Below are 144,179 nucleotides of genomic sequence, written 5' to 3'. Positions count from 1 at the left end.
AAACAAGTAGAGCATAGGAAAAATCATCAAAGAGGCTAATCTCAGTGGTTTTACTGCAAAAGCTGGTGAATTACTGATAATATTTCACATCATGTTCTAAGTACTTGATTACTTCTGCATGGTTTAAAAACGTGCTTGTATAATGTAGTCTGAATATAATCCTGGAGGGTAGAGAATGATATTGCACAGTACCAATATCCTAGAGACAGACATCTCAGGTGAACAAAACCCACATGGTGTGCTGCTAATTAACTGGGGCTTGGCAATAACCCTTTTTTTCTCCAGACCCAGAGCTGGTAATCTTCTTCCCTGGCATTCAGGGTTGTTCTCCTAAGGTTCTGGATGGATGTTTTACGTCTCAGCTTGTCCGAGATGTAATAAGGGAAGTCTGCTCGCATAGTTGCCAGTTGGGATGTGCCTCTTGGTCTTTTCCTGTACTGAACCCTAATGCTGGTTAGGAAGTCCATTTTGGAAGCCCACGGGACTCTCTCACATAGGTGCTTTTTGCTGCCTGCTGAGTTCTTCCTCAGCTGTCACAGGCTGCTTTTTCCATGCTGTACCAGCAAGCTGTCTGGTCTCCCAATGACCTTCTCTCAAAATCCACTTGCCTGATCATTTTTTCTCCCTCCTTTCACTCCTAGTGGCCATCTTCCATCATAGTAGTCATTGCCTTAAACCTGACTCCCTATTTTCAGCATTCAGTTTTAATGTATTTGTAAATAATGCACATGCTGCCATTGATTAGGACTGTATTCCTCCTTAACCTATATGGTGGTTAAGTGCAATACAGCCTCCTGTCACTGCACTGTTACAGCTGATCCTGGTGGCAGGTAACCTGCTGACAGCATCTCCCACTTGTGTGCTGTCTTGGCTGAGTCAGGAGTGGATGTTGGGCCCAAGTGCTGCTGTTCATCATGGCTGGTCTAGGCAGTAAGTGAATCTTTTGGAAAAGAGCACCAGGTGATCTTTATTCCCACTCATATTATAATTGGTTCCAGTGACCAAGGCTTCAGGAGGTCAGTATAGGAAGCTGCATTTATTGGTGAGTCACTGTTGTAACAGATCATTCTGTGCCTTGTGCTGTGATAAAACCTGCATATGAAAGGTGCTAAAAAAATCATGTGCCATCCTTTCCAGCTGTTCTCAAGCTGATTGTAGAGCAGCTCACACTGTCATCCAAGTTTCTGCTAAAATTTAGTTCCTTTGACATCTGCACAGGATGGTTTGTTCCTTGGTTCCTTTTGAGCCTCTATGTTCCTGTAGACTCAATGTGATGAGATGGAAATTCTCCCACCTCAGCTCTGATTGTTCTTTGTCTTGGAATGGAGGGCTGGGTAAAGGTGGAAGCTGATGTTGTACATGGACTTCAGCAGCAAAGAGGGCTTAAGAAATGCTGCTCTTGGCCACATGTTCTAGGCCCCATTGTCCCACAAATGAACTCTCTGTGGGACAATAGATTTTTTTATCCCTCTCCATAATTTTGCTGCTTTCCCATGTGGCCCAATAGCAGCTTCTTGACATAATGAAAGGGACAGCGAGGCACAGCCCGAGAGTGAGAGAAAGGCACAAGTCAGACTCCTGGCTGCTGAAGCCACTGCAGCTCCCAGTTAACCTCAGTACTGGTTTGTTTCCCCTGTGAGGAGGGACTGACACTTCCTCAAAAGCCAAATTTCTCACTTGTAAAGCTTGGACATCCATGGCCATGTATTTAGAGGCACCGACCGAATGGAGCATCCTACTGTTCAAGGCACTGGTTCAGAGTGTAATGACACATAACTCCTGCCCAGGGAGGTTCTGATGTGAACATGTGGGGGTGGAAGAAGGTGTTATCACTGATGAGGAACTGAAATGCAGAAAAACAATTCTACCTGTTTGTCCAAAGCCCATCAATGACACCAAGATGGAAGTCAGAGCTCTAAGCTTCCTTGTTCAAGTGCTTTCATTCCCCTCCTGAGCCTTTTCCAGGGTTTGGTCAGTGGTTTGCAAGTACTTACATCTTATAGGTTTTTTGTTGTAAGTGGAATTGTGACCTGCTTTTAGTCAGTGGCTCATTTCCTGTGAATTAAGTGCCCTTTGCTGTGCATGGCCAGGGTCAGAAACACATGTGCAAATAAGCCCATTAAATACAAATATAGCATGTATTAGACATGGCCAACAAAGGCAGAAATGCAGACTTAGATTAAAACTAAAATTTGAGACTCAGCATTTAGTTCAAGCTGCAGCACTTTTCCCTCCTGAGCTCCTGGGATGCTCAGGCTGGGAAGGGCACAGCCCCCCTTGCATTGTGATCAGAGGGCCCATCCAAAGGTGGATTTATGCCCTGTCCTGCGCTACATGGTTGAAATTTGCTCTTGCTTCAGATAAAGCACTAAAAAAAGCTGAATAGGGTTTTGTTTTGCTCAGTGTGCAAATATTCTTGGGCTGCGTGAGATATTCCAGAAAGTGTTTCCAAGCTTTTTGTATCCTGTCATGCCCTTGGGAATATTTTCCAAAATCTTGTCCAGGAGTGTTTAAAGTAATCACAGGAGGGGCTCCACCCTGGAGCTGTACAGAGTCTGCTGTGTGCTGGGACTGAGGGATTTATAGGAAGTATACTGGAATCTCCACCCAGTGTGTGTATGTGTGTTCCAGTTTGCCTGGAAAAGTGAAATTCATGTAGTCCAATACTGAAACCTTGGTAACCTGTGGAATTGTTTTCTGTGGCTGTTGTCCTAATAGCTCAGCTAGTAGCATCCTACACAACAAAAATTATCCTTGAAGTTCTGTTTTATTTGCTTGCTCATCCTGTCTGTCACATTAGGACCAGCGTGGCCCCAAAATTCTTTACAGGCTTTTGAAGGTAATTTCCAATCACACATTTCTTTCAGCTCTTCAACAGAACAAGAGGTGCTTCTCTTCATGGGAGAGATCCCATGGGAAGAGCCAAAGGAAGGAAGCTCTTCCAGAGTTCATTTTGCCATGGTGGAGCAGGTCTTTTTAATGCATAAAGCAACAGAAAGTTCACGCATTTGAAACCAAAGGTCTACTTCAACACCATGTGGAATGAACTCTGCAAGGTGTTAAGTCCACTTAATTCCTATTGCAGTGGTAGTAAATTCCATGAAACATTAAAGCTGAGCACAGTAGCAGAATCTCAACTTTGCAACAGCAGAGCTAACAGCCAAAATAATTGACTGCAGCCCAGAGGGACTGGTTTTGGAATAAGTGTTAACAGTTACACTTTCAAAATGGCCTCACTTCAGCTTTCCTGGTTTTTCTCATAAGACTTCTGACTGCATTTCATTATCCTTGGAAACTTGATGGTGTGTGCTGAGGAAGGATAACTTTTTCTGAAAGCACAGCCTGTCATTTCTGGTATTGTCACAAGGAGCTGCTTGTAAGAGGGTTGAAGGATTAGCACTACTCTGGAGCTTAGGGTTTTTCTGAGGAACCTTCTCTAAGGCAAACCTTATCTTTGCTGAGATCATCCCTTCTTTAGGAGCCGAATAATCGCCTTGTGCTTCTGTCAAATTGGTAGCACAGGAATGTGTCATGCACTTGTAGCCAGAGTAATTTGGTGTGAGACAAGCCGTGGCTTCAAATGGCAAATATGATGATAATGACTTAAGGTCAAAGGGCTGCAGTCAGTCCATCTATTGCTCAAGGCAGGACAGGAGTAAATAAATGCCTTGGCTGGTTTGGTGGCATGATAGGAATTGTGACACCTCGGGAACACACTGGCATGATGACAAGTGTGTCATCCTGCAGCATCATCCTGCAGAGCTTTGACTCCCCAGTGCAGAAGGGGCATCGTGCACTGACTTGGCCCTGCACTAAACAGATGCTGTCCTTGGTACCATAGCTGGTGTTCAGCAGCAGATTGGATCTTGTCAGGATGATGTTTCCCACCCTTCACTGCATGAGTGTGTCTCTTTGGGGCTCCCATTTGGGGTTTTGTTTGGAAGTATTGACGTGGCTGTTCATCACACCTTCTCATGGTTTACAGCTGGATTGCTGCACGTGTGCACAGCTGCTTGCTGGCTCGAGACGTGTTCCTTCAAATATTTGTACACAGATTTTTGTGCTTATATATTCTTCTCGGAGTTGTTTCTTTTGCATTTCACAAAATCTCGTGTTCACTTCCCGTCCTGCTGTTATGCTGTGCACGTCTCCTGCAACCACACTGTGTCAATCACTTACAAACTCTGACTGGCACAGTGGCACACCTTGACTTCTCATTATAGGCTTAGCACAGACAGATGTAACAGAGAAACCAGGAAACCACTCCTTCCTCTAAGGGAGCAGTATTCCCCATAGGATATCTCTTTTTTTTTATGAATGCTTGTTCAAAGCTGGAAAGTTCACAGCTCACACTTGCTCAATCCTGCTACCACCATGGTAAGGTTTGGGTAAAACTCTACTGTGGGAAGTGGGATAGCACGTGTTCCTGGCTGGCAAATGGATGTGCCTCACTGAGGAACCTGAATGATAGTTTTGCTACTATTTGAGGGTCATAAACTGAGTTTGGGAAGACATCAGTTGAAGTAATTTCTAAATTAAGTTAAAGCTTCAGGTTACATCTTTGGGTCAGGGAAGAAGGAAACAAAAACTGCTTTTCCCTGGAGCTATACAGCCATAACTGCAAAAATGACACTGAGAAGAGCTGCTACTCTGAACTGCTATCCTGAATTATCACTCCAAACAAATTCCTTTCCAGTTTTAGAACCCAATAAAATATTTGCTGGGGTTTGGGCTAAATGAAACAAAGTGAGAAAGGGCAGATTCTATTTTCTGCTTGTGACTGTGAGTACAACTTGAAAGGCCAGCGTGTAGATCTGTACAACCACCTAAAAGAGCACATTTGAGGGAGAAAAGCCTACAAGAGTATTGCCTTCATGCCACTATTGCCTTTGGTGTGCACTGGTGTAAATACACAGCTGTGGTGTGCAGTAAGGAATTTAAAAGGATTCAGCTGGAAATAAGAGTAATACTACTGTACTAAACAGACCAAGAATCTCTTCCACTTGCTTTAAAACATGGAACTTATTCATGGAAAATACGCTGCACCACCTCATGTGTTTGTAGAACACAGTGCAAATATACACTTTCTTTTGTTTTGGCGTCTTCTATCCAAAAGTATTAGACAAATATGGGTGAAAGTCAAGCCTTGCCACACTTCAGTGGCTGGTATTGCTACTTCTGTTCTTCAGGTAGGGAAGCAGAGGTGCAGGTGAGGTCAGGAGCTCCCACAGGGAAGCCTGGGGCAGGGGTGACAGCAGCGTTCAAATCACTTACTCTTGGTGTTGCATTCAAAGAGAGAAATCCATTTTCTCAAAGGATAATGCACAGTTCTGTTCTGAACACACTTATAAAGGCTCTGCCACCCAGGGATTATGAGCTTGGGAGGGCTCAGGCTCTTAGGACAGGGATAATTCCCTGTGAGCATTCCAAACTCCCCCCTCTGCCCTTTACACTCCGCTGTGAAACTGGAGAGAAGCCTTGGCCTGCTCCACACCAGGTGTTACTTGGCTGAAGCAGATGAATAAACCACAGCTTATCACTTATTAATCAGGAATATCTGAAGTACTCAGTGCTTCTGGAAAATGATATGTCCAGTGGGAATTCTTTATAATGTGTGGTACTCTGTGGAGTATATTTAAGTTTCTATTGAGTCGGATTCACAAAATATGAGGAATTAAGGAGCTTCAGCTATGGGTGCTACTACATGGTCAGTTTAATGAGGGTTTTTTCTGACAGCAAATACAAATTTTTACTGTTTGGTCAAGCCAACAGAACCTCCAGGTGGGATTATTGCATTAGTTTGGGTAAACTAGTTGACAAAGTGCCCAACTGACAGTGTTCATCATGAACCTTGTCAGCTCTCTTCTCCCTTCTCTATTTTTATTCCATCTTTAGAAGGGAAAACAGAATATCTGCTTCCTGTTGATAAACGATTTTGGTCATTTTTATGCAACTGATGGAGAAGAGCTGCAGTTAGAGATGTAAGCACCACAAGTGTGCATTATTTTGTGGCAAACTGGGTACAAAGGGTTAAAATAAGTGAGCATCCTGCATCTTTTCTGTGGCTGCTTGTGACATCAAACCCTTAGCAGTAATAGGGGCATAAATACTACACAGACCATTGTTATAAGCCTGTAAAGTCTTCTGTTTATTGTTTATTGCCTGTTAGTGGTCTCACCATGTGTTCTAGGGAGGGGCCCTCTAGGTTCCTGCACCAAAAATGCAGTTTAGGCAGCAGAAGAACGACTGTATGAACATTATTCCGGGTATGTTACGTGCCTGGGCTGTGCAGAAACCAATGGACTCTTTGGAAATCCATATTTATACTTCTGCCAATTGGATGTCAAATCCTGCCCTAGAGGTCCTGGAATGGAAAGCCAGACTCGGCTATCAGGTAGGCTTTTCAAAGATATCCAGGTCCTGGATTTTGCATGGACAGATAAGGAAATGCAGCCAGTCTGACTGTGCAAAGAAGGAATTCTTTTTTTTTTTTTCTTGTTTAGTATAGTTAAATTTGTATTTTGATTTCAAATCTGTTGTAATACGTGAAGAACTTAATTCTATCAGATCAGCCCAAGAAAACACCAGAAGAAACTCTAAAATCCTACAGGTTATGCCCTCAGTTCCCATTAAAATTTTATCTAATGGCGAGACAGAAGCTTTTTCCTCTAGCATTGACTGACTTTTTTTCAGTGTGTCTTCAAGTGCTCAGCAGCCTGAGTCATTTCAGACTAGACAGTCACATTCCCTTAGGGATACTGGTTTACAGTCTCATTCTAGTAATAACTCTTCTAGCATCCATCAGATTTGCAGGCCCAAAAGAAGATCCTACAAATCCTTTAAGGTGCTTTTAAAACCTTAGATAGATAGGATCCTGTAAATTACAGACAAAGCTTGAAACTAATTTTGGGTGGGATAGGGAAGGGCTTTTTGTGAATTACTAACAAGACCATGTAACCCTTCTCTACCATGTCTAAATTTGGATTTAATATATTTTTGGTTGGTACCAGCCATATAAAAGCAAGCAGTGGCATTTGGTGTAGTGCTTAATCTCAGCTGCCATTAGGTCTGTTCTCTAATAAACCACTGGTGATTTAAAAAAGCATATTTGTTATGCCTGCTAGATTTATCAATGCTACTTTTAGTAGAGACAATTCAGTACAAGATTTCTGTTATTTTTCAAGCATGATGCAAAGGTACTTTGGGGATGAATGTTGATGTCCTTCTGGCACTGAAGTAGTAGCTAGGTCTGTAAAGATGGAGAGGAAGCTGGCAAAGTTACAGTTTAATGAAGGTGGTCAAATGAATTTGGCATTTTGGAGCTCTTAGGCAGCTTAGTTGCATCTTCCAGTACCTAACTACCTTTGTAATTCAACCTTTTTTAACCCCTGGTTCATGTGACTGAGTGCTTGTATATATTTGTTCATGCGAGCTAAGGCTGACTAGCCTAGTTTGTGGAAATACTAGTCATATTTTAAATAATCATAAATATAAAATTAAAATAAGGCAAAATGTTTTAATAACAAACTGTCATGGAAGTGCTGATGAAAACAATTATCAATGGTTTGCATGATTAATCGGGGAAAGTATATAGTCTGTTTTCCAGCAGCCTTTTTGTAGTAACCGCAGAATTTCATTTCTTTCAAAAGGGGAGAGTTACGTCTGCTCATCTGACAACTTCTTCAAGAAGGTGGAGTACACCAAGAATGTCAACCCCAACTGGTCTGTCAACGTGAAGACATCTGCCAACCAGAAAGCACCTCAGTCTCTGGCCAGCAGCAACAGTGCCCAGGCGAAGGAGAACAAAGATTTCGTGCGCCCCAAGCTGGTGACCATCATCCGCAGCGGGGTGAAGCCCAGGAAGGCAGTGCGTGTGCTCTTGAACAAGAAGACTGCCCATTCATTTGAGCAAGTTCTCACTGACATCACTGAAGCTATAAAACTGGAGACAGGAGTGGTCAAAAAGCTGTATACCTTGGATGGGAAACAGGTAAGAGGTTTTACAGATGTTGCGCCTTTTCCTTTCTCTTCCCTTGAGGCTTTGCTGACTCAGAACAATTTTTGAAGCCTAAAATTAGGCCAAGATGATCGCTGCCATCTGTTCTCTTAGAAGTATGACTTCTCATGCCAGTGGTTAAGTTACTAAATTTTCCCTGGTATTAATATCAAGCAAAGAATGTAGCCAAAGGTCTGAGTGGAACAGATGCTCGTCCTGCACACCGGCGTGTGGTGCGTGTCTTCTGGACCAGCTAAATAAATAACGTGGCTCACAGCCACCAGCTCATTTGGCTCTGGAGTAACTGCAGGAACTCTCAAGCTTTGGCTTCACTCAGTGAAAATGTGTTGCTTGACTTTCCTTGCCCTCTGATGAAGGCTTGCTAAGATCAAGCAGTTGCTCCAAGCATGCTCTTCTGGTCAGCTCTGTAGTTGGCAGGAAAAGCACAGAATTGTGCTGCATTTTCTTGACTAAATGCATGAAGAGGTAACATGCAGAAAGAGTCAGAAGTATTTAGTGGGTCATCATAATGCGCTTCATGTCTACATGTTCCTGGAACTGAAGGAAACATCTGTCTCTTGTTAGCAGCTACACAGCAATGAGCGATTTCATATTGCTGTATCCATGAAAACCCTCAAAGGAATGTGGGGTTGATTTTAGAACTGGGGAGAGCTAGATTCTTCAAGGACAATTCTGAGCTTGATTTAACAGTTCTGTCTTCTGTAATTGAGGAATGATCTTATTTTTGTCACTGTTTTCCTTGCTCCAGATTCTGGAGTGAGGCAGCACAGCTCTTGTGTGGGTTTAGACTCTGGCTATTCTAGGGATTGATGCTATTACTTTAAATTAACTCTTTGCTGTCTCTGGAAAAATTATTCAAGTACTAGCTCTGTCCAATGAACATTCAGACTTTACATATGAAAATGTTCATCCTTCCAACCCCAAATACAGGTTCATAAACTGTCCTGCACAGTCCAGGTGTAGTGCCTGGGAGCTGACAGTAGCATGTCCCTCTACTCTGTCTGATGTTTTGGTGTCCCTGCCCATGACAGTGAGGTTGGAACTAGATGGTCTTTAGGATCCCTTCCAATCCAATCCAATCCATTTTGTGATTCTATGATCCTTGCTTTATCCCAGCCTCTGTATCCTGCATATTAGTTTGTGGCTGGTTCTAGCTTCAGATATACAAAAAAACCTTGGAAGAGACTGGGGAGTGAGGAAGGAGAGAATCAAGTGACCTGTCCCCACTGCAGAAATAATATATGGGCACAGGATCATGCCTGTTGGATAACAGCAGATTTACAAAGGGTTTAATAAACAGATCTGATCTGAGAGCAGCTGCCTGCTCATGCTGACACAGCAAGTACCTTTGCTGTCATAGTTGTGAATGAGGATCTTCATCTGAACCTGTGAATGGCCTCAGTTCTTTGAGAACAACTGGCATTTGGGAGGTGAGATGTTACTTTGGATGGTGTGCAGAAATAGGGATGCCCCATAAGCTTCCATCAAACTGTTCTCTTCCCCCCCTTTCAGTTACAGGAGTAAGTGGTGATTCCCCCTCACCTCTGGCTGGAGAGCCAGACAAGATCAGCCCATAGCCTGACCTGAGCCTGTGGGCTGGTGACCAGCCTGTGTGATGGTGTTAACTCCCAAGTGGGGATTTGGGAGATGCTGCTTGCTCTCAAGTTACAGATTGCCTGGAGTAGTGCTGCTGTGGGTTAGCAGGGGGTTAGTGCTGCAATCTCTTTTGGGAGATACTGCTTTGGACAGGGCTACAGCTGAGCAAGGGACACAAAGATCTCTGTAACCTGGCAATTCTTACTGCCAACTGCTCTCCATAGCAGGCACCACACCACACGACTCTTCTTGAATCAAATACTAAAAGGCAACCTGGTTTTCCTCCTGTCACACTCTGACAGCTGTACAGTGAATGGGACCTTAATTCAGCACTGGTCTGACTGGGGCAACCGGACAACTTCACCAGTTTTTGTTGCAGAAATGTAATTTCAGTAAAGTCTTCATCACAGATATCACATTTAACTTGTTTTATTGGCTTTATAATTCACCATTTTATGAAATGTGATATTTCATTGCGTGTTGGAGGCACTACTGGGAGTTTCACTATATGTAAATGTGCACCCAGTATTGCAGTTATTGAAAAGAGAGAGATTTTGTGATTTGACAATAAGGGGATGTGTGATATTTGTTTGTGGCAGCAATTAGTGTCGAAGCTTCTTGAAGGGCAAACCTGTTTCACCAAGGCTTTTTTTTTTATTGGAAAGTTTCCTTCAGTGTTTCTTTTTTATTATATCTAAGCTTATTTGAAATTTTCTACCTATGTGTGTTCTCAGTGTTGAAGTTAGAACCAGAGACTTCTGCTGTGGGTGCAGTGCTTGCTGTTGGGGTTTCCATGACATACTGCTCCATAAAATCTGACCTCCTGACATGACATTAGGGGTTTTTGCATGTCTGATTCTGACATTAGAAAGGGATTACTGAATGCATAATTCTGACAAACAGCATTTTATTTTCAGGAGAAAATATTCATGCAAAACCGCAAACTGCTCAAAACTGAAATACTGACAAGAATCCTGACAGTCTGTCTCTTTGAGTGTCATCAGAGGCACGTTGCTCCCTCTGTTGTGAAATGATAGAATTTACAAAAGGAATGTACAAAGGAAAATCATCCTTCCTCAGTCCATGAGCTGGAACTTAATGAGGGGAGATGATTATTTTATTTATAGGCATTTCCATGGTGCTCATCAGCAGAGTAATCAAGACGCTTTACAAGTACAGGCAGTGGTGGCAACGACAGAGTGGTGTGTGAATAATTACATTTCTATGCACTGCAGATCTGCTGCAGTTGGAGTGAGAAAGCAGATAATTGAGGGCTGGATGGGCTGTATTTGAATAAATGCAACACTCAAAGCAGCAGTGAGGTTACGTTATTCCAATGAAATTTTGTTTCTTTTTATGTCTCGGGTTGGCTGTAAAAATACGGCTCTTGAAACTGCTAAATTAGCATCTTGTGTTTAAGTAGTTTATTTAAGTTGGTCTTGCACATATTTCTACTGCATTGAACCTGTCTGTACTCAAGATCCTTCCCTTCTTGGAGCATATCATCACCTCTTGATGGACACCCCTGAGCTCAAAAGGAGTTTCAAATATTTGACTAAAAATGAGAGGGAATCACAATAGGGATTTATCTTTGGAACTTCCATGGACATACAGGAAATAGTATAAGTCAAAGAATTCAGTGCTTTAAACAAATGCTATAATGGACCAAATTCAGTGGTTGGTTCCATAACTACAACTGCTGTTGTGCTGAGAGGGGTGATATATATAATTAAGACACACATATGCAGGATTTAATTTGGTCAGGTCTATGGATCATGCTGGAAAATAGTTGTTTTGGTACATTCTGTCTCCTTTTTTAAACTCTTAGTTATATCCAGTGTCCCAAATGAGTCTGGATTCCTGGGAGCACTGGGTACTTTATAAACACATGGTGACAGTTTCTGCCTGGTGTCGTTAATATTAGAACAACATTTCTAATAAATTAGAAAACAGAATTTGAGACTGTGGATGAAGTTGCATTTGGATATTTTGAATGCATTAGTTTGAAGTAGACTTTGCAAACATCGTATAGATTTACTGTCCTGCTTGTGCTTGAGCTTCTTTCTCACCATGGTGTACAATAAGTTGGTGTTTCCTGGAAAAGAGGAGGCTGTTTCATCACTGACAGCCCAGTGCCCATCTGCTTTCTGCACCTTACTTTGCAAGTGGAGTCTGTCTGCATTCATTCCTGCTTTTAAGAAGTGACCTGTAAAAGCTGATGTCTTCTGTACACACTGAACTTCTCTTTTTCTGCACTGTATTTTATTCCAAGATCTGTGAGTTGTTCAGCAAGTGTGTGAAGAGATGCAGGGACAAAAATCCCTTTTTTTGGCCATTGGCTGAGTCAGTGATAGTCTGGAGTGATAGAAATTCATCAGGTGTGCTCAGTTGTACTTTAGTATTAGAATTTTTTTTTTGTGGTATGGAATTCCAGCTTTTTCTCCATCTGATGTATTTCCATGTCTTAATTAACTAAATACCCCATCCTGTGACCTATCAATTAGCATCACCAAATAAGCAGAATAAGGAGTTGTTCAGAGCGGGGAGAGCTTGTATGGTTCAGTTCCACTTGAATATAGATATTCTGGTCAACAAGCAGGGAACAGACTGTGTTTTTAGCCATAATAGCATGCAATGATCTCTTCTGGCCTTTGAAATCATCAAGCACAGGGAGAAGTCACACATGCACTATTCATTGGGTGTTACCTTTTCCAGACAGAGTGCTGCTGTTCCATCTGAGTGTTAGCTGTCTCATCAGATGAAATTACATACATTTCCATATGTCAGGGCACGTGTGACTGTTCTCCCCAAAGAATTTCTAGCCTTAATAAAATGGTCCCCTCTAGCAGCCTTTGCTTTGATAAGGATATCAAATGGCAGGTGATGAGTGAAGTTCATTCTCTGTTTGCAAAGCTGATGCCAGTGCCTCGGGGGCCAGCCCACCCCTCCTGGCCAGGGAAGAAGTTGCCATTTCATTTTAGATTTTTTTGCACCTTCTGCTTTCTTGAGGAAGGGCAGCAGCCGCAGAGGGAGAAGTAGGATGACTAAGCTCACAACAAGTTTAAGGTTGGGACTTTTTTTGATAAAACATCTCCTAAGTACTGTGCTACTAGTAAAAATATTCCTTAGAGGCACCCGTACAAGTTACAGTGAAGAAACCAACCAAACTTTGGAACTTCTGCACTGGATTTAAGCTGGTATTTTGAAACAAATGATTAAAAAATTCAAGTCTAGATACCAGCAGTGAACCAAACTCCGTCGAGACAGTGTAGCTGTACTGATTGTATTAATGAAATTGTGTCAATGAGTCATAGAACAAGCATAATATAAAAAATACCTCTAACATCTGTAATCTGTAATTGGTGTTCGAGAAGGTGAATACCTCCGTGATGTACCTAAATATCATTTGCATTGCTGAAAGATCAGAGGGAAACTATTCCTGCTAGAACTCTGGGGATAGTTAACTTACACCCTGAGGCATGAGGTTCAAGGTTACAAAGCAAGCAAATTGGTTTGTGTTATTACACATGTTGAGGGAAAGGGTGTCAGAACTCCTCATCCTTTTAAGACTGGATAGTTGACCTTTGGGATATTGAAAATCTGCATTGGAATAACTTCAGGACAAAGCAGTTTCATGCATGTGTGGAAAGCTGGGATCTAGCCCCAGAGCAAACAGTAGGGAAGAGCAGGAGATGGGTGCAAGTGTGTTTGGTGTCCCACCTTCTGCAAAAGGTTCTGTAGCAGCCAGTGCTAACAGGGGAGCAGCGAGTCCCACCTTCCCTCCCTGCTGCACAAAGCTGTAACAACAAAATGTTATCTGGTTTGCATCTCCTTCTCAGTCTTTTCCTCTCCTGTTAACTGCTGAGATTTGCCAGGCCTCGCATAAATCTCCCCTTTGGATACCAAGAGGACAGATCTGGATCTCAGGCTCTGGCAGGGGAACGGTGCAGGCAGGATCTTTGCCCACAGCTGCCTCCCCCCCGCCCGGCAGATCACTCAGAATGGGGATTAACTCCCAGCTTCACTCCTGCTCAGTGCTGCTTCAGACTGCTCTGACTTGGAGTGTTTGCGTGAGATTACTCCTCTTTAGCAGCCATGTGTCATGCAAGGAGGATTAGTAATAATGTATGGACTGAAGAACTCCTGAACCCAAGTCACTTACAGCGCCAGACAACACAGCCTAGTTCTCTATCTTTAGGGAGCTCTTAGTCTAAGCTGGAAGTTCAGCACTGATTCATGCAGTGACTAGACACTAACACAGACAAAACCAATTAGTCCGCAGGTATCCCTCAAGGATTTTAGCATTCGCTAGAATGAATAAGCCGAGCTTCCATGAATGTGTGCCGAAGTACTTATGATAAAATATTCAGAAGACTTTCAGAGATGTTATTCAGAAACCTTATGCTTATTAATTTCTGTTTCCTTAGGTCTGTGGGCCACAGAATCTGGGTGAAAAGGGGCCTATCTGGAACACTGTGAATCTTAATCCCCGCACTTCTTAAAGCAGAAGCAGGCTGATCTCAGCAGCTAAAGTCTTGATCAAACCTGTTCTCCTGTGAGCATTGAGACTGACTTGGTTGACATCAGTGTGGTCTCCAACCAGCTCCCCAAGGCATGGAGTGACAGGACAAGGGCCAATGGCTTTAAACTATTAGAGGGAGGGTTTCAATTAGATATTGGGAAGAAATTCTTTACCATGAGACACTGGCACAAGTTGCCCAAAAAAGCTGTGGCTGCCCTATCCCTGGAAGTGTTCAAGGCCAGGTTGGATGGGGCTTGGAGAAACCTTGTCTAGTGAGATGTGTTCCTGACCATGGGAGGGGGGTGGAACTAGATATCTCTAAGATCCCTGTCAACACAAACCATTCCATAATTCTATGTGTGGAGCAAGAGGGACAGCAGAGGAGACCATGATCTTGCAGACTTTGCTGGCTGTTTTGCTTGCTTTGCCTCAGCCTCAGGTTCTGGATGAGGTATCGTGCTCCTGCCTGTCACCCACAGGGCTTTGATGCTGTGCATTCATTGGCATTTCTCTGTTATGCAAATGCTGGATGTGGTGAATCTGTTGTCCTCTGAAGGCAACAGGGCTCCCAGTCCACAGGCAGGCTCCAGAGTTGTGCTGCTGCTCGCTGGCAATGGTTGATTTTCTGGTAACTTGAGTGTTGCTAGCAGCCACGTACTGACCAAGCCCCACACAAACACCTGCTACTTGTGTCACAGATGGCAGGCTGTCAAAATTATTGAAAGATGCAGTCAGATCCGACCTGGTGACCTATAAGTATGTGGCCCTTATTACTGCATCCTGGTGCTATTCACACCCCGAAAGAGACGTATGCTAAAAATTCAGTCCTCACTGGCATCTTTATTTTAGCAGCTCTTTCTGTCATACAGAGTGACATGTTCCCTTTTCACCCTGAATCCCAAGAGAGAAGAGGATTATTCACTGCAGTGCCAGAAGGTTTATCTAGGAATAAATGGGCTGAAAATGAGCAAGGGAAATAAGACTGAATATCTGGAGCTGAGGACAGGCCCAAAAGCCCTGTAGTTTGGGTTTTTTTCATTGCTAGTTTGTATCATCTTGAGAACCTAAGCTTCTGTTCCTTTTTTGATGCTCCAGTGGTAATCCCACCAGTGTGAATGGGAGTCCCTCCTGCTCTGAGAGAGAACCAGGTTACACTGAAAGGATTGTGAGCAAGTGTCTTCCTCAAGGTGTGGGCTCTAGTAAATGTCTTATTTCTTTTGATCACCTAAAATAACCGAATATTTGTATTTTCCCTGTTTGTAATGGGGGAATGTCTTTCTTATTCTGGTGTGTCTGTAACTCTCAGTCTTAGGCTGTGAGTGGCATCACATATAGTATGTTTGCTCACCTCTCCCTCCCTGCAGTAGCTCACAGAGTGAGTGAATTCACCTTGTGTGAGACACCTCGAGATTCTCATGGTGGTTGGTGCCATGTTCCACATCTTGTTGCAAGTTCTGCCTGTTCTTCTCATCTGCCTGAAACCACTTCTTTTTCCTTCTCAGCTCTTACTGGCCTTCAACCCAAAGGCTGTTTCCACTCAGTAGCGGGTAAGTTATGACACAGCTCACACTTTTCTCTAGGAAGAGCCTGCACTAAGTGTAGGTAAAGGCAAACAGCCAGGTAACAGAGTCTGGCAAGAAATGGTGTGAAGAGCTGTCATCCAGCACAACAGTATTTCCTTCTTTCTTGTCCCCGAAACTGCCCGTGGAACTGAACCAGTGATTACTCATTTTTGTATGTGGTATCTGTGTCTTGATGGAGCTTAAATATCAAGGAAAGGAATCCATGTTGCAAAGGGCCCAGACTGAGTGTGAGAGGTTGTCAAAAGCCTTCTCATTTTGTCTTTTAAATGTGATGCTAATGTCAGTCAAAGGTCTCTGTATGGGACAGCAAGGGAAGGAGTGATAGCTTTGCTCACGTGCAGAGGAGAACAGCCTCCATCCACCCTCAGCTCTGCTGAGGATGACAAAATATCCTGGCACAGAATTGTGTGTCTGAAGGAGTTGAGGAGAAAAAAATCTGGATCCAGTCCACCCAGATTTTCAGAGCTGGCTAAGGTAGGCCTGCATATGTGGGGAGGTGCAGAGAGAAGTCACAAAAGCTGAGGGCTATTCCAGTGTTCAGGGCTCCTCAGGCTGTGCCAAATCAATTATCATACAGAGCTGGAATTGCAGGCCCGCTCCTGGAGATTTGTTCAGGCTGAATATGGAAAAATTAGCAGGGCTAATAACCAGAGCATTCCCTGCTCCAAGCCATCAGACAACACCCTCTCCACTGTGAACATGCAGCCAGGACTTGCTGGATGTTGGTAGATGTATAGTAGATATATATTAATAGTCTGTACTAACAGACATAGTTCTGGTTCCCTGGTCAAAAGCAAGCAGTGTGTGTATGAGTACACACATGTATTTCTATCTGTATAGATACATTTAACTAGGTGCTGTAGAACACAGCTCTGCATCTCAACTTGCTGTCTAAGCAATCTAAACTCTCCCTTTAGTTAAAGGATCCCAGGGACTATATTGATCTGACAGAGATATCCTTGAGTCATGTTATTGTTTTTTCTTCCCTCATCCTAATAAACCAGAACAAAAGGCAGTCCTTACTGCTTTTGCTACTGCAGTTTTTAACTGCACTTTGAAAATGTTTGCTTACTTTTAAATTATTCTTTGAGATAAAGGCAAACCTCATTGTTATTAGCAGTTTAAATGTTATCCACGTAATCTAAAATAAATAGGAAATCAGTATATATTAGATCATGGTGCTTTTTTTCTCATTTTGTATGTTGAAAAGTACTCCAGATATAGGATTTTTCAGCTAGAGCAGGTGTAAGATATACCCTGCCTTTACTAATTCTTTTTTTTTTTTCCCCAAATAGGGGACTTAGTTATGAACAAAATGGACAAAAACCAGACATGGGGAAGATGAGATAATATGCACCATTCATTAGGAGGATTTTTCCAGGGTATTTTGCTTCAGTCAGAACTGGCGTGAGAGGTCAGTCCTGCCAGTCCTCCAGGTCTGAGCTCTCTTATCTGGAGGACAATGAGAACAACGAGCTTTATTGGCTCCACAGGAATAATTATGCAGCCAGTGAGCCTGCGGGGCAGCAGGGGAGAGCAGGACTCCAGCTCCTTCCTCCTGCTCCCCTGCCCTCACCATCTGCTCCGTGCTGCTGATCTGGTGCTCGGTCCCCTGCGGTTGCAGGACCCACAGTTCTGGTTCTGCCACTGCCTGGCTGCAGACATCAATCCCTGGCTGTGGCAGAGCAGTTCAAGCCACCACCTGAAACTCCTGGCCATGCTCACTGTGCTACTGGGAGAACAGCTTATGGCCACGGGTGTTTTATTCAGGTTCTTCAAACAGGAGAGAATAACTGGTTTAGGAAAGCACCTTGTGGTGTGTGCCTGATTCTGTGAAAGAAGTATTTCCTCAACTCACTGCTGTGCCTCTGCGCTCTTGACATAATCTCTTGTGCCCTTCCTCACTCCCTCATGCCCATAATAGTGCTGAAAGGGGAACAGAGAGGCTGGGAATGGTGACTGATGGAACTGTTCTCCTCTGTATGTCTAGTGGTGAAAATACACCAGGAAACTCGGCCTCTGTACTAGATAAATCAGCTGAGAGATAAATTTGTGAAAAAACAACGTGGCATAACAGGGTTAGACCATGAAAAAAAACCCTTTCACCTTGTTAATCTATTAGTATAGAGTAATAGAAGAAATAAGATCATGTATGGGAGAGAGATAGTGGACTTCATTTGGACTCCAAAAAGTCATAAGGAAAGAAAGACTCCTTCAAGAGCCTGTGAACGGACCTGTGGTAGTGATAAGAAGAGTAAATGTTGCCACAGGTGAGGAACAGGCTTAGAAGAAGAAACCAGGGTAGAAATAACTTTTTATCAGAGTAAAAATTAAGTATCAAGATACTCAATCAAAAATTAAGTATCAAACGAGGTTTATTATCTTCTTCGGTGATCTGGAGGTAGAAGCACTTGGTGAAGACAATGAAAGAATTATGGTAATAAAGAAAGTTGGGAGACAAGTGAGAGACTTGCTGAGATGAACAGGCAGTGTAATGGATGATCGTAAATGCAGAGCAGCACACACTGGAAGAAATTATTCTTATACTTATCTTTTAAATTAAAAATAACTATTCTGCAAAGAAAATTAGTCTTGCTGAGGCAGGCTAGTAAATAATAGCTTAGCACAGAATCAAAACAGCATGCTAAAGCATATGGTATGCATTCAAAATTCACACAGGAAGGAGCAGCTTTTTAAAATATTGCTGTATTCCATTTACCTTTCCAGTTCACCTCTTTGCCTTTTCAGATGTGTCTCAGAATATGGAAGCAAATAAGTATCTTCTCCAGTGACTGTGCTGCACTGCAGCCCTCTGCAATGCTCCAATCTTCTGAAGCTGCTGGAAGGGGTGGGGTAGCTCAGGCAGGTTCTTGGTGATTCTTGTCAGTGTGGTGTAACTGGGGCTTTGGTGAAGCACGAAGCAGGTTACAAATGGTCAGAGTACGTGTGCTCTGGAGTGTTGAGTTCTAAATCACCTGGACTCACATGGCTCTCCATAGATGCCAAGTCCTGGTGTAGTTTTGTGCTTGCAAGCACGAGCCTGGGAGTTCCCTGTGGGATATGGAGATGACCTGGCACCCAGGCCGACTTCCTCTGGAGGTCCAGGGCATCTAGTTATGAAAAGGTGTTGGGAGAAGCTGTAGCTGTAGCTCTGCAGATGGGGAATGCTCTAACTTTCCACAGCCAGGTGACAAATTACCCCACTGCATGGGATATCTTAGCACAGCCTTTCAGTACTCAGGATTTGTAACTTCTCTCAAGCACTTTTTTCATATGTAACTTTTGCGGTCTTTTTATCTACAAAATGGTATCATTGGAGTGGAGAGAAAAATACACCCCTCACCATTCTTCACATCGCCTAATATTAACAGGAGCCCATAAAATACTTTAATAATGGAAATAAGCAAAAATCCAGTGCAGCCATTTCAACTTTGTCATGAATTTTAAACTTAGCAGATAAGTTATTTAGGGAGAAACGCTAAGGAGAATTTGCAGACAAGCAAAAATCTATTTGAAACCTTAAATATGAGCAGCCTTCCATCACGGAGCTCAGCTTTAGCCCATCATGAACTAAACTTCCCTTTCTCAAATGTGCAGATATCAGGAACCTTATCAACTGTTGGCAGGCTGCAGGATTACATGTAAATTAAGTGTATCAAAGAGTCGAGTCAGATAGCCAACATTAGGAACTAAGAATGTTATTCTTGCCTACTTGAAAGCCCTTCATAATGGATTAGGAACAAGAACTTACATCTCTTAATACCGATGCTGAAAATTTTTAATGCTGAAATTTGAAGTATCTTTTTTTTCTATTGAATTTTAATATTTTGGGAGTAAATGGTACTGGGGATTTCCTTCATTTTAGACAACCCTAGTCACAGAGGGTTGCAAAATGATGTATACATTTCACAATCAAAATGAAAGCCATAAGGCTGAATTTTGTATAAGAGACTCGACAGAGTTGTTGGCAAATGTTATTTTTAGCACTGCAGAGCAACAGAGATTTTTACAATCTTGGCATTTCTTGCAGTTTTAAAATGGAGAACAGCTTTTGAAATGTCTGCTTTTCCTTGAATTTTTATCCATATCATGAGCTTCTTCATAAAGTTTTTGCACTGCTCTTGGCAGCAAGTACTGATTTAGTGCCAAACAGTGCAGAACTGCTCCATTTTACACTGTTTCTGCAAAAGGCTTTTTCTTCCAGAAAAGAGATGCTGTAAAAAATGCCATCTGATCCTGACATTCATTGTTTGCGTTGTTTCCAGTTGCGCGTGTGAAGTGTTCAATGTGGTGCACAATGGACAGCGATAAGGAAAAATGAAGTTGGGTCAAAAGTGCATTGAGCACTAATCTACAGATTGCATAGTATTTAATACCAGTGAAAACCAACTTGTTTTTTTTTTTCTTCTGAGCATAGCTCACAAAGACCTTCTTTCTCTCAAAACCAGAAGAAGGTAGTTGCTACAGGAAATATCTTCTGTCACAGATGAGAGGCAATGTGCTTCACGGAATCAAGAGTGGGTCTCAGGGCTCCTGGCATGAATCCTAGATTCAGCTGCAGTGTTTGACTGAGGGTAAGGCAATTAATTTGGTGTTTTCAGGCAGGGGTGCTGTGACACATTTAAACTCATAGGGAGGCTGAAATGAGTTTGTCAATTTGCCTTTGATGTCCAAGTCGCAAAAGTTTTCACACGTCTATGTCTTAGCTGTTTTTTTGTAAAACAGAAGAGGACCCAGTTTTAAGACAGCTGAGAGCTGGAGGGATTATATGGTTCAGGGATGGTTATCAGGGTTTATCAGCCCTTCCTAGATTCTTCAGGAAGAATGTCTAGTACCAATTCCTAACAGTTTTCTAAGAGCTAGCACTGCTGTACAGTCAGTAATACATAGAGCACAGTTTGAATGGTCATTTAGCTCTCCATTTTTTCCTTCCCTGCCTTGTGTGCATGGGGATTTGCCTGTTTGCTTTGCTTTCCTTGCCATATTGTTTCAATTATCAGACAATCTTTTTTTCACCTCCACTTGACTTAACATGTGGGTTTGACTTACAACTGGGACAATATAGTCATTCTGGCAGCTGTATCGGGGGCCACCTTCTGCTGCTTTTTGGACCACCAGCTAAGATTGATGAAGAATACTAAGTCTCAATAGCATCATAACAGGCTGAATACCTCTTCTTTTCATTGCAACCAGATACAGCTTAGAGAATACCTGGGTTTAGTCCTCCAAGGGTCTGGCTTCTAAAACAAAATAAGCATCCGGGTTCTGCCCCCTCAGCGGGTAAGATCCGTTGAGGGTGATCTCTGGTGCCATATTTAGGCAGGAGACAAAGCAGAGATTGATTTAGTCCCAACCTTCACATGTGCTTCCTTTCCATAAGTCATGCTTTCACTTCTTTTTTGTAGCCTGGCAGCTGCAAGGGCTGGTTGCTTGGTGACGCTCTCAGCAGCACAAAGAGCTCTCAGCTGGGAGGCCGGGGCTGTCCGCCACAAACAGCTGGGATAATTTTATTTGTCTTTCTCTTGTTCCTGTTAATTGCAGGGACCTGAATCAAAGTCAACATAATAGAAAAGGGAGCACTAGCAGATACTATTTATGGCTCCTTTAACATCCACCTTTTTCTTCCAGAATCAGGGAAGTGACAGTAAGTGCCTGAAGTGGCCTGTTATTTCAGAAATGCAGGAATAAAATTAAAAGGCATGATTTCCACTGCTGGTTCAAGCAGGCTTTTACCAGGTTCTATATAAAAGCAACATGTGAGACAGGGATTTGGATTTATGAATCATTGTTCCTTAATCCAGTGTGTGACTGCCCGCCTGTTCATTCTTTGTAATAATCCTATACTGTGCAGGTCACATCTATGAAACAGCTAATAATGACTTCTCCTCTACCTGAAAAGAGTACACTGCTCCTCAAATATATAATTTCTGGTCAGGTGTTAGCTGCTTTTGGGTAATTTACTTACGCAAGGGGCTAGATGGTAACCAAACCATAACACTGAATATTTGCAGTTCACTGATGAAATGCACTCTAATATGGATAAACTGATGTATGAATGTTCTAAGGACCTGCTGTTAAAACTCAGGACCAGAAAGTGTTGTTGATTTCTGCATTTTCTTATCTAGCCAAAAGCTCTGAAGTATAAAAAAACCAAAAAACTACCTTTCGAGAATTTGGGCTGCTCTGTTTCTAGGGCTAAAATCAAGGAAGATTGAAGTGGAAATGTACCTGCCTAACAAAGTGCTAAATCTTGCATGCAGAGCTGCTGAGGCAATGGAGTAAGTTGGCATGATCTTCTGATCTGATTGTGAGAATGAGGACTCTGAATTTTAGTGCCTCACACTTGTGAGCTGTAGTAGCAGGTGTTGTAGGGGACACTCGGGGGCTTTGGACCTTTTTTATGTCCATGTGTCTGCACAGGGCTGTATTACAGGAACCATTTCAGTGAAGAGACAGAGGTCCAGGTGGCATTTCTTTGTTAAAAAACACATGCTTGAGCTATAGTCTCTTTTTTTGATCCAAAAACCTTTTGTCACTCCAATAAAGGTACTTATGGCATAGTTTTCATCCCTGAGCTGGTGCTCCCCAGGTATTTTTTGAGTGCATGGGTATTTACATAGATTTTGTTGATTCCAAATCTGGCAGTTTTCCTCACTGATTACTTTCCAATGTGCTGCCTCAGATGTAAATGTATCGAGACAATAATCGGGGCAATCCTGTAGCTCATGCTTTAAGGTTTAGAGTGATCACTGGAGGGATGAAGAAGGAATTGGCCTTTCCAAGCAGCATCATGCAGAAAGATGTAAGCACATTTGTGAAGGAGGAGCTTCCCTGTCTTCTGAAACATCAGCTATTAGCCCCTCACAGCCTGCACACACCGGCCCATGAACTGATCCTCTGTGTCAAATCCTTATGTAAATGCAACAGCCTAATCCCCTTGCCCTAATAGGAATTTCACACCTTAATCCTCCCAGTGTTCAGGGGCAAAGACGTTCCTACTAGGCAGTTTGACGAGTCCTATTTTGAGAAAAAGCACTGAGTGTAAGTTTGTGAAGTAGGGAAAGCGTGGTCTCTGATTTGTAAGGAAGACTGAAGCATGTCACAAGTAAAAGTGAGGGTATTATGTTCCTAAATTGTTAGTGAATTTCAGAGGATTTGCCACACCAAATGAGACCATTAGCCTACCAAGTCCTTCATTTTGCCCCTGGCTGACTCTTTGCTTTAGCTGGAAATGCTGCCTCGGGCAGTACAGTTGGGTCTGTAGGAGGGGGAAGAAAAGGATTCCCTGCTGAGCCCTGCAGCAATGCAGGTTGTGCCTTGCAGCTGGGCACTACTCACTGAGCCCTGGGCTTCCACTGCTCAAGCTGGAAGACGTGTCCATCAGTGCATGTGGTGTCATTCTGAATAAACCTGTAATTTACATTATTATGCAGCCTCAAAGAAGTATTAAAAAGGCTGAAGTGCCCATCACAGGACCTGAGAAGTGCCTTGAACTTATCCTTTTCTATATAGATATGTATTAATCTCTCAGTCATGGAGACTTATTTCTTGCCCAGCTATGGAGCCTCATCCAAAGCTCACTGAAGTCTCTAGAACACTTCCACAGGCCACAACCTGTGTATCCAAGGCCTTCTATGACAAGGAGGAGACCAGCCCCGTTCCTGAATTGTTACCTCTGAAAATAAGGATGCACCAGGGTGTTTCACATCACAGCAGGGAACTAATTGCATTACACACAGAGGCTCCTTTTCTCAGCCTCAGAAGGCTTACATTTGTATCTCTTCTTCTCCTGGTTGTGCAGGTAGTTGTGGGTGCAAATCAGGCACCTGGATGACCTGCTATTGCCTTTTTTTGGACGCCTCTTTATGCCAGCAGAGACAGGGTGGCTCTCAGTCAGCTGCAGATTAACCCAGCACACAATGTGTGCACAGCTTTACAAGCAGCAGTGGTTAGCTGGCCATTTGGAAGAAAACTATCCACATGTGTCCTGTTATTTCCACTGCCAGAGCTCTTCCAAACCAGGCTTTTGTTTTAGTTTATTTCTCGCTGCAGAAGCTTGTTGCTCCCTGCCTGCTCTCTTGTTGCAGCTCCAGTCCCTCTTGGCTGCTCTTTGTTTGCCCCCTTGTTACTTGATGCTACAGTTTGGACTTGCTTCTCACCGGTGAACCGATGGGGCTCTTCAACAGTCAGGCCTTTATATCTATTCAATGCAGACTCCATTCTGTTAGTGCAGCTCTTGGAGCATTTGCATCCAAAATGCCAGCACACTGAGTCAAATCTGCTGCTACACAAGAGAATCTGCACAAACTAAGCCTTGATTTTACTTTTTTTTCCCCAGGCCAGCTGGCTGTGGAAAGTTTTGTTCTTTGTGACTCTAAATACTTGTGTTGTTTTTAATTGAATTTGACTGTAGCTCACTTAAGCGTTTGTGGCTTTTCCTTAGGAATGATATCACCGTCCCATCTAGCCCCTGTGGAGCAGGAACTGGAAAACCTACGTTATGACAAACTATAATTTAAGAGTCAGAAATGTCTGATGTAGCCAGGAATGCAGTTTTGGAGGGGAAACTTACCCGGTTATTTAAATGCTTCTGTCATTTAGAATAAACCACTCTGTAACTGCAAAGGTCACAACATCCCCAAGAGCTACTTTTATTTTGTATTGTTTTACTCATCTCTAGCATGGAGGTAGTGACCTGTGTGCATTCAGGCCCCCAGAAAGGCTGTCCCCTCGTACAGATGTCCCTGACCTGGCTTGGTTCAGTTTGTGACATTAAGGAACCCCTGACAAACCTAGAGGCTGTAGCAATAGTCAAGTCTCTGTAGGGATTACTTGCAAATGCAGTCTTTTCTAATGGTTTTGATAATTGCACGTCATTTTTGCAGCTGGACTAAACAATTCTGATATTTCCTTGTTCTGGTGCCCTCTGTCAGCATTTTCTAGTACTAAAGGTGCCTAAGCAGACAGTTATCTCACACTCATCATCTTATATTTTTACCACATACCTAAGCCAAGAATTCAAAACAATTTAACATAAAAATTATGGGGAAGGAAAAAGCATCTCATTGCAGTCCAGGCAGAAATGACAAACCTCAGAGGTTTCTTCCAGCCTCACTGGGTCATGTCTTGAACTGAGCTTCATTTCATGTGTCCAACCTGCCTCATCAGCCAGGATAGGAAGGGGGACCAGAGCAGCATTCCCTCTTTCCTGCCTTTCCAGCTCTGATCCCCCACCTGGCACTTCACCAATGGTGCTTTCTTGTTACTCTGTGCTGTCTCAGCACTCTCTACTTGTTCTCCCATAAAAACAGTGTATTGTGCTGATTGCAGAAATGTATGTGGCTGCTGCCTTTTCCCCGTGTCATTGTACCAGATTCTAATTGATACCTGCAAGAGAGAAAATATCCAAGCTTAGGGAGAGGCTAGGCTGTGTGTCACTCTGCAGGTGAAGACCTTGGGCCCAGACTGGGAACATCCCCAGTGCCCCAGTGCAGCAACTACCTCTGTTCACAGGTGTCTTAGTTCAGCCACCAGCCAGGCTTTGACAAACTCACATACTGAATACTGGAGTCTGCTATGGTCAGGCCAAAGCTTCCTACTTTGCCTGTCAAATGGAAAGTTAAACCAGTAGCAAATGCTGATTACTATAAAAGGAGATTGCAGGTAGTACCTGACTGAGTGTGGGTGTTGGTGCAGTGGTGTTACCAGCACGGACCACACAGCAGCAGCTGCTTAGTATTGCCTTGCATTGCTTCTCTGGACAGAAATGTGGAAAATGAACACAGTAAACATAAATAGCCTCAAGGTTTTTATTGTTTCTATTAGGGTACGTTGCAATAGTAAAAGTAAAGGGGGGTATTGAGCTGGATTCTCCACATATGCCCGCTGGCTTTGCTCTCAGTATAAGGCAGTTAGAGCACTGTCCTCACAGGGGGATCGATGGTGGTGTGTGTGCTGACAGCAGCTCCTAGGGGTGTTGTGCCCCAGGCAGGGGCCATGCCTCTGGGATCACTGGAGCAGCAGATATTCAAATAGCCACTGCTGCACCATTCAGTGGGACCCAGAGCACAGCTTGTGCCTGCCAGATGGTGCAGAGCAGGTCCTCACCTTGCCCTCACCATACTCTCATCTGCCTCAGCTCTCTCCTTTCCATGCTGTATTCCCCTGGCCATGGCACATCAGTAATGCTGGTGTCAGGTCACAGGGACTCTGGTGTCATTGGGGCACCATGCCTCAGTATTTGAACTCCTTCCTGAGCAGGCTGACTAGCTCTGCACAGCTAACAGGGCTAGACTTCATGTGAGAGACAGGAAGCTGCATTCTCAGCTACATCAATTTCCAGTTAAGTGAACTTGCAACAACTGGGCATGATTCTCTGAGTTTTTATCCCCTTTCCTCATTTCAGCTGGGAGGAGGGTGCTGAACTCTCAGTGGAGAGCTGTAAAAGAATCACTTGTTGGTAGCACCCATGGAATTGATGGCACAGTGGTAGAGGATGCTATTTCTGATAGCACTCAAAACAAACATATTCCCAAAGCACAGTGCATGCATGTCTTGAACTTGCAGAAATCCATTAACAGGGCTGGTATGGGAGTTGTCTGGCTGTCACATTTTGGGTTATGTTTGCAAGAAACCTGTTAGAAAAATAGATCCTTCTTGACAATGGAATATCCCCAAAGCGAGATTTTGAGATGCTGTAAATGAGAAGGTCTGAGGTGCTGTTTGCAGAGGAAGAACAGATATAAGCCTGGAACCCTCTATTAAAAACAGTGCAGATTTATTGACTTACACTGGCTGATAATCTGTTTCTGAAGCTGCTTTTAAAACCAAAGTAATGTAGTTCATATTGCTTTCCCTTGTCCTTCCTAACAGTGTTACTTCTGTCCCCTGCTTAAGTGCTAACAGTTTAAAAATGTATTTGGAAAGGGTGTTCAGAGGATTTTGAACATGATACTGTTAGCAGGAGCGTTGTTCTGCCAGTCTCAGAAATTACCCAATTTCCTCTTAGGGCAAATCTGCCATTTTATCCACTTAGGCACCAGATGATTACCTCGTGAAACAACCTTTACTATTTCTTCTTGCTAACTAACACCCAGCATCTGAGGCAGCTCCAGGTAGGAGATTCAGTATTTGTTCTCTTCATCGCTGCAGAGGTAAAACGAAATATGCAGAAGAAAAATCTCTCCTAACTTATCCAACCTGAGCAGCTCAGAATAATTTCTAAGCAGCTACATCCTTGTGGCACACTTCCCTCAGCAGAAGGGGAGGTGAGTGCAGTCAGGCTGCCCGGGACTGACCCGTGCAGCACCTCCGCGGAGATGGAATCACACATCTCCTCAGCAGCCTGCCGGAGCCAGCAGCAATGATGTAACCGAGCTCCCAGCACATCCTTTGTTTAAGGAATTGTTTCAGCTCGGTGGAAAAGCTGAGCCGCTTGGGCTGTGGCAGACGAGCTGCATTTCACAGGAAAGAAAAGAGCTGCGAGAAATGACGTCTGCCTTAGGAGGGAAATTTTCCTCAGAGGTGCTTTCCTAATTATCTTGTTTTCATTCCGTTTGTGCCTTTGGCACATGTTGGAGCTGGACTGTGAGCCATCCAAGCTCCTTCTGTCCAGAGCATTCCCTCTCCCAGGACACAGCCCCTTTGCTGCATCGGTGGAGGGGTAAGACAAACACCTTTTGAGATCCTACTTTGGCTCATTAATTTACGGGGCGTTTACAACGATGCACTAAACAGACAGACTGGACCAGTGAGGCAAATATCAGGGATCAAATCTCATCAGAAAATCTGTCAGCAGAACTGGACTTTATTAATCCAACCATTTGTCCTTGTGGGTCCCTTCCAACTCAGAATATTCTCTGTGTGTGTGTGTGATTCCGTGTCTGTTTATGCTGCAGAAGACAAAAGAGGCTTCTGATTCCAGGTTTCCTCTACTCCTATGGAGATGATTTACAGACATTTTCTATACTCATGGGGAAGGGTCTGCCTCGGGTTGCACTTGGCTTCTCTGCTGTGCAGAGGCCATTGGCAAGTGCATGTTGTGGTGGCAAGTGACAGAACCTGGTCAGAGGTGGGTGAGGTAGAAATCCACTTAATGTGCTGAAAGCAAAATAGGAAAATGGTGGACTAGACAGGATGATGGCACTGTATTGAACTTCCAAATGTGAATATGCATGCACCAAAGGCTCCACGTGCCTGCCCCAGAGCTGGCTCTCACCTGCAGCATCAGGCGCTGCAAATTGAGGGCATGGCCCCAGTTCGATTGCAGACTTGACACACTTGTAATCTAGCAAGAGATTTAATCCTGTTAGTGGAGGTGCTTGTTTATTGGTCAGCTGGCCACAGAACCCCTGATTTTCTGTCTTCCTTTGCAGCCTGCACCGACTTTATGTTGGTGTAAATGACTGAACAAAGCCTGGGGCTGCAGCAATGTGGTCTGAGAAGAGCTGTGGTGGTGTGAGGTCCCCAGAGCTACAGCAAATCAGAATTGAAGCAAATACAAGAGTCTTCTGCCTAGCTATGGTAGAACTTCTCCGCAGACAGCCTTGGTCACACAGGCCATTTCCAAGATGCTGCATCAATTCATATTAGTATGGTTGGCTGACAGGTCAGCAACAACAGCTTCCACATGTGGCTATAGAGGGAGACAGGTAGGAAAGGCACGTTTTTACACACCCCACTGGGCAGGGAGGTAAAACATATGTCTGCACAGGTGAATGAAAGGGTGCCTGAGGAATATGCTGCCTTTTTCTTGCAAAAAGAAAGAAAATTTTTGAAGGCTTAATGCTCAGATGGTCTAAATCCAGCGTGGGCAGTGCACGTGTGCTAAACTGGAAATGTTCATCTTCTTGTTTAGCGGAAGAGAGGCATCAGTGAGGGCCAAAAGTTCATTTCCTTGCTTATAAGAGGTATCCAGTTTGATTATTATTTCAGCCATATCAAATAGGTCACATGCATTTGCTTGCTACAGCAGATCTCAAGTCTGAAGGGACTTGGGAAAAGTGAGTGCTTGCTCTGCCAGGGGTTTGCTGACTGTGGAGTAAGGGCAGTAAGCAGAACCATTTGTTTGACATCTGTGTCTATGGATCTGTGCTGCTCTAAGAATCATCACAGGATGAATTATAACAGAAATACCAGGTCTTGGAAGTTAGAAAAAAAAAATAAGGCACTGGAGGGAAATATCCAGTGCCTTATTCACCTAGCTTAGTGAATTTGGTCAGATCCTCCTCCCTCTTATTCCACATTTATATAAAATTGGTTGACTGAAAATTAAGCTCAGACACAATTTGGCCCTTGAACACCAGTAATACAGTTCAGTTATATGAGAGAATCAACATTTTCCACATGGGGAGATGTTATAACAACTCCTCTTGCTTTTTATCCCTCTCTTTCTCCCTAGAATGAGTATGGATATTTCAGTATACAAGTTTACGAGTTACCAGTGCACAGAGTTTGGATGCCTTTTTTTTTTTTTTTCTTTTAATCTCTTCAGAAGGAAAAAATACTGTGGGGAGTTGTAAGTGATGTACTAACTTAATGCAAATTAGTCTTGTTTATTTGCCTGATGTAATGGAATAAAAAGAAAGCAGTAGGAAAGGAGCCAAGTCATTTTCTTGTAGTCTGCAGGAGGGAAGTTCAGTGCATCTGGAAGGCAACAGTGTGGAGGCAGAGTGTTTGTAATTGGACTGGCATATGGCAAAAGAAGTGTTATGGAAATCTGCATCAAAATAAGGGTAGTGTCAAACTGGGCTCCAAGTCAGTAATCACAGGAGCCAAATGGATGAATTTAAGTTCAAAGTTTAGATTTGTTATGATTACTGTGGTTATTCTGGGTTCCTTTTTCAGATGGTCCCAGCAGGCAGCATGAAAGATTAAAAATTGTAACGTAAGGACACTGATAGGGAAAGACACCCTCTCCCGCAGGACTTTAGAGTGGGAAGTCAGGGAATACTGATGAAATGGAGAAGTACTTGTGATCCAGTTCAATAGAGGACATTAAGTTTTCCAGCCCTCAGAAGCTGAGTGATAACTTTCATAAGCAGATTTACACTTCCATAAAACAGGATTACTTTGGCTGAGTGTACCTTTTAATTTGGGGGAAAAAGAGAACCTTCCAAAACAAGCAATTAGTCAAGCATAAGATTACTTTAGGCACCTCATGCTTGGTTAAGTTATTCAAGGGTTAATGAGACCAAAATCCAGGGAAATCAAGAGAACAGTGTCAAAGAGATCTTGGTGTTGGATATGGGAGATGTTGCTGCATCCTCAGGAAACACGTTACTAGTGCAGCTCAGGGACATTACAAATGAAACATGTTTTATTGTCCTTATTTTATGGATAAAAAATGCTCACACTGGTCCTAAAAGTAGCCAAGAGCCCTTCCCTCGCTGATCTCTCTTTGCTTTACACCCTTAGTCCTCTTGGCTTGTCAAGGTCACCCAGCAGGTAGGACAGCTAAGAGGGGACTTCAGCATCCCCCTTCCTTCTTCCCCAGCTGAGTGATCCTTTCCCACGTATTTCTCACTTCCCCCACTAATGTAGCCTCATTCACTACAGTACTTGGAAGGTTTATTTCTATTTTTCCTTGTCAATTAAACTAAACTCCCAACTGCATTTCCTTAACTGCTACACTGTGTGCACTCCATACCTGTTCAAAATTGCTCTTCCTGGACAAAGCATGTAGGCAAACTTCATTTATCAAATTGAGGACTTTGGGGAGAGCACAATTAATCTTCACTTATCCCTGGAGAACCTCGAGGTGGAAATGGATCTGTAGGTGTGAACAGCTGAAATAACTTGATTTTTTTCACAACCCTAAAATGAACAAAGAAATCCTTGTGGGAGAGATGTGTGTGGAGAGTACCAGATGAAAAAAGAGGGCAGCAAAGAGGCTGGTAACCTAAAGCTTTGGGTCATTTCTTGCCCCAAGAGGGGCTGGGTAGGAGAGCCTCTTTATCATTAATCTGTCACAGGGTACAGAAGGATTTGAAAGAGTCAGAGAAGGGAATCAGCTAAAATGGAGTCAATAGTGCTTTGTCAGCATCCTTCACAAACATTGAAGCTGGCTGTTTATTATAGAAGAGTACTAAGAGATGCTTTTCAGGCTATTTTGCTGATTAGATAAATGGCCTTGCCTGTTACTGGGAGCACCTGGAATGCACAGGGAATGTCCTGACCCTCCTGGCCAAGTGTCCTGGCCACTGGAATGGTGGATGTCTGGTTGGTTCTCACTGAGGCACTGCCTGTCACCCGCAGGGGTGGTCAGAGGACACCTCAGCATGGTGTCTTCATCCTTGAGTTGTTGTGATGCACCTCTGGAACCTGGTTTGTGTCAGTCCTCCTTAGTGCTGTGAAGATTAGAATGAAGCAGGGGATGGTGGGGAACGAGCTGGGTTATGTTACCTTCAGTAAGAGAGTGAAAGGCTTTAATTTAGCTGTATTCAGTCGTTTGAGTATCTATGCTTTACTGGCCAAACAGCAAACTGGCTGAAGCCCACCCAGACAAGATTCTGGCTGTAGTAGGTCATGGAAGGGATCTCAACCTGTTCTCCATGTGCTTGTCACAGGGAACAGGCTTTGTTCCTTGCTTTCCACACGAGGTTTGGTGGCTGTGCTATGCTGTCCCAGGGGACTTCTGTGGCCATCTGCTTCTGGTGAGCTGGGTCTCAGGACTCTAATCCAGTCCTTTGGAACCTGTGAATTTGATCTTTGTTCTCTGGTGTTCTGCCTAGGGAACATCAAGAAAAAAAAAATAAAATGCAAGGCTGTTGCTTGCTAGAACACTTTTTTTCCTTTTTTTTTTTTTCCCTCTCTCCTCTGCTAGATTGGGAGTGCAAATCTGGGGTATGGACTTGGATTTTCAAAACTGCAGATAGTTTGGGGCATCAGTTCCTAAGGGGGCTTCTGTTGCCTTGAGTGTTGAGGTACCAGTGAGGATCAGGCAGGTGCCCTGAGGGCTTCCTATATCCAATACCTCAAGGGTAACCTTACATTAAAGGCCCTCAGTTTTGGAAACCGTCTTCCCAGTGGCCCAGTCATGCCTGGGTCATACTGAAGAAATGAAAATAGTGCTATTCACTCTTGTGTTTCCCCGGGGCATGGTTGGGTGTCCACAAAAATGGTAACTTTATAAACATAATATATACTTTTATACATATATGTATGTATACATGTGCAGTTTTTTAATTAGTTAATGTAAATCTACCCTGCAGTGTGTTGGGAAGAGGATGCATTTCGTACTGCTGGAAATAAATATTTGAATATGAAATATGAATATTAGATTTCTCTTAGAGAAACAGGTTAAAATTCACGTGTTAAATTTGAGTGTAAAAAGATAAATGGAGTTTTATTAAAAAGACATAAATCTGCAAGTATATTGTTTTAAATTATTTTGATACACTCAAGGAGGTTTTATTCAATTGCTTTAAATCATAACATGGGTCATTGAAACCACTGGTGGTTTCTGCTGACAGTGAATTATTTCCTTGCAGTAACTAATTTGACAGTGTAGGGCCTTAAATAACTGCTTTGACATCTTGTCATTGAAGATCTGATGGTGAAACTGTGTTGTCATTTCCTCTGTGTGGGCTGAGAAACCCAGGAAGACAGAACTAAACTGGAAGCAGTACATAAGAAGAATAGGAGTCTGGAAAGATCATTCCCACCAAGGGACAGGGGGGAATTGCACGAGTCACAAACATGCACACAGGGCTACTTGCAATCATGGGTTATTAGGCACAATTGTAAAAGAAAAATGCTGGAGGAATTGGTACAAAAAGTGCAATAAAATATGCATCAACATGATGAAATATGTATTGGAACAAATACTAAGTGGGAAGAGCATGATTCCCAACTGAGTGGTGGCTTCAGCACTGCTGGATCAGTGGCTGGACTCAATGATCTTAAAGGTCCTTTCCAACTCCGGCCATTCTGTGAGTCTGTCCTACGAAACAAATCAGGCAGGCTGTAACTTTTGCTTATGGAGAAGCCCAGAGGAGAACTTCTGTGTTTCTTACTGCACAAAGTACTCCTTCTCTGTGTTGAGATTATGATTTAAAGAGGCATTTAGCACCTTTTGATCTCCCCTTCAAAAGGAGAGCAGGGAGGGAGTTGTCAGAGCCTCCCGGGCAAGGACAACATGAAGCCTCTGAGCTACAGGGATGTCTTGCCTGGAGGTGAAGTATTTCATGAATGTGCTCATGCTAAAGGTCTTTTCTATGACAGTCTCCTACAAAAAGAAGGGAGGAGAAATGAAATATTTTTCTAACTCATTCCCATTTCAACACATTGAGAGAAAGAATGAGGGAAATTCTGAAAGGAGAAGCCCCAAGCTCTGTTCTACCCTGACTTATGTCATCTTCAATTTTACTGAAGACATTAGAGGGCATAATGGAGGCAAGACACTGCAATTCTGGGAGGGAAATGCAACTCCAGTCTCTTTTTACCAACTCCTCATCATGATGTTAAGGCTTGTAAAAGTCTCCAGCACAGTGGCCATAGTGGTTCAGAAGACACAGAGCTCTGAATACATCTCCAGCAAACAAGGTCTCTTTAGGAGTGAAACTCTAAGGTTTCTGTGGTTTTGTTTCTTAGTAGCTGTTTATGGTGTTGGCCATAATCCTATTGTAACTATTACTATTAATCATATTACTATCACATTCCTGCAAAGCACCAGGGAAGGCTTTCCATAACAGATTAATCACTAATGAATTTTCAATCTGGCTTTGATCATTCATTCCTTTTGAATGCTGGTAGGTGGAGTTTACATGCCAAGATTTTCTGAATAATGAAGATGCTGCCTCTAAGGACCCTTTGGAATTAATTTTTTCAAATTTGGATCTGATATGTAGGCTGGGTTCCCATAGTTCTCAAGAAGAAGGGACTTGGGCAAATTATACAGATATGCAGGTCTCCACATGCTCCTACTGAAATAAAAAGCAGAATTCTCTCTGCTTTTGGAGAAAGCTGGAGCAGACAGGTGGAAGTAATTTCAATGACAAAAGTAGATAGAGTGTTATCAGAAGAGTTTGAGCAAATGGCTCTTGAAAGGTTCAATCTCTGATCCTTCCACTCCGTGGTTTACAGCACTGAGCCCTATTGCAGTGTCAGCAGCATTTGACTTCAAATATCCAGCGAATAATTATGGTCAGCTTTGACACAGCAAAGTATAAATCTCGTGTCTGGTGAGGCATAGATGTCAGAATACTGTCTGCACAATAGCCAAAGGCTGTGTAAATTGTAATTAAAAGCATTTAATTTAAGTTAATCTTCATTAGGAACATAATTATGACCGCACACGAATTGCTTCAATGTAATTGTCACAGTTGTAAATACCTAGTTGTATTAACCAGCTTTTCTTCGGTATAAACTGGCTGGGAGATTATCAACTCTTTTAGAGCAAAATAAGGGTGTCTATTAGTGTATCTGTAGCACATGTGTGTGTGTGTAATTAGACCAAAGTCACCACCCTTGTTGCTGCAGGTTCTGCAGGGTGGTACCAGCTCACACATCCCCTGGAGCTCCAAATAAGCCGTTGGGCAGAGATGAGAGCATACTGCCCTGGAAGTTCATTAATTTGTTAGAACTTGGTTTGGTCCTCCCCCCCCGAAAACCTTGATTTTCCAAGGGGTGTTTTAGTGTACAGCAGCACTGCCTTCAGCCTTGTCCCTGTCTTGTAGGTATGAGTATATGGGAAAAGTGTACCTTCCACAAAGTTGTCCTTTTCTAACCTGATTATCAGCGAAATTTATATATGGATTTGCTGTCCTGATGCCCACAGGAGAACTGCAGGTTGCAGGAGCCTGGAGCTGTATGCCACCAGCAATGTTCCTCTGCTGGAGGCAGTCTGAACTCTGCTGCTGGTCAAGTGGCACCAACCAAGAGATTACTGCAATTCTTTACTTCAGGTCCTTGGTTGCCATGGGGATTTAGGGAAGGATCCAAAGCCTGTTGAAGTCAGTAGGGAATTTCCCCACTGAGCTCTGTGGGATCAGAATCACATCTGCTATAGAGGAGTGGGAGAATACAATACATGTTGGATTCTGCTGAGAGCAGCCTGACCTGAATCCAAAGTAGTTGAGAGTAGCTACTGCAAGACTTAGAAAAGGAATGATTTAGTCATCTTCTGCTTCAGAAAACAATGCACATAAGAAAATAAATAGTGCTTGGGAGATAAGTAAAATATTCTTATAAGTGGGCATGGATGTTTGAAATGGATGTCCTAACAACATAGTTTAAAAGTAGAAGGATCTTCTGTCTTCTAACTCAGTGCTCCTCCCAAATAATTGCACTGTTACTGCTAATTGGCATAAATCTTGTTCACAATATCCATAGCAGAGATTTGCACAGAATCCATTGCTAATCCTATAAACTGGTGAGTTTGATAAAGTGGGTTGCTCTGGGCATTGCTAATTTTATTTTCATGCTTTCACTTGCTATCATTCATTAACCCCCAAATGGTAATCTGGGCTGTGTACACAAACAAGACAGCAATAGTCATCTTATTAGTGGCTATAACTGCGAGTGGGAAATTACAACAGAATGAATATATACACAATTTAAATAGGATGCCTTGTGTGTTGGTATGATGCTACCTGCAGAAAAAAAAGGGTCAGGTTCTCATTAGCACATGACATGCAAGATTAAATCTAATACAGGGAAATTCTATATTGAATGGTATTTTTTTTCCACATAACTTACAACTGTACCCCAGACACAACAAGATGTGAAACTGCTGCTCTTTGTATTTCTTTGTTTTATTCACTTAAGAGTACATGTGTCACATTGTTTAAATTCTGTACCACATACAGTTACTAGAGCACCTCTCAAGCACTGATTGCACTTCAAGGGCTCAAACCTGCCTGTGTGTCTCCCTGGGTGTTGTACTCACTAGGGCAAGCTCAGAGACTGAATTCTGGCCTTACAGTGGATGAAACATCCCTCATTGGTATTAGAGGAGATGGGAAGTACTGAATAAGCACCCCAGGGCCTCTTCAGGCATGTCTCTTCAAGGCAGAATTGGAACTGGAGCACAATTGCAAAGCTTGCAGTATCAGTGCTTTCTTTTCAATTCAATATAGGTGAGCTTGACACCTTATAAAGGATTACAAAAACAACAGCTCAGGTCATAAGGTAAAACTTCCCAGATTTCCATTTGCATCCTGAAGAGAAGAGAAAATACGTTCAGGAAAAGACTGGAAACTTCATCTGCCAACCACTGGCCTAAGTTTTACACCTAGTAGCCAGAACAACTTAGAAGTGCACTTTTTGTTATAAGTCTGTTGTTATCGTGATATATTTCTTAGTTATTTGACCACTTGGTAGTCCTTAAATAATTGTGTACTGATACAGTCTCGGTTTGCTCCCAGTGAAGGAAGTCTGAGTGCAAAACAGCACCTCACTAAATGAGGAGTAACCAGAAGAGTTTGGTTTGCACAGCATTTCCTGGAGAGCTTCCCACTGCTCTCCCAGTATTCTGTGTCTCCTGAGCAGCACCATCCTGTGCTCGGCAAGAGCCCCGTCCCAGACACGCTGTGTGTGCCCAAACTCTGCTTAATGAAAGTGTGACTTAATGCAACAACCAGAGAATAGTGGGTAGATCTACAGAACCAGGTCAGATAACTAGGGAAAAGGGACAGCACAGTTCTCACTAAAACTTTTTACATATAAGTCAGCTTGGATAAGAGAATTTAATACTTGCCTTGGTATTACAAAAAAGTGAAAAGGAGTTGCAGAGAAAAATATACCGTTCATTATCTGTGGCTTATTTTCTAGGCAGCCAGTTTTCTTCTTTTATCCAAGAAGGCTGCCTTGGAACTGAAACAAGACAATAGTTGTGGATTATGTATTTTTTCGAGGAAAGAAACAAAATATTTAGCCTGGGCTAGAAGGGAGGAACAGTGTCAAGTTTTTAAAATTACTTCAGCATGTTTGAGTTCAAGACAGCAAAGCAAAATGCTTGTTAAATCGCTGTAGTGTGCAAGTATCATGGCTGATTTGATGTTCCAAGAATGGACTGCACCAGCATGCTAATTGACAGGACATGATTTCTAAGCTCTTTTTGAAGGATGCTCGTGTGTTGCCTTATTTGGTTACTGGTGTTTTACTGCCTCAGTGCAGAGGGGAAAACGAGAAAGAAAAAGGGCAGCTGGTTTAGTACAGTGACATTTTAGTGAACTCTAGCACCACATTCCTGATGGAAATAGATATTGTGGACTGAACAGTATTTCTTCAGAGACACCAATGAAAATGCTGGTTTTGTTACAATTACCTCTCTCCACTTATTCCTGCTATCCCATGCTTCAGAAATGCTGTGTTCCAGCAGTACTTGAACCTGAGTGGAATTGCAGAGATTCAATGCTTCTTAAAAAAGCTCAGCCTGTGCTGGATGTTTATGAGAGTGCTGGAGCAAATTGAAAGCACACCACTGTGGGCAGAGAGATTGCCACCGGAGAGGCTGATACTGCTGGATTACCTGTCAGAAATGATCTGAGTCTCAGATGAAAGGGGAAGGCAGCAAAGGGAAACTATAAAACATTTGAGGGGGAAAAACTGAAAATACAAAATTTTAGAAGTGCTGTCAGTATAATCAAGGAGTAAAGTCCAATTGATGCTTTGTGTAATTATTCTGGCTTCAGTAGATTTGCATCAAGAGGCTCGTGTGTCAATACAGATTTGGCCCTTTTGTTTACATTTCTTTTTGTAACTGTATGATCAGTCTTTGTGCAATGTCTACATATGAGTTTGTCTACATATGTCTACATATGTATGAGCAGCATTTCCACCATGAACAGATAGCAAACCTTGTTTCTGTCTGGGCATCCACAACAAAATTAAAAAAAAACTCAAAGCAAACAAAAAAGCCACAGCAAGAAATCAACCAAATAAAACACCTACATTTTTAATGGATATTATGGTATCAACTTTTTTTAACCAAACAGGGGTTATTTAACATCCTTTTGTTTTAGCTGTAGTTGCAAAGTTACTGAACTCCACAGTCACAAAGAGTACTCAGAATGCTTTGACCCAGGGTTGTGCATAAGTGAGATCGGAAGTTGACTCAAAATCTGCAAGGAATAAGGAATACTTCTTTTTCTACAGAGGTGAGGATGAGCAGGAAGGGTCAGGGGAGGAAAGAATCTACAATATCTACCCCTGGAAAGGTGAAGACCACTGCAAGGTGCTGCCTGTGCTTATTATTGCCTCACACCACAGTGCCACTGAGAATGAACAGCTCAGCCCAGTTCCTGTCCATGTCTGTGACAGCAAAGAGAAGCCCTGTATGGGAGATGCCAGACTTGTGTCCTTCACACCAGCAGAAAGGATCCATTTATCATGGAAATGACAGTCAATCTCTAGGGCTGAGGGCTGGGGAAGAGATAGAGAGTAAGGGATAGGTGAAGAGCTGATGAATTCATGCAGGAAGAGAGAAAAGAGGAAAAGATCCAGATGCATTATTTCTGTGGTTCAAATAAGCAAAGCAGTACCCAATTATCCTGGAGACTGCACAAAGGGAATGTCAGTGTGTGCAACCATCTGCAGCAGGCTGATCTGTGAGCTCACACAGTCACCTCTGCACCATTCCGGGAGTGGCATTTGCTGTTTCTTAGAGATTGGGAAAGAAACAGATAGAGCTCTGCTTGTAAGCCTCTGGCCACCTCCTGTTTCTATCATATATCTCCTGGGGCAATCTCGCAGCAATTAGTTTCTAATTGCTTCAGTAGTCTACAACTGATTTGACGAGAAATGCCATGCAAATGTGACGGTCCTTGCATGTTTCACAGAAGCAGAAATTAATTGCATCCTAGTTTTTAAAACTCGGCTTCTTTGCCCTCCCCCTTCCTCCTTCACGTGACATTTTGTATTTCAAAAAGAAAGGTAAAATATTAAAAAGTAATATTTTTTTCCTCTAATCAGGTATTCTTCTGCCACTGCTCAGCAGCACGGATTCACCCTGATGTGCTCCATGTTTATTGTAATGATGCAATTTGAATGGTTACTCCCCAAACCAGTGTGAACCCTATAATGCCTCTCCCAGGTGCTGTTTAGTTGGGGTAAGAAGGTTTTAACCTCCTGCCTTTCAGAATCCCACTAGTAAATCAACTGCATCTTGGGATCATCTCTAAATGAAATTTGCTTGCTACACAGCAGCAAGGAGACGTGATAGGATTATAAAACAGGACAATTTTTCACTGCAGAAATACTTGAACTCACTCTAGACAATTATGCTGCCTGCCATTTTACACATCATCTGTTTTACTATTCCTGCATCAGTTATTCCATTAACATTACTGCATACTAAGCCAGAACCTGTCATTGGTCCTGTAGACATGGAAAGGATGAAATACATTTCAAAAAAAAGGAAAAAAAAGGCATTTTCATGTGGAAGGCTTTGGGACATCCATTTCACCAACCTTTCTGCATGTGCTGTACAAAGTATTTTTATCTCCCAGCCTGCTTAACATTGTTAATTTCTACCCTAATGTGGTTTAGCTCAGGACATAATGCTGAATTTGTCATTACTCTGTTCACTGTCAGCTGAATTGAAAAGACCTGCTAATTAGGAAAAAAAAATAGCTTTATTCAAAGATTAACAGAAATTAGGGTGAAAACAAAACTCTTTTGGTAGGGAGAGGATATGCATTTGCTGTAAATTCAGGAAATCTCACAAAGCACAAAGAACAGGTTCAGAATTATAATTAAGGAAGAAATTTTAGGTCCCTGAAAGAACAACTTGATGGCAATTGTTACTTTCCTTTAGATTTAATGTAGCTTCTGTTACAATTTAATTTTTAAAGGCCACCATTTTTAATTCCCATTAATCTCCAGAATGAACAGTGTAATAAAGATCCTGGCAAAGACTGAAATTTAACGAGTCAAAATGCCTCTAGGAGCCTTTACAGAATATTTAAGGAATTGAGCAACAGTACTGATGCTGTGAGCAAGATGAAATGCAAATCCAGTGTTAATTAGATACAGAACTGGTTGCACCTTCTTGTGTAATTCAAGAGTGAGGCTGACTTGGATCCATGGGCTGCGTGTGAGGTTACACTGTCAGAGGATGGGACAGTTTGTCCCTCTCCAGGTTTGGAGATGTGTATTAGGAAGGATTACTTGGAGGTTGAATACTTTATGCTTGTGTCTTTTTTCCATTAGGGTTGATAGCACAGAGTAAAAATGTCAACTCTTCACCATCTCCTTCAGTGAGGAAGCGTGTAGGATTTTGCAGATGTTGTGCAAACGAGAGGGGCACCTGTACAAAATATGAGCTCACTGACACATCCAAGAAGTATCCTTAGACATGATGAAAATAGCAGAGATGTTTGAAAGGCTGTGTAGTTGGAGACCTTGACACTGAATAAAACCAGTGCAGGCTGAGATAGAAATAAGCATAAGCTGAGTTGTCAGAATAGTCTTGTCTGGTCAGAAAAGGTTTATCATTACAACAGAGTTAGAGTGCATCTTCCCCAGGAAAAAAACTCTGCTAATGAATTGCCATAGAATCCCAGAAATGTTTGGGTTGGAGGGACCTTAAAGCCCATCCAGTTCCATCCCCTGCCACGGGGAGGGACACCTTCCACTAGCCCAGGTTGCTCCAAGCCCTGTCCAACCTGGCCTTGGACACTTCCAGGGATGGGGCAGCCACAGCTTCTCTGGGCAACCTGTGCCAGGGCCTCCCCACCCTTATGACCAGTGGGATTTTCCTCAACCTGCCCTTGTGTGCCCCAGTCCCTCACCTGAAGGATCAGGGTCTGCAACCCACACCCCAGTGTCTTTCCTGGCCTGGGGAAACCAGGATGGGACAGAGGAGTTTAGTTTAAACACAGTTGCTAATTATCAAATAAGGGAGAGGGAAAGCATTTTTGTTGTTACTTTCTTGGTTTATTGTGTTTTGGCTTTTTGCTTTTTTAATTTTTCATTTCCCACTCTTGGAAAGAAGATTATGTAGGACAAACAAGGCCAGGCCACTGTGGCTTTCCAAGTGAGATTTAAATTTGTTTTGTGACTTAGTCCTAATTAACATGTGCTGTGTACTACAAACACCAAGGAAGACAAGGTTATCCACAATGAAATGTGTCAGTGTGCTGCTATGCTGGGAGAGACAAAGCCAGTTCAAAACATGCTGCCTTCAAAGCCAGTGGTGACGTCTGAGTTGAACTGAAGTGTCCTCAAGCACTCCTGATGCACTAATAATAACAGCAAGTCTGACACGGATTTTTCCCTAGCACTTATTTTGGAAGGATGTTACTGATGTCAGCAGGACATCCAGGACAACCTCGAATAACTACATTTCTTAGAGGGAGGCTGCCTCAGTGAGTAAAACACATCCACATGTCACAGGGAAACTAAACCTGTTCATATTTTATGTAATTTCCCTTGTCATTCTGGGTCACTATCGAAGACAGAATTTCCTCTCTTGTGTCTCTTTACACCACATCACAGAGGCTGTAGGAGCAAATCCTGCTGTTTCATACAACTGTGTAATCTTCATTTTGCCAGAACTTTGTTCTGCTGGAAAGCACCGTGCAGTCATTTTGCCCTCTGCTTCCAGGACTACACGCTGGGCAGGAGTAAGGCAGAATAGGTGGGTTGCAAGACAGTGAACTTATCCCTGGAAAATGGAAATGCAGGAGTAACTCAGTTTTGTCCCTGAGTGAGGGTTCATCTTTGGCCACCGCTGTACTCGGCTGAAGTCCATAACTGTATCCAGGTGGGTGAAAGTGCAAAGGGATCCTTCTCTGGTAGCTGGCCAGTGTAGTGTCCTCTGAAATACTTGGGCTGAGAATTAAGTTCTTGATGCATTGGACCATGAAATAATTAACTGGAGGAAGTATTTTTATGTAATGCTGGCTGATAAAAGAAGGAGCTGGAGCCAGGAACACTTACAAGATGCTGAGAAGGGAAAATCTCTCCCAGGGCACTGTTCTAGCGGGTAAGGAAAGCAGAGATGTTGTCTTAGACTTTCAAGAAGACAATATACATTGAGTGTGGGGATGGGAACAGTTATCACAGTTTTGCTTCCTCCCTTCCCCACTATCTTTTCCAGCTGAAAGTCAGCAGGCAGAGGAGTGGCTGAGGGGCCACTGGCTCTGACCTACTGATGCATCGGGTAGGTGCCGTGGTGTAGGGTGCAGAGATAAGGTTTCCTTTGGGGGAAGCAGGGACCAGCTGAGAGACAAAGTCAGGATGTGGCTATTGGCCTCCTCCAGCCCCTCAGAGCTCACTTACAAGCAGCATGTGCTTGGTGTAACTTTTCAGCCTCCTGTACTTGTTGGCCAGGTAATGGTGATGTTCTTTCTGTGCTCCCTGAAGACAGAGAATGTTGCTTGCAGGTACACACCAAACCACTCAGTCCTGGTGCAATGTGTTGTGTTTATGTTTTAACCAGGGCATACTGTCAGTCCTTTGTTAACAGTAGAATCTCACAAAGCTGAACAACAGCCTTTCTCTTTTATGCAGATATGCACAACAGGATCAGCAACAGCTACAGGTCTTAGAAACTTGTTGCTGGAAATCCCATTAAGTGAAAATTCCAGCCCATTGACTCTTCAGCCTCACCTCGAGTAGGTTGACAGGCTCCCTGTGTCTTTACTTTCAAGACTCCTGTTTCAAGTAGTGTTGCTTGACCTTGGCCATATAGTAGTCATGCTTCTTCCAAAGTCTCTGATGCTCTTTGGTAGTCCAGAACTACTGTTTCCTATCAGAGTGATGAGGAGGGATGATTAGGATTCGGTTAAGTGCTACCTGTTCTGGGGCGATTTATGCCCCCAAACTGCACAGCACATTTATCCTCAGCCTAATACCCTCATGAATGCAAGAGCAAGCCTTTCTTCTGGATAAAAAGAATCAGCAGCCTGAATATCTGTTTCATACTCCCTCCATATGTATAGGGAATGGGGATAACAAACTAACCTTTCTTCCAGAGGCTAATTGGATTTCACACAGTTTGGAAGCACCACTAATTCATCAGATATGTTAAAATTCAGCTTTAACATTCCTACTGGGTAGCTTGGCTATTGACCTTCCTCCCTCTTGCTTTTTGTTCTCTTCTGTTTCAAACTTACCCATTTCCAATACTTAAATAAACAGGCACCCTTGTGCTGCTGTCCCTTGAGAGAAGCATTTCTTTGTGCATGAAGCCTTACAAGCTGCTGGGAACACACAGACATAAATATTTCTTGTTCCACTTAAATAAGCATCAGAAATGCTTATTCTAGAAATAATGCATATTGTTCAGGAGCTGGTGTCCCTACTCAGATTGAGTAACATTATAACCAAATAGTCCAAATTGGCATAAAGCACTTATGATCAACCTGCTTTGGTTGTCAGCCTAATTAAGAAGATCTGCATTTTTCATCAACAAAAAGGTGTAAAAATACTCTCTTGCATTTAAGAAAACTCTTGATCATCCTGACTTGCTCAGGATTTTCTCTTCTGAAGGTGAAGAAGGAAGAAAAAAATCTCAACAGGAGAGTGGAGGTTGATTGTTGCAATCAAACTGTGTAGGTAGGCTTAAATGTTCTCTAAATGTTCCCTTAAAGGTTCAATAGTAGGCTTTAACATTCTCTGTGAACACAAAAAACAGTCGAGGTCTCTGAATAATGTTGTGAGGAATGGAAATCTCTCTGCGTATTTTTACTGAGAGAGATTATGGGCCCTGAAACCCAAATGGTTTTCCCACCTTTCCCTATGGTTCCCTGCAGACACAGAAGTGAGAGGACAGCACAACCATGGTCTGGCCAGGTTTCCACTTGGATGTCTGGTGAGCCAGAGGAGCAGAGATGGAAGAGCAGGTGACAGAACACCCTTATTGCTGGGTAGCTCAGAGAAGGGCTCCCCAAGTGCAGCTGCACATCCCTGTGTGGCACAGGCTGGGCATGCAGGAATGCTCCGGATCCATTTTGGAATGTTGACATCTGGGCTTTCTGTGCTCATCTTCCTATTGCTTATCAACTTTAAGCAGTATTTTTTCGTGAAGGCGGATAAGTAATTCTCTTTCTGTGAATGCGAATGTGGAATCTATTGAGTGGGTGTGTGCATACTTTAAAGAAATAATTGAATCCAAACATCTCTTATTTTTAAATCCAGGAAACCAGAATCTAATATAATGTAAATCAATTCAGTCTCTGCTTTGGGCTTGCAGTCTTCAGACTGTTAAAAAGAAAAATGTATTAAGTGCTGTGCATTCCAATATCAACATATTTATTTTCCATCATATCCCCTCAACCTGAAATCTTTTTCTTTCCGGATGTGTGGTGAAGAGCTGAGTCCCCATGTTCATTAATTCCCATATTCACTCTGATGTGTGACCTTGCTGAATCTTCCCATGGATGGGTCTGTGTGTGTTTTGTTTCTGTGCAGTGCTCTATTGATTGCAAACACCCAGCTGATACATCATAAAGCACAGTTGCCTTTGTGCTTTAGGATTTTGGCTCCTCAGACCTGAAATAAACATACCACTGCCAATGTGGCTTGGAGTACAGGTGTTGGAGTATAAATAAGTCCATCAGATTTCTGGTTTGAGTTAAAACAGAGTTTAAACAGATTTTAGATACATTCTCAGCTCAGTTAACCCTTGGTATCCATCCAGCTGCTGGCCTGACTTCCTCAACTTCATCTGGCACCTTGTGCTGAAAGAGAAAGGACAGGAGCAGGCATCTAAGATACATTAATTGTCTTTAGCTAACAGATGTGTTCAATTTTAAAGTATTTATCAAAGCAACTTAGAAAAAAAATAAGAGTATGTCTTAATTCACTCCTGTTCCTACAGGCTTTATATGTGTATGGCATATAAACTGTCTTCTGTGGTCTTTTTCAAAGCTACCTCTGAAGACAGTTTTTCCACTGTTCTGACCTCTGGAAGCCTAAAAGCTGAAGAAGTATGATGATTTAAAGGGTGGAAATGGATATCTGTTTTCTTTGACCATAACCATTACATTTGCTGAAACTTAGGGACTATAATGCTGTCGGTATCACTTCCAGTTGTGCTGTCTAAATTCTTTAAAGAGGGGAGATATTGCAGAGAGAACAGTTCCCAAAGTCATTAGGGCTAAGGGAGAGAGCTAAAAGCAGGATATATTTTCTGAACTGATAAAGACATTTGTCTGAAAGGTGAAGAAGGCAGTTCTGTTCACCCTCGTGGGGATGCCCTTCTGCAGGTGGTGAAAGGGAACAAAAGGAGCTGGGTAATCCAAACACACATTCAAAGCACAGGAGGTTCTGCACTGGTGGGTGATTTAGACTGAGGCTTAAGTCTTCAGGTTTTTTTATTTCTAATTATTTTAATCATTTTATTTATTAACAAATTACAGTTTCTAAATGGGGCTGCTGCCTCCTGGAGGATGGTAGAAACAGCCAGTTACTCAAAGCTGTGCTGGTGTAGATGCTGTGTGTTACTGCTCCTCTTCCAGGTGAACTCAGAATATCACAGATACTTCAGCACACTGTGAGCTGACATCCAGAGACATGTGTGAGGCGAACTCCATTTTGTCAAAATCCTGAAAAATGCTTAGTTCTACAAGTGCTGTATTAAAATGAAGAAGGCGGCTCAGCAGCTCTCACAAGGCTGTACTTTCCTTTCTGCAATTAAAATTGCTGCAGCAGACACTAATGGACTGTCACTGCAGAAATCCCCTCTTGGAAATCTGAGCTATATTGTCCTCTCAGGGAAGGTTTTTCTAATATAAGCAAAGGAGGATTTCATTTAACAAGGAAAGAAACCACGCTTAATGAAAACCTAAGGAATTGCAAAGAGTTTTGTACTCCCTCAAATCTCTGTTAATCTCTACCAACTTCTATTTATTCTGTGATATATATTATAAAGTTTAGTAAAAAGATCAAACCTTGGCACAAAGAGAAATGTTATCATCAACTCTATTAGAAATAATGACTTAGTAAGAAATAAATTTGTGCCTCATCGACTGGAGTGTGAAGAAATAATTTCCTTCATCGGTATTGCTTAAGCTACAGGAATTGGAGTGCAAACATTTCATGTAGGATGATCCTTTCTAAATCAATATTGTCCTTTGAATCCTGAGTTTCAAATTAAATATTACCCTCCTTTAAACAAAGGCCTGCTTGAAAATCAATGCTATTTATTTTGTCCACTGTAGTGTTATACACAAGTTTATTTTTTGTTATAAATAAAAAAAAAGCCTGTGGACTTGAAAATGGAAAAAGAAAAAATCTTCCTATTTTGCTGATTTCTGGTGTCGTTGCTAAGGGTGCATGATAACAGTCACCAGACAATTCACCATTTTCAGGTAATAGAACTAGTCCTTGCACTAGCTAGCTACTATCAGGTTTTGTCTTGTGCTTTAATAAATTTATAGTTAAAAGTAAAATGCAGCACTTTAAAACAATGATTTTCAGGTCATCATCTGGGGTAAATCTGTTATTGATGTGAACTTTCTTTCAGGGTTTTCATGGTGTTCCAGGTGAATTATTTGATATAATTAGAATAGTAGATTAGAGTAAGCTAAAGCAGAATATATACTTTCAAAAAGTCCACACTGCCTGGGGGGAGACTTGTACCATTTTTATTTATTTATGAATAATAAACAGAAAACATGAGAAAAAAGACTTCTGACGAATGGAGAGAAGACCTATAATGTCATTCAGGAGTCACTTAAAACCTCTACAAAAATCAGTGCAGGTAGAGATTTGACCTTCCTCGTCAAGAACAACCCTTAAATATTCCATACTGGCTAATAAGGTCTCAAACCTGTTATCCCAGCAGAGCAGCCCATGGTCCCAGTTCTTGACTCTATGACCTTCAGGGATGAACTCATCTAGGCCCTTCTTCTGGTGGTTTTTGTTTCCTGTGCATCCCTTAGAGGGTCTGGCTCTGCTGCTGTCAGGTCCAGCAGTTAAGTCACATGTTTTCACAAAGAAAGTTTACTCCAGCAGCTTCCTGTGGACACCAATCCATATGGGACGTGTTTCAGGGGCATACAGGGATGATCAAGGATTGGGATTTAATAAACAAAAGGTAAATAGAAAATACCACACACGTGGTGAACATATGCAACACAGCACGATACGTGCAGTTATTTCTGAATTTTGCGATGTTTTGCACTATTTAAGGAAAGTGGAGTTGGGTTTTGGTTGTCTTTTCTACTATGTTGTGGTGAGTTCTTAATAGTGGAAGTTACAGAAGGAAAGAAAAGGGGAACAAATAAAGTAAATACAGAAGTTATTGTTTCCTGAGTATTAGGAGCTCAACAAGGAGATTATCTAACTCATTACCAGCCTCCAGTGCTCATCTAACCAGCTGTTGATGACTATAAAACACACCTGAAAGAACAGCAGCAAAATTAATTGCAAGTATCCCTGCTTGATATGCAATCAGTTTTCTGTCCTTGTGCATGTTGGGAATTTTCCATTATGTCTGGAGCCTTGATCTGAAGGTTTTTGTGATGGCCTGGACTTTCTTTTTGCTTGTGGTGGTTGTGGGGAGGCAAGGACAAAATACACACTTCAATTTATGACCTGGAGACAAAAAAAAGCAAAGTACCTGTGGGTACTTTCTGATTTCATGTAAAAGGTTGGAAAATTTTTGAATCCTTGTGTTGTGATTCAGTTTTGCTCTGTGTTTAACTGAGCAGTGGTTCCTGGACTGAAGGGTGAGCTTAGGAACCCTTAGGAGTCTTTTCTGTGGCGTAACTACGGTGCTTAGCATTCAGATGGGAACTTGTGTATTGAGCCAAACCCAATTATTTGCAAATGAATTAGTGCCACGCATCCTGGGCAGGGGGGGGAGGACTGTAACACCAAGTGCTGGTTTAAAACGTCATCTTTTCTTTGGGAGAATTCTCTATAGATTTATTATTAACTGTTTCCAATCTAATTTGAGGCAAACAGAAATAGGAATTCACTGAAGTTAGCAAAGAAAATTCTAACTTTGATCAAAGCCATAGCAGATTTCAGCTTGCTCCATTTTGAAAATCATGGCGATGTGAAAAGCAAGCTTTTCACTAATATTTGGCATTGTAACCAGTGCTGGCACTCGTAGGCAGTGCTTTAATTATACATTACATTAACCAGTGTGAAATACTGAGCCTTATTAAGATAGCCAAAAGCCTTCTTTATAGTTGATTTATTAGAGCTTGAAATTAACTTTTCACAGTCCAGCTCGAAGAGATCAGTAGATATGGAAATCGAGCTCTGCCTGCAGTAAGTTTCCCCAGTTATCTCCAGTGCTCTCTGCAGTCCCTTGCAGTGCATCCACCCCCTGTAGAGACCCCAGACATGGCAAAACACTGGACATCAGCATCAGCTCTCACCCTCATACCTCCATTGTAAATGTCAGTGCCGATCTTGTGGTCCTTTGAAATGATTTCCTGAAGAAATGGCACTTAAAAAAAACCACCTTAGGCTCTGCCAGGTGTTCAGATGTGTGGCTGGGGTGTTGTACCAGGCTGGCTGATGCTGGAGATGTTCCACTCTGGTGTGTTTGCAGATGAACATTTTTGCTCCTCCTGACACGATACTTGGTCAGTGTATGGCTGGAATGTCAGGATATCCTTACATATTGCTAAAACAAGTCCATCACCTGTAGAGCAGTAGAGAGAACTGCAGATCTCTGCCAGCTGAATGTGGGGATTAGCTGCCAGCATGATGGCATCTTGCACTTTTCTCCTGCTGGAATGCTTCCCACAACCTGCCTGCATTTTCAGATTCCTGAACTCCCAGATATCAGTTCTCTGATTAAATCAGTGGATCTGAAGCTCCCACATCTCGTGCTTTGCTTCTATTTGATGCTGCAAGGCAAGCCACAGTCTGGAGCTTCAGGTACTGCAAGATATAATTTCCTTGTATTTAGGATGGCAAAAAAGGAGAGCAAGGCACTCAGAGCCCCTGGCTGGTGTGACTGTGTCTTCTGTTTACCTCAAAGAGTTTTCTACATCCTGCTCCTGTGGTGTCCCCGGAGAGGAGTTGTAATTTTAGGTGGCTGAAAGCTACTGCTTTTCCTTTTCCCACTGAGCTGTTCAAGGGCAAAGCTCCCACACTTGGAGCTGCTGCAGCCTCCCCTCCCTGGTTCCTTGTGCCTTTCCCACCCAATAACCACCTTCCCTACACCTCGACCTTCTGTGGGATGAGCAGCTCTGCAGTGAGGGATGGTGCTTTAGCATCCTATGTCTGGGTGGCCAAAGCAGGGAGAAGATGGCACAACATCTGGAGTAAATCCATGCATTTATATTGTGGTTGTGTGGGAAAGATGTCTAGTCAAACTTTGGGTCCCTCCATCAATAGCACAGATAAACCTTTTGACTTGAAAATTTATCATCAGGATCGCTTAAGAGGAGTCACATCTGTGCACCTGTGCTGTGCCCAGTAGCTTTTTGCCTTCTTAGTGGTTCTTTGAGTTTTCAGGGTCTGTTGGTACTAAGATACTCACCAGCATGGGCAGTGGTGTCATAGCCTTGCCTGTGGATGTGGCAGGGAGGGAACCTCTGCTTCTTATTTTAGAAGTAGCTGTGTCATTCATTAGGGTGATCAGTGTATTCTGTCAGCTCCTGAATGGATGGGAAATGCCACTCCCCACAGAATGTGCAAGATAGTTGTTGGAGTTTTTTTTCTCTCTTTTTTTTTTAATTACACTGTTACACTTGACTTGCCCAGATGGGCACCAGCCTTATGGAGAGTAGGACCAAATCAGCATGGGGCGGGGGGCAAGAGCAGAGAGGCAGCGCCGTTCTGTTTAAATTAAAACTGAGCCACGTCAGAATGTTGCCAATTAAAAATAAAATGAATGACTTTGCTCTCTCTGTAGGTGACCTGTCTCCATGATTTCTTTGGGGATGATGATGTGTTTATCGCCTGTGGTCCAGAAAAATTCCGCTATGCACAGGATGACTTTTCTCTGGATGAAAGCGGTAACATCAAACGCACGCTGTGGTTTTATTTGATTTCCATTCAGTTGCTTGTATCAGATAATAATGCTGCATGCTTCTATTCTGATTTTTAAGACCCAGTACATGGAATTTAACATCCTTTTGTGATACTTATCCAGTCAGCAGATATTATAATCAGGCAAATACTGGCTGAGGTAGCCCAAGTCAGAATAAATTAACTCCTGCTCCATTTGACATTTACTGCAAGTGTATCCTTTTGATTTTCTCCAGTTACAGTCGGAGAGATATATTTTTCCTGAGAACTAAACCTCCTTATGTGGACAAGTAAATATTAAAAAAATAGGGAAAAGCAACAGTTAAAAAAAAATAATCACACTTCCACTGCTTTCTTCTGCCGATTCACAAAGCAGGGCAATAATTCCCTTTTGGAGGGGGACACAACTGTGACAGCACCATTATTTGTCCCTGTTACGAGTGCAAGCAGAGGTGTGTAATAATGTGAGTCTCTATGATCAATTAAGCCATGAAATCTTTGATTTCACAGAATATACAGAGCTTGCCTGTAGGATTTACCACCCACCCCACCTGGCAACTCTATCCACCAAGAGCACATGCTGCCTGCAGGTGCTAGTGAGTGCAATAAGAGGAAATTAATGTTATTTTGACCATCTAAACTCTAAAATGTGTCCTCCAAGCATTTAGGTTCGTTTCCCAGAGCTCTAGGTATCCTGTATAAGGAACACGAGTCCCATGCTGTCCAATCTGCTACAATCTGACTTGGTATTGAGGACCAAAGAGAACTTTAGCTGTATGCCAGAAAGTCAAGCAGCCTCTAATCTTCAAACATTACTTTTTTATGATTCCTTTGCAAGCCTGATTTTGTTTAACGCTGGTGCTTCTGACCTGTGTACTCCAGATGAACCCATTTTGATGGTCTTGGGTAATTAAGAGAAAGTTTTCCAAGGTTCAGCTGAGACTTTGTAGGCAGAGAATAAAGCCTGTGTCAGGCTGGGGAAGCAATCTGTAACCTGAGCTTCATATTTTTTTTAACACTCAGCAGTTGAGTCAGCTCCAGCGGGAGTTCCACGCTGTAAAACAGTTTGGATGCAATCCTAACAGAACGACTTGATGGGAAGCCCAGCTCTCTGCCTACACTCCTGGTTACTACTCACTTTTCCATCTTGGATTTCTCTCACATAAATAAGCCAAGCCTGCTGTTGGGAAGGCACCAAGTATCTGCAGCTCCCAGAGGAATTTTGAGGGGAGCAGGGGTGCCCTGCACCTCGCAGGAAGCAGATGAGGAGCTGTTAGCCAGCAGCTTTTTCCCGTTATACATCCATCATCCTTCCTTGTTACGAGTCAGATGCTGCAAGGAGAACTGCAAATCCTGAGGTTTTGCAGATGACTGTCACTTACTAAAATCTCCTCTGTCATGGGGAACTTTTTCTTGCCTGTTTGGATGACACGCACCAGGGTTGCCGGTTATTATGTTCGCTCTGGCAGGACATCAGGAAACAAAATGAGAAATAGCATAAGAGAGGATTATGTCATCTTTTTCCTCTTGACTGCCCACCACAGATTCCACCCTCTAATCCCTGCTGCTGAGCACCCTCCAGATGACATTGCTCTGTCCAATTTGTACCCACTGGTTTCAAGACCAGCCCATGGAAATGTCACACCCTGGTGATGTTTGGAGGCCTGTTTACAGCAACTTCAGCACAGTCAGGTCTCCACCTTCAGAGCCTTTTTCCCAGATGTGCAAATGCTCTGTGGTTGCTTTTGGTGTATTGACACTTGCCAAGGGCTGAGCTGGAGGAATTCCTCAGAGTCAGCCTTTTTGTGCTAGAAAATGCAAAGCTGGTTTTCTTTTCAAGGAATTACTCCCCTGGGAAAAAAATAAATTTGGAAGCTCTCACAAGGACGTAATATGAAGCATTTTTACTTTTTATGTATATTTTTTTAGTGAGTAATTCAGGTGACTGAACACAGCTGCCTGACATCTTTTGAGTCCCCCTTGGTTTCTGGGATACCCATGTGATATAGGATTGAGAGATTCAGTGCCTGTGGCCGGGCAAGTGAGTTGTGCTCCAAGATGCAAATGTTGCAATGTTTTTTGTCGATATCCAAGAGCCTTCAAAAATATAACTTCTGCAGTGACTAAAGAGGATTTTTCCTCCTGTTTTGTCTCAGCTGGTTAACACAGTGGCTGGCTGTTTCAGATTGTCTCATGAAACGCTGTACTCTTTAGGATCAAGGAGAGATAGTCTACCTTCCATGCATCTCCCCATCCCCCAGCATCAGTACTGCTCTTCATGTATAAAAAATTTGGGCTATATTAGTGCTGGACCTCCACAAGCCTTTCTATGACATCATATGTGAGAAGTCAAGTACCTTTGAGAAAAAAACAAAACAACACACGCACACAAATTTTTCCATCCCTGATTTACAATTTCCAAAATCGTTTATCTGGGGAGAAAATAAACTCATTGTAGGTTTAATTATTGCCATGCAGTATCCCTGGAGCACAAGACATCCTCTCCTCATATTCTTGTACTGCATGACCCAAGAGCAAACTCTCTTGCAAACCATCCGGAAGGAGGAGAGACGGACTCTCGAGTGTCTGAGAATGAGGAAAGCCTGGGGAAAAATTTAAGGCAACTACATTTTCATAGATGTACTGATATATAATTAAATAACACATACATTTAGGTCAGACAGCTTGTTTTCAGTTGACCAGTTATTTATCTGGTATGTGCTGCCTTAGTTGATTCCCACTGGAGAATCCAGCCAAGAGGGTCCTCAGTGCAGGACATGTGTGCAGAGCTGAGCTGAACTTTTCTATTAGAAACTGTCTGTATGAGGAACATGTAATTCACATATGTAAAAAATGCACTTTTTACGTCTTGGTGAGGACAAGCTGTTGTAGGAGATGAGGTGAGACCCGTTAGCATTTGACAAAAAGGAAATTCCCTTTTTATTGTCTTCTTCTTAACTGGGTTAAGTTAATAACTTGAGGGGTGGAAAGTTCTTTTTCTGTTAGCTTTCAATGTAAATAAACCCTGCTTTTGAAGATCTGGCATGCCTGAAATCCTGGGACACACAGGGGTTTGTTAGCATTTCAGTTCCTTTCTGCAGGACCCTGTAGATCATGTTTACATTTATCCCTCTTCCTGGCGTATTTATTTTTCAAGAAAACACAGTTGGGGTTCTCATCTGCTCATGTCTTCAAGTGCATAAATCTGCTGGGCTTGTTTATACAAACCTTTCTGAAAGGGATGACTGGCCAGGACAGAGGATGTATTTTGTAGAACCATTTTGTCTTCTTTCCTTTCTGCATCTGAAAAGCTCCAACTTGTTGAGACAGAAGAGGTTGATTCAGGCTGGGTGAAAGTCTCCTGGGGCAGATGTCCAGTCTGCCACTTGGAGACTTTACACCATGCCATGAGCTGTTTCCTGGCTTTCTGCACCTGCATAAGTTGCAGTCATCACTCCTCCTACTAAATCTTCACGGAAGGGTTGCAACAAATTAACTGGATTTTTTGACCTGATTCATCGCTCAGTGTTGACTCGTTGTGCTCACCAGTCAGTGAGAACTATGGCAAGGGGAAGGGCAGAAAATGTTTGCTAGGACACAGGTTTGGAGACAGGCCCTGCTAGACCCTGCCTGGCACCTACGCTGTCTCAGCACCTCCTCTAGAGGAGCTGAGCCGTCCTCTTTTCCCTCCCCTTGAAAGGTCTCCTTTCTGCTCTAGAGAAAATGTGCTGATGTCAGCTTTTCCCCTCGCCCTCGATGTTTGCTTTTCGGAGACAAAGCACTGAGCTGCCCAGGGGTGTTTCATACCCTCTGTCCATGGGCACAGGGACATAACCACGGCTGCTGTGTGTTCCCCCAGAGTGCCGGGTGATGAAGGGGAGCCCTGCAGCTGCCACGGGCAGCAAGTCCTCTCCCACCCCTCAGAAGAGCTCGGCGAAGAGCCCAGCGCCCATGCGCCGCAGCAAGTCTCCAGCCGATTCAGGTAACCATCAAGATGGTGAGTGATTGTTTCTTGGTGTCTGAATATTGACTGTGCTCGAGGGAAAGACACGTACTGTGTGTGTTTGCGTAGGAAACCCCGGTATTCTTTTGAAAACAAGAGTCTGGTGCTACAGGGGGCACTTAATAAATGTTGGAAAGGAATTCTCTGGTTGGTTGAGTGCAGTTGTGGCTTGAGGTTGTACCACACACAGTCTCACAGCCTCCTTCCCTAACAATGTTTTAGAAGAAGTTTCCACTTCACAGGCAGGAAATCAAGGCCCACAGTGCTCCCAAATGTCCGCTATAGATACAGACTGATTTAGAATAACCTTCTGTGCAAAGCTAGTGGTAATTATTGTACAGGTCAGAAGTGGCTTCTTCTAATAGTTATTGAAAGAAGACCAGTGATCTTGCAACTGGAGAACTGGTGATGGGTTTATTGATGTGATCCTGAGACAGTCACTCACTAATAAAAGAGAAGGAAAAATGGGAATTTACTGCTGCAGCTTGCACCACTTGAAAAGCCTCCCTCCTCCTTCAGTAGCCCCTGGACTGGTGGTGTGGCTCACCTGGAGAGCTGCAGAGCCTGGCAATTGAAGGTTGGGCTGCACATTGTAGTAATTATAGTAACTGATAGTTTTTAGAGTCATGGAAAGTTCCTAGAGTCACAATGAACATCTAGTGTGTCATCTGCTTGCCTGTTCTGTTCCAAAAGAGAACCAGACATGGCCTGTCACTAAAATAGCCAAATCACAAAAAGAGGATGCCAGGATTCCAGGAGAGCTTCATATCTTGAATTCAAGTGACCCACAACATTAACACAGGTGATATAAAAGAGAAATTACTTTTCCCCCTCATGCTTACACACAACTTATTGCATGGGAACACCACACAACAGCTGACCATCAGTAGACACTGGATTATTGGATATAAAATTCACTTGACAGTAATCAGAAGGATTTTCCCCAGGAAGCAGTTTGATTTTTTAGGGTCTCTTGGTTGGTTCTTTAGCTACTTAAAAGGACAGTGTGAAATTGATTGGCACATACCAAGACACTGAAATTTTAAAATAAAGGTATTTCTCTGTAAGGGGATTTTACATTCATAAAGTTTTTCTTCAATATGCCAGTGTAGGTTGTTCTTAAACTCAGGCTTGCTATAATCTAAAAAGCTTTTATAATTCCAAATGCCTGGTAAAGTTGTGTGGGTACATTGAAGGCATGGTGGAAATTATGTTGTTGATTTAAAAAATCCCAAACTAACATTCATTGATCTGGGCGTCAGCTCATGCACGAGTTGTGAAACAGCATTTAAACCTTCTCCATAAGCATCAGGTAGGTACTAATTACCACCAGAACAAGACTTTATTGCATGAGCAGATAGTCTAATGTGAAATGGCAACTATTGTGCTCCTGATTTTAACTGATTGAGTGACTTACAGGAACAGAATGGTGACTCATCTGATGAGGTTTAATGAACACAGTCAGCAGAGCTTTTCAGAGGGAGATTAAAATAACCAGGAATGCTGAACAATAGCCAGTTCCTGGAGTTAAGGCCAGTAATGAAGGACAAATCAGGTTTCCTTAATCCATCCAGACAAGGGTCTTTCGTACTTTCCTGTAATTTCAATACAGGAAGAAATGGCAGCCCGTCCTGTTTAATAACAATGAAAAAGACTGAACTCCTTCAGCATTGGAAGATGGAAGATTTGTTTACTCAGGACAGAGAGAAAAAAGAATACAGTTTTGTATTCTTGTCTTGAATTTGTAATAATTTAGGTGGATTTACACATCATTTAAGAATCAATATTTACATTTAGTTGGATTTTGAAGTTATCACATTAAAAAGGCAAGGAATGCTTACTGAAGCCTGATTAATAAAAGATTATCTGACTTTTTTTGCCCCACAGAATTCTCACCCATTTAATTTATGAAACTGTTTAAAAATAGTTTTACTTCAAATATATATATCTTTTTGCTATGTGTTTGCTCTCCTACCCATTCATACTTTCTATCTTTGCTGTCTTTCACTCTGCTATGGTGATATCAGATATATTGTCATATTAGAACCTTTAGTTTCCTTGGTTTTGTGTTGTTAGTTTCTGTTCTCTGCAGTTCTTCTCTAAGCAGGTTTCTGTACCCTCTAAGTCTCTAAGGCCATTGTGACATATCTGGGCACTGATATCAGTGCAGATTCAGAGGTAAATCTCCATGCTGCTTCAGTGAAAGAATTATGAACCCTCCTCATTACAAACACACTGCAGTTAAAGAAAAGGATGTTACTTTCTTCCATTTCTCATCCTAATTATTCCATTCCCCCACTAAAGCATATGGAAAATGGTACATTATTTATCAGCAGCAAAAATGACAATACAGTGGAGTTCCATGTGGACGGTGGTTGCATGCATTGCCTACAGAGGCAGCCGAGGCTTAATTCAGGTTTATATGAACTGTGATAAATTCTTTGGCTGTCTTGTTGCAGCAGTCCTGGCAGCAAACTATGTAAGTGGTCAGGTCCCATTCCAAAATAACATGGATTAATTTAGAGTAACAGAGAACACACAAACAAAATATTTTGTAAAAAAGCATCAGGACAAAAGGCCGTGCACAGAAGTACAACAGCACAGAGAGTGCCAGCTCCCAGCTGCAGTGGTCTGAGTTCACTGGCTGAATCCGTCCCTTCTGCCAGAGGGAATTTGCCTCCTGCCTCGATGTGTCATGGCCTCACTGTGAAAAGCTCAGTTTCCCCTAGGCAGCCAGAGCTCTTCAGCTCCAAGGATATCCAAAAAGTGAGGCAGCTAATCCACAGGAACTCGTTAAATGCTGTTTTCTTGGTGCAGTACCTTCCCCTTTATTTACTGTACAGTCATTAAAGGAACGAACAAATGAGAATTGAATGAATGAATGAAGAATGAAGAAATGTCTTGCTATAAGCAGATGGCAACAGACCCCAGTCCTTATATTCCCAAGAGGAATCCTTTTTTCCTTCTCTCATTAACCCCCAAATATATATATATATATATATATACACCTTTTCTGGTTAGACCCAGCTATTCCTCCAGACTCTATGCTGATCATTCCATCAGGGGACTGTTTTCACCTCTTGGTTCAGTTTAACTGGAAGGCCCTGGCTGCTTTGCCAGCAGTTCCACTGGGCTTCCAATATATCCTCTACTTTCCAACCTCTTTGGTACTGGAGCTGTGACATAGCCTTTCATCTACATCCTCCACCCATCTCTCACATCATGTTGCTTCCAGCGAAGTGCACTTAGCAAAATACATCAGGATTTTACTTCTCTCCCTTCAACAAGTGTATCCAAGTGCCTTTCTCTTTCTCCCAAATGTTGCCTAAGAAAGCTGAACCTACTTTCTCATATATCAGGTGTGAATTGAGATTTGGGTGGGATTGGTGTCTCTGTCTGGCCTTAGGTGAGCTTGGGTTGTTGTGTTTCAGTACAAACTGAACATGCAAGAAAGACACAGGCAAACTAGAGAAAACCCAGAAGAAATTTTCTCTAGAAATGGATTAATCCAGGTTAGAGAAAAGGAAAATTGAGAAGGGACAATGTAACACTCTCCAAATTCATTTGAAGTACTGAAAAGAGGATCAGGATCAATTTTCCTGTGTGCCAGTGCGGGATAGGACAGGACATTGGTTTAATCTTTAATAGGAAATATACAGATCAGATATTAGGAATACTTTTCAATTATAAGTAACTTAATTACTTCATCAGGTCTCTCAGAGAGCCTGTGAGTCCCTGTCAGACTTTGTGCAGTTAAAAAATAAGATCTCTGCCAGGGATGGCCCAAATATATTTGATCCCAATTTAGAGCACAAAATTGGAGTTACAAAGCTTCTATGGTATTTCTAGCCTCAATTTTTCTTTCTATGGAGTCAGCTTTCCTAAAAGGCATAGCTTAGAGCAGTGAAATCCATCCCTCTCCTAAGATGACAGAGGTAAACTGTCCATAAGGAGGGAAGTCACTGTGCTGCTGCTATGGTCCATGAGATTTAAATGGAATAGGATCAGCATGAGGTTTGGCAAAATTTCTTTAACAGACTGCTCCAATAAGGAGTCAAACCAAGGAAAAGACGGAGCTGAAGCTCTGGGGAGAAATACAGGGGAGAAAATAATGATGTCATTTGCCATTACTTCTTTGTTATAAGAATGTATCTTACAATAACTCACATACCAAACAAGGTATTTGTTTTATAACAAATTTTATATTTCAGTTTTATAACATGCGTCGTGATAGGAGAGTTAATGATTTTTAAAACCAGTCCTTTGCAGGAGAGAGCCACAGGTGCCTGAACTGAAATGTGAAAATGTCTTTGCCCAGTTTTGCCTTGATTTGGCTCAAGGAGAATATGAACAGGACTCTGAGGCACTGCTGCAGGACCTTAATTTCTCGGTCCTCTAATGGGAAGGTTTGGATAGAGGGACAAAAGCATATTCACAAGGCAGCAGCAATTAGCAAAACAGACACAGAATGTCAGTCTGTCCTGACTGCAGAGCTGGCTCCCCGGGGTCATTATATATGAATGTGTTAAAAAGGCACAGATGTCTTTGGGATTGCACATGAGAGACAGCAGCTTGTTCTCTCGCTTGTGCTATGTATGTTCTGCTCACTGACAGTCCACACTGCACATCCAGGGAGAGATCCCCTCACAAAACCTGGTAAGAAGAGGATACCAGCCCTGCAGAGCTGAGGGGCTGGAAGTCTGGAGGTGCCTGAGCGAGGGATGCCTGTGCAATCTGAATTCTTCCACTCCTGAACAAACAGTACAATGGAGCCTTTATTTTTCCCATGGCTCCTCTGTCCTGGAGTCCAGGAAGGCTCGTGCTCACTAAACAAGCTGCTATTTCTACATTTGCTTTATGCTGTCCTTGTTCTGCTTGTTCCCTCTCTTTAATTTCTTGATGACACTTCAAACCCTGACCTGGGGACAAACCTATCTATGTATTTTGTGGTTCTTTCTCTCAGTCTTGTGGTGTATGAGCATGTGCTCCTCGAACTAGGAACTCATCTGCTGAATCCTGGGAAGCCCAGTCAAGCAAGGAGCATTAACCTTATTTTACAAATTGCTGGAAATAGATATCTCCATACCTTTTGAGCACTCACTATGATCCCCGGGCCCTGCTTTTTCCAGTTCTGTATGCTGATAGAAAGGGGAGTTCAAAAGATGGACCTCACTAACTTCATTTACAGGTCTTGGTGCTCATCATCACTGGAAGTTCAGGTCCAGAGTCCCAGTCATCCAGGCAAGCTTGAGCAACAGTCACAGAACAATTGCATATGGGAATTTTGGCTAAAAGGAGTCCTACAAGAAGGCTGAAGAGGGACTTTGACAAGACCATGGAGTGATAGGACAAGGAGGAATGGCTTTGAGCTGAAGGAGGGTAGTTTTAGATATTAGGAAGAAATTAGGGTGGTGAGGCCCTGGCACGGGCTGCCCAGAGAAGCTGTGGCTGCCCCATCTCTGGAAGTGTCCAAGGCCAGGTGGATGGGGCTTGGAGCAACCCTGGATAGTGGAAGGTGTCCCTGCCCATGGCAGGGGGTGGGATGAGATTCTGTGACTCTGTGATCCTAAAACATCTGTGGGAGGAGACAGAGAATTCAGCTTATCTGGATCTTTCATAGCCATCTCAAACATGACATGATTATTCTCCCTCGTCCCTCTCATGTGCTGGACAAGCCTGATTTCTCTCAAGTACAAATTGCCTTGTGCACTGGAGGAGATAAGGAGCCTATGAAAACAATGTAGTGCACATGTGCATGCAATTAAAGGATGTGTTATATGCACAAAGGGCCTTTAAGGTAGATTGGGCTTGCAAAGCAAATACAATGACATAAATAAGGCATAAGACACAAAAAACAACATGGTGGGAAAAAAACCCAAAAGAATTCTAATAAAAACTCGTTATAAAGAATAGTTCCCATTAGCTGAGTGTAGGTGAGATCCTGAGCTATCCTAAGTCATCAACAGATTTTAGTGGAGCAGCAGCATTATACACCACCTGGGATCTGCTCTTTGCCTCTTGATATTTTTTGGCATTTCAATTCAAAAGAAATGCAGGCAAGTTTGCTTATGAACACTATTCTTCATTAGCAGACACAGAGAAAATTAAACTGGGCTTCTTAATTGTTGCTCCTGCTGCAAAATTGTACTGTATTTGTAATGATATCCATCCATCTCATTCTATTTCTGATTTGGATGTCACATCTGTTTTTTTGTTGATGCTCATAAAATATTAATATCCCTGCTGTAGCACTTAAAAGTCTCATTGTATTAGGGAATTTCTATCCTTCTCTGCAGCAATTACATCCATTTGCTGCACGCTGACTGTTTGCTGTTCTTCCAGTCTTCCTCTTTGGGGAAGGGAAATTTTGGTTCTTTGTAGAGTTGTTAGGTGGCATTTTTCATCTTAGGATGATCAGTGACAATTGAAAATAAATAAAGAGGCTTTTTAGGCATTGGAGAAGGATTCCTGCTAATACAGATTATATTAGTAACTATTCTATCCCACGTTTTCTTTAATAGGAAACACAAAGTCACTTGGTGAAATAAAACATAAAAGAGATCCGAGTTCTTTTTTACTGAATTGCCTTCATTATATGGCTTATAGGTAGAGAACTCTACTTTTTTTCCTCAGCAGCCTGGAGGGCAGCTCACTTTGCAGAACTGGAGCACAGTGAAGTGTCACAGCACAGTGCAGGGACCGGCGTGTAACAGTCTCTGGGTTTCCATAACTAGTTTTTCCCCCCTACCAATAGAGAATGGTCTGAGTGGAATGGGGAGGTAAAGGCTCACTCTCTTCCCTAATTATCTATAAACCATTATTTCTACCACCTTTCAAGAAATCAAGAAATTTCCTCAGTGAGGTGCATTTGCAGCGGGAAAAAAAGCTGTGATGAATAGCCTCCTCTTCCCCATAGAGGAGGGAATGCAGAGAGATGAAGACAGAGGACCCACATCACCACGAATCGAGCCTGAGCTGCTCTCCTGTGCTGGTAGCTCCTCCTTTGTCCTGAGGCTTACATGTTTCTCTACACTTATTTGAACTCACTTGTGTGACCTCTGCATTTGGGTCAGTGATACTACAGACCTGAGCCACCTCCTCCTCTTTCTCACAAGAAGGTAAGAGGCTGTTGTAGGCATTTAAAGCAAGAGTTGTGCTGGTTTTGCTCTTAAAAGTACAACACCCATATATAATCTTACAGTATGATACTTTTTTATACACTTCTTCAGTCTCCTCCAGACACTCAAGTACTTGCTGTACTTGCTTATTTTTAAGTAGCCCATTTGCAGATTCAGCTATTACAATTGAAAACATAAGTGCCGTGTGCTGAAATCATCCACCCTCCTCTGTGCATGCCTTTACAGTTAGAGAAATGATATAGAGAGATGCTGGGCACTTTGAGAGCAGGACAGCCAGCCTGGAGTATTACATGCTCTCTTTCTGTGTGAAACATCAACACAACTCAAAATTCCTTCCTTAAGGGCAGGGATTTGTGTATTTATCTGGAGGGCCGGCAACACTACAGCCATTTAAGGAAATGACAATCAAAATATTTGAGGTTTGTTTTTGTGGCTTGTGCTGAATACATAAACATCTGGAGTAGGTTTTGGAAATGCCACTTTCTATAGACTTGATTGGGATATGTAGTTTAATGCTAATAAGGCCTCCAGCTGCATGGATTGCAAAAAAGAAAAGGCCAGAAAGGACAATACCCTTGGACACAGCCAGCATGAGTCTGAATTCCCTCGAGTAAGGCTACTTGTGCTGATGGAGCTTTGTGTTTAAACCCCTGGTAACAAGAGAATCTGTATCCCTGGAGCTGATACCTGACCTGTGAATGACCAAATTCACTATGTGTAAGCATGTCCTTAGGAAAAAGGTATTGTGACACCTAGCAATTATCAAAGACATTAGCTTACCCCAGTGAACATCAGTGATAGGAAAACAATTGATTTATCCTTATTCCATTTGGTTTCCCTTCATTTTTTCTGCATAATATGCTATTTACTTTGATTCCTTTTTAACCCAATAAATGCATAACAGCTTGCCCTGACATAGACCCATGCCCTTCACTTTTGAGTAAAACCCAGGCCTGTGAAAGCTTGGAACAGTCATTCCAAAAGCCATTTGGTTTAAATGAATAACATTTTTTTTTTTTAAATTGAGAATAACTATGTTTTTTTTCAAAGCAACATGTACAAACAAATCAACCCAAAAGACCAGATTTTGATCTTTGCAAAGATCTTTGCAGAGGATTGTTTCTTGATGTAATTCTCCTGTTCCTCCCCTGATAGACCATGTCCACTTCTCTGGTGCAGGCAGCAGAGGAAGAGCAGAGATGTGTCATGTCACCCTGTGCTTCCACCAAGGCTTCAGAAGGGCTCTTTGATCACATAATCCCACCCACAGCTACTACATCCAAGGCATTTCAGGCTGCTGTTTGTCCAATTTGTAATCATCTAACATTTCTTGTCTAGGATTCAGGATATCTTCAGCCTCTGGTTTCCACACGCCCTTAAACTGTTTGAGAACATAGACATTGTCTTTCTGTTTTTGTGATGATGTGTATCTTGGATCAATTTGGTGGATGTTTGCTGTGTAAAATACTGCTCCTTCTATTTGTTTTCTATTCCACTGTATTTTGCAGTCAATTACCCCGAGTAGCTGAAAGCCTTGAGTTAGGTTAATAGCCATGGTATTTGTTTGGGTTTTTTCTCCTGCCTAACATGAATAAACTATTGTGTTTCTGTGTTAAATGTTTGGAGACCTTCCATCTCCCCAAAGGAGAAAGATCTTCCCCTTGCTTGTCTGATTTCTAGCTTCTGTCTTGTTTTCTGTCAGCAAACGGGACCTCAAGCAGTCAGCTGTCCACACCCAAATCCAAGCAGTCCCCGATCTCCACACCCACCAGCCCAGGGAGCCTCCGTAAGCACAAGGTATTACGTTTCTTATACCTTACTACATCTGTTTCTGCCTTAGTTCACTCAGACTTTTGTGACACTGAAGCCATGGCCATATTCTCTGGAAGCACAACTCCTTGTGTTGAGACAGTGGGGTTTGGCCCTTTACCTGAAAGGGTTGTCACTTCAGACTCTGCAGGATAGTGAGCAACAAATCATTGGCCTGTTTCCTCTGCTAGAGTTATTAATGTGTGCTGGAGAGCATCCAGATGGATCAGAAGAGAGAACTTAACCCTGAGCTTGTATCACTATTCGAAAAAGTTATTGATGGATATGGTTTCACATAAATCCTCCTCTCTTGGAAAGCCTCAATTTTTGGTAAATCCAGACAATTAAACAGTAGAAGCAATGCAAATGTTACTGAAGCTCTAAGACATCACTTTAATGATGCTCCTCAAGAATTTATTTTTTTTTAATTATTTAAGAGCATACTCTGTTTTACAGGAACCAGATGATTTTTTTACAGCTGATGTGGCAATTGTGATCTGGAACAGTAGCTGGTTTTCCTGGTCACAAACAGCATGTCTAACAGATAGCACAGCATCCTAGTAAAGGTCTGTAAACCTGTGCTGGCTCATAGATAATTCATGTATTGATTTATTTAAAAGGTACAGCAACTGTCACAGCTTTTTCAGTTCCTGTTGTTCAGTGTCATTCTGTGCTGAGTTCAGACTTTCATTTCCATAGACCTTTGCATTCCTGGAATAGCCAATAGTGCTGCTTCCACCAGCCTTCACTTGATAGGAACTTGGACATAAATGTAAGTGTGAGAGGAGGTCAAGGAGATTTCTCTTTAGTAATCAGAATGCACCTCTCATCCCGAGAGTGATTTTGAAAATATTGACTTGAAATTCTGGAAGTGTAATTTAAAAATTCTAGTAGTGCTGAGGTTTTGCAGTCAGCAGCCACATGGAATCTACTGTGGGCTAAATCGCACAGGCTGGGCTCATTTTGGTTAACAAAGGGGTAGCTGAATTCAAATGAAGTCTGTTTTCCTCAGGACTTCACTCTGATCTCAGCTGCTCAGTCCAGGTCTGAGGAAATAAACCAATTCTACACAAAATGTGTCCAGATTCATTATTAGTTTACAACTGAGAACAGAATCTGGCCCATGGTCTGAATTCAACAATTGCTTGTGTATATTCAGCAGGAGTAATGCTGTAAACTGCATCCTCTGCTTCAGCAGCAAGGACCTAAAATGCTTTCCAAACATTATCCCATTTAGAACTGTGGAGATGAGGATTTGCTTCCTGGCAAAGACCAGTAAAACTCACCTTTTTAATGTATTATGTGTGCTTTCAGCTGGCTGGTTTATGACCTTTTCCAATGAAGCCCCGAGAACATTTGTGATAGAGGGTGACTGCTGAGGGCAAAGCCAATGCAGTATGATTTTCTCCACTAAGTTTAAGCCAATCAGCAAACACGAATGCAGCATTTTAGGTTACCAGAATATTCACGCATCATTGTCTTTCTCCCAGGAGCAATTTCCTGCTTATGATGAAATCACTTCTTTTTTTTCCCCTTAAAGCTCAAATGGTAAATGCTTAAGTTGAGTACACCACAAATTCCTATTTCACCTCTTCTTACATCAAGATTTCTGTGAATTTCCTTCCTGACTATTTGGGGTTTATTTCATTTTGCTCACAGTTATTACCTGTGTGTGGGTCAGAGTCCAAACAGGTCCCAGGAGAGCGTTAGCCCTTGAGCTGGTTTGTGTTCCTAATTCCATGCAGAACTTTGAGGAAGCAGAATAAGATGGTTATCCAAGAAAGGGACCCTGGAAAAGCTTTACATTCAGCATCTGATCCAAATAATAACCTTGGGATTTTCTTAACCTTTCTCGTTGATCAGAAATTATTTAAAATAAGGAATAAATCATGGAATGTGATTTTCCTAGAGATTTTTCCTGAAGGTAACTTTCAAATTAAGGTAAGGCTCTTTATTGTGGACATAGGTTCAAAGATACCTGTTTAAGGCAAGGTCCTGCTCTTCCATGCATGTGTTAAAATGGACACACTGATCCAGAAACAAACAAACAAAAAAATCAGTTCTCAAACTTATCCCTGAACAGACATCTTTCTTCTGGTACCAAGATGCTCTTATTCCACTGTGTGAGTATCATGTCTTGATTTCAGCCTGGTCAGCCCAGTCCAGTAACCAGTGCACGAGTCTTCCACCCTGTCCCTATGAACTGCACAGAGCTGGGCCACTCAGCTGCTTCCTTAGGCATGGCCAAAGGTGGAAACTCATTGTGAGAGTTAACATTTTCCTCTTTCTCCCTACAGGACTTGTATCTGCCTCTGTCTTTGGATGACTCTGATTCCCTTGGAGATTCCATGTAGAGCGACACGGAGCTAAATGTCCATATTGCAAGCATTGTCTGAGATACAGCAAAGCACTTCTGCCAAAATAAGCAGATAGGTGACTGGTGCTTTCAAATCAAAGGACACACAGTTATATGTCTTTTTTTTTTTTCTCCTGTGATTTATCCTCTGTGCCACAAATCAACACCTGCCAGTCTATAGAGATAGAGGGATACCATTCGTCCAAGTTACAGGGATGCAAAATGGACATTGTGAAAAATTTGGGGCATTTCTGTGCATTTCCCGCTTTCTTCTATTATTTCTTCTTCTGCTGCAGCTATGTAATTTTCCTAGTGATAGTGAAGTAGCTCCCCTGGAAGTGTGCAAATGGATCCCTTGCTGACCAGTTTGCAAGCTCAAGTAGAGCAAATGATGTTCTCCACCTGCCCAAACTGCCAGCATTTGCCAGCTCACCTGTTCCTCATTTACAGCCCAAATTTAGCACCTGCATACTAACTAGTATTGGTTTTATTTTTGGAGGGCAGGAAGGGAAATGACTTACTAGTTTGATGCTTAATATGCCAGCAGAAGCTTGGCTGAGATTAGGAATGGTTGTGTAAGATGCTAAGTAAGGTTAGTACAATAATTCAAATTATTCAAATATTGGGATTTTTAAAAAAAAAAAAATTAAGCAAAAAACCATAAATCAGTTCTCTGGAGTGGAACACCTTCCACAAACAACCCAAGGGTACTGCTAGCTGGTAAGAAATATTTATACCTCCCCTATGGTATCTCTCTATCTCTGTTTGTAACAGTAATGCCTTGTGAACAGCCAACACTGAAAACACTGTGAGAATTTGTTTTCAGGTTTGACACCCTATAGATCACTTTTTATAGCAAAAAATCAATACACTTTTTATAAAGGAAAACCTTGTATCTGTGTTTTGGGAGTAAGGATTCAAGCTCCTTCTTTTTTATAAAAGCTGGTAATTTTCATTTGTTTAAAAAACACACTCAGAAAAAAAAAAGTACAAAAAAACCAACCACAACTGCAGAACAATAATAACAGCAACTCAGTTTAGAAATCTTGTCATCACTGCCAAAACAGACACATGTAGGGGAAAACAAAAGGTCAATTCAAAATATTGAATGTTTTGATAGTTTTTGTAATGTTTAAGACTACATATTTGGTTTTTTTACACTTCAGTATTCCTAACTATGGCCAGATTCTCTACTTATATAAAAAATTGAATTTTGTGGTGTTAAAACCCCCCCATATTTTAAGAAACTCTTCTATCTGATAAAAACAAACTTGCTGTATTTAGAGAAACCTTTTGCTTTTATTAATCAGTAGTGACTCCTACAGAATGCAAAGTTCATCTCTTCACACAGGGCTGGTGGTTTTTACTACACTGAAGCTTTGTCATAGCCAGCTGGCATTGCCTCCCTTCCTCATGGAATAAGCTTTGATGGAACTGATTATTACAGAACTTTACCTAAATGAAATCTGTGCAATCAAATCTTTCTTTGTTGCTCTATTTGCCTTTTTTTTTTTTTCCACATAGACACCTGTTCCTATTGCCTTGCAACCCCTTGTGATTGGAATGAATTATACTGTTGTGATGTTTGATGCTACATGGATGCTGGGTTGTTCCCAAAGCCACTCCACGTTTTGTTTGCTTGCATTGCAGGTATGAAACAATCTGTGCAGGCTGCATCTTTAGAGGTTCATGTGATCTTACATAGAATGCAACTTAAAAAAAGAGATTTATCAGAGAGAGGTCAGGACTGGGAATTATCAAGGGGTCAGAGTTATCATGCACCAAATTTGCACCCAGTAGTCTTAGTGCATGATCATTTACACCCAGAGTTTTGCACCAGAAATCATTTGTTCTTACTAATAACTTCATTTAATTTAATAACTCTCTGACTGCACAACTGCTAAATGATCATGTTACCTATTGTAAATAGAATCCTGGGGTTAGTTCAAAGGCTAAGGGCTCGTGTAGAAGGATGGTAGTGCGGACAAAGCGTAGGTGCAGTAGTCAGGACACCTTTCAGCTCTTGGCATTGCTAAATTTAGTGTCTGAATGGGAGCAGGTCTCTTGGTAACCCTGTGCCTCAATCTGTCTGTCTGTCCCTGCAGGGACAGCACTGTTCTACCTCACTGGGGGTTGTGAGGCCAAATGTTGGTTAACATTTGTACAATGCTTTCAGATCCTCTAATAGAAGGTGCTGAAGTATTCTGGGTGCAGATTTGGTTATGGGTGCTAATTTTTGGCTGTTTAATCCTGTGAGTGCTACTGTAGACACTGGTCATGAGCAAATAGGACTTATTAAGCATTAGGATGTCAAAGGCCGTGGTTACACTAACAGTATTATTCATCAGAGCTTTTGTGTTAGGAAAAGCTTTAGGGGGACAGATAATTTGATATGGCTTTGCCCTCTCCTCTGTTCTGTTGGTGGAAATCTCAGTCCCTCCCTGAGTCTGCCTTTCCAGGGACCCTGATTAGTAGCCATGGATTGGACTCCAGTCAAAGGTGCTGTTCACACACAGTGACACAGACCATTCCTGAGCACGTCCTGCCACCTTTCCTCAGCTAAACCAAGAGACCAGCCATGAAAAAAAAATCACATCTAGGTCCTCTTGATGTTCAGTACAGGACACTCACTGTAGATCCACCAGGAAACCTAAATCTTTGCTATCCTGAACTGCTTTTAGCAGCCTGAACTGCTGGAGCTGGTGGTGAGGAGTAGAAGGGAGTCTGAGATGTGCTTTCATCCAGTATCCATGAGGGTAGTTTGTGTAAGATAAAACAGGATCCTGAGGCATGAATGATCCTTTGGATGGATGGATGGTTGTTGAAGCAGCTGTTGAAAAGTGGTTCCTTTCCTTCCTGCCACGAGTAGTGTTTGGTTATTTGAGGATGTTTTTCCTGGTGGAGCATGCTAAGGAATCACTGAGGCCTTCTTCCTGAGCTGCACCTAGTGACACCTCTAAAGCCTGATCCTGCAAGTTCTCCCTTGGGAGTGGAGGTCTTTTTGTGCATGAGGATCATCCTGTGATGGGGCTGAGTCTAAAAATTCCTTCAGGGAATTAGGGGGACCTTGAAAAGGCCTAAAAGAATAAAAAATATAATTGTTCAGTGGGAAAAATAGCCATTCAAACCAGCAGAAACCACAAAGAAAACAGGGTATGAGGTCAAACTCCCAAGTTTTAATAAGCAATTTTCTAGGTAGAAATGCCTGGGCAGTAGAAGTCAGTGAGCATTTCAGCTGTAGCATAGAGTTAAGTCTGTATTAATGCCAATATTGCATGAGTTCTTGTACAGAAATGCATGTGGAATGTTACATACATTCAAGACTAGTTATCTTTGGCTTTGTAGAATCCCTAACATAGATTTGAATACAAAGAGAAACAGTGCACAGGCATCAGACCTTAGTTATTTAAATATAAGGACAGCCCTGATTCAGGAAAGAACTTAAAGATGTGCTGAAATTTTAGCACGTGCTTTACTCCTGTTGATTTTTCATGAGATTAAGCTTGGGTTTGGTCAGAAAGCTTTCCTGAACTGCAGTGAATTAGTAAGTACTTTCAATATACTATAGCAATTACAGACCCTGTGAGATTCTGGAGCAGATTATAGTAATTCCACTATATACTCCAGAGTTTACCTTTTGTATTTTTTTCTACTTTTACAAGCACATAAAACTCCACAGGATATGAGGATTTGCCATATTAATTCTGCTATAAAAACCCTGTCTAATTTGCCTCATGAGGCTACCTTTAGTGTTTTCAGAGACTAATTGAATCACTAAAACTATATTGTTTTAAAACAATACGGTATTTAAAAACAAATTGGAGAGGCTCTTAAAGTAGTAAGGCTTCATTTCTTTGAAATCTGCCTTTATTCAGTATATTTTAGCAAATTTGCATACACACTAAAGATACCTGTTTCAGATACAGTCATTAGGAAGGAATTGGAGCAATCCTCCAAGCCTTGACTGATGTGTTCAGAATTCATACATTCAGGTGATGATCTTGACTGCAGAAAATCAGGGCAAGGCAACAAAATCTTCAGCCTTGGGATTTTTATCACTTGTAAAGCATTTATAATCCTGAAGCTTCTGAGTTAAAGCCTCATCTGTTATAAGATTTGGAGCTAGTTCAGTTCCACCAGCTAAACAGTCAGCCAAGACCCTACACCTTGAAGTAATTTTGCAAGAGTTTGGTAATGGGATTTTACCTTGGTTTGCCCTGTGGTGGGAGCTGGAAGTAGCTTTTGCCTACCATTGTCTGTGTTTCCTATATCTGCACATTATTTACAATCTTCTCAGGAGCTAGAAACACTAATTGTGTTACTTTCATAGGCAATAGAAAAAGAATTCTGCTTAGAAAACAACTTCCACATCTCCTTCATCCTAAGCTAACACACACATATGCATGCAAAAAAAATCACACGCTCAGCCCAGCTGCTATTTTTCCTCTCATTTGCTTGTTCAGTACCTTTGAAGGGAAAAAAAGAGGAGGCAGGACCAAAAAATTGTGGCCAACAGCAAAACAATGTTACACCCAGGCATTTCCAATAGGAAATAATGGCATTAAAGTGTTAGTTTCTCCTTATCCATACGGATACTGATGGCATTTTCTAGGATGCCTTGTCTTTGCTTTTTCACTCCTTTGAGGCCAGCATTGCTCTTCTTGTGGCTTCCTGGAACACCTTGTGGAGGTGCTGTGGAATGCCACGCTGAATCCCTACACAGACACCGTTCCAGAGTCAGCCATCCCTGGAAGTGGCATCCTCTCTGCAGGGGCACAGTGTGGACTTTGCAGTGTGAGCCCTCCCTAGAGCCCTGAGAGCCCATGAGTGATTTTGCCATTGACCTCAGTGGTACCCCACAGCCATGCAAAGGTATCAGAGAGTTCTCTTACTGTAGTAGAGGCAGAATCGTTTTTAGAAAGAGGAATAAAATATAGCCAAGTAAATTAGATATAAAATTAGTCTAGAAAGTGTCTCCTCAAGCTAAGACAATCCACAACCAGAGAAAAGCTATAGCAAAGGTGTGTTTGCCACACACAAGGTGCTGATCACGACCACAACAAAACACCTTTTTTCACGTGGTGACTTAGGCTCCAAGTTATTTTTCTGGTTGCTGATGGAAGCAGGCTGGGACAGCATTTGGGACTGGTGAAGTTCTTTGTAGAAGCAAATGGAGGGCACAAGATGAAGCTCTTTTTCTGTGTATCTAAAGAGTCATGGCAGTCCATGCAACAGGACAAGTGCTTTACACAAGATTCCTAGAAGAGATGCAGCTGAAACACCACCTTGGTGTAATGAGACCAAGAAGGTTAAGAAGTGCCTTCTAACATGCTTTGGGCTTCAGAAGCAGAACTGTACATGTGCCCAGCAAGGCCTTGGTGACAATGGCCTTGACAAAAGGGGACAGGGCAGACTTTGATTCTTGAGGTATTTAGCCCATCTTGCATTTATTCAACCAGCTCTGGGAAATTGTTGTGTGCAGAATCACAGATTTCTTCTGCCTGATGCCTCTGTCCCATCTGTATGAATCTGAGCAGGCCTCTCCACAGTATCTCAGGAAATGTTAAAGCTGAGTCTGGTGTCTCACAGAGCAGCTGCTCCTCACTGTGGAGTGAACTGGGCTGGGTTCTGCTACACTGGTTATTGATTCTGCCATTCATATATTCTTTACCCTCCTTCTTTCCTCCTGGCTTGAGAGTTGGTGTCTCATTCTGGGTGACCCCCAGTGAAAGGCTGGGGCCAGTAATGTGTGTGGACCCCTCATTTTGTTTTGTTTCCTCTGGAACAGATCTCCAGTCATTTGATATTTGTCTGCGGATCTGAGACCAAGCTGACTAAAAACCATGTTTTAATAGGGAGAGGGGAGGTGCACAGAGAATATAAGTAGGTGGATAGAAAGGCTTTTTCCAGCAATGCCATTGCACAGCTCTCTGACAGAATCCCAGGTGTAGAGCAGGGACTGTGGAGCTTTGGGGTCACGGACCCTATAGATCCCTCAGGACACTGTTTAGAGAAGGTTAAAAATACTGACACTTATTTTTGGCCAATAGATGAGCTCCTGAGCAAAGAAAAATCAAACCTAGTGGATTCAGCAGTGGGATTTCAGAGCCACTGGGATGTCAGAGCTGTTAGTCTTTGGCATAACTCTGGACAAATCACTTTTCCTTGTGCCATGGTGTGCCAGTGCATGAAGGGCTGATTATAACACTGCTATTTGTAAGGTGCTTTGAGATAAGGTGATAAAAAGAGCTTGCTTTTAATATTTATTCATTACTTAGAGAAGTCTGAGCACCTTATAGAAGCTAACTATGGTCCATTGTCTTTGGAAAACCTCTTGAGGAACTCTGTTTCTCTCAAAACTGCTGTAAAAATGCTTCATTATTTTAGTAATGGTGAAAGACAAACACCTCATTTTTAGTTCCCCCCAAAAACCCCTGGACGAGCCAGCAACATCCCTGGCAGCAAGGCCATATCCACATCCAGCAGCCCCTTTCTCTCATCTGGAGTTGCCACCTCTAGCCTGCATACAGACCCTGCTACCCCTCTTTATATTACATGTACATGTAAGTCTCTGGAGCAATTCACATTACTGTTCAAAGTATGGGCTTTGTGCTTGTAAACAGTGAATAAGTCTAATTATTTCAGTGGCTTTCTATCAAGAAAACAGTGGGACTGTTGTTGAAACCCTTCTAGTTTAGAGAGTATTCATGGCTAGATGGCTACACGGGAGAGCTGCCTTTCAGTTGCCTTGCTCAGTGCACTTAGTTGAACTCACCTGTTCTGGCTCTTGCTCTTTATCTCAATGAACTGTAACTCAGGACTCTAGAGCCAGTTCAGATTTTCCCTTGGTCAGACAGTTTATCACTCAAACAACCGAAGAAGGAGTATGCTGAAAGGAATTAACAAATCTTTGCAGTAATTAGTCTGTCAGCTGAAAAAAGAAAGTTGGCATCATTAGGGAAAGATGCTGTGATGGCCATTGTCAGGGGAAACAAAGGGAAAGGGCTTGTTTCTTAGGGGAATGGTAGGGGACATTTGTTAGGAGGTAGTTACTGAGTGATGGAATGAGCTTGAACTGAAAGGAAAATCAAATGGCAGGGAAGGCATGAGATGGAGCACTGGCAAATCAGTGCCATTGATGTGTGGGAATAATGAAAGAAAAAAGCCAAGAAATTCTAAGGACAAACAAAAGGGGAGGGGGGGCTGAGGCTGACTGAGGATCTACGGCTTGGTTTGGACAGAAGGAGCTCCTGGCTACTTGTGGAGAAAGCCCTTGCCCCTGCAGGTACCTAAGCCAGGGTTCAGGCTAATCTGCCACAGCAGTGTGTCCCACTCCCAAAGGCAGAAATAAGGTCACTCTTGGCTGCAGGCAGGAGAACTTGGCTTGAAGTTCTTCCCCTGCTCCTGTTTAACTCTCCTGCCAGCACGTGTCATCCCTAAAAGGGAGAAGGAAGATCCAGCCCTCTGGTGAACAACAGCACCAACCTGTGGTTTGGTTTTATTTATATTCTTCTGTATCAGATCATTGCATGATTAACATGCCCTGGCTTGGAGAGGTCAGGCCTGGCACACCAGGGAATTGCAGGGCGTGTGCAAGAGAATAATGAGGGCACCCCTGGACCTCCTGTCCCTTCCCATGGAGCTCAACAAACTCTGGGAAAGGTAGTAACCCACTTGCACCAGGGTGAAAAGCCAAAAGCTACTGGAGGAGGTTTTCTTGATTTGCTGTGTGGGCAGAGGGGCTGATGATCATCTTGTCCAGGAAATGACCAGCTGTGTGTGAAAGCTGCAGCAGATACAGCAATGGGAAGTCTGTGCTGGACAAGAGGGTCTGTGTTTAACACTGGTTTCCTCATAAGATCTTTTTTTCTATATTCAAGTTCAGTTAATTTAATCCTAAGACACAAAATAATGATGTATCTGAACACTTTTTTTTTTTTCTGTATGTTCTCAGATTTTTTTTCATTGCATAAAGATTGCATCTCTTTGTTTCTGTAGATTCTCCAATGCTCACTATAACAAAAGTGAAACCCAACACACCTAATTCTCTGCTTCTTTAAGCAGACAGAACCTCCTCTTTAATTAGGGGAGCTGAATCCATTTGGTCCAAGGTTGGTCTCCTTTTCCAGAGATTGATTACTGTTGATAATTCTTGTGTGATTGATTACTCGAGTGCAGATTGAGTTTCCTGGGTGACAGCTGCAGACTGTGCAGAGAAAACCTCACTGACCCCAGCTATAAAGTGATCTCTTGTATGAATCTCAAATAGCAAGTTATAGATGGGAGATATTTTGTATAGTATTATAGTTAATGATAAAGCTGAAAGAGTATGTTACAATATCTTAAAAGTTTTAGAATTGAAAATTAAACAAGGAACCTCAGCAAATCAGGGTCTCCTCCATATTTTCTGGTTCTAAAGAGTGTTGGCTTTATCTCAGTCTCACTTCAGTCTACCAATAGAAATGTCCTGAGCCCAGCAGGGTTATGGAACTAGAAACAGCATTTTTATTTCTACCAGTATTTTTCTATTTTACTCTAATCCCAGCTAGCACCAAGCAAAATGGAGATTGATGGTTGACCTGGTTTTTAGAGAAAAGTATTACCAAATGTGTTGAAATGAAAAGGAAGGTTCAGGTCATTTTAAGTGACTCGTTTAAACTCAAGGCTGCTTTTGATTTTTATCCAAGCTGGTTCTTCCATCTCTATTTGCAACAGTTATATATAGGAAATCAAGACAAATTTGAGTCACATTTGAATAGTGGGGTTGTTGCAGAGCACAGCGATTCATCTGGCACATGCAGAATGGAACACGTTGGTGGTACTAGGTTCAGGGTGGACCTGAACCAAACCCTGGTTCTGAAACCCCAAGTTCTGGAAAACCCATGCACAGGGTCAAACTTGGGAAATATCTGCAATGGACCAATAGACCCTGAGCTGGGGTCCAGACCCAGTTCTTGAAACGATGAATTTTACCTTCAGAGAATCCCTGTGGAACATTTAGTGGGGTTTATTTTTGTTGTTCTTTGGGTTTTGGGGTTATGTTTGGGGAGTCCTTTGTTCTTTTTTAAATTCCAGCATAGCTGCTTTTCTCCATCTGTTTCCAACCATTGCAGAGCAGGGATGGATGGGCTCGTAATTCATTTCCCTTAGCAGGAGGCAGTTGAAATCTAGTGATATTCTGTCCTCCTCTCACACTCACCATACAGTCATTGAGGGGCTGCAGTACACAGATCTTTTTTTCCTTTTTCTCCCCCCTCTTTACGACAGAAGAGCTTTTCCCAGATTTAGTGTGATGTCTAATGATGCATCTGCTTAAAAAGAAGAATGTCTAGGAAATTAATTGCACTGCTAACTGGTGTTTATAGATATTGTGAAGCAAGTGTTGAATGTAAGAACAAGAAAGCCTGTGAGTTATAATTACATGCTGAATTCTGACATGTAAAATTGTTGTTAGTTTGCTTCTCATTTAAATGATGGGTGATCCAAGCAGCTTTATCACTGTGTACAGCTGCGATTATCAGTTAGAAGACACCCTGGGTCTTTTGGAAAGAGGAAACCTGTCTAGCCAAATCTCTTGTATTCTCTGACGTGACAACACATTCCCCCCCATGATAGTCTGGATTTTGTGACACTGCCTAGCCTGGAAGCACAGGAAAGGACTATCAGCCTGCTGACTTTGCTGTTCCTAGCCTTTGCCTATTTTCCCAAACACAAATCCTATCCCAAACTAGGGTGAGCAGCTCCCATCACATCAGCCTGAGTTACTCATGCTACTCTTCTCTGAGAAGCAGGAACTGCCTTCGCTCATGGCCCTGCAGCTCTTGGGGCTGCACACCTGCCAACAGGCTGGGTTGAGGGAGGGAGAAATGCAGCTGAACCAGAACCTGATCATAGATTACTGTCTTAGGTCATTCATCGAGTTTGTGTGATTTCATCATTAACAACAAAGCTGCAATATAATATAACTGAGAGGCCCCGGTGTATTTTCTATTGTCGTTCAGTGGGTGGGGGTTGGAGGGGCAGCTGGGTTTAAAGTTTAGCTGGTATACTTTAAACTCTGTGTACATAACCTTGGAGGGCACGGGGGTGGTGAGGATTTGGTTGTTATTTCGGTTGAGACTGGTAAACTTCAGTATGTTTTTGTTTAAATAATAAGGTATTTAATTAATGACATTGTACAAAGAGCTATTAATTTAAATGGTGGTTTTGTTCTCCTAAACCAGATCTATTAACCTTTCTTTTTGGCAAGCCTGCAGCAAAGCTGATCATGTTGACTTTTGTACCTTGGGAGAGTGCGTGGAAGGGGAGGGGAAATGCTTTTCTCTTCAGACAGATAATGTTGCCCATAGTTAACTTTCTGCTTGGATTTATATACCTTGAATTCCCTTTATGCTGAATTTTTATGTGAAGGTCTCTCAAAGGGACAGAACAAGCAGAGGTTATTCCAAAAGATCTCAACTGTATCATCTTGTAATATATTGCAGCTTTATGCCAATGATTCCTTGCTTACCTGTACACAGTCCATGCATGTTTTGAACTAATTTTGCATTCTCCATTTGTGGTGAGTTATTCAGCATTTTAACCACCTTTTGTGCCATTCAACTTGTACAGAAAACATTTTTATTGACGTTTTAAAGGGAGGGGGAAGAAAATAAAAAGACCCCTTCTGCTCCCTAGTTGTAGGTAGAACTCAGTTACTTAGCAAACAGATGTAGATGAGTGGTTGTAGTGTTAGAAATGTTAGCTTGCTCGTGAACAAGCTCTTGAGAGTAAATGCATGGTCCTGTACCTCTCTTTTCTTAATTAGCTCTTCCTTTCCTCCTGGAGAGATTCTCCCTCTCTCTTAACTCTGTCTTTGTCTCTCTCGTGGTTGAAAAGTACAGATTTGGGCAGAAATAAAACGATACACGACAAGGTTTGAAAAGCAGTTCTCAACAGGTTCTCTCGGGGAACGTATTTCTCACAGCGCCTTGCCTTGGCACGTTGATTAAACTCTTAACTTTCAAGGTAAAGCAGGAGGAGATCAGCCGTCCGTTGCCTCTGCTTGAACTGGGGAACAAGTTAAACCTTTGGAAGTTTGTGGCTCTGACGAGGTCTGGCTGATCCTTTGCAGCTGAGGCAAGAGGCACGTGGTGCGTCGGCCGTGGCCTCCTCACCTGGTTGTGGCTGTGCCTGGGACTCGTCCCACGGCCCCTGATTTGCGGAGTTTGCACAAACACTTTTTGATTTTCCTGGACACACAGCGCGAGGGGGTGGGGGGTGGAATAACAGGGGTTATGTTGTTAGGGGCTCTGTAGACAACTCCTTCTCCACGCTCCCAAGCTCTGAGTCGAGTACACAGGGCTTCTTGTTTATTAGCTGTGGTTCTGTTGGCAACGGAGGACAGAAAACCGTCAAATTCTTGGAAAAGATGGGGTCACTCACAAAGACGGATTTTGTAAGAAATGGACTTAAAAAAACCCCACAAAGCCCTGCCACAAAACCACCAAGTGTACCTAGATCCACACATCTATTCCCCCATGCCTCTTCTCCCTTAACAGAATTTCCTTTTGTTAGAAGATTTGACTTTCTAGGAAAAAATTCCATTTTTGTGAGGTGTTGTGAACTGTTTTTACTACTTGTAATAACCATCCCAGGTCTGAGTATTCTTGTAATGCAATGCCATGCAGCAGAGAACCTGTCCACTTTATAGCTTTGCTCTCAGTATTTGTTACTCATTGTTTTCTCATCTAAATGTACATTTGCAAGATGTGTGTAATGTCATTTTCAAAAAATAAAATTTGGTTTCAATATTTAGGCCGATAAAAACCTTTCTGATGCTTTTCTTTGGCAAGTGTATGTTGACTATGATTTATGAATTATAGCAGTACTTGTTCATTTTGCTCCACCAGCGTTCCCAAATCATTCCCACTTGTATAAATGCAGAAAAGAAAGTGAGTGCAGAGGAAATTCGATGGCCCTGAAATTAAGACTCACATCTGCCTAACTGAAGCAACCCAACCTGTATTAGACCCATCCTTTTGCCCAAAGGGATGAGCTCCCTGTCGGTCCCACTCTGAGATATAGGGGGCAAGTAGGGGCAGCTCTTTCCCTAAATGAGCACTGCAGTTAAAATGGTGTATTCAAAGCAGCAAATCTGGCCCCAGTCTGAACTCTGTCCTGGCATCCAGGGCCTGGGCAAGGCCTGTGCAGTCTCACATGGGCTTTGGGAAGTTTGGTTAGTCTTGAGAGCTGCACTGTGTTTGTCCTGCCTTCCCACGCTGGCCTGAAAAAGGTCCCAGTTCTACTTTCACAGCTGCCCTGTCAGAACCACAATGAAGACAAAAGCATTCTCCCCCGAAATCCCTGAAAAATGATAATAAGGCTTAGATCTCCTCATTTAATTATAAAGTACAAACCACTTTGCTGTTTGTTTCTGCCTCACATCTGCAGAATTAGAAGTGAGTGTGGTGAGTCAGCTCTGGCCATCCCTGCTGTAGACTGGGCTGCTGTGAAAGAGCTCGGATCCTTCCCGATGTTTTTTTCACGCTCGGATGGATCCCTTTCTCCTTTTTCCCCTGTGGCCATCACATGTCAGCCCAGAGAGCGCTGTCCTCTTTGCCCCCTGGTCCAGAGGAGATGTTGTGCCAACTGGCAAGCAGCATCAGGGCTACCAACACATCGGCCCACTCGGCCAAGTGCTGGCACCCACTTGAGATGATCACGCCATGCTTGGCCAGGCCAGAGCAGCATAGACAGTAGAGTTCTGTTTGCAGTGAAAGACCACACTGAAAAAAATTCCAGTTCCCAGAATAAAACCAGTAGAAAGAAAACAGTCTCAGAACAGCCTTTATCCAAATGTGCATGGACTGAAACTGAAGCAAATGTTATCAGAAAAGCAGAATGAGCGCTTTGGAAAACACTCTGCTTGTGCCTTTATGCACCCCAAGAGCCAACAAAGCAACTGGTGTCTTTTCTAGGGGCTATGTGTTAGATGAGGTCAATAAAAAACTTAGGAGGCAGTGCTCCTGCCCGTGCAAAATGTTCTGAAAGTGTCAGATTTAAATCCCTCAGCCTGCTGTGTGCAGCTATTGTAGCAATTCCAGGGACTCCAGAGAGGGTTCAGAGGAAACCTAGATGGTGGTAGTGTGGCAACTGCAACCAGCACTGCAAAGCAGTGGAAATGATGCTGCTGTCTTAGCAGAAATCACACTGACACATACGAAATCACTCGATTTGCTGCCATGTCAATGAGAGCAAAAATTCCGTTCCCACAGCCCAGCCTTCCTGCTGCATCAGCCTGGATCTGGACAGAAATGTACATGCAGTGTCCTGGGATACGTCATTTCATCAGAGCAGCAAAACAGTGTTTGCTCCCAAAAGCTCCCAGTTCCAGTGTGTCGGCCCCGTGTGGTGCCAGTTGCTCGGGCTGAAATGGAAGTTCTGGCCTGGTTGGAAACCCCTTGGCTGGTCCCTTGACCTAAGGGCCATTTCTTGTGCCCAGCCATTGCTCGCTGTCCAACGGGGTTCCAGGCAAAGAAAATACGCTTTGTGCCTGTCGGGCTTGTCGGCTGCAAATGATCCGAGTGTTTTGTGGCTGCTGGCTGGAATTGCAGCTCAAAATATGGTAGCCAGACCCACGTGGAACAAGACATTGACTGGGCTCTCTCAGCTTAGCTCCATGAAATACTGAACAGGGTTGTAGCTTCAACTCAAGGTTTACGCAATTATGCTTAATCTGGTATTTTCTGTAAATAAAACAACTTTAAAAGTCAACAAATCGGATAATTTACGAGGTTTCTTCTGCAGTCTGAGCTCCGCACCTTGTTCTCCACCTGCTCCCTCACCCCAACCTCTCTCAAACACACCATAACTTCAAAGGTACAGTTCTCCATGCAAGTATCACCTTTACCATAAGGCAGGCCTTGCACACCTGCAAACAGATGTGACTCTCCAGATGTTCACTGGAAAAGATCCATGGTACAGCTACTGGTTTGGGTGTTTTAAAGAATCAAATCGGAAGGGTTTAATTTTACAGCCCACAAAGTATGTGAGAACAATGACTTGCAATTGTAGGTACTCAGCCCTGTATTTGCAATCTGGTTATTATGAGTTATGCTGACTTGGGCTCTGTATGGTGCATCAAACAACTGGACTCCTTCTGTTAAGTCTTTATAAGATTATCAACTGTTTGTGTGTGAGGGAGCAGGAGTAATGTTTTATGGATTATGACTTCAATTACCGTAAACACACCTTTGCCACTGAAAATTACAATCTGCATTCTTTACTCTCAAGTAGGTCTACTGAATTTAAAAGTTCCCATTATTGTTTGACATAAATCAGTTGACCCTGAGATCCCAGAAACATTCCAGTTCCCGACGACTGTGAGTCTGCCGCTCCCTGACCTCCATGTATTAAAGGATGCAAAGATTTTGTTTCCATTTATGTTCCTTCTCTGGGGTTACCTGGAGGGTAATGAGGCACTGAGTGCCCCAAACTCCACTGATGTATCTGGGAGCGAAGAGCAGGAAAGATCTTGAAAAATATGTTTATCTTTGGGTTGTATAAGCAGTGAACAGGAACACAGTCACCGTGAGGCGAGCCTGAAACCAGCGGGACAATAGGAGACTGCAAAACCTTCAGGGAAGCACATCTTTGTGGAGACACAGTGCTGGCCTGGCAGTGGCATCCCCTCCCTGCTCCTGTCCAAACTCCAGTGTCTGGGCCACCAGCTCCAGCTGGGTTTCACTGCAGTGAAGAAACCCCTTCTCCCAAGGACAGACAAGCACCTTCTCTCTCTCCTGCTTCACCTAGGTCAGAGTCCACCAGCCAGGTCATTAGTGTGGTGCAAGGTAACAGTAAATGTGAGACCAGGAAAGGATGATAAATAAGACAAATCCACTGCTTCCTTGTGCTGGGAACTCATTTATTTTAAGTGCAGGTCGTCCCACAGTTGGTGCACCCAAACAAGTGCCGGATTTGAGTTGTTCCTTTTGGTAACTGTGCTCCTGCCACGATGTGTGCATGTGTCATCATCTAATTTAAGTGTTCAGAGTGTGCTTTCAGCACCCATGTACAGGCATAGGAAGTGCCATTGAGCTGGTTAAACCTCTGTTCTGCTAGTCACTGTGAGAGAGTGACAGTCAGGGAGTGACAGCCAGGACAGCAACTGGAGCTGAGGAGAGAAAGGTGATTTCTGAAGGTCCCTGGCAACACATCAGTTCAGTGGCCTAGGCTGCCACTTACCACACTGAGGTTTCACAGCAGCTTTACTGCTTTAACTGGGATGTGGAGCCAACACCTAGGAGGGTTTTAGATCACTGGAAATGATGTTCAGCCTTCTGTGTTCAGATCTTGGGCTTCTTGAGCCCAAGGCAACAAATCAGGAGTTTGGCCACTCTCTCAGCTGCTCCCTTTCACTGTCTGCCATTAAACCTTGTGATTCAAAAAGCTTCTCTCAGAGCTTGTCACCACAGGCTGGCTGTGTGCTGCTCTCTAGACAACACCCCAGGCAGTGTTTGTCCACCTTCTAAAGGAGACTTATCCAAATGATGCAAGAATTCACAACCATGGGGAGTTTCTCTGGCGAGCTACGAAAACGTGTTAATGGGAGAAACACCCCGGTGGCACCACTTAAATTGTATCAGTCCCATTAGGCTGAACTGCATCTTTACCTGTCTTAAAAGCTTATTCATAAGCTTTTAATATTCTAGGAGATGTAACTAAGAGCCCACTGTCCTGGTTTCCTCTGGGACAGAGTTAATTTTCTTCCTGGTAGCACCAGCTACTGGTGCTGTGGTTTGGATTCAGTATGAGAATAATGTTGATAATACACTAATGTTTTCAGTCATTGCTAAGTAGTATTTTTACTCAGTCTTTTCAGCTTCTCTTACCCTGCCAGCACAAGGAGCAGGGAGGGGACACTGGGCAGATGACCCCAAGTGACTGAAGGGATATTCCAGACCATATGGAGTCATGCTTAGCATATAAACTGGGGAAAAGCTGTGCAGGGACTGTGTCTTGGGCACTGGCTGGGCACAATTGCACTTGTTTTGTACGCTGTAGTACTTTTAGAAAATATTACTATCGTAATTATTATCATAATAATTATTTTCTTCCATTTCAGCCCCATTATCTCAACCCATGAGTTTTCTCCCTTTCTCCCTCCTGACTCTCTCCCCATGCCAGTGGGAAGGCAGTGAGTGAGTGGGGCTGAGTTGCCAGCTGGGGCTAAGCCAGGCCACCTGCAAACATCACACAGTGTGACCCAGCACAGGGATCTGAGCTGTGCAGCACAACAGCACTAGCTGGGGTCCTGAAAGCAGCACAGCTCCCTCGCTCACTGATGTGGCCTCTGTGCCTTTGGGACACAGGACAGGAACACTGTGAGACTGCCACAGCTCTTAGAAATGATCAGTAGAGCAACCAGAAAGAGCTTCCTTCTACAGGTACTGTGATCTGCTCAGGTCTTCAATGGTTGGCAGAACTGGGAAACTCAATTGCTCTTTTAAGGGACAGGAGTCGACCAAGACGCCATCCTCTGACATGTATGGCCCCACTTTTGCTGAAAAGTAAGGCAGCAAAGCCAACCTAAGCTTGAGTTAGCACAATGCAGCATCCTGGCTGTAATAACCAGAAGAGTTCCCACTGAAGATGCACACACAGCCAAATCTGCCATCAGCCTGATTTAGCATCAATGACAATTCTTCCTGTACAGCCTAGAAAGGTGACCAGCACCTACAGCAGGATGCAGCAATAAACCCTTCATTTTAAATCAACAGATGACCAGCCTGGCCTCTGGAGAATGATGCATTTGTGCAACCAGGAAAGAAAACCTCAGGATGATGCTGTTCTGTCACAAATTGTCCATGCTTTAATTAAGAAGTCCTCATCAGGGAGGAAGATAACTATGAGATACGTGAGGGGAGGAACACAGTTGATCTATAATGAAATCAGCTCTCAAATGAGGTCGCCCACCCATGCACTGCTGTGCACACGCAGTGGGGAGATGAGCCAAGCACAGAGGGATGAGGACAAGCTTTTGTAGGCTGCGAATGAATAGGTTGTGCTTCGGGTGGGGAGGGGACCGGAAAGGGGGGGGAGGGAAACGCAGTTACGTGCTGGAGAACTTGAGGACAAGGGCAAATGTGTCCTCCCGTGCCCTGCTCACAGCTCCCCCTAAAGGACAATTTCCTTATCCTAGTGTCTCACGAAAAAGTCCCGCAGAACAGGCTCCCGGGCACACACGGGCCAGTGCAGCTTCCCCTCGTGGCTTATCCCATTAAAACAGAAACTGAAAAACACCTTTCTGTCCCCTTGACACAGATTTAGGTACATAAAAACAAGCCTGCCCTTCATATCCTTAAATCTTTAAATCTAAATGACTCAAAATACTCTGCTGGTGGTCAGAAAAGTAGATCAGCTGTGACATTTTAAATGTCAGCCACCAGCACTAGGAAAAGAGTATTTAGAGCAGTAGGGTACAACTCAGGAGACTTTCAACTCTTGATGCAGCCACAGGTTTCTGTGTCACCTGGGGAGTCACCTCAGGCCACAGGCAAAACACAAGTTTTGTCTTTGGGCAAGTGCCCAAAGCGGGCTTAGAATTTCTTTGGATTCCAGGTGCCAGCAGGATGAATAATCACTACTTCAGACTCCATGTGAAGAGTTTCACCTGGGAAACTGGAACAGCTACTAAGAGTTACATGCGTGAGAAATCACCAGCAGTGTGAGAGCAGGGCTGGGACCTGAAACTGCAAGAAGACAGATCTTCATTAAATGAAAAAATGTCGTTATATGATCAAGTGTGCAAGGTGAAACCTTCTGGGCTCCAAAGCAGACATGGACTGCAGTGAGCATTGCTAGGGCACACATCCTAACTGGGAAAACTAAAGCTTAGTGTAGTGGGGAGTGCAGTGCTGCTCCTATGCTTGGGAGAGGCTTGGACAATGTTCCTGCAACAGCAGCATCCCACAGACCATGAATGACAGGGCAAATGTGACCCAAGCCCCATTCAACTCCTCCTAACATTAAACAAGGCTTTGATTTAAGGCTGTGTAAGGGGGGCAGCACTCCTGGAGGCCTTGGCTGCTCAGATGGAGAAGGGAAAACTGTTAAGCCCAAGTGCTTTTCTCATGACCCTGAGACAGGAATGGCTTTATCCAAATCCCACAGAGAAACAAGAGTGCTACAGGCAATGTTTTAAATATTAATGTTTACACAACACTTGGAATACAAATGGAAATTCAAAGAGAAGGGAACTCCTGTCTCTGTGGGCTCCTTGTGGAGATTTTTTTTTATGTGTGTTTTTCAGCATGATTGACATCTGCCCACACAGACGGTGTCCCGTGTGCCCCAAAAACACCCGTCCTGCTGCCACTACATAGGGCCCTTGCTGCCAGAGAAGCAGATAGAAGCTGAGGAACAACTGGCCTCAGCCATGGGAACCCAGGGAAGCAGGATGGGAACCCAGGGAAGCCCATAGGTGGGCGAGGGAGAGGAGCCAGCTCCTTCCTCGACCCCTTCCCCAGCACTGCGCCCTCCTCCCCTCCAAACACTGCATGAACAACATGCCCAGACCCAGGCTGAGGGAACTCAAGGACCCCACAGTGGGGGTTCCCCCAGCCCCTCACAAGGCAGGCAATGAGAGTGCCCAAGGAACCCCCATTAGGGAGAGGCAAATCCTCAGGCTCAGTGCCAGAGCCTGGCAGTGCCCCAAGGATGCCGGGTGCTCACCAGCACAGATGGCATCAGGCTGTGCCCAGGGCCTTGCCAGGCCTGTCCTACACCTCTCTTACCTTGCCTGGCTCTGCCTTCCTACCCCAGCCCCACAGTCAATATCCCAGCCCTGCATTGATTCCAGCTCAGCCCCACAAGCTGGATTTCACTGCCAGCTCTGCTGTTTCAGCTCCAGCTCTGCATCTTCCTGACACCGCTGGTGAAGCTGTTCCTGGTTCTCACAGCAGGAGCTTGGTTGTGGCTCCAGCTCTAAGAGGTTTCAGCTCCAGCTCCACAGTAATTCCAGCTCCAACCCTAAAGTCACTATCCAAGCCTCACAGGGGTTTCACCCCCACCCCTACCATCTTTATGTCTCCACCAGCTCTGCTGCCTCAGCTCTAGTTTCCCAGCTTCCTACTGCTTCTGGCTAAAAGCTGCTCCTGGTTCTCACTGCACCCCTGGGGCTGTTGATAAAGCATGAAACGGTCATTGTCATCACTTGAATATCTCTAGGAGCTGTCACACCCTTCCAAATGGGGTTCCCACCTTGGGGGATAACAGGACCTGACTCCAACACACCCCCCCTCCCCTCCTGGGTCTCACTTCCCCACTTTCCCACATCATCCCCCCTCCCAGTTGGCATCAGGGGCTGGGAATGGCCACTCAGCCCCTGGCTCCTCATCCCAAAAGGTGCCCTTGGGCTGGTCCTGAGCCCCAGGAACAGCCCTGAGACCTCCACTCCCATCTTGTGCTTGGTACCATTGGGTGAGCTGAAACCTCCTCAAGCAGCTCCTGCAGTCCCCAAGCTGCAGCTCTATCCCCTTCCCCATGGGATTTATTTCAGCTCCACCAGGATTTGCATCTGGCTCCAGTTCCAGGGGCTTTACGTTGACTCCTGCCCCACAGTCGGTGTTTCAGCCTCCTCCCTACAACCTTTATTTAATAAACATCATATATAAAATAAATAGAATAAAAAATAGAACAAAAAGAAGATAATGCGATAGTATAAAAATATATTAATACAACGAGAACAACACTAGAATAACATAAGAATAATAGAATAAATAAAGCAATAGTATAAAACAAAAGTAGAATAAAATAAAAATAATAAAACAAACAAACAGCTTTATTGCCTTTTTTAAAATTACTTTAAGCCCCACTGCCCCCAAAGGCCATATCCTGCCTCGCTTACATTGCCTTGCCTATCCCTCCCTTACCATGCCTTGCTTTGCCTTCCCTACACTCCCCTTGTTTTGCCTTGCCTGCCCCTCCCTTGTCTTGTCTTCCCTTGCCTACCACTCTCTTGCCTTGTCTTTCCTGCCTACCCCTTCCTTACCTTGCCTTGCCCTCCCTTGCCTTTCCTACCGTCTCTTGCCTTTCCTTCCCTCCCTTGCCTTTTCTGCCTTTCCTGCCTTTCCCTTGCCTTTCCTATCTTTCCCTTTCCCTCCCTTCCCTTCCTTCCTTTCCTTCCCTCCCTTGCCTTTCCTCCCCTTCCATCATGACCTTCCCTTCCCTTCTCCTCCCTTTCCCACCTTTCCCTTCCCCTCCCTCGCCTTTCCCACCCTGGATCGCTGGGCTGTATCGCCATCTCGCGGCCTCGAGGGCCCGGCCCCGCTTTGGGGGGATCACAGTCTTCGGGAAATCCCGAGCCTGTGCCCTCGGGCTGCCTCTGCTCGGGAGCGGCGTTCCCCTGCCCCTCCCCAGACTGCTCCCCCACCGTGACCAGCCTGCCCGAAAAACAGCTCCGAAAGCCCGCTCCAACCCCTGATGCTCCAGGGAATCTGAGCGGTGGCACTGCTGCCTTGTCTGTCCCTACAACAAATCGCTGTTGTCTCTGAGCTGTAGAACTGGGCGGGTTTTTTTTGTTGTTTTTTTTTTTTTTTTTTTTTTTTTATTTCTCAAGGTTTAGAAATTTTTATGATTGTGGTTAAGGTGATTGGGGGATAAGTCCTGCCCTGTACACTTCAGCTGCTCTGGCAGCCACGGCCAGGGGTAAAGCACAACCCCTTCTGTGCCCTGTTACAGTCTTTTTTTAACTTAGTCCTGTGCTAGTTCACTGCCAGCAAACCATCAGGCTGGGACTGATCCCTTACTCCAAGCCCTCCTGTCATCTATGCTTTGGAAGAAAGTATGAAGGAGCCTATGATCAAAATCCCAAGATGCAAGAGATGAGTGATCCAGGTTCAAAATGCTGTTGTTGAGCAGAATCAGACCTCAGCTGGATACACAACTCTGAAAGTTTCTGGTGAATCTTGGTTAGCTTTCAGATTCTGCCTCTTGGGCTCTTCTCTGTTCATAACTGCTTAAATTAGAAAGAGTAGAGTAAACATGTACGATTTAAGTAGAATCTCTGCTGGAAACCACCTAATGTTTTATTAATAAATTGCCCCATGAAACTGAGTGAATAATAGATGAATGTAGCTCTGGTGGGACACAAGAGCTGGCAGTGGACTGTGTGTACAAGGTGACAGGCAGACTGCAGGCATCTGTGACAAATAGTCATGAGTGGGACAAAGCCACCTGGACACCTTGCAGTAATGACTCCCTCATAGGCATGAGAACAGCTATTGGAGCAAAGCATCCTGGACCTGACTGAACTGAAACCAAAAAGCCCCTTGACGTGAAGAAGAGCCTGCTATCACATCCTTCTTGTGAAGAGGGTTTCCATAAGAGTAGCTCTCTTGGATCAGGGCTGGGTGGGAAGAGAGGAGCAATTCTTGGTTCTAGATAGCTTGGATGCTGCAGGTGCTGAATGAACAAAATGGGGCACTTTGGACCACAACCTGGACAAATTCTGCTGCTACCACCAGCTTTGGTTGTTCTCCAGGTTTGTAATGGTCTTGCCTGCATCTGCCTTGTTCAGATCTCTGAGATATGGCAGCGCCAGCGGAGCTGAACCAGATGAAAATGGGAAATGTGCCACATTTATCGCTTGTGATGAAGGGTCAAGTTGCTCCCAAAGGAACAGCTTCTTGTCTGATGACTACAGGTCATTTATTCTATTCCCTGTTGCCCAGAGAAACTGTGGCTGCCCCATCCCTGCAAGTGTTCAAGGCCAGGTTGGATGGGGCTTGGAGCAACCTGGGATAGTGAAAGGTGTCTCTGCCCATGGCAGGGGGTTGGAGCTAGAGGAGCTTTAAGGTCCCTTACAATCCAAACCATTCCGGGATTCTGTGGTTCTTGCAGCCACAATTAATGCTGATTCTCACTAGCATCCTTTTTTGGGACACCTCTAAACCTCTTCAATAACTCTTCAGAGGTGCTGCCCATTGCCTGGGTAAGCCCTATGTGTGCTGCTGTCAAACCTGGTGATGGCCCCACGGGAAAGCAGAGCCAGAGGGCACTGCCTGGGACAAAGAAGCCCCTCAATCTCTTTGGCAGCCACGTAACAAACTGCTGGGTTGCAGCACAGAGCTGGGTGCTCTCTGCAGCTGTGAGTGACCCTGCATGGCTGGCACAGGCTGTGTGCTGCAGCCTGGGCTCTGCTCTGGGGTGAGGAGTGGTGTCCGTGGCTGGACTCGAGGGCTGTTGGAGTTGCTGCTGGGTGCAGGGTTGTGCAGACAGCAAAGTGTCCCATGTAGGGGAGGGCATGGATTTATGGAGGTATGGATGGGCTCTGAGCACAAGGTGCTGAACCTAGAGATGTGGGGCATACAAGATGTAATGCCTTGTGAAGGAAAAAGTTCTGTTGTTTATCTGCTCTGTGGTGTGTCTTTACACACAGAGACAGCTCTGGGCTCTGCTCTGCCTGAGGAGGGTGCGGGATGAGGGAGGTTTGGAAAGCAGCAACTTCAGAGCAGTGGAGAGTGTGGTGGGGCACTGCTCAGGGGATCTTCACAGGCTGTGCAAGAGAGCAGTGGGGAAACTGGGGACACTGGGAAATGCAGCAAAGTCATGGATGTAAACCAGCCTAGAGGAGTGTGTGGTGATGATGATGATGCTCAGGACACCTCCAACAAGGAAGCTAAAGGCTGCAGGGATCATCCAAGGATTTCAGGGGCAATGTTGTAAGGTTAAACTGCCCATAATAAGTGAGATCTTTTTTCACTGTCTGGGTGAGCATGTCCCTGAGTGCTGGGCCATAGCCCCACTGAAATACAAGCTCTGCAGTCACACCAGAGCTGTCTGGTTGCCACTGGTTGCCATCCCTGTGGCTCACCTTGCTGCCTGTCCAAAGGAATTCCTGCTTCTGACAAGACTTCCAGCAAGAGGTCCTCCTCAGCCCAGCAAAATCCATTACAATTCTTGGATTACATCACTTATATGAAACAGTTCTCATGGTTTTGTTCCACCTTGGATCAAAGCAAAGGCAGATACTGTGAGAACACATTTTATAAGCTGGGAATATTTATTATCAGCTTGCAGACTGGAATTTTTTTGTACTCATGTGGGGTTTTTCATGTTCTTCCCTCATCTGTGCAAATGAATCACAGCATGTGTGTAATATATAGGCGGGCATCAGTTTTTTATTATGATTTAAACTTCATTCTACTTACTCAATCATGAATTGGAAACATGTGGCCTTAGTACGTAGGACCTTTTTACTCATGAGATGTTAAAACTGTAGTGGCAGCTTCCAGGGCCTCTCACTCCAAATTTCAATGTGCCTTCAAAAGGAACTGGGGTAAATGAGCAAACAGTCCTGCAGCAAACTTTGCAGTACCGAAATTTATGATACTACTTAATCATCTTCAGGGTACTTTGTGAATGTAACTCATCCCCTGAGATCCAAATTCCTCTAGGCAAATAAGAGATTTGCTCAATAGCAATGTTTAGGAAAAGGAATGGACCTATTTGGAAACTTATGACTAGTTATAATAAAATGAAGATTAAATGGAGGAAGCAAATTGGGGAGAATATTTAAAACCACTGGTATAGATGAAATTTTGTAATGCATTTCGAAATGGTTCCTGTTTAAAAATTGGCCTACATTTACTGAAGTATGAATAAAAGCCACATAATGGTAAAATAAGAGTGTTATTGTCCTCAAATGAGAAAAATTTCGAGTCAAATTAATCCAGATGTTAAGGATTTACCCAAAAGGAAATTGAAGCTGAGGAAAGAATGGGGAGAAGTTTGTTTTGCCGAAACCATTTCTTATTGAGAATTTCTTTGTGTCCTACATTTTATTTTGCCACAGCACAGAGAAATATATTATTTTCTGGGCTTGAAGCCACTGCTGGGTTCTGCTGCATCTCCTGCCCCATCCAGCTGCATCCCATGAAAGCTGTGTGGGACTCTTCTGGGTGGGTGTGTCGGGAGGGACAGAGGCAGAGGCACTGACACTGGTGGCTTTACGCAAGTGAGGAGCACTCTGCAGCCTAATAAGGAATGTAACTTTTTTTTTTCGTGATGCACATTAATCTGTTCTGTTTTCCCTACAGAAAAAAAAAACCCCTCCTGCAGCTCTTGCCAAACAGCCTGGCTTCATCTCCTCCTTTAAAAGTTCATTCACAGTTACAGCCGCGGTCACAGCTCACAGGCAGCTTGTCTGTCAGGAGTGCACAGGGCTCTGCCTTTTGGGTCCCTGTGACATCCCTGGAAGGGGCATCCTGACACCACCCCTGCTGGAGATGTGATCGTGGTACAGTCCAGAGGATTCCAGGTTAAGGCTTTGGGGGATCAGTGTTTGCAGGAGCCACTCTGGAGTTTGATGTGCCCCGAGCAAGGTCTGACCTCACCCAGGTGAGTGCCAGGGGCAACCTGAAAACTGCCATTCTCCAGATTTGCAACTTTATCACCAGGATGAAAACTCTCTGTGTCATCAGGAACAGGTGCTTCAGCCAGCACAGTGAGAAAATTATTTTGATTACTTTTTGATTTTGTTTAATGTACATTTCTTTCAGAAAGTCACATCTCAACTCTATACTAACTCTTAGCTTTATTACAGGATTTATTGCCAAGGCATGGGTGCTCTCCTTTCTTCTGGGATAACCAGTTTCACACTAGTCATCTCTACAGGCATCATTAACAGTTATTCCAAATAGAGGGGCCAGACTGATAAAATGTGATTTGATCTCTGCTCTTATAATTCCATTTGCCATACTGTCTCTGGTCTTCCAAAATACTATCAGTTCTCGCTGTGGAGTCTTTCATTGTGAAATTTCTTGGTTGTTTTGTTTCTAGTGAAGGAGAGATTTTTATACCGTGTCTAAAATAATTAATAAGTGAATATACAAAATAATGGAGTGGTCTGATAAGGAGTTAACCATTAATTTGCAACAAATTTTTTTTAACTGATTTTTATGAAAAGGCAGAATTCTGAAGAATTCTGAAGAAAGTTGTTTCCTGTGGTTCCAGCACAAAAGCTTGGCTTGAATGAATCAAGTGACAATGCTGTTGACATTTTCTTCAGAGCTTGTTATATATAACTCATCTGGATTAATGGTAATTGTAACAATTGGCATCTACTGTACTAAATTCCTTTTAAAAAAAAGTCAAACTAGAATTGCACCTCCTGAGGTAGCTGAAAAAGTGTCTGATCCCGAGGCTATAGTGAAAGCCACTGAAGGTAGGATTTTTTTGAAGCCTGCAGTCACCTGTGCACTTTGGAAAATCCCCTCTGCCTTAAAAGTGTGTCCCGTAGCCACTTTGTGTCTTCACTAAAGAGAAAATTTGTATCAGTTTAGCTGAAGGGTCAAGCTGTGCTGAGGCTGGATCCTGTGCAATACACACAGGATTCTCTCCTCTCACTGGAGAGACAAAGTGTGACATAAAATGAACGGGTGGCAATTGCTGTCCTGAAACAGAAAGGACCACCCTGAGTACTTGCTCTTGAGACCTGTTGGAAAAGGGGCACATCCTCATGGTGCTGGTGCACAGCTGTTTGGAAAAGCATTTTAATCTTGCTTGCCAGCTGCAGGTAGATGTGCTGGTGTTGGTCTGCAGTGCCACGTGTTCATCCTGTACCATCACCCCACTGCTCTTGGGGTCAGAGACCCTCACAGTCCGGATGTGCAGAGGGTTTTGAACTTCTGAATGCTGGCCAAGACCTAGCAAGAGACTTAAACATCTGCACTGGCGACAGAGACAAAACACTGGGGCCTTGAGGATGAGATAGAGTGTAAAAAAATTGTCTCAAGCTACTGCTTAATGTCTAAACTGTGAAGTGCATCATGGGCTTATAGCTCGTGGACTTTGGGTGCCCTTAACTTAGTACATGATCAGCAGAACAGAGCTGGTGGCTGCCAAACAAGTTTGTGCCTCTGGCTGAGCCCCTCGGGGTCTTGGTGCAAGAGACCTTCCAGCAGTTTATTTGTCATGTGTGGACAGGACCAGGAGCCACACAAAACACAGTTGGGAAAACCCAGTTTGGCTGAAGGCAGTGGGGCAGCATGTGCTGTTTTTTGAGAGCAGAAGCCTCTGTCTGGGAGCGCTGGCCGAGCAGTAACTGTGTGTTTGGTGTGGGCAGAGACCTGTGGGGCTCCCCTCTGGGGACCAACATGGGCAGGGTGCATAGCAGGGGAAGGTGAGACTGGTCCTTGTGGCATTTAGTTGAATTGAAGGAAAGGAGCCACGGGGGTTTTATCTCTGTTTGCAATGGTCTTTAAGAATTTCAGCATTTAGTTGAAGGTTTCACCCAGAAACCAATCAGGTAGAGGAAGAAGCCTGCTCTGCTGCTAACTCCACTCCTTTTTAAGTCTTTGCCTTTGCCCAAGGGGAGAGAGAAAATGTCAAAAAGCTGTTTCACATTGGGATAAACTCTCACAGGAAAGGCAAGGAGGGGAGAGAGGGAGTCAAGCCAGTGTTTACCCTCTCTGAGTGCATTCTGCCAGGACTTTGAGCAGTTTTGACCACTCAGCAGTGTACCACTTAGCGTGTTGATTTTGCTCAGTTCTCAAGCTGTAAGGATCCCACACGCCCCTGACCATCAGCTCTACAAATCTAGGCTGCTTCTGCTCACACCAGATGGAGTTGTTCACCCTTGGGCATAATCACCTGCAAGGGGAGCTTTTCCCAGCTGCTGTTTGCCCCACCTGTCAGCCCCAGCACCCTCAGCTCTGCCCTTGAAGGCTGGAACAGCCAGACTTCTTGCTGTGGGATGAGGGGCTGCAGCGCATGGATAGCCAGCACCTCACACCCCAAAGGGCTGCAGAGCATCAGCCACGACTCCTGTGCTCCCATCCTGAGGGGTCAGAAGGGGTTTATATTTTATCTCACCAGGAACTGGTGAGATAGAGAGGCTGGGAGAGAGAACAAACTGTGAAAATCGGTGGCAGGTTCCTGGCAGAGCTCTTGCTTCACTCCTGGGCTTAGGGGATGGAAAGCTTGGTCCTGAACCAGCACCCACCCTCTGCACTGTCTTGCATGGGCTTTACAGTGTAATCTGCATTCTGGCTCACAGCTCAGGTGCTGGAGAAATTCCCTGGGTCCCAGTGAGACCCGAAAGAAAAGCCTGGTTAAGCTCTGTGGTGTTGCAAATCAAGTACTGTAATTAATTTTATTGTAGAAAGCTTTGGTTTATAGCCAGATGATCCTGCCAGGCCTTGATGCCATCTCTGAAAGCAAACAGGTTATGGCCAGTCCTGTCTCTCACGTCCAGTTACTCTCCCCCACATTCCTTCACAGAAGTGATAGGATATGGGCAGATACTCTCAGACAAAAATATGTGTTTGCCTCTCTCAATTTTAAGTGTAGCAAAACTGCACAGCAGAATAATGTTGGCACCTTCCTGTTTCTATACAAAGGCAGATGCTTGTGCCTCCTTCCCGTAGGCAATTCTTGAGCTGAGCTAAAAGAGAAATCTTTACATGCCTACTAAAGTACTAACTTACAAAGGCCATAAAATAGTCAAATTAACCTTATTTTGTTGAAAAATCAAAAAAAACCTGAATGAAAGAAGGGCCAATGCTGCAGAATCATGGTATCCCCAGAGCACACAATAAAAACTTGGTGTTTTGCCCCATCAGGGATAACACTGCCATCCAAAAAAACTGGGAAGCCCTGAGACCACAGCCATTAATACTGGACAGGGTGCTATTAAACTATCCTGTGCAGCAAATTTGACCCAAATTGAGTATGTTCTGACTAATGTAGTTGCACATACACACGACACAGATTTAACATTGACTTTATACTTTAATACTGGTTCTAACGCAGAGGAAGAAAGGACACTCAGTCCAGCATAAAGCTTCTCAGAGAAGTTAGTGTGTTGTTTAAAGAATTTGAATGAGTAAATTTCTCCAGAAGAGATGCTTCTTCTGCAGATGTAGCAGTGGAACAGCCAAGATCATGAAACCATAGAGTATGTGAAGTGGAAGCTTTTAAACTGCTTTAAGTTTCCCTGCACTCTTAATACAGATTTGCAAAGTCACTGCTTTGTAAGGACCTGTGATCATTCTGCACAGGAAGAGAGGGCAATAACCTTTTCCAGATGGAGCTCTGGAAGTGCCTTTAATTGGCAGTTTTACAGTTTTCTGGTTTTACAGAGTAATTTAAAGCTTTAGGCTGCAGGGCTGCTTTTTGGAGGCACTTACTGACTTGATTGCTGTGAAGTAAACTATGTGTTTTGAGGAAGAGATGTTTGGGAAAATATTAAACTATGTTCGCAAACAGTGAAATACTTGAGTCCTTGTTTTGCTCTCATAGACCAAACAGTGGCTTTGAGGTCTGGGGAGAAGTAAGTTTTGAAGGAGCAAAGTTTAGAGCTGAAAGGTTTTTGTGTCTTGTCAAGATGGGCCCACAACTGCAGGTACAAAAGAGAAACTCGGAAACCAGGTGGTGGTGGTTGTTATTACTGGTGAGGAGACTGCTTGCATGAAACAAAAGCAAGCTTGGTACCTGCAAATGGGTAATAATCTTAAAACTGGGTTCATGGAATCACAGAATGGTTTGGGTTGGAAGAGATCTTAAAGGTTCTCTAGTTCCAACCCCCTGCCATGGGCAGGGACACCTTCCACTAGCCCAGGTTGCTCCAAGCCCCGTCCAACCTGGCCTTGGACACTTCCAGGGATGGGACAGCCACAGCTTCTCCAGGCAACCTGTGCCAGGACCTCACCACCCTCACAGCCAAGTATTTCTTCTTAATATCCAATCTAAATCTCCTGTCATTCAGCTTAAAACCACTCCTCCTTGTCTCCACTCTCTGCCTGCGTACAAAGTCACTCTTCCTCTTTTTTATAAGCTCCCTTTAGGTACTAAAAGGCTGCAATAATGTCTCCCCAGCCTCTTCTCTTCTCCTGCCTGAACTGCCCCAGCTCTCCTAGCCTAGGATGCCACCCCAGAGCGTGGCATATGCTCTGTATATCCTTTCTGGCATCCCTCCAATGTCTTCCCAGGTGGGGGCTCCTGAACCAGCAGGAATGTGGTCCTGAGGCTGGGGTGTGCCTGAACTTGTGCAGCTTGATTTTAGGATCCACCTCTGGAAAAGCAGTTTCGTGTTCAAAGCTGTGTCCAACTGTGACCTTAAATCCTGGCTGGAAATGCACTTTGTCCTTGTAGTCCTGGTGCTGTGCATGGAAATTCCTTTGAGTTTTGCAGCTGGAACAGAAAAAGTGGGGCGTGTGATAAAATGTTAAGTGTTACAACACACCAAGCCTCCTCCTTGCAGGGGAGTTTCATCTGGCACCGAGGGTTCTCTGCAGCTGCTTGGCAGCGTTCGCCTCCGGGACTGAGAGCGCTGGGTTTGGTTAAGGCAAAACTGGTCCCGCTGTTCCTGAACCCCTCTGGCTGGAATGGGAGTGGGCGGGATGCTTGGCACACACACAGGCTCGCTGTGGGGGTGTGCTCGGCTTCACAGCTGCGATAACTGCCCTCCCTGAGTCTTTACCCTGCCTGTCACTTAGTTACGCTGAGTTAAAAACACGGGCTGGGCTGAGGGGACATGACTTTTGCTCAGCTTTGTGTGCTTATTGCATGAATCCAGGGGAAGTGAGGGTGTGGTTATCCCTCACACACCTGTCTGGACAGTAAGTCAGTGTTGTTTGTTGTGGATCTTCCATGCAGCAGCTGGGAAAGAGAAAAGTTAAGAAAGGAAAATGTGAGCGTAAAGAAACACTGTTGGATAACTGAAGTTACACTTGAATCTCATCTTAATGCTCTGGTGAGGACCTGGATTTCAAGTGAATGTCTCTTTAATTTATGGCTGCTCGTAAGGCCAGGAGCTGGTATTTGCTGCTGTGTTGAATGTGATTTAGTCGTGCTCTGGCTGGCTCTGATGGGGGAAGCGTTTCTGAGTATAAACTGTAAGTAAAAATGAAATTGTTCCGTGGTCAGGCTCAGGAGGGGACTCTGCACTGACTCAGCTTCACTCTCCCACTGAAACCCTTTTTCCAATCAAAATAGGAAACTCACTCCGGTAAAACAGAGGGTCAGACAACGACTTTAAAGCTCAGAGGTTGAAAGCTGAGAGATGTGGGACCTCCTGTACTTCTGCTGATACCACAGGTGCTGTAGGAACCTTGAGGGCAGCTGTGGAGTTGTTCTGCCTGGAGACAAGAAGTCCTGGGGAGCTCAGCTCAGAGGCTGGAAAAGATAAAAAGCAAAACTGTAATTGTATATAGTGAGGGAATAAACAAAAAATATAAGAATGGCTGACCTGTAGAACTCTTCAGGGTTGCTTTTTTCCCCCTTCCTCTCTCTTCTGTCCCTCCCCTGGAGTGGTCCCTTTCTCACTGCAGAGCAGTAAGAGTGTCTCTGAGCTGGGGTGTGGTATTTTTAGGACTGTGTTTCTTAGCCCTCACTGCACTGTGCTCAGCTCATTCTGTATCACATGGCAGTGCAGGCAGCCCTGGACAGAGGGGCTGCCAAGCCCTGCATGGTGTGCATTGGGAATGCCAGCTGAACCAGGGTAAAGCTGCTGGGTGTGGAGCAGGGGAAGCTCTGCTGCTGTGCACCGTGACTTGGAGGAAGGAGGAGGGAGGGTGGATCTTATTTTGGGAGCTTCACTGATCAACTGAGGGTCAAAAACTTGGAGCTGCTTCAAAAAAAAAAAAAATCTTGGAATGGGAGCCAAGTGCTTGCTGTCTGCCTCAGGCCACGTCCTGGTGGGTGAACCCCCCAGGATAGGAGGGCTCAGCTGTGGTCCTCCATCCTCAGGGCTCAAACCACCAGGCTGTTGCATAGAAACTGCACTGACACTCTTGACTGTGGACTTTCCAACAAGAAAGAGATACTTTTGCTGTGTTTAAAAAAGGCAGTTTTGGGTTCCTGCGAAAGTGGGTTCCTACTGGTTTTCCAGACGGTGATGGGACTTCAGTTCAGCTCCAGAGCTCAGTGTCTCCCGGGTGGATGGGAAGCAGCCAGGCTGGGCAGCCCCAGGAGCCTGAGTCGCTGAGACATGCACTCCACTGTGTGCTCTGGACGGCACAGGGAGCGTGGGGACGGGCAGGTTAAGAGCCAGACAGGAGAAACCTCCTCCTTGTGAGCTCCCCTTGGTGAGCACTGCCCTGTGCAGCCCAGGGTGAGCAGACAGCAGCCTGATTTCACGTGCTGTGCTTTATCACCACGTTCTGTGCAGTGCCAGGGCACTGGCTGTTGTGTAATGGGGTGTTAATCCTGGAAGGACTCACGTTCCAGTCCGGCAGCCAGCGAGAGAGAAAGGGCAGGGGAATGAGGTCATTAAAGACCTATCTCAATGAATTAGGCAGTGACAGCTGGAAACCTTATCACCCAGGGGCTATTTTAAAAACAAATAGGCTCGGTTTAGACTGTTAGTTAGCTTGTGGGGAATTTTTAGCAGGCGAGAATACCAGTTATCATGAAATAGTTTCTATCCCACCCAAATTAGTCAAACTATATTTTGTGGACCCTGAGCTAACTCTGTATAATTAATAAGTTGTTCTACACTTGAAATTGAAAAATCGGTTTGTGAGGGGAAGCAAGTCTATTTACCTTGTCTTGGGAGACCACCTGCCAAGTGAGATGCCTTCTGACTTTTTTTTTTTGAGAGACATAATTGAAAATAACAGAATCATGGAATGGCCTGGGTTAGAAGGGACCTTAAAGATCATCCACTTTCAATCCCTTCCACAGGCAAGGACACCTTCCACTGAATGCTCCATCCAACCTGGCCTTCCAGGGATTGGGCAGCCACAGCTCCTTTGAGCAACCTGTGCCAGGACCTCAACACCCTCACAGGAAAGGATTTCTTCCTAATATCTCATCTAAACCTACTATCTTGCAGTTTGAACCCATTCCCCCTTGCCCTGTCACTCCATGCTCTTGTGAAACAGCCCTTAAGAAAAAGGAATTTGCTAAAAATGCCATAGTATCAGTGTAGTTTTAAGTGTAGTTTTGCTTTATTGAAGCTGGATTACACAGTAACCAAGGGACTTCATGGTCCACTTTTGGAAGGGAGACCCATGGCCTGGCTGAAGGAGTAGGATTTTTTCCACTGATTCCAGCAGCATCAAGATTTGACTCAAAGTCATGACAGTCCTGATGTATGCAAAATTTATAGCTGGATTTTTGCCCTGAGAAAGGACAGAGAATGATCTGGCATTTGAAGGATTTGCCTGCTCAAAACATCAAGAATAAACTGGTTCTTTGTTCCATCACTTTGCTGTGTAAGATTCTGCTGGCAGAAATCTGGCCGTGCTTATGCTTATGGGCAAGATGGGTGCAAGAATGGCAGAGAGGTAGAAGAGCACTCCTGAATACTCTCCTCATTCCCATTAGTGAAGGTATTAGAGCAACATTTCTCATCACTGAACTACCATTTGATTTATTGGAATGGGAGAGGGGAGGTGGGAGTTGAGGGTGAGAAAAAGGGAGAAAGAGAAGGTGTTGAACCCATCCATAGACTACTCAGGCTATGGTATCTTTCACTCAGAAGAACAAAGACCATGATAAATTTGACATTTCCAAGTGTTGCTCGTTACTCTTCTGTATTCCTCCTGTTGTGCTCACACCTGCAAAGCCTTGGTTTAATTTTTCTGCAATTCATGCTGCAAATGGCTTAAGGAGCACCAGCTGATCCCACTGCAGCTGGACACAGCAAGTGGGCTGCCAGGATGGTGTGGTGTCGTGCTCCAGAGCAGTTGTGCTGGTTAATTCTTATGGTCTGACACAGGACAACTTGCATTTGTCTTTATTGCTGTAGATACCTGAAGGAAGGGAAGATAAATCTCTGACCTGTGTCCAGAAGGAAGAGGAGAGGAATTGACACAGAGGAGCTTCCAGAGTAAGTTCAGGTGCTCTTACCACTTCCTTCCTTGAAGGAGAGATAATATCCCTCATGTCTTTTAAACTTCAAACTATCCTGAATGGTTTTTGTAGTTTATTTCTCAACTGTAAAATGTTTTAAAGCAATTTATTTGAGCTCTGTGGCTGCAACCATAAACTTGTCAGGTTAGATAATCAGGACTCCGGGAACTAAGTCCTGAGAGCACATTTTTTCATCTTTTTTAGTGTTGTTGTGCTTTCTAAAGTATTTTAAACTCTCACCAATTATTTGCAACTATTTGCTACTTCTGGGAATTCAGTTCCCTGAAATGTAACATCAAGTTCAAAGACAATAGTACAAGCCAAAATATTTTCACTTAAATTGAGATGGAGAACCATAGAAATCTGGTTTAGGGTTTTTTAGGCATAAGAGTTGGTGTAGATAATTAGAGCTTTAGTGGCCAGAAGAAGAATGTATGACAGAAAGATGGTCCAACCCTTCACACATGGTGCAGACTGAGAGCCAAGCCCTGCTCTGTTACCTTACAAATCAATCAGACAAAGAAAAATGCTGGGTTTGTGACTGATCTGGACTCTTTCCTGAGAAGAATTCTGTTCAGACAAAAATATGACCCTTATATATAGGATCTTTTCGGGTTTTATAATTTTCTAGTCCACTACTTTAACATAATCTAATTTATAATCTGGGTTGTTTTGTTTTAAATAAATCAGTAATCTCCTTTGAAACAAGTTATATGTTTTAATGAGTGGTATCATCTATGGACTTTAAGGAGCCTTTGTAATTTGTACAAGCCAATATTCATTTTACCTAGACAGGGAGCTATGCCTTCATCAGTGCAGCTCTTCAGAGACCAGAAGTACCACGAGCTGAAAGAGCAGTGTATCCAGCAGAGACAGCTCTTCGAAGATCCTGAGTTTCCAGCCTCAGATGGATCCCTTTTCTATCAGTCAGCACCACCAAGGAAAGTTGAATGGAAGCGCCCAAAGGTAACTGATGATTGTTTTTTCACTCCTACTCTCTACCCCAGTAGAGGCACCTCCACCAAGAGGTGTCTGAGCAAGCCATTGTTCTGTCGTGGACTTGACACCCTCTTCCTTGGCTGTGTTTCAGTTTGGTTCTGGTGAAACCTCAGCAGCAACACCCAGAGGGAGTGTTTTCCTCTGTTGATTGATATCATCTCTGGTCTCTGTATGGCTATGCTGAAGTTACTGTGCATTTTGCCTTTGACTCGTGTAAAACCTCAATTACACACCAGGGATTTTGTATTCCAAATGAACAGCTATTGTCTTGCAAGCAAACAGTAATGCTTGTGTCTATTTGCCACTTTTACTGGCATCTTAACAGGGAAATATCCCCCCTCTTCTGCTTGCTCCACACCAGTGCAGAGGGACAGCAATCTCTGCTTGTCAGGGGGCTGATCAAAACTGTCCAGAAAGGCTCAGGCTGTGAGCAGGGATTTGTAAATGGCTGATTTTGCAGGCTTTTAGAATCTCATGCAGAGCTGAGGGACTCTCCTTTTTAGAACCAGCCCCACATCATTTAGATTAAAAGCAGTAACATAAGACACAAACCCCCTGAAATTTTCTGTGGGGAAAACCTGCTTGTTTATGAGGGGAAAAAAATAAGAAAGATTCTCCTTATTAGTGGGCAATTTTCCTGCCCACTGATGTTGGTGTCAAAATACATCCTGCTCTTTTTCTGTGATTTCCCTGGAGTTTCTCTCCCTCTGCCAGGCTGAGGTGGGGCTGAGGGCAGCTGTGTCCTGCCAAGAGGCAGGAGAAGCCTCTTGCCCCCCTGCTATCTCAGCTGGCCCTGGGATGTCCTCAGCCACCTGTCCTGGCTAACCCCTTTCTGAGGCAAACACTGCCTCTGTGTGGTGGTCCTGCTCAGCATGGGGTGAAAATACCCGGGAATGACAGTCACTCTGCTCAGTGGATATTTTGTCTGTCTCATTTTTAACTAAACCCCGGGTTTGTCTCTTTTTTTTTTTTTTTTTTCACTGACCTTGCAAAAAGTATGAAATCCCAAGGACCTCTTTGTCAGTGTTAAACAAACAGCAGTGATCCTCCAACCAGGGCAGGCATGTGGGGAAAGAGTGGATAAGCTTGCTTCAGAGGTAAACAGTGTTCTTTAGTTACTCATAAAGGAAAATAATAGTCTGATCCTTCAGAATGAGTCTTATCATGTGCTTTCCTGGCTCCCTTGCTTGACCCTGTGTTTTATAAGCTCCTGTTTTGCTTTCATCTGCATCTTCTCTTTACTAAAGGGCTGTGATTGCACCCTTATTTTCTGGAGAGACAGAGCTGGTTTGTGTTCAGTAAGACAGCACAGAAAGACACCGTGTGACAGGACTGCTGAACTGCTTCCCAAGAAACCCCCCTTCTGTCCAGGCCACAGAAGGGACACTGCTGTCTTTGATTAACTCACTGGTGTCAAAGATCAGATACGTGGCTGAAGGTGGAGAGCCTGCCCTGTGTTCCTAGAAATGCTGTGTGCCATGGGCCCCATTCTCCATCTTCTCACCAATTTTCCAGTGTTTTCAGGTGTGCTTATCACCATGCAAGTGAAAAGTCCAGGAAATAAGATGCTGTGTGCTGTAACTATACAGCATGTAGGAATAAACAGAGCGTCTCCCTACTTCCCAAACTGGGAAGTGTGGGATGAGCAGGTTTATCCACGGCACTGTGAGGGGGACTGAGGTTTTTGCCAGAGAATGCAGGAGCTCTGACCTCTGCATCTGCACCTTTACTGGAGGCAGCACCAGCTTTTTCTGCTTCTAGCTGGTGGAAAATGATACAGTGTCTCAGAAGCTGAAACATCCTCCTATTTACAAATGCTGATTTGAATCCTGACAGCTCCTCTGCCTCTCTACCTGCCTAAGAAGATTTTACCCTCCTTTGGAAGGTAGCGGAGGGTCAGGACATGTCTGCCTGCCTGGGCACTTAGTCTGGGTTACCTTTACAGATTTTGCATTAATGTTCTTTATTCCACAGGATTCGTGGTCACAGCCCTCCAGAATATTTAACAGTATCTCAGTCCTCATAAATTTTGTGGAATGAGCATCATGAAAAACTTGGCTGTCAGGTGTAAGAACACCTGGGTTAAATGCCCCTCAGAGATAATGCTCTTCATCATTTAATTCCTCTGCCCGTTCTGTGGCAGTGTTGCTGCAGTCTAACCCTGCTTTTCAGTTTGGCTGTGAACAAGACCAGAGACATCTGCTTAAGTTTGGGACTTGTGTCGGAGTCCAGGGGTGCTGGCAGGGGAGGGAGGTGTCCTGGCACCGCACCAGGGGTTCAGCAGTTGCACAACCACGCACTGAAAGAACAGTTTTGGGGCATGGAGCAGAATGACAGCTCATCACACCCTGGGATACCTGCCAGGATGGGGCCTGGGGAGAATCCAGAGCTGGAGGAGAGTGGACATTAAAGGAGGATTCCATAAGATGGCATGGCAGAGTGATGTGGACTCCTAACAGTACAGTCTAGTGAAATTGCTGCCTTCTGTGTGACAAAGTGTTTAGATTGTAACAGCCCCTCTGTATAGTGACACTTACCTGGCTTGCCAGACCTCTCTCCATACCCCCAGCTCCCTTCAGGAGCGTGGCTCTTGATTTAATGATCCCTTTTTCAGATCTGAACATGCTTTTTTAATCCCTTCAGCCACTTCTTTCCAGCCAAAAATATGAGGTGATAGCAATGCTCTTGCTTGGGTCTCTCCTCCTCACCCCTCAAGCTTTGTAGGATCCAATTATTGTTCTTCTTGAAAATATTACTTATTCTGCAAAGGTTGCTGTCATGTGCTGAAATAGCTGAAGTTTTGGCTTGTTCACATTTCTCTGTTGTTGATGGTTATTGACTCTTGTTCAGCTGCAGATGAGCACAAGTCACAAAGCTCTGTGTGCTGTGACATTTGTGTTTGTACTGGAAACACTGGCGCATGTGGAACATGCCTGAATCTGACAGGTGAGAAAATGCGCTTCAAAGAGAGGTGATGAGCCTCTGCTGAGCTTTGAGGGAGCTCACACATCCTTTTATGTTCCTCAAACATTGATGGGAACACAAAGGCAGTTTCAGGTCGCGGGTTGTGTGATCCAGGCACCAGTGTCTTGCAGCTTGCTTGGTCATTGTGCTTCTGTGGGATGTGTGTAGGAGAAAAGGGCTGTGAAAGACTCGGCCTTGCACTGAGATGAAATAAATCCTAACGGGCTTCTTTTCCTTATGTATCTGTCACATCCCAGACCTTAACACCATGGATGTTGTCCTCCACAGGCCAAATAATAACCCTCAGTGGGTATGTTCAGACATGCACTCCATGATTGCTTTGTACAGGGCTACTCGAGGATTTTAGGACTTCCTGGGTTACACTGGAGATCATTTTAACAGGCACTTTTGTATGCTGTGATTAGCTGTGATTACACACGGGTGCAGCAGCAGAGAGGCTGTTTGCCACTGTTACAAATAGTTTTATGTGTCATTAAAAGCACATTTAGCTTGTGATCTTCAACTACAGCTCAGTATCTATGGAAAAGTTTTAAGTCAGCTGTTTCTTTGCCAAATGTACATGTGTATATATGGTTTCAGGGCACCTTAGTTTTTATAGAAGATCTTAAGCCTCGCAGACTCAAAAGTGGTATAAAAGGTCACAGGCAAAGTAGACTCTGACCTAAGTTTAAACCCTTCACCTTAAAGAAATAGGAAAGGTATTAAGAGCTGAACTCTGGGAAGCAGTCTGCCCTGGAATATAGTCAGAGAGACTGAAGGGAAGGTTTCTGTACACATTAATCTTGTTTTCCAGCTTAAAATTGTCGAGGCAGAGACCATGTAGCCCAAGTTTGTGATGCAAACTTCTGTTTGTGTGTTGCAAGTAGATGAGGGGGGAACAACAGGTAGATGGGAAACTGTCAGAACAAAATTCTTAAATGATGGCAAAGGATTTTTTTCTTTCCTCATTAATTATGTACATGATGAACTCTGTGCCCCGAACCTTCTACAAATGGAGTCTGGCACTGCTGCATGTTTGAGCTGAGTTGTTCCAGCATCCTTGTTGCTTGATCCTGCTGAGCTGAGCTGCAGCCATCTGTCCCTCTCGTGCAGGTGTCAATCTGCAGAGGAGCTGTTTGCCAAGGGCTGGCTGCCACAACCCTGCAATGGAAGTAAGGACAGGCTGCTCCTGGGGAGGAAGGCGTTAAATCCACCCCAGCTGCAGGAGCTCGGATGTTGGCACAGCTCAACCGTGCATGTGGCAGCCCGAAAACATGCTCTTCACACCCGTTGCCTTAGCAACTGCACATTCAGATGGCAGGGTTGGCAGTGGGATCCTGCAGAAGATGATGCAATTGCAATTAAGTCGAATTGTTTTCATGTTGATGGAATTAATTTTGAGCTAGGAAGGAAGGGGAGGGGTGATGGGTGCACATAAGTGATATCACAAGGAGCTGCCACCCATTTGAGATCCTGGTGTAGGCGAGTCTCCATCATGTTGTGTGTTTCTTTAAGGGTAAAACAGGTGTTGGCACTTGGCTTCTGAACCTTGTTTGGTGGTTTTTTGAGAGACTAAAAGTCTGCCCAAGGGCTTTATTTGTTTAGTGAGAGTAGATCTAGTGGGGTAATCTTCTGTGCATCTCAGCTGCCACTGTTCTTGCATCCTGGTGATCCCCAGGATGGAACTCTAGGGTTTACAATGGCCCTGAGGAATTGGGCTACTGGGAGGAGGTGGCGTAAAGCGGAGGGCAAGGTCTTTCAAATCCAGGTCAGAACAAGTCTTGGCCTTACCCTATGGCTGTAATTCTGGATCAGATGGATTAGGAAGCTGCTTTCTTGTTGTCTGATTCGGTGGAATCAGTTGATTTGGACCATTTCTACCAGCAGTTGGAAATGTAATGTCATGTTCAAGAGGAGTGATTTGCCACTTGGTTTTGCACTGGAGTGATGAGACAAAGGTGGCCAGCTATGATTTGGCACCTGAGATACATGGGAGTTCATTGAAATTCAAAACATTATAGAGCACTTAGCAGCACCCTGGTGTGTCTTCAGTACAAGTGTCTTTAGACCAGCATTTCCCAGGCTTTTGAAGTCCAGCAACACTTAACCAAAGGCAAGAACACTTAACCAATCATTGCTTGAAATGGTTCAGATAACTGATTTTATTCACTACCAGTTACAATTCAGAACTGATTTTCAAGCCAACTGAGGGCTGATAGCAAGTCTGGGCAGTAAAGCCCTTTGTTTAAGGTACTTGGGTGATGTGAATGACCAGGTAAGTGTGGGGTGCTAAAAGCATAACGGAAAGTGCTGGTTTGGATGTTTTTTCTGCTCCTGGAAACAGCAAAAATATAAACCATCTGCCAATATTTTAAAGGGGATATTAATATCTAAATATAATCTAAATAAAAGAGCTAATAGCTCAAATACATATAGTATGTACTGATCTACAGAGATGAAAAAAGTAATTGGAACTGTAGTTCTCATTCTACCAACCAGGAATGTAAGTTCTCATAGAGAAGATCATGATGGATTAAATCTGTCATTATTAGTGCTACACTAATATGACACTGTAGTAATTTTTAAATTAATAATAGTCTTGGCTGCTCCAAGTAATTGATCTTTTTGAGGAGGAAACACATTTTGAAAAAATGGAGGGGGGGAAGGGTGGCACTTTTTTTTTTATTTTGGAGGGGGGGAATACTGAGTTGCAACTTTCCCCCAGCTACACTAATAAAAATGAAATGCTTCTTGAATTTTTTCTTGGAGGCAAGGAAACATTTTCCAGCTGTAAAGGGCCTTCCCTTGTTGGTTTTGTAAGGTACTTGGAACAGCATGTTCTGATGGTGTCTGGCCAAGCAATTCACTGAAAACATCATGGGCTTTGTTTTGTTTCTTTCCTTCTCCCATTATTATTTTCTCCTAAGGTTTTGAGATTGGTTTTTATTATGTTTGTTTGTTCTTGGTTTGGGGTTTTTGTTTTGTTTTGTTTGTTTGGTGTGTTTTTCTTTTCTTTTTTTTTTTTTTTTTTTTTTTTTTTACTGACCTTGTTCTGAAAAGAAAATGCCTTCTCCCTTTGCAAGAGAACACACTTTGACGTGTTCCTCCCCTCCCTGGCCACTCTCTGTTGCTGCTATTCCATCTTCCTCCTTGTATTATTTGCAGAAATAACAGAACCAAACTGTCCAGGCAAACCATCCAAACTGCTGCTACTTGTGGTGATGATCTGGACATTCTGAGGAGAGTCATGCCGGGCTTTTCTTGCCATTTTCTTCAGGACCTGTTTTTAGGGCTCTATCAGCACAATTGCCTTGCACAATAAACGAGTCTGAAGTGGTGAGGGTACCAGAGCATGTGAGTGTTTCTAGCTCTTCTTGTGTTGATTTGCTTTGAGGGAAAGGGGTTCTTCGCCGAGGAGGAAGGAGGTAAAAGACCTAATGAGTGACATCCTTTTGAGGCAGAAGACTGCTCAGAGTGGGTGTTAATGGCTGTCATCGAGATGCCGCTGATGCTCTATCTGGGATGTGCTGTGTTGTGCTGCCTCAGAAACTGGGCAGAGGGAGCTGGTAGCCAAAGAGCAGGACAGACCAGAACCAGGGTGACACTCGGGCAGGTGAAGGTAGTGAGATACACACGGTTCGTTTGCCTTCTTGGCCGAGAAATAGTAAAGGTGGAGTTTTTTGGGGACTGTGTTTGTGTGTTTCACAACAGGGAGTTCTGGTTTTTTACAGCTGGCTAAAAAAGGAAGAAACAAACAGGAGCATTTTTGCTCCATTAGCCATGTAAAACATGGTTGATAGCTCACAACTTCTGAAAGCAGCCTCCTGAGGAAACAGGGAAACTCCAAAAGGGTCTCCTGTGTTTAAGGCTAACATTATTATTCATCTGTTATTGTTAGCTAATCTTTTATGGAGCCAAAACCCGTAGCACAAAAGGAAGAGCCTTTATTGCCAGAGCAGAAAAGACAGCTGCCACAAGATATCCCTCGCTGAATATAATAAAAATACATAATAATCACTTGAGGTCACATTATGTTGATCACAGTGAAAGAGGATGGGAGACCATCGTGGGTCAAAGTGCCCAGACTGTGGCCATTGTGCTAGTTCATGTTCAACATGACTCTGATCCTTTCACAGTGGCTGTGACATGCTCTGCTGCAAGCCCTGCCTCAGCTTCCAGCAGGTGTTCTTATATTGTCAGATAAACTGGAAAACGTGTGTTGACTTTGTCTGCAGGTTTGGCCTGTTATTATTCCAAAGTAACCTTTGTCACCAAAAACTCAAAATAATAATTAACAAGCTTGCCTCTGGAAATTTGTTGTGCATTGGACCCTGCAAGAATCCTGTTAACAGCAAATATTTTGAATTTGATGGCATTTTGCTAAAGAGGATTTTAAAGGTGAAGCAATACAAACTTCACATCAGTTATAAGTTTCACCAATGTCAATCCTCAGCAAACTGAAATCTTGATTCGTTTGCAATATGATTTCTGTCCGTGACAAGACCAACTCAATTGCTAATACAAATATGAAGACTGTATGATGGGCAGGCATGGATGTGTTTAGATGGATTTATGTACAGGGATGTACATCCATGACACCAGACAGGGACTTGGGAAGCAGAATGAGGCAGTGGGAAGAAGGGTGAAGCAGTACTTTGGACTTACATTGTGACCCCAGAGCAAAACTGTGACATTTTGAAAGCAGAGAGAGTCCCAGAGTCTGTGCTACAGAATTTGAGGCGTTACCTTTATAAGGGTAATTCAATTATTTTTTTTTCTGTGCTAAGAGTAGTGATGGGAAAATAGTAACACTGCAGATGGACAGTGCAGCCATCTACTTTTCTAGAAGATGGGCCCAAGAAGCATGGCGAAGTTGCTGGACAGAGCAGTCACCAAAGGGCTGTTGCAGATGTGTTGTTAAGCACTTTCTTTCCCAATTGTTTTGTTCCTGTAGGCAGGAAGTGAGCAGAGCTGTGTGTGGTGCCCTGAGGGCTCCTCTCACACAGCCAAACAAACAAGTAGGGATCTCTTAACTCCTTTAATCCATCCCGGCAGTTATTGCTGGCAGTGCCTGGGATTCAAGTCTTGGAGGGTCACCTACAGCTGTGTGACCCTTGTCCGTGTCCCATTTTCCTAGACCAGAGCCTGCAGTTCAAACCAAGGCTGAGGTGAGTGCAGTGTGCTGTGGCTCAGACACGCTCTAAATAAGAAGCCCCAAGAACTTTTATGGTATTTCATTCAGTTGGGTTCCGTTTCTATGTTTGAGAAGATCCTTCAGAAATAGGATCAGGAATTCTGCTTTGTTCTAGGATTTTGTGTCTCTCCTCACCTTTCTGCAGTGGGCTGGTGACTCCTGCCACTGGCAATGAGCTTAACCCCGAGGAGACTTTGACTGTGCTTCTGGGTGTTAAGCAACTTGAAAAATGAAAGTGTGGGAGAACACAGTGCTCCAGAAGTTGGGAAGGGACATACATCCTCACTTTTTATGAGTTGGGTCTTTAATTTAAGAAGTTCTACTGAGAATGAAACAGATACTGTTTTGTTCTCCCAAGAATGTTGTTTTAAGAAGCATCCTTTTGTAAACAGTAGGAATTTATGAACTTAGTTTAATTCACTCTTATTGCCCTTAGTCATATAGGCTGGTGCACCTTAGTATTAATATCATGGGTTTGAGCTCTGGCCCCTTTCAAAGCCTTGGGATTTTCACTGTGCTCTGTTTATCATCTTGTCTTTCCCCCAATGTGCTGAGCATGGGAGGCATCACAAAAACATTGCTTGGTATGTTTCCATCTTTGTTTCTGACTGGATAAAACATTCCTCCCAAAATATTTTGTCCTTAATGTTTTCAGCTGGGGAAGTTGTGACATATTTCTTCTGAAATTGCCAAACTGTTCTCAGAATGGAGCTGTTTGCTCACCCGTATTTTATTAATGCCATAATTTTATTTTTATTTTGCCTGGAAAATCTTGTTAAGACGGAGCTTGCCCAGAAGAAGAGATGAGCAAGGAGCTATAAAGCCTTCAGCTGTCAGCAAATGCTCACGTCCAACCTCTCCAGTGCAGTCTGGTGACTGTGTGGGCCCCACATGACATCAACCTGATGGCTCAATCCCATTTCTGATGTCATTTCAGAAAATTCTTTGTTCTTAGTTGTGCCCTTCTGTGTTGGCTGTGTCATGGCAGGAAGGAAAAACCCCGGTGGCACCTTGCCAGCAACACTGCCTTCCCTGCTCCAGAAGCTTGTTGAGGAGCTGGGAGTTCAGTGGGTATCCTGTACCCAGCTGCATCCTTCCTCCCCCTTGTCTCACAGGTACCAGGGCATTGCGAGGCACGAGTTCCCACTTTTTGAGGTGATATCCTTAGGTACACTCGCCCTTCCACGAGTGTTGCATTTATTTCAACATGATGAAGTGGCAGTGTTTTGGAAGCGGCAATTTTCACAGCACTGTTATTCACCCAAGTCTTCCAGGAATATAATTAAGAGCAAACATTTGTAAATGACATTCATGCTTGCCAAGCAGACAGCTCTCCAGATGCCAGTATTTTGTTATCTTCTCTCTTGGCAGTTTTTCCAGTTTGTATTTCCCTCTCTCGGGTTGGATGGAGGCTTTCTTGCGCTGCTGCGGTTTGTTTGCCCCCGAAGAAAAAAAATATTAAATGACCTCAATGTCATGTCTAGAACATAAACAGTACGGTTCCAAGGCTCTGAATGTTTCTTTAAAGTTTAAAATGCCAGGTTTGATTTAGTTGGTTCCACCATCAGTAGATGAAAATTGGTTTCTCAGAGAATCAGCTCCCGTTTGCCCTGAGGCGATGTGGTGATGGCAAGGATGACACGGTAAAATTTATTTTGAGGCTGCAAAACAAAAAGCCTGAGGATCACATCCTCAGCCAGCATAAGTCTTCTTACGGTAATTGTTAGTTCATTGATTCAGTCTTCTGAAAGAATTAAATGTCTGAGTTCTCTGAAGGAAAAATTACAGCCAGAACATGCCAGTTGCAAAGGAAATTAAGGTATTGTTCTGTCAACACTTCACCAGGACTGGAAAGCACTCAAGAAATGCTTTCTGTCTGAAGAGCTTTATGCTTTTCTCATTTTATTTTCATATTTAAAGGGGTATTTGGAATGAGTGAAGTCCTGGAATTTGAGGCTTTGTAAGCCATTCTGTCTTAGATTTGAAGAGTAATTTGTTTGAATTTCATGCTCTTTCCCTGTGATCTAAACGTATGCTTCCTTCAAGATAAATTCTATTTAAAGATTAAATAAATATGTATATTTTGTTGGCTAAAAAAAAGCTCTTAAAAACCCTTCACAGCCAAAAGAACCTTTTAGAACTGCTGTCTTGCCTGTATGAGGCATTGTTTCTAACTTAATCATAAAGGCTAAAACATTTTGAATTTGCATCTTTTCCGGTTTTCAGGAAATAAAATGTTCTTCCTCGGGAAAATACACTTTCTATTAAGAGCAAATTTTGCCTTCCGGATTTTATGTACTGAACTTTGGCCAGTGCTTCAGGGGCCAAAGGCCACCTTGACCTCCTCATGTGGAAATGGAATCTGCTCTTGGAGATATCCAGAAGCCATTGGGGCGTTCACTGGGCAGCCTTCCTGTGCATGGGGGTTGGACAAGGAGGCTTCCAGAGGTCTCCTCCAACCTCAACCATTCTGTTCTCAGGGAGAGGAGAGTCAGGCCATGGGCTTTCAGTACAGAGCCTCCTGGGATGGAGTCAGCGTGGGGTCTGGGACTCCCTTTTTGGGCTGGATAATGGATGTCCATATGGTCCTCTTACTTTCATCTCCGTTTTCTCATGTTGAGGCCAATTGGTCTCGTGTGTGCAGTCATCCACGTGCATATATTTATATAATACCTGGTATGAACAAATCTGTACCTGCTCTTTGAGCTGAGAAGGCAGGCCCTGCTGACTTATCTTCACTTCTCAAATGCAGAATACCTTCAGCCTCATCAGAGGCTCATACCCTCACTCTGTAACATCCATCTGTTTCACCAGAAATAATACAGCTTCATGCAGGGGCTTATTTCATTGGCTGCAACATTTTGTGTGGGGAAACTGGCCCTGGAGAAGAGCTAAACCAGCCTCATTAACTAAAAGCATGAACAGGTGAAGATGCAGGTCTGCTGGCAGTGAGCTTTGTGGTAAAATGATTCTGGGTCACGTGTTTGCCACATTGGCTTCCTTGTTACCTGACAGCTGGGGCTGGCATCAGGCAGATGTGATGTTAGTGTTTAAAAAAGGAATTTGTCTGAAATGAAGTAGTGAATTCAAATCTACATCACATTGGGAAAACCAAAAATAAGCTTGATAAATGCAGTGAAAGGGCTATGTAAAGAAACAGCATGATATAAATAAGGTAAAAAGTTTCTTCTTGTGTCTTTCCAAGCAAGAAGCCTCTTAAATGCCTGAACAATTTAAACACAGAGATGAAACTGGCTGTGCTTCAACTGGGATAAAATCATGACCAAGTAAACATTTGGACTACCCTGACAGGCTGACTCCTCCCAAGGAGCCAAAGGCTTTTCTCAATGTATCTGTCTGGCTGAATCTGCTCTAGTCTTTGTTTTGGGTTGAAGCAGAAGAAAATCCTGGATCATGGTAGTGAAAACTTTGACAGTGAGAGATTGGAGTCACTTGCATTTACCATCAAAGTAAGCAGAGATACCACACGTGCCATGGCAACAGACAGTTGAGTGGGAGCTGGATACCCTGGGAAAAGGCTTATCCTTTATCAGATGTCAGAGTGCCCACAAGAGAGGGAGATACCAGAAAGCAAGCTTCCTAAACAGATCTGTGAGATGTGGAAGTAGTTCTCTTATTGATTCCTTCTGAAACGTGTGGAGTCGATAACAGAATGTGGGGAAGAAAAGCAAAGGTGAGAACACAGTGAAAGATACAGGGCTAGAAAGGAGAGTGCCTGGCTGAAGTGTGAATTAAAATGAATTCATGAATATAGTGGCAATACTGGGTATTATTGGGCATCTGCCAACCGCCCTTAAAGAGTTTACCCTTTAGCACATAATATGGTTCCTTAAATTGTAAAAACTTCCTGAAGTTTTGGCATAATTAGAAGGGGCTTATCCAAAAATTTTAGTCCTCTAACAGCAATCTGTGCTAGACAAAATAACCTGCATGGAGTTAAGCGTGTGCTTGATTGCTTGGCAGATATGACAACTGTGACTTTGTTTGAGAATCCTACTGTGGAAATCACTGCTGTGGGTTTTTCAGTTTCATCACTCAAAACTGAAGAAACTTATCTCATGTGCTGATAACTTTATTGCTAAATTAACATCGTTCCAAGATAAGGCTTTAAAAGATGTTTTAGAAACAGAAGCTGCTGTTTGTTTTCAAGATGTGTAAATAAAACCCTTTTTGGTAGTTTCTGTGAATTTATGATTCTATGACCCACTGATTTGGTTGAGTCATAAAAGTGCTTTTTATCCAGCAGTAAAGCAGATGCTGCTGTGTCAATTTTGATGCAAAAATTTTATAGCTTGGAATTTGAACTCTTAGACAAGCAGCAGGTTCCCTGAAGTGGGAAGGTGGTTGATTGCTCAGACTGGATGCAGGAGATGCTGATGTCACTGTCCTGGCTGTAGCTCAAACCCAGTCTGGACAGGGAATGTCAGGAGTGAACTGTAGCAGAAGGCTCAAGGAATAGCTCCATGGGAAGGCTTTTTCTGGAGCTTGTGTGACTGATCTGATAAAGGTCTGATAGCATAAAAGCTCTGTGGTTCTCTTCAAGGTACTGGGCATATCTCTGTGTTACTAAAAGACAAATACCCCGTTTTACATGATCTAAGACTGATCTTTGCCAGAAAGGATGTCCAGACTAGAATTTAGGAGTCTGATATGTGTCATGTTGGGACAGAGACACTCCATAGACTCTGACTTACACAGGCTCAGCAGAGTTGTGTTGTGCTTGCTAGAACAAAATTTCTATTAAAAAAAAAAATCAAAATCCAAAATTTGATATAGCTCAAGTCATCTATTTGTTTAAGAAGCTCTTGTCTTATGCTCAGGGTTTTATACAATTTTACAGTTCCTCTTTTTATGTTATGAAGCAAACATCTAGTCCAGGATGGTGTGGCACAGATCACAATTCCAAAAGTGTATCTGGAAGGTGTCACTGGCTACTCCGTGCACTAATTTTTTTTTTACTTTAAGGAACTAAATGGAAGAACACCTCAATGTACTGTCTGAAAAAGATGAGGAGACTGGGAGGGGAGGATGAGGGATTTTTATCCTTAAGAAAGTGTCTGATATGAATGCCATGATTAGCAGATACTGGAAACTAGGCTGAACCCAAAGTCTGCTGGATAAGGGAGGTGGAAAGGAAGAACCTGTTGCTAAAGGGGTTTATGCTCTTTAATGTGGTGGTTTGAACTTATGCTTTTTAACCTTTGCATTGCCATTGGGTACAGAAGAAATACCTCCTTTCAAGTAACATAAATCATCTCGGGGATTAACCTGAATTTTCACTCCAGACAATGTTTCTTAGAGGACTTGACTTCAGTTTTGCCACACAATGCCCAGTGTAATAACAAAAATAATAGGTGACTGTGCTGAAATCTGCTTAATACTCTTTTTTAAACAGCATACTCCCTTCCTCATAAAAGGCAGTGAGGGAGAATTCCATCTGCATCAGTTGCCAGCCCCCTGAGACACAGCATAAGGTCAGACTGGTCAAGCCTAGGAAGGTCACGGCCACTGAGCCAAAATGATGCTCGTTATCAGGCAAAGGAAATAGCTGCCTCCCCAGACAGAGCAGGGCAGTCAGGAGGACAGACCTGGGAATTGCTTATTCTGCACTGGTCCAGTGCTGAATATTTCAGTGCAGTGGAAAAAATTGTGTGTGAGTTAATCCAACCTCCTTTCCTCATTGTTTTTATTTCCCATCTTAGGAAACTAGTCCAAGAATTTAATAGAAAAACATGTTTTGAGGAAGCAATAGAAAAACCTAGCTAAACAGTGGGTGGTCTTTTAGTCTGATGAACTGTGAGTGGACTTACAGGCCCTGTCTGACCTCAGGCATGTTGGTGTGTGCCTGGAAGTGACATCAGGGAGTCACTCTAAACAGACTGTCTTTGACCTTGGCCATCCCCTGTTACTTACATTTAATGCAGAGACATTTCCCCTGCTTTGGTATGTTGTTTTTTGCAGAAATAGAGTTATACTGGCTTATACCACCTGTCTCTCAAAAGAACTGTACGCTCAGTTTTGCTCTAAAATGCCTCTGATTTCTTTTCTTTACACTGGAGTTAAAAAAAAGGGCAGTTCATCTGAGATCTCTGGCCTGCTGACATCCCTGTTTGGAGCTAATTACCCCTCTCAAATAAAGGGTTAGTGCTCACACAGAGGCTCATGTGCAGTGAGTCTGATGTGTCCGGGGCTCTTCCCCCTGTACTGTTTCTCCCCATTCTGTCATTGTAATATTTAATAATGATTGATTTTATTAAATACAAAGGAATGTACTTGTAATGTCCTTATCCCTGCTGGTGGGCAGCATTTTACAAGAAAACTTTGGGTTAATGACCCAAAAATTATGTCTTTTCTGATGGAAAGCAATTGCTTTTTCCCAGAAATTTAAACTTATACATTTGTAACCAATTAACATGATACCTTGATTAAATTTTTCTCCCCAACTTATGCCACAGTTGTTGTAGCTTTGGAACAGCAGAGAATAAAGTTTCCCAGGGGTTGGAATTGCTCTGAACCATTCCCTTCGTTTATATGATGAGTAGAGAGACAGGCCTCTCTCCAGTGTTACAGCACTATGGGATGGCAAGGTGATGTCTGTACATTGCCCTTTGAAAGAACTCGTGTTCTGGTTCCAGGGAACCTTGCTGAGAGGACTTGACTGTTGCCTGAGGTGAGTCCTGCCCTAAGAATGGCATCTCTGGTTGCTGCTCATGAGGAGAAGTCACACAAATTGTGGTACTGAGTTTAGAGAAGGGAATAGGTACGAGGGGAAGGAGGCAGGAGACAAAGGCTGTTGTTTTGTAAGTTCAGTGAGGAAAAAAAAACCAAGATAGCTCTCCTCTTAAAGTGTGATGGATGTGCTGCCTCACAACCTAAAATAGGGTGGCAAGAGATGGTCTGATGTACTTGTTTGAGGGTTCTGGGAGAACAGAAAATTGTTCATTGTAGTCTTGAGTGATTCCCAGGACGTGGTGACAGAGGACTCAGGGCAGGGCTTCAGTAAACACTTTGTCATGAGGTTCAGGAAAAGGTCAGCCCTACGGCACATCATCTGAACCCTTTCCAGCCCCCGTCAGCATTCCGGATGGGAATGAGCTGTAGTGCTCCAAGGGTCAGGTGAAACCTAGAGGCAGCCAAGATACACACCATGTTGCCCAATGTTTGGGAGTTTTTCTTCCAAAACATTGATTCAGATCCTCCCCAAATACATAGGCATAGGCAGGGCAGGGCTGAAACCCATGGCCTTCGCTGAGTATTAGTCACCACTCGCCCCAAGCTGAACATGGGAAAAAAAAGAACACTCTAAAAATGTCTGTGATGCATTTGGTTTTGTAATGGGATTTACAGGAGAGGGAGGAGGGGGAAGAAGAATTTCTCAATCCCCAAATAGCTGGGTTTTCTTTTATATAAGACTGGAGTACACTGGCATACTGTTCCCTGTGCTTACATACAGCTTCATTTCTTTTTAAGCACTTTTTGGCATAACCTCACTCTTGGGAACAGGTGTTGCTGGACAGTAGGCATAAAGTTTACAGAGGAATTACGCTTCCTGAGCTCAGGGTGTACAGGCAGAAGCCTGAGGGCTAAACTTGCCTTTTGTGGATTTACATGATGTTACAGCAGTGACAAAAGTCCCTTCCTGATCTCAGGAAGGGCTCTTTCAGTCAGGTCACATCCGACCTCTGGTTTCTTTGGGTGGAGGTTTCTCTGAGAGCTGTCCCCTGAGGGGTTACAGCTCTACCACAGGGCATGATTTGAATTTAACACTTCTTTTTTTTCGCTCCATAGGCAGACTTTTTTTCAGACATAACAAGGTTACAAAGGACTTCTTGCATGCATTGGAATATCTAGCGTGGTTGGGCTCAGTTATTTGGCTTCTTAGGGGTAACTACAAATGCCTTGGCACACAGCCTGGTCTGGAGAAGGTTTCTGTAACTATGCCAGCACAGCTGGGGTTTATTATAGGATGGACAATCTTGTCTACCTCTTCAGCTACACAACCACGAGGTAAGTGCTGTCTTTGCTGCCTTCCTTTAGATGAGGTTGGTTCATAGTGAGCTGCAGCCAAAGCTGAATTTTTGCATCCATGTTCAGAAAGAATTGCCTTTCCCCTTGCTTCCCCCAACACTGACCTCACTCTCTACAGGAGCTGACTCAGGATGATATGAAGATGGGAGAAGAAAATGAAAACAATTCTCAACTCTGACAGAATTCAAACTGCTATAAACAATATTAAGGGAATGGTGTACTGGGTTTAAGTAGATCAGTCTGATACAATCATAGAGAGTGCCTGTCTCCATAGGTCTTGTGTGCAAGCAAAGGGGCATTATTTTTCACATTAGGGTTGGGTTCTTTAAAAGGTACTGGAGAAAATAAGCTCTAAATGCTACTGAATCCTTTGAAAATCTTGGTTGCAAGCAGTATTTGCTATTTTTTTCTTCTTCCCTTTCCCTGAATCTCTGTTTTTCTGTCTGAGCAAGCTGACAGACCGTACGTAATCTGTTTAAAAATCATCTTTCCCTTTTCTCAGATCTGAGAGATCTCTCATAATGTTTTACAGTGCAGGCTCATTTAATATCTGTGAAAAAACACAGATATTTCATTAACCCTTTAAATGTCTTTCTTCCTTTTTATAACCGATATTGCATCATTTTTAGTTCATAGATATTGGTAAGACATAATGTCAAGAGATGCATCTTTAGAGTTAAGTGCAACTTTCTCCTTTAGCTAAATTTCTTTAAGATTCCAAATAGCCACAGAAACATGAAATTAATGCTTACAGTTAATCAGTTATTTGCTGTATTTTCTGTGGTGCTTCTGCTCTCAAATAAAACCCATACTTCGTCTTTTCATTTTTCTTTTTTATCCCTTTTTTTTCTTTTTCTTTTTCCTTTTTCCTTTTTCCTTTTTCCTTTTTCCTTTTTCCTTTTTCCTTTTTCCTTTTTCCTTTTTCCTTTTTCCTTTTTCCTTTTTCCTTTTTCCTTTTTCCTTTTTCCTTTTTCCTTTTTCCTTTTTCCTTTTTCCTTTTTCCTTTTTCCTTTTTCCTTTTTCCTTTTTCCTTTTTCCTTTTTCTTTTCCATCTTAAGTAATCATGACTGAGCAACATAGATACCATTTCACAGCTCCTGTGTCATGGACATTTGTTATCTCCCATGGTTCACAATGTTTTGCAATTCCCTTTGGGGACATACATTGTAGCAAAAAGTTAATTTGCCATTTTCCATATTTGTACTGCAGTCTAAACATTTTTGTATCTCAGTGAAATTCCTGACTGCAATTTATCAGACCTAAGCAGATGACTGTTAGTCTGATGGTATGGATTGTGTTATGTATTGTGTCAGGTACCCTGATAGGAACCACCTTGGTTTCCTTCCAGCCTACAGTGGGACAGATCTCATAGTGTAGATAGAGAGCAGTAGATGTGATATAGTTTGATTTTCCTAAGACTTTGCCGGTGTCTGATACATTTCTCCGAAGTATGAACATTTGGATTAATTCAAACTTCTGTAATGGTGAAATAAATGACTTGGAGCACTCTCAAACTGGCCTTGTGTCAATGGAGTCCTAGAGGAATCTCCCTTAATCTGGTACTCATTAGTATTTCCATTATTACTTGCATGAGGGGCTAGGGAGGCATGTATGAGAATACTGTAAGACACAGACTGGGGTAGGATTGCAAGCCACTTGACAGGGTCGAGAATTCAAACTGAGCTTGGGAAAATAATGTGGAATAAATAGGGTAGAATTCAGCATCACTTCATCAATGCACCCAGGTGCAGTGCTTTGGTATTAAGTGACTTCATGGCTCACTTAGAATGAATAGGCAGTAAGTCCATAGAACAGGATCAGAGGGTGGATCCCAGTCTGAACACACGTTAAATATGTGAAGTTCAAGGGAAAAAGAGAAAAATGCCTCCCCCAGCTTCAGTAAGCAAGAGCATGGAGCTCTGCTCAGCACTGCCATAGCCCCACCTGGAGCACAGGGCCTGGATTTGGGCACCACGTGCCACCAGTGACACAAAACATGAAGAACCAGTTATAGAGACTAGAGAGAAGAGACTTGCTATAGGTTTGCAGCTTATCTGAGGAGCTGCTGTAGAAAGGAAAGGTAACTGTCCTCTCCATTCACAGAGGGCTTGTGGAGCAGCTCAGCAATGCTCGTCTCTGCTGCCTAGGGGAGGAATGTGTGGGCTTTCCCTCGTGGGCTGTGTGAAATGCAGGTTAGAGAAGCTTCAGTCACAAGCAGGTCAGGGATAGCTAAGCTGGGCACTTGTTGGGACTGACTAACCTGTTCACAGTCTCTTCTGCTCCTATTTCCTGTGATCCCATGCTGGCTCCTCATCCCCAGGCTGCTCGGTGTTCTCCCAGTCTGCTCATAAACCAGTTCATTTACTTACTCTGTCACAGAGAGATGAACCATTTAAAATCCTAAAAAGGGGGTTTTGGAGCCCCTGTATTCTTCACAGCATCTGTGGCTGAAGAACAGTGAACAGTCAGATATTTCAAGCCTACACAGGACAGCAAGGATGGGAGGCGACACAAATAGACTTCTGTGATAGAAAAGCAAGTCTGGTATGAAAATCAGTGTGTCAGGGTTTTCAGCAGAACCTTCAGGCCCTGCAACCTCTTACCTCACTTTTAGACTCTTTACAGCCCAATTATAGTTCTGCAGATGGTGTTTATTTTATTGTGCACACACGTAAGGGGAGAACCGGGAAGAGCTCTGCATCTTGGTGGTGAAATGCTCCCTGCAGGTATAAATAATACAACAACTGCTTTTATTATCAGTGTTGTATTAGAAATAGTGTGGCTGTTAGACCTTAATGATGTCTAATAAGATCCAGCAACTGCCTTTAAACTTTCTCTTGGAAATGTGAAGATATTTCTCCTTTTTACAGCACAGATGTCACATGCTGATCCTGAGAAAAGGGATTAGGGTTAAACCACTACCTTCGCAAAGGAGGTACTTCTGGTGGAACCCAGAGTTCAAGTGTTTTGGTGCTTAGGTAGCAAGAAAGAGAAGGCATCAGGTCTCCTGAAGTGCTTGAGCCACATCTCACATCAGCATCTCTTCCTTGTAATTCCTCTGATAGTAATTGGCTTGGTCCTCAACTACCCTGAATTATCACTGCTGGGAGCATTATTGGAAAAGTGATTTTTTTTTTTAATTGTTAATTTTTTTTTTACAGGCTTGGGGCAACAAAAAATGCTTTAATATCCTCACAAGGACTGCAGAATAATATATCGAAATAGCACATTTCTAATTGTGTTGGGGGAATTGCGGCTTAGATAGCTAAAAGTATTCCTTAGAATTTGCTATATTGCATAAGTGGTGAAAATCAAAAAGCCCAGAAGACAGCAAACAGCTGAAATTAGCTCCAGCTTGTGCCTGAGTGTTATTATGTGTCTCATCTGAGCCATGCAGTGACAGTCATCATAGAAGCTGTTATAATGGCTGTAATTAATGACAAAAGGAACAGAACTGATGTAATTTTCTTATGCTGTTCTTTAGTCCCAGGAGTGCGCGGCTCTTAAGCAGTTTAATAAGGTTTATCAAGCAGGATTCTGAAGAATTTGGTGACTCTGGTGGAAACAGGGAGGTGCTGTTTCTGAGTTCTGCTGTTCCGTGTTTGCTTTGGACCCCAGTAGTCAGCAAAGGCTAATCTCATCCATAAGTTTTGGCAGTTGGCACATGCTGCTCTGTTTTTTTCTCTGAGGACTGTGGGACATGTGAGACACACTTCAATTGAAAAATGACAGTTTAATGTGGTTATTTTTAGAAGGAAAAAAAAGAGAAGATACTTGTAATATACAGCAGTGCCTAATTTCTTTCAAAATCAATTAAAGTTTTGGCTTCCTCTAGTGACAAAAAAGTTTGGACAATCTCAACCCTCACGGCTCCATTTATCGCTTGTTTATTATTCTGACAAAATAACATTTTGAAAGGGAAAACAAACTAAAAATTATTAATGCTGGAGTTGCCTGGAAGTGGGATACAAAACTTGAGTCTACCCCAGGTCACATGGAATGTGTGCTACCACTGTGAAGGCCGAGTAGTCAACTGCTGTCAGCCCCTGCAACAGGCAACTGGGTTGATTTACATCAGCTGAAGTGTCAGCCTGAAGGTCCTGTTGCCATTCCACATCAGACCATCCAGGGAGACTGAATGGATGCTGATGAGCATGATCAATTTTCCTCATAGGCACCATTTCTTTTATTCAGATGTTTATTAAGGTCTGTTAATAAGCTTTGAAACGTCTCTAAGTGGAGACACGCGTAAGAAATACTGACAGAATAACAGTGTCTTGTAATGATCAGTTACTTGTTTCCCAAAAGGCATTTAAAATTTCAACTATTACTTAATGAGAAAAGTCTCATGCAAAAAAATATAATTTTCTTAAAGAGAGTGGCAGCAACTCCATGAATTCTGTGCCATGAGTTGACTCCAGGTGCCATCGGCTAAACCAGCCCAGGAAAACCAGCCTCCAGCTCAGCACTGATGTGGTTCTTTACTCTGAAAATAAGCTCAGCTGGCACTGATTTGTTACAGTCACATCAGAGGGAAGACTGAGAGGTCTTCATGTGCCTGTGGTCTGTAGCCAGGCTTTGACTGCAGTCTTGGTATTTTGGGATCATCATCTATTATCACCAAAGGCCAGTGAGAATCCATGAGGTGAGGAGCACAACTCCTTATTCTACTGCTCAGAGCAAACTGGAAAGCCTGCAGTAGATCTGCAGTCTCCTGCCATTTTGAGGTGAGAGGGAGTTATTTATTCTGCATTTCTAATGCTTGGATGTAAAATCATTTCCACAGTGTTGAAGTTTAGGGTTATTATACTGTGAAAGCAGAATTTCCTTCCACTGCTATCGTTTCAGCCAGTCAGGAAGAGCAGTGACTGAGAGGAGAATGTCATGAGTAATCACTGGGTTGAAACCAGCAGGTTCCATATCAGTTAAGGACAGTCAGATTATGTGTTTGCTGAAGTGCTGTGTGGGAGGTTCTCTCTTGTACTGTGAGGCCACATATATATCCATTCAGCAAGAGCACTGTCTCCAAAGATTTCTTGGTAACAAACACAATACTGGCTTTCCTATGCTCTATGATACTGGTGCTCCTTTTAGTGCCTTGATCTGCAGGGAAGGGGCAAGATAGGGAGGAGCAGGGAGACATCACAGGAAGATCCAGCTGTGCTTTGTTGGGAATCTGCATGTAGATAGAGATGGAGCCAGGAGAGCAATGGGAAAGGAGGAGCGAGTGGTTCTAATGGGAGCTGGTTGAATGAGAATTATGAGACACAGAGAATGAAAGGTGTGTTTCACAGACAGGTATTTTCTGCCTCCTTAGGTGCTGTGTGCTTGGGGTCATTGCAGCAGCTCAGGCTGTTGCTGAAGGAGGGTTTCCAGCATGTCAGCCAAGGGCATGGCAATAAAGAAAGGGCTCCAGGTGTCAGTAACACCATTTCCTGCTGCTTTTCTTGATGGAAAGGATATTGTGATCATTTCTGGAGTGGAGTGTCCAGTAATCTCTGGTTTGTTTTGTCAGGACCTCTGTGAAGACCCCCATCTGTTTGTGAATGGAATCAGCTCCCATGACTTGCACCAGGGCATCCTGGGGAACTGCTGGTTTGTGGCTGCATGTTCCTGCCTGGCTCTGAGGAAATGCCTATGGCAGCAGGTAGGTAATAGATGTGCATGATGCGTGGAATAAAACTAATAAACCCTGGCTGTTTCCTTGCCTATCAGCTAATATTTTTCCCTCTAGGACTAACAAGTAGTGAATTTTGGTAGACTCAAATCTTCCCTTTCTTTAAAAGTTCATTTCTCTTGTTATGAGACCCCCTCACTCCTCAGTCCCACTGAGTAGCAAAGAACAGATATAACAAAGCTAGAGAGTGCAAGGGGTTCTTTTTATCTCTCTCTGCAGATCAATATGAATTTTATTTTCCTAAAAGATTCCTTGATGTAGGATTACATTTGGACTTTGTACCAAATTCATCCTCTTTTTTCACTGCTTCATTTATCTAGGGTCAAGTGCTCATGAAGCTGAATGCCAGCAGAGTGCATGCTCCAGGGCAGTCTGCCCTCAGAATAAACCTTAACAGAGTGCACTTGCTGAACTTTCCCTTCCATGGTTTCTCAGGTGATTCCAGACTTTAATGAACAAGAATGGGACCCTAAAAACCCAGAGAAATATGCTGGGATTTTCCGTTTCCGCTTCTGGTGCTTTGGAGAATGGACAGAGGTGGTTGTTGATGATCTGCTGCCAACAATGGATGGGAAGTTGATCTACTGCCATTCCAATGTGAAAAATGAGTTCTGGAGTGCACTGCTGGAGAAAGCTTATGCAAAGTATGAGCTGGTTCATTGCCCTTGTAATTCTCAGTGTTGTCCCTCCTATCCAGCTATTTGTTTTGTCTTTCAGTTCTACCAGACTTTCCCTAGTTTTTAAGGTTACTGCTAGTAGAGAACCTAAGAAAGTCTGAAAACTCCTTCTTTAATCTGCATGGAGGGGTGAATCATAAAGGAGTGCAATGCAGTCAACTGCAGCAGCCCAAAGCCTTAGCAATCCTAGAAACCAGGAAATCTCTATCTGCAATCTGCTGGGGTTTTCTTGTTCTGTTTTGGTTTTGACTTGGTGAGACCCAAGTATATTACCTACATTCAATTAGAGCACTTGTAACAGCCTCTTGGTATCTGAGAATGTTCTGTGTTGCCTCCAGGTTGGCTGGATCCTACGAAGCCCTCGATGGAGGCAGTGCTGCAGATGCTATTGTGGATTTCACTGGAGCAGTGGCAGAATCTATTGATTTGGTACAGGGCAAATATGGAGAGATTATTTCTGAGCAGATGAAGCTGTTTGAAGACTTGATGAAAGTGCATAGAAGAGGCGGGTTGATCAGCTGCTCCATCGCGGTATGTGCAGAGAGCTGGATTTTAGGAGTTAATTTCAGTTGAAATGTTCTGGAAGAAATACTATTATTAGTGTATTAAGTATGTCCTTCATTTATATGTTTTTGAAAGCTTTGTATGGAGAAATCTACCAAGTTGGCAGTGCTGCCAGCCCACTACAGCTCTGGGAGCCACTAAATACAATCACAAAACTTCAAAGCTGCTTGTGCTGCCACTTTGCAGTGGGTCTGAAATGCTGTTCTTTCTCAATGGTCACAGTTGTGTACTGACCCGAGGTTAATCCACCTAGAATGCCCTAATTTACAGGCCAGATGGCAGCGTTCACTTTCTTTATTCCTTAGGGGAATCTGTTTAGAGAAAGCAGTTCTGCTGACACCGAACTGCTGAGACTCCTTGACCTTAGTTGTGATGGTGCAGCCAGTGTAACACACTGGAGCTGAGCTGAAAGGCTGAGCTCACCTGGTTATTCGGGTAGTACTGTTTGCTAATAACCTCCCCATTAGAATTAACCAGCAAAACTTGCCTACACTGGCTCATGTGAGGCAGGTAACTCGGGTGCCTACATTAGGGGCCAGGACCCTGAGGCTCCCTTAGTAGAGAGGGGATGGCTTCTGTGGTAGCAGCTCCCAAAGTGTTTCATATACTTCACAAACCACAGGCAGCCAAGGGCCCTGCACTGCCTCTTGCTATAGGAGGGAAACCAGTGACAACTGGGCTTAACTCCTCTTCTGTCTAAGTCTGCAATGTCAGGCCATGACTGGGTAGTGCTGAAATTCTCACCTTGCCTGAAGCTCTTACCACACGTGGAGGGCTAACAAACTGCCTGAATGTTTCCTGAAAGGTTGCCTTTTAAATGAGTTTTAAAGTGCAGCCTGCAGGAAAGGGATCATTCTCTAGGAGCTGCAGGGTTGGCATTTAGGTGCACTTAGCATGCCCCCTGCTTCCAGTTTAAGACTTTGGCTAAGGCTGATCTTTTGTGGACTTGGTTAAATCACTTAAACACTTTGCTGTAATTTCCACATCTGTGAAATGAAGGTCATAGTGTAGCACTTCACATGCTAGTATTAAGTGCTACAGCAATAGTGTGGCACAAGTGCTAAATCCACAGTAAAGTGGTGGATCCCAAAGGGCTGATGCATTCAGAAATTCTTGTGAGTCTCATGGTAGTTGTGGAGTTGTCTAGAACAACAGAAAAGCAGCTGTGTTTGGAGGTGCTTGAGCACATTTGGCCATCCCTGGCTGTGCTCTGCCCTGTGCCAGTGCCATGATACCAAAGAAGAACACATGGTACCTCCTGGGAGATTAATTTGAACAAAATCTTCAAGGTCTTTGGTTTTTGTTTTACCTTTTTCATAAGGTCTGAATTTTTGTTTGAAAGAATTCCATTCAATTTGCTCAGACCAGCCTGGCAGACCAGACTTCCTGGTGTGAATTGTTGTTGTAAACATTGTTTCTGGAACGATAGGTTGCTCCCAAATGCTAAGGCAGTTCTGTTTCTTAACATGGATCTGGTGAGGAGATATGCTAAGTTTGTATTTTAAAAAGCAATTAATTAGGCAGTTGTAACACTTTCATTTTTTCCTGGCATTATGTGTCTGTCTGTCAAATCAAACACAAATGCTTCTAATCATTGATTACAGAGGGGCATTTCCTATGTTTGTCTGCATTTGTCACTTTTTGATGTATTATACACACAATGAAGCTTGCTAGGTGTAGAATATTTAATACTCAAGTGGCTTCGTTGCTGCCTTACAAGCATGTCACCATTTTCCTTGGATCACAAAATAACCCTAAGCATCACCATTTAGAAATCTGAACAGACACTAGATGTTTAAATATCTCATTTAAATAAATAAATAAATAAATAAATAAATAAATAAATAAATAAATGCCTCTGGAGGTGGGAAAGGCAGCCCAGCAGTAAGAAAAGCCTGGGGGTAATAAAGGCAGCAGGAGAAGTTACAGACTCCCATGCTGTCAAGGACTCTATGTTTGCTTTTAGTTGTGAAAAATGCAAGTGAAAGTGTTACTCTGGATAAAGCCCAAACCCACTGGAAATGTCAGCCAGTCTCCATGTAACACATGAGCTGATTCTTTGGGAGCTGTTGTTGGTGAAAGGCAAAGAGGGCTTGGTGAGACTCTCACAGTTGCTGGACCATCTGTTAGTTCCAATTTGATATAAATTTCTCATTCTCCCCTTTTTTTAAATTTTTTTTTATATTTTTTACCTTTAGGAACTGAACATTCTTATATCAGTGCAACTCTTGCTTTAGGAGAAGGACTCTGTTTAGACCAGTTAAATTTTTAAATGGGTAAAAATGTCTGCTTAGCATAACTCTGATAAGTCCTTGTTGATATTGAAATATTTATATATTTATTATAATTATTACTGTATAATGATAAACAATAAATAATATATTTAAATATTTACATTAATAGCACTAAGAATCATAACTCTTGCTCTCTTTGCCACAGCAAAGGCTTAATTGATCATTAATTAGGTTATTACAAGTTTACACATAAGGATCTGCACTGAGTCAAATCTTCCTTCCTTGCTGTCCAAGGGAGTGAGTGTCTTCAGGTCCAATGGGTTATAGTCCAATATAGATGAGAGAGTCTCTAGCTATGGCTCAGTACAAGGATGCCCATGCTGGCTCCAGTGAGGATGTGAAGAAGCCAGAGGCAGGACCATTTGGATTGTTCCTGGCTCAGAAGAAGGGTTATAACACTGGCACAGCTTTATTTTCTCCACTGTCCTGCCTGGCCCGTGTTGCTCAGAAGCAGCATTGTGCTGGCTTTGTAAAGGGCCAGTCCTTCAAAGCAACTCCAGCATCTTTATATGATACTGCTTTTCTGGGTTTAGATTAGGAGATTTGGATGCATTAAATGAAATTGTTGTATTTTTCAGAACTTGACAATTTTTATGTATTCTTAGATCAGCTTCTGGTCAGGCCTAGGTCATCCATCAGGACAGTTTACTGCTTGATCACTGCTGGAAACTCGTCTGCTTGTGTGAAGTTCATGAGGAGCAAACCCAGCTCCTAAATAAACCTGCAGATCTGCCCGTTGCCAAGTAAGAGAGGTACAGGACAGGTTTGAAAAATGGATAGAAAGATTTATTGCCTGTGATCTCTATTTTTATCTACCAGCAGTAGTTCTTCTGGGATATCAAATTGACTCCAACACAGAAACAGCCACTGGACTCATGAGCTCAATTCTTAGGCCCTACGGAGTGTCCAGTTGAGGATACCACTGGACAGCCTGAGCACAGTCACCAATATCCAGAAGAGTAATTTTGTAAAGATTACAAGATTTTGGAATTCTTTAACTCTTGAGGCCAGGAAGAGACAAAATGGCTGTAGCAGGCAGGATTCCCCTAAGCTCTGGGTTTCTGCCTGGTAGGAATTGTCCAGCAATATCCTGCACAGCACCAGACCAGTGAGCCATTATGAGCCCCAGTGCTGTTATTTTCCTGGACAGTCAAATCACTTGGGAAGGGAATGGAAAACAAGCCTTCCTTGTCTTGCCCCTTGAGCTTGTAGCTCTTGAGTCCCTCAGTGATGTGAGTTCTACTTTTTAATTGTCATTCTTCATGCTCCAGGTGTCCTCTGGCCGTGCCAGTGAGGTGGAGACAGAGATGGGGCTTGTTGTTGGCCATGCCTACTCGGTGACTGGAATTCGGAAGCTGCGCCTTGGAGAAAGGCTCGTGTTCTCTTTTAAGGCAGAAAAGCTGTTCATGATCAGGCTGAGGAATCCCTGGGGAAAAAAAGAATGGAACGGCGCTTGGAGCGACAAGTAAGTGCTGCAAATCCAGTGTCAAAGGAATGAAACTGTGCTGGGGCCACTGGACGTGAGATACGTGGTTAAACACTGTTCAGACACAGCCATCCTCAGTGACAGCTGAACCTCTGTGCCATCTCCGCCCAAGCAGAGCATTCCCTGACAAAATGAGCACATGCTGGAGGAGCTTACGGCTTCCTGGACCTTAGTTTGCTGTATACACCATTGTTCTGGCACACTTGGCACACGGGCTGAAAAACAGCCCACAATTAAGGAGATGAGTCAAGAACGTGAGGCTTGTTCCCAGCTTCACCACTGAGTTTGTCTGTGACTCAGTTTCTCGTCTGTAATCGCCAGCTGCTGGAGGTGCCATGAGTCTTTTATTCTTAGATAATTTAAGTGATTGGTGAAAAATGCTGTAAAATTGCTACATTTGTGATTTCTTGAATTATTTTCTAATGAATATTCATGTGGTCTTAGCAGTCCCCTCTACAAGCAACAGAAATGATCGCTGGAGGGGATATATTCCATCACAGGTGATTTGTACATGAAAAACGTGTTACAGTTCGTATTAATTTCTTACATCCTATATTTTAGCTAGCAGAAATCTATTACTTTCGAAGAGATTGGTCCAGGTGAAATGCAAAGAATGCACAGAAGAGCTACTGTGTCTTTTTTTAACTTAAACCCTTGGGCTTCTCCACTGGCTTGTGTGTCTTGGCACAGCTGCCACTCATGCCCAGTGGAAGCACTGAGGATTCTGAGGTTGGACCATGGCTTTTGGCCTCACAGAATTAAACTGACAATTTCCAAATGGGTTAAGAAAATGTCTGTTATAGTAAACAACCTCCCTTCCCTCCTGCCAACCACCTTCAGCTTTAGCCTCCAAGTACTTTTGGAAAGGGAATGAGGAATTGTGGCTCTGTTTGTCCAGTGTAAGACATCAGGGAAGGGGCTCACGCAGCCTGTTGTTGGATTTCAGCACGAGTGATGTGTTTTGGGTCTGTGCTCCCCTGCAGTCAGTGGAAGAGGCAGGTGCCTGCAGGGGCCAAGGCAGAGCACTAAGCTCATGCAGGCAATGAGGTGTCTGTGCAGTGCAGTGTTCCTCTGGAAACTGGACACTAGGCTCATGCTCCAGCAGTTTCTTCTCAAAGGCTCTCTGGGGAAATCTCAGGCCTGTTTATTAAGGTGATTAAAAGACAAAGAGAATACACTGGTCTAAGTGAAGAATCCAATAATCTCCTGAGGAGAACCAGATTTCATTTGAAGGGCCTTCAGGGAATGGATTCAATCTCCTATGACCTTCCAAACCAGCTGTTTAAGTGTTTAAAGCATCCTAATGGAGAGTGTAATAAAGGAAATCAATAAGGTTCTGCTCTAGTTGTGCCAATTTCCCATTAATCTCTTCCTTTTTTAGTAGCTTTCAAATCAATTAATGGTTTAAAACTCCTCCTGCAAGCCTCACATTTTCTTCCTGAATATCATCTGCCTTTTCAGTACTCTGATGTTACTTTCAAAACAATGGGCCATGAGAGATTTTTACTTCTAATTTTTTTCCAAGTGAGAGCATTTAATTTATTAATCATCTTTGTTGTTCTCTTTTTTTAATTCTTTTTTTTCCCCCTTTTAGTTCTGAGGAGTGGAAGAAAGTCAGCGATTCAGAACGCAAGAGCTTAGGGCTCGTTCTGGAGAATGATGGGGAGTTCTGGTGAGTGTGAAGGGTTTGGAGACACTAGCTACAGTGAGTAATAAATCTGCCATTTAATAGCTGCAAAACAATTTTCCCAAATGAATAAGATTATCCAGTCCTGGCACAAGCTCTGTTTCTTTTAAAGTCTCAAGGGATGAGAGAGAAGAATAGAAAAAACAGATTAAAAACTAGTAGAACAAAATTAGTAGCTATTAGTAAATATAAGTTTCAAATGCCCTCGAATTCTATTACCTATATTTAGGACATTCACTCAGAATCCAGACAACACATGCTGGTTTACATGACAAAATTCCAGGTATTGAACACACAATCAAACCTGTTCACTGACTGCTGTGCCTGAGTTATCTATAAATAGAATTGCAGCCAATGAATTTTGATATTTGTTGGTGTTTTCCAGCACGGGCATGAGGAGCGTTCATTATCTACAGAATCTCTAAAATCCTATTAATTTTCACTTTGCCTAAAGACCAAATACTTAGTCCAGCAACTTCTTCGGTAGATTGTCAATACTGCATCAAGTGTGCTGGCAGTGCTTAGTATGAAAAGCCTTCTGCTGGCTTTGTCAGAACTGGCAACCTCAGAGTTTGGCTCTGGGCCATTAATAAGCCAAGGCACGATGGCAGTTCAGAGATCCCAAGCTGTTGGGGGAGGTGAATGTTTTTTAACTGCCCTGCAATCCAGCCTGTTGCTTCAGCAGGCACAGGTTGCAGCAGTGAGATGGTGCTACATAAAAGCTGTGTCCAGAGCACAGAGATTTGAGTTGTGCTCAAGGACAGATGTGATGATAAGGACCGTAATAATGAAGAGTGGATCATGCTTTGGTTGCAGGTGATCTCTTTTGCCTTTGCAAAATATATGTTACCAAACCCAGCTTGGTAGATACAACCTGTCCTCTAGGCTTAGGAGATGCAACAGAACAGATCCAGACCTGACCAAACACATAATAAGTGATATTTCTCTAAATTAAGCTCTAAGAGTGTGTGACTGTGGCTTCACAAGTATTTCCACATGCAGAGCTTCCCACTGAATCAGTTTGTCCTCTGGACAGCTGAGCAATGCCTCCTTTTAAATTACTGGAAGATTTTGTGTGTTATTTTGGCTCTTTGCATGAGTATCACAGTTTATTTTTAAATAAGCCACTACTTTCCTGGTGTCCCATGGAACAGGATGACGTTTGAGGACTGGTGTAAGAATTTCACAGATGTGGACATCTGCCGGATTGTGAATACCTCCTACTTCAGCATCCACAAGACCTGGGAGAAGAAAATGATGCATGGGGCTTGGACAAAAAATTCAGAACCTCTGCTAAATCGCTCTGGTGGCTGCTTTGATAACAGAGAGACCTTCCTTCAGAATCCCCAGGTGGGAACCCCTGTATTTTGTGAGGCTTGAGCTGAGGCTTCTGAAGTATCCACCCATTTGGGAGTTGGCAGTGAGTACTTGGCAAAAAACCTGATTGCCAGTGTCTGTCTCCTGGGAGTGTGCTGTGCTTCAGTGATTTCTGTGAAATCTCTCAGTAGTTGAGATATTTGTTTGGGACTGATTATGTTTGGGGCTGATGAGTCAAACACACCAGGATTACTGACATCCTTCCTGGACTTCTTTTAGTTTACCAGTTGTAGAAAAGCAACGAGTCTGATTTTCCAATGACAGAGCTTCATTCATTTAACACCCTTAAACAGCCTGAGGATTTGATCCACTGTATTTAGTTAGTATTCCTTGGCATTAATCTAAGATTCTGAAAGTATCTGGTCTCTTACCCAAGCTCACCCTCTCATCAGCATTTCAGAATTTTCCATGTCTCATCCTACCTGGTAATTTCAAGCTATTCAGTTTATCCATTCATCCATTCCAACTCCATTTCTCATCTTCCTGCCCTTCTCCATGTGGTATGTTTTCATCCCAGCACATGCAAATTCAGGCATAAAACTTCCATTACTGTCAATGAGAGCTGAGCACTTACTGTGTTAGTCATTACTTTGAAAATTGACCTTTCTCTCTAGATTAATTAAAGATGTTTTTGTATCTGCTTCTCTGCACTTTCAAGGGAGGTTTCTGCCTGCACCCCTCTGTTTTAATAGCAGGATACTGGGCAGTGCAGCCTCTGCTCTTCAGATCAGGAGTGAATCTCAGACTCCCAGCTCATCCTGCCATGTAGGTGTAGATGCAGAAGCAGTTCTTCACTGCTCTGTCTTCTGTCAGTGCCTTATTCCCAGAGGTGTTCCCCTGTATGATTCTGAATGTATTCCAAGTGCTTGTCCGAGTCTCATTTGTAAGTGTTTAGCTGCCACAGAAAACAATATATACACATTACAGTTCAGTGCATGCCTGATGCAATGGAAGTCCTTTTTATTCCATTGTTATCTCTGGGCTAGTTGATTAAAAGGCTCTTTATAGCAATGCTGGAACACAATTGTATTATCTGCCATTATAAATTACTGTGGCACACCCTACCATAATCTAGAGACAATTCCTGTCCGTCCTCCCTGAGTGAAACGCCTGACACTGAGGCCTTCTGTAGAGCTTACCTGTACAGAGAGGGATTGTGACACTTCCAGTCCCTCTTGATAAGGGAATTTAAGCCAAATATAAGTGTATTCCTACAGACACCTGCTGGCTTTTAGATCGTTACCCATTAAGACAGCTGAAATGTCCTCAGAAGTAAGATCACAGTTGCAGAGCTCTCATCAGACCAAGAGAGCTCTCTTGGTTCCTCTTGTTCCCCTCCTCTACCTCCATTTGCCCTGGAACACTCTGATCAGGTAACGCTGCATATGGTTCAACAGAGACATGAATTAAAATGTGCCTTACTAGGTGTTGCAGCATATTCTCCCTTGTCCTATCACTAGGATTACTTTTTCAGTGTCTTTGATACTTTTGGTTTAAAGATCCTCACTATTAGCATTACTTTTCAGCTGGGAATTGCTGGGAATACCTGTTATATGAAGAACTCTCCTCCCATCCCCAAATACATTTCTATTTGCCTCACTGGATGCACATATTTCCTTGGTGATGGCTTTATCCTCAGTATCCTGGGGCATTTTTAACAGCTCACTCTCTTCTCTCTTCTCTTAGTACATCTTTGATGTCAAGAAGACTGAGGACAAAGTGTTGGTCTCGTTACAACAGGAGGATCGCCGCAAATACAAGAAAGAAGGGAGAGGAGACAGCATCCCAATTGGCTTTGAAATATTCAAGGTAGGCAGCCACCTGCACTCCTGGTGCAGAGTTTGTTCAGTCCTGCTTCACCCTGGCCATGAGATCTTTGGCAGACAGAGCCACGATCCCCGTGGTGCCTGGCTCTCCACTCAACACGAACTTCGCATGGGCACTGCAATCCACCAGCAGAGCTGACATTAGACAGACTATTGGAACTAAATTGAACTTAGTTCAGTTCAAAGTCTATTTGAACTAAAGGACCGTAAGTAATTTTTCCCTTTTGTAAAAGAATGTTAAGTGCTTTTCCTACCCCAAGCTTTCAAGAGAAAGGCAAAATAATATTAATGTTTGAAACATGGAGGGGTGTTTTTCTCCTTCTCACCAAAGGCTTCTGCCTCCATTTCATCAGCAAATACAGCTAAGTGAATGAGGTTGAAAAGACTGCCATTTTTCTGTTGCCACTTAGAAAAAAGAATGTTTTCAAAAGCTGGAGTAGTGAGTGGGAAATCAATATATGGGAAAAGGAACCACAGGGATCCCAAAAGGTAATTTAATTGCACTCTCAGGGCAAATTGATTAAAATGAAAATACCTGAACTTGAGAAGGAAGGAAGCAAAGAAACAGCTATTTTTCTGATTTTTTTACTGAGGATTTGGATAAATCCTATCATCTGCTGCTACAGTTAGTGGGACTACACTATGGTTCTACTGTAAAAAAATGTCAATTTTAAACAGTCAGTTAGAGCTGCTGACATCTACATCACACCTATTCATTTGAAAATCACCTGTTAACCACAGATATTGAAAAGTGTCATTACAGAAAGTGGCATAATTTTCCTTGCCTTGCTCATGCCTGTATATCTAATTTGGAAAGGCTTGGAAAAGAAAATCACGCCTTCAGAAAAGTATCTATCTTTACTTCTGTTAAATAAGTTTTCTATTTCAAAAATGTTCTAACCCACCAGGCTCATTAACAAGACTAAAGGCCTTGGGAAGAGAACTGCCAGAAAAGAAGGTAGGGCTGCCTTTGCCCTCAAGAGCTGCTTAAGAAATAGGTTTATATTTTAACTGTGCTGTGGCAAATACCAGTCCCCTGGAGAGGATGTTAATAGTTAAGCACAACTTCAGGGCTTAGAACAAAACATAAATGGTTATTTTGTGGTTTGTTTTTTTTTGTATTCAGAAAAGGGCAACGAAAATACGGGTGTGTGCACCTGGATTGAGAGCCTGCTGTGAAAGGCTGGAATGCTCTCTCCATCCTAGAGAAAGGAGGCAGAGGAATCTCAGCCTGTCTGAGACACCCAAAGGTCTCCAGAGAACTTGGTGGTTGTTCTCACTGGAGTCTTGGTCTGCCAGGGAGTGGTGGGGGAGAGAAGCCTCTGAAACATGAAGTCCAGCAGGTTTCTATAGCCTCAGAAACCTTCCTGGCACTTCCCCTGTGTGTGTGGGGAGACTGTTTTTTGCACAGTAATGCCGTTTTTCAGAGGTGCTGGGTTTTGTAAAGCCATTTAGGCTTTTGGGGAGTGCTTTGGGGGCACCCCTGCTATGAGTGAGGCCTTCTCGAGGTAGTGGTGGGTGTGTGTGCAAAGGGCCTCCTTTGACGCAGGACATAAACATCACATTCCCGAGATTCACCCCTCGGGCCTCCACAAACGTAACTTCCTGGGCTATGGCCTCCTCCCCTCAGCCTTGTTTTCAATCCCCTGGCAGGAGCCTTCCACAGCTCTCTGCAGTAGCAACGTTTTAAAGGCAAATAAAAAAGTCCAATTCCTCAGGGGCACTGGGGTGCCCATCAGGGCTGTCTCTGCCACAGCTTCAGTGGGTGAAAAAACATTTGCCAACCAATTTGCCTTTGTTGCACGTTGTGTTTTCCGGCCATGAAAGGCTGTGTGATGTTGATGCCAATTTGTGCCCCGAAGAAGGCGCGGAGAAACTGCTCAGAGACAGAATTTTCAGTCTATGAGCAGGAGGTATTTATTTTCACGGCTGGGGAGCAACCAGGTCGCCCTGGACAAACTGCTCCATCGAGAAACTTACAATTGAGCTTTTTATACACTTTTTGCCAAGCAATTGCATCACATATTATGAATATTCATTACATTGCAACATATACTTTTAATATTCATAACAGGCGGAGTTAGAGGCGTGGTCTTTAATTTGGGGAGAACTTTGGTGGTCGTTCCTGTCCTACTTCATCATGAACTCAGTGTCCTTTCATCATCATCTTCATAAACTTTTGAACCTTCCCTAATTTGGGTAGTTTCCTTGTGCGTTTGGCAGGGATTTTCAGTATCTGGCAAGAATACCTGATTTCTTGACTTGTCCCTTTTCTTATCTCCCTTTGTTTTCTTCCATATGTCCTTTTTTGTGTGTGCTAGCATTTCTAGTTCTTCCCGTTCATGCTCATGTTCCCTCATGTCAGAGTGTCCTGTATTCTAGTGAATTTATTGCCTCTGCTATTTCTTAATACTAAGTTTTCTATGCCTTGCTCAAAACCTGCATCTTGTGTTAACTCTCTCTAATCCTCACATTGCTCTACTAAATTCACTTGCCGGGTTTTACCTGGCTTCAATGTGCAGGGAGAATCCTGCCTGTTAGCACTGCTATCCCTCCTTCCATTAATCCCTATCCTGCCCTGTGGCTGTAGGTGGAGGATAACAGAAGCTATCGGCTGCACAAGCTCACTGTGCAGGAGAGAGTGGCCACGTCTCCGTACATCAACACACGCACTGTCTTCTTGAGGAGGATCCTTCAGCAAGGCCGCTACGTCCTCATCCCAACCACCTACCATCCGGGCATCGCCACAAAGTTTATCCTGAGGCTCTTCACAGACGTGCCATCCAAACTCAGGTAGGCTGCACCCACAGCTACAGGAGATCTTTGCTAGCACTCACTGGCTGCACCTCCTTGGGACTGGTTGCCTGGTTGTGCTCAAACGCCCCTGACTCACTCGTTCATATTGCTCCAGAATAGGCCAGGGCTTGAGACGGTCAGGTCACCTCTGGGAATCTCCAGATCACTGGGGTTTGTACATGGTCAGGACATTTTTAGTTAGGGACCTCATGGACAATTCAGTTTGTGTCTTTTGAATTTTTAGTTTGGCTTTTGCAGTGGCCTCAGTTGCAGGTCAGAACGCCGAGCACTGGTGTTCATGTTTACAGCTATTTGTTTCTGGGACCATCTCCTTTGAAACCAGTGGTCGCTGTGAGGGTAAAACCAGTGTTTCATGAAACCAGTCCCACTGAATTTTTTTCTTGCTATGATACTATCTTCAAATATTTAAAGGGTTTTTTTCACCCCATTTGCTGCCACATCTTATAGAAACTTCAGAGAAATGAAGTAAGGAGAATGTGTAAATTCAAATGCACACTGCTGACATTTGTGCTACACAATAAAATCAAGCTGTGCAAAGTTAATGCGATTTTGCTTTACTTTGGTTTTCTCTATTTTTATTTCTCACATCTGTCATTTCTCCACCACAGAATTGCAAAATGGCAGATGAGGAAAAAGTACGAATCTCATGTTCTAAAAATGCTGAATTTCCACAACACTTGATTGTTTACTTGATGTTCTTCTGCTTCAGTTGCTTTTCCCACTATTTTTCAGGGAGCTGAAGGCAGATAAGCCTAAAATGACATGTTGGAGTCTTCTTTGTGGCTACCCACGCAGAGTCACCCAAATCAAAGTTCACTCTGCAGAGGGTTTACAGAAGCAAGACAGATCGGGCGGTAAGTGGAAAGTGAACCTCGAAGAGTGGAAGGGGCTTTCCAGTCCTCTAAAGATGATTTGATACATAAGCAGTCAGAAATTATCCAAACAACTGAGGATTTATGGGATTTTTTTTCATCATGTTGTAAAATCTACTCCAGAGGAGAGATAAGATGAATATGGGGATGCAAAACAGCAACTGTTACGTCCTGGCACCCACTGAGTGGTGACTGAATGTACTTTTCACTGGGAAAGCCACTTTCTGTCAAGTGTGGTTGTCTCTGTGGGAAGAGATGCAGAAAATGGACTCAGTTCATATTTCTTGGTAATTTTCTTGAAAAACAAGAGCCACAAACACCTCAACCAAGCACGATGAGGTTTGGCTCACTGTTCTCAACCAGGCAGGGTGGATGGGTGAAACCAAAGGGGCTTTATGTGACAAGAGCAGCAGAGCAGTGCATTGGAAAGAGTCAGCATGTTCCTGCCCTGTGATGGACTTTTTAATTTTTAAGAATGGATTTTTCTGCTTTTAAAATTCCTTAAACATTTTTCTCTAATGTTCCCTTCAGTAAAACAACCAAAGCCAATTTTCCACCCTTGGCATTGCACAGTCTTTAGCACAATTACAGAGCTGACAAGATCCAATAGGAACCAATTGCCTGTAGATGCCAAAGACCAGGCTTCAGCTCAGAGCGCTGTGGGATTTGGTGCATCATGACACAGACCCTCAGGAATATACACACAATGTGTAATAGATATTTTAACCACACCATAGTCAAATACCTTTAGGACCCAGTACTATCACACACGGTCAGGTTGAACTGAAACATATTCTTCCACTTTGGTTTCAACAACCAGTGTTGGGCTGATGATTACCCTGACAGAACTGAAAAGGCGTGGAAAGAACAGTCTGTTGGAAATGGACCCAGAGGTTTCCTGTTGAAACCTAAGCAAAATTTCTGCTTGATTATTCTATCTGCTGAAAAAGTGAATAATTGGATCAAGTGATACTATTTGGGAATTAGTATTCAATCCATCAAGTGGCTGAAGAAATATCAGTCTATCATTGTAAATTTTTTCTGAAGTGTTTCCATTTCCCTGTGTGAAACACTGTACCAGTTTTAAATCTGTCAGAAACATACAGGGATGTGAACACAAAACCTAGATGAATCTTATTGTTTGACATTGAATAAAACTTCACCAAAAATGTTAAAATACTTTCTTTTTGTATCAACATAAAGCTTTCAAGTAAAAGCCTTTGCCTCTTTTCAGCCTGAAATTCCAAATCTCATCCACTCAGAGAGCTCTGAAGGAGAGCTGAGTTACTTCACTTCAGTGGCTTCCCCATTATCTTGAATTCTGCTGTGAAATCCCTGTTTGACTCTTTCTTTATTAGCCTTTTTTTCTCTGTAAGTGTCTCCAACTCATGAAGTACTCACAAAACACCTTTATAGATTGTCTTGGAGAATGCCACATCTTGTAGCAACTTCAGAGAAATGAAGTAGGGAGAATGTGTAAATAGAACCCCCATGCAGTCAAATGCACACTGCTGACATTTGTGCTAGACAATAAAAGCAAGCTGTGCAAAGATCAGGGTAATGTCCATACCTGGCACACTGCCTTCTAAGGGCACCTTGCTGGGAAACTTGGCAAAGCTTCTGATTGATACTAAAGTCCATTTTTGGTAGCAGAAAAAGCTGGGTATGGTAATGTTTCTCACTTTGTTTGTTTAATAGATCAAAAGATTGGATATAGAAATTTCTTGAAACATACTGATTGTAAACTTAGACTAGAAATTAATGTGTCCAGGGACAGGAAATATCCCACATTCCAAGACTGCTTCCTAGTATTGCCACAGAAGAATGGAACTCCTGGTCATCCCTAATCTCCTCTCTGACTTCTTTGGATCCACATCTGGACTCTCTTCCATGCTTACTTTAAGAAGAAACAGCACCCAGGAATTTGGAAAAGTCACACGGGTAGTTACTATAATACTGGCCTTACCTGCTGGTCTTGGAGCATTTCCTGATGGGAACTAGATTTAAAAATCAACAGCAGTCCCCTGTCTAGCTAGCACTGTGAGATGAGGGAAGAGACCACACAGCACTTGCCACTGGGAGTGACAAGGAGAGGTTTGCTTTCAGATTAGGCCCAGTCAATATGTTTATTCAAGCAGAAAACAGGTAGATGAAGTGGCTGTGTCCTCCTGCTGCTAGGAGGACCTCACACAAAGGTTACTCATTTTCTGGTACAAAGGTTGTTGGCAACTTGTTTCTAAGAGAGCTGCTGTGTTCCAGTTAGTCCCACTGCATTTCACCAGGGCTTCCTGACTCCTGCGCCTTCTGATCGGCAGCATCTCAGCTCTCCAGTTGCCTCTTTCCTTGTGCTCAGTCTCTGTCACCTGTCAACCGTGTTCTGCCTTGGCCAGCCACCTGCCTGGTTTGTCACTGTCATCCCTTAGCATAGAGAGAAGACAAACCCTGGTGATAAAGGAGGAGAGATAAAGGAGAGCTTCATTCTGGAGCTTCTGAGAACTGAGACTGGCATTCCATCTGAATAGGGCAAAGTGCCCTGAAAACTTCAGGATGTCTCTAAGTATTGGGGTATGCAGATGCAGAAAGAGCAGCCTGAACAGAGAATCAAGGATTTGAGACTTGAGTGCACTGTTCTTCACATAAGCCCATCACTGTCATCTGAGAGTTGTGCCTAGCACAAATTTCTAAATAGCTACATAAACAAAGCTGGAAGAGAATGAGAATTGCACAGCCAGTGCTGGTTCATAAACTGTTTGTCATCAGAGCCCTCTTGCTGGCCAGAGGAAGGTTATTTAATCTTTATTTTAAATGTATATTGGAAAGCTCCTCCTTGGTGCCATCACTGATCCATTGCCCTGTCCAGAAAAAATAATGGATGGTTTGCTGTTGTAAAGAATAGTGGATGGATCTAACTGCCCAGACTCAATCCTTAATGCACACAGGCTGCTCCTCGTGGAGGTACCTCTCCAAGTTAGCTTGTTCTGAAGTGGATCTAGCTGTTTATGAGCCAAACATAGTGGCAGATCTGCAGGATGATAAGGAAATTCTGGGTGCTCGGAGGTTTTCTGTCTCATTTCCAAGCCTGTTTTAAAAATTGCTGTCGCTACTGCCTGTCACACCTTTTTCCCAAGAGTTTCTCTTCGAGAAACCTTTTGCATTTTAAGTCTCCTTGCTGAAATTCTGTGTTGAATTTTCACGTTTAATTGTTTTTCACTACTTCTGTTCCAAACTGAGTGTTGCGATCCTCGGACAGGCCTGTGACTGACCTGATAAGCAGAGAATATGGTACCTTTTGTTGAAGCTGCCTTTGGAGCAGCCTGAGAAATAGAAGGAAGGAGAAGCTAAGACTCACCAGCAGGAGGCAAAACAACCCAGAGCAGTGCTTGTGTCTCAGCACTGTGTCTACTCTGTTTGTTCGATGCCCTTTCCAGTGACTGTGTCAGAGCTCTCCGTGTACCAGTAAAAGCAATTCAGCTGGAGAGGAGTGGGAATGCCTCTGGAAACTTTTTCTCAAGAATGTTTTCTAGAAAGCTTTTTGTTTTGGTACAGTGCAGAAGAATGTGGATGTTAGATCCTCACTGCAATTCTCAAGAACTCAAGCAGCCTTAGACTACTGATCATGGATTTCTTTAAGCTTTAGAGATGTCATCGTTGTTCAGGTGTTTCTGGCTTTTACAAATTCCAGCTTTTTCCTTCACACTTTTCTTTTGTACAACTTCCCAAAGCAGCAGTATGGCCAGGACTGAGGTGAGAGAGCTGTTACACACAATGTAGTGTTCAGGGCATAGCTGGAGCCATATGTGTGCCTGAAAACTGAACCCAGCCCTCCTTCCACTGCCAGGGCAGTTGCCAGAGTAGCAGCTCCAGTTGTTTTCATTCCCAGCTCATGGCCAACACTAGGATGTTGCTTTTCCATGTGAGCAGCCCTTTCTGCTTTATCTCTGTCCTGTAAATAAATCAGCCATAGCAGAGAACATCCCTTGTCTCATCCCCCATATGCCTCTCTTCCATTTCTTCCTTTTGTTCTGGAACTGGAGTCAGTAATCCTAATATAACTGACCATTCAGCCCTGCCATCATGGGGTCATGCTGTGCAGGAACCTTTTGTGTTCCTCTTCTGCCTCCCTCCATTTCTTGAGCTCTTGCTGAGAATTTGAATGTTTTTCAAATAATATCTTTTCCTTTCACTTACCTACTCCCTCATCCATTCAGCAGATACACCTGTCACCTCTTTATGCTCTGTGTCCTTTCCCCAACCCTCCTTATGCCCTTTATCTCTTAGTTACTCTTAGTGATCGGATGTTGCTCTGCTCTTTGCCCTCAGACAAAGCAGTTGACACCATTGGGGTGACATGCAAGACCCAATTTTATTCAGACCCATTTTCCCAACTGCTTAGCAAAGAGGGCAGCTTTTCCATCCCTGATCCCACTGCGTGGTGCCACCCCATGCCCCAGAGCTAAATTCACACGTTCAGTGACACAGAAAGTACTTGCCTATCAGAGAAGCCAATACTCTGTCACCTGCTACAGAACTGTGAGGTGTTGTCAGCATAATGGGCCTGGGGCAGGTCTGGCCAGGTGTGACCACAGTGCAGCATACGGAAAAATCTGTGTCTTGTACAGGGAAGTGACTCCCTCTGGCTTGGATGCAGCTGCTTTGTGGTTTGTTTGTGTGAGGTGTTGGTATTTGTTCTTGTAAATGAGTGATGTGTTTGAGGAAAATCATCCTGGGTATGGATTGTTAAAAAACTAAAGCTGCCTTAGTGCTGTCACTCCAGCGGTGGCATTTGCAATTAGATGGTGACAAAATGTGTGTAAGAAATGTGTAAGAAACTATTGTGAGCCTGACTTACTCTTACACGCACTCAGTGGTTTTATTTAAAATCTGTATAGAAGAAGTAGCAACGTATGTAAAAACAGGTATGCTGTCGTTAACAACAGGAATGGACAGGAGATAGTTGTGTTGAAATACAAAAAATGGTATTGCCTGTGTCTAATTAGAAGTTAACTAAAGAGTGGAATGGCCCATTCTATTTGAGGATAAAGATAGGCATTTCCAAATTGGTTCTTGCTCTTTACTGGAAGGGAAAGAAAATATCAACATTAATAATAAATAAAAATGCTCAGTGTAAAAACAACAAAGCATTTCTAGAAGGTTAAATAATCTCAGTAGGTCAGGTGTGATTCAAGTGTAATTTAAAATATTAACTAGACCTATCATAGTTGTGGTAACATAAACTTTAGAATTACATCAATCCAAATGACAGAACTGAATAGATTGTCTCAGGTTTATGGGAATGAAATGACAAACTGGGGAGGATTTGCTTTGACAGTTTTCCACAGAAAACTTTCTTGAAACCAGTGCACTTGTAGAAAATGTGTTTGTATTTTGACAACATTTTGCTTTCTCGAAGAGAAACTGCTTCTTGAAAACTACCTCTTAACACTAACGCTCATATCTGAGTACAAGAGACAGCACTTTCTTTCTAGCTTGGCAGTCTAAGGGTGGCCACTGACGTGTGCATTCAGGGACCTAAAAGCATTTCCGTGCAGTTCCTGTCCTTACCCTACACAGGAATTGTGGAAGATGAACAGATTTTACCTTTCATTTTGGCCAAGGCACCCAGAACTTCATATCAGATGTCATGTGCACAGATGCATTTTGGCTGTCACATCTTAGAGCAGTGTCGGGAAGCTCAGAGACTCACTTTGAAAACTTCCTGTTAGATGAGCCAGGAGGATGCACAGCAAGGGAATGTGGGAAGATCATGATCCCTGTCTAGGAGTGAGCTGGTTTCACAGCAAATGGGGCCTGCTTTCCAGCTCTGAGCACCCAGTTGCTGCTAGAATGAAAGAGTTGGAGTTGTTCATTCTGGAGAAGAGAAGGCTCCAGGGAGACCTTAGAGCCCCTTCCAGTACTCAAAGGGACTCCAAGAGAGTTGGAGAGGGACTTTGGACAACAGTTTGGAGTGACAGGACAAGAGGGAATGGCTTCCCACTGACGGAGGGCGGGGTTAGATGGGATATTGGGAAGAAATTCTTCCCTGTGAGGGGGGTGGAGCCCTCGCACAGGTTGCCCAGAGAAGCTGTGGCTGCCCCATCCCTGGAAGTGTCCAGGGCCAGGTTGGATGGGGCTTGGAGCAACCGAGTCTAATGGAAGGTGTTCCTGCCCATGGCAGGGGCATGAAACTGAAACCAGATGGTCTTCAAGGTCCCTTCCAACCCAAACCATTCCATGATTCTGTGTTTTCACCTGGGCAGGTAACAGTGGCTGTAGCGTGCTCCAGTTCCCTGTTCCTGTGCTCAGTAGCAGCAGTGCTGTGAGGCACAGGAGGGAATTCTCTCCTGGGTTTCTGGGCAGGTCTCAGCTGCCGTTCTTTGTCCTAAGAGCTGTGCTGCTGTTTGTGTTTTAGGAGCAGATCCCTATGTGCTTGTCAAGTGTGAGAACCAAAATGTGCGCTCCCCTGTGCAGCACGACACGACCAGTCCCGTCTTCAACACACAAGTGATTTTTTACAAGAAGAACATTGACAGTCCTATCACAATCCAGGTGAGACAAACCACACAGGACAGGCCGCTGAGGGCAGGAAGGGGAGCACAGCAGCATCACTGGGCTTCACCTGTGCCAGCTCTTCCTTTGTATGACTGATACCCAGGAGCGAAGTGTGAGAATCTCTGCTCCCCTCAGTGAGTTATGCCTGGAGCTGTTCTGCTGATTCTCCAGTCTAAGTCTGCTCCATAAACACCAGCTGATGGCACTTAGGAATCTGAAGGCATATTTCATTCCAAGGCTTTGAAAGAATTTTTGGAATTACCTTTTGCCTTATATGGTACCCAATGAAACAGAGACAAAGAAAAGCCACGTGTTGTCCAGAGTCAGCATTTGAAACAAAACCAAAGGCAAGCTGTGACCTAGAAAGCAAAAAGCTGCATTCACTCCTTATTTGCATAGAGTATGTAAATGAGCATGCAAATCCAGACTCTCCCACATGCTCTCTAGACAATTAGCTAAATTTAGATGTACGCCCACTCCTCACTGCTTTTTCAGGGGGCTAATGGGGGTGACCATCCTCGAGCACTGCCCTTGCAGATGGAATGTGAGAGCAGCAACACTTCAGCTGGGTTCTTTTCTGTTCCCTTGTCTTTAGGTCTGGAACAGCAACATCCTGTGTGACCAGCTCCTGGGGCAGGCAGTGCTGGCAGCTTCCCCCAGTGACCCCCGAGAGCAGCAGACGCTGCAGCTCCGAGGGAGAGGCGGCCAGGAAGCAGCCGAGGTGCCGGGTCACATCACCATCAAGGTTTTCTCCAGCGATGACCTCGCGGAGCTCTGAGCGCCGGAGCCCCGCAGAGCCAGACAGAGCTGTCACCTCGCAGCAGCGGGACTCGTCTGTGCCTGCCGGGGCGGGGACTCGGGAGCACAGGGTGCACATCATCATAATCGCTTTGAAAAGACAAAGCCCTCAAAACTCTCCGTGTTATCACTGATAATGGGGAGAGAGGCTTTGAAAGAGGGGAAAACACGTATTTATACATATATATGTTCATGATACAGCACATACAGTAGAAGAGGGGCCAGACAAAATGCTAGCAGATAATCTCATTAAGATGTGACCATCTTCCAAGCAGCATCTCTCAGGAGCTCTCAGCACATAAGCTGGAAGCCCATGTGACTGTCCTCACAGTTCCCAGCACATCCTCATCTATTCCCAGCAGTAGGATTGGATGCAGGCAGGAATGGCTCCAGCTCCATGGGCACCTACCAGCAGGTTGGGGGAGTGGCAAGCACAAGGTGGATTTACATCACTCAGTCCTTGTTCACTGCCAGCCTGGATCTGGGGGGGGTGATTTTTTCCCCCATAGAGGGATATAAATTTCTCGATGCATTTCAGTGTTATTGCTACAGATCAGATGTTTCTGTTCCGTGATGAACTCAAGGAGTTCAGTCATAGCTCTTGGCCTTAGACCCTGTGAGCCAGGGCAATTAAAACAGAGGGACAGGTCTTGCAGTGGCTGCTTGAACACCACGGCAAATAATAGCTATGTCCACATACAGGCTCTCAGATCAACTTTCTGACTCTTCTCCACCTCAAGCTGATGACTCACAAATTGGTATCTCTGTCTAAGAGCAGGAAAGGCACCTCACAGTTCAGCTGGGGTTTTGCTCAGAGCACAAATTCACTAATGGGAGCCTCCTAGCTAAGGAAGCTTTGTTTAATCCACATGATGCTAAACATGGAATAACACTCCTTTTCTCTTGTTAGATGGGTAGCACCAGACTGAAAAAGAAGCAAATTAGCTCATGACAAGGACGGGTTTCTAAAACCAAGGTCTTGTGCCCTGGCAGGTGTCAGGTTTCACTCTCAAAATTTTGCTTTGATTTATTGCTGACAAATCCAACATCTTTGATAAAGTTTCCCTTGGCTGTCATGGAGAACAGGTATTGTTTCACATTTCCTTCAAAGCAGGGTTCTGGTACAAACTTTCTCTTACGTTCTGCCTGCAGCCTTGTGGCAGGGTTCCCTCACAGCTCTTTGTGTGTGGGCACACTGGGCAGTGACCCTGGCAGTGCAAGAGGCTCGCTGTGTCAGACACTTGGAAGTGGATTTTATACGGCTGCAAATTCTGGTCTGTAAAGAGAAGCTGAAGGATGACTGTTCTGCCTTTTGTACAGCCAGGAAATTTGGATTTCTGTGTATCTCATAACCACTCCGGCCACACTGTGCAACTTTTATAAAATGGCTTCTGATAGCGTTAATGTTTTCAGAAAAAGTTTTTAAGTCTCTTTGGGGCTCCAATAGGATCGCTGCTGTGGTAGGAAAATGCTCTGACACGTTGGAGATGGAATGTGAAGCTATGAACGATGCTACAGTGCCATCAGCTCAGCTGCATGTACCAAGTACCTAAATCCTGCTCTTTTCAAATAGCTTGGGTTCAGGCCATTTAGCACACAGAGTGTTTGTCAGCTATGTGAACTACATGCCCCACAGGCAAGTGAAATTCTCTGTACACTCATGGCTTCAGGGTTGCTTATCCTCTGAAATTTCAGTCTCTGTGTAAGGGTTGTCCCCAGCACCAGCAAGGCAGAGGGAGCATGACCCGCAATTCCTGCTTGTGCACAGCCTGACAAAGAGGGAAGTTTGGGTGATGAGTATGAAAGTCGTGGCTTTTAGGCCTTGGAATTCTGTCAGCTCCAAATATTTCTAGTTTGTCCCCATGGCATAGGGACAGGCAACCTTTGAACTCCAGTACTGCCTGGAGGGAATGGCAGTGCTGGGAGCTGCAGGAGGCTGAGGCCAAGTAGAATGTCTGTACATCTGCATTTATTATTTCTTGGAAGTAGTTGGAACAGACAGGGTTTGCCCATCAGAAGGAGCTGAGTTCCCAAGCTGGGAACACAACTGGCTGTGCTGATTTACAAGGCTTCTGGCTTCCCCAGTGAATCCCAGGTGAATCCCAGGCTGCCTGCTCCCCGCATGATAGCCAAGGCTGGGCAGGGACGATACCCCCTCACTGTGGGCTCCAGCTCCTAACAGAGCTGGGCAGTATTTTTTAACAACTTGTGGGAAAAACAGGGTTTTTTGGAGGGTGCTGCATTTATGTACATACTCAGGCCACCTTCAGCAGAGAGTCCCTCGGAAATGAAAACGGGGGAAATGGGTGGGAAATGTTTCATTTCGGCCTTTCATAACTTCAATGTGAAGTGACTGAAGCAAAAGGTTTACAAACACATATTCAGGGACTTCTGCCTCCGCCTGCCCCGCTGGCAGCCGCGAGAGGGCGATCTGTATCCATTCACCCACCCATCCTTCCATCCGTCCAGGTAAAACCATGGCCAGGTACCGACGCAACACACACACACCGATAAATACAGGGTATCGTTTACAGAAGACATCATACATTATCCTATACACGATATTACACCTCTCTCTACAGTGTGTAGCACCTA

The 144,179-nt window shown here is 43.4% G+C and overlaps 2 protein-coding genes across 8 annotated transcripts in view; both read left to right on the top strand.

The window, feature by feature from the left end:
- Positions 1 to 65,571, top strand: part of DCX (doublecortin) — an 80,194-nt gene extending 14,623 nt beyond the window's left edge. Inside the window, exons 3-7 of one of the 6 annotated variants that reach the window (XM_018083268.2) lie at positions 7,650 to 7,990; positions 49,491 to 49,593; positions 53,466 to 53,588; positions 62,451 to 62,545; positions 64,855 to 65,571. In XM_018083268.2, the coding sequence (XP_017938757.1) occupies positions 7,650 to 7,990; positions 49,491 to 49,593; positions 53,466 to 53,588; positions 62,451 to 62,545; positions 64,855 to 64,911 (719 nt within the window). In that variant the 3' untranslated portion in view covers positions 64,912 to 65,571. Of the gene's footprint in view, positions 1 to 7,649; positions 7,991 to 49,490; positions 49,594 to 53,465; positions 53,604 to 62,450; positions 62,549 to 64,854 lie in introns of all 6 variants that reach the window. The other 5 variants (XM_018083267.2, XM_018083266.2, XM_018083265.2 and 2 more) reach the window with 5 other exon arrangements.
- Positions 65,572 to 89,145: 23,574 nt separating this feature from the next.
- On the top strand, positions 89,146 to 142,990 carry LOC103754906 (calpain-5). Of its 2 annotated transcripts, none has more exons than XM_008920782.3 (14): positions 89,146 to 89,294; positions 97,651 to 97,731; positions 98,550 to 98,720; positions 120,476 to 120,607; positions 121,073 to 121,281; positions 121,653 to 121,845; positions 125,444 to 125,637; positions 127,253 to 127,330; positions 128,500 to 128,695; positions 130,409 to 130,531; positions 133,139 to 133,341; positions 134,098 to 134,219; positions 140,647 to 140,783; positions 141,382 to 142,990. In XM_008920782.3, the coding sequence occupies exons 3-14, from the start codon at positions 98,556 to 98,558 to the stop codon at positions 141,562 to 141,564; spliced, it is 1,935 nt and encodes a 644-aa protein (XP_008919030.2). In that variant the 5' UTR covers positions 89,146 to 89,294; positions 97,651 to 97,731; positions 98,550 to 98,555; the 3' UTR covers positions 141,565 to 142,990. The 2 variants fall into 2 exon arrangements, with proteins under 2 accessions (XP_008919030.2, XP_017938805.1); XM_018083316.2 differs by having other exon boundaries at positions 98,546 to 98,720.
- The last annotated feature ends 1,189 nt before the right edge of the window (positions 142,991 to 144,179 follow it).

Source organism: Manacus vitellinus, unplaced genomic scaffold (assembly GCF_001715985.3).
Source record: "Manacus vitellinus isolate BGI_N305 unplaced genomic scaffold, ASM171598v3 scaffold_62_pilon, whole genome shotgun sequence".
NCBI lineage: Eukaryota > Metazoa > Chordata > Aves > Passeriformes > Pipridae > Manacus > Manacus vitellinus.
The sequence above is the reverse complement of the archived record's forward strand: the minus strand, read 5'-3'. Positions and strand labels throughout refer to the sequence as shown.

What these genes read in the sequence shown, in the direction of transcription:
- LOC103754906 (XM_008920782.3), top strand. Translation starts at nt 98,556, where the DNA reads ATGCCTTCATCAGTGCAGCTCTTCAGAGACCAGAAGTACCACGAGCTG. An exon ending in TGATCAGCTGCTCCATCGCG is followed by an intron (nt 121,846 to 125,443) that starts GTATGTGCAGAG and finishes TTCATGCTCCAG; the next exon opens with GTGTCCTCTGGCCGTGCCAG. An exon ending in ACAGTCCTATCACAATCCAG is followed by an intron (nt 140,784 to 141,381) that starts GTGAGACAAACC and finishes CCTTGTCTTTAG; the next exon opens with GTCTGGAACAGCAACATCCT.